A 144,179-nucleotide genomic window follows, 5' to 3' on the forward strand; every position below is an offset into this window, starting at 1 on the left:
GGCCTTTCCCCGAACCCATGTTTTTTTTCCATACTCAACCTAAAAGGATATTGGAAATGAGAATACTTCATTCATTCCTGGGAAAAATTTCCTAATTTTAGCCCAGTGTAACTGTGGATCTTCTAGTCCATGCTGGTCCTAATGTCTGCTAATCTATCGTGTGAACATGCTTACTGAAAAAGAGGGCTGTTTCCAGGGATTTGTCTGAAGACATAAGATACAAGTTGACAGACTGCAAATTCTAGGTATGCCTCCCACTTGACACTGAAGGAATTCTTACTAAGTAAAATTTAAGAACTAAGTACCACCTTCTCCTTGTTCATTATCCCTTCCTCTTCTCCCCTCCCCCACAGCTGGCAACTCTGTACTGTTCACAGCGTAAAGATAGGCTTTGTTCTTTCTTCCTAAATGGAGCTCCTCCTTAAATGGCTGCAGTGGGGGAAGGGAGCAGCAGTGATGTAAAAGCTGCGAGAACTGGTCTATGTACACAGCAATGCTAAACATACTACCCTTTATAAATCATGAGGATTTTGTTTTCCTGTTTTGTTTCTTTTTTAAAGCCTGATCTGGGTAGCCAAGTTTGTTTACCCAATGATCTAATTGTTCCTTACTGTAAAAAGCGAAATCTAGAAAGAAAAATCCCTTCTCTTTTTCTTTTATTCTCCTCACAAGTGAATGTCTTGTATTTCAATTTTTTTTTTATCTTTCTAGAGTAGCCCTGATTTCAAACAAAAGATGTCAAATGAAGAAAGACACATAGAAGAGGTCCTAAAGAGTCCCTTGGTCGACAGAGAATTGTTGGATTTAAAGATATTTGAGACTGACTTCTACCACAGAACAGCAATTCACGGCCATTAGGATTCTTACTTAGCCAGGGCTCATCAATTCTCACTAAACTCTATTCACAGATTGAGAGACCTCAGCCATTGCTAATAAAATAGATGATGTGAAAGGAAAGTAGAAGTTCCCAGTTCAAAAAGAATCCTAGGGCAGATCACATTCCTCAAAAGAATTCAGTTAATATCTAATTGATTTCCTAATCCCTATATGTGTTTCTCAAGGTCTTCTCAACACACAACTTCACATTCATAGGGTGAGATGGTATGACACTTGAGCATATTTGAGACATAATTTCATTAACCTCTTGCTGGTAAGCCACATTTTTCTTGTTATATTACCTAAATGAGGGAATTCAGGGGATTTAGCCATCCAAAATAGCCACTGTATGTTGCTCATGATTTGTTTTCATCATACTACTCCCACACCAAATTGCATTTTCACTTCCAAAAAAATTTATTTAATTATTTAATCTTTTGACTGTGCTGGGTCTTTGTTGCTGTGAGGGCTTTCTCAGGTTGCAATGAGAAAGGGCTCTTCTCCAGTTGTGGTGCACAGGCTTCTCATTGCAGCGGCTCCTCTGGTTGCCAAGCACAGGCTCTAGGCACAAGGGTCTCAGTAGCTGCAGTTCCTGGGCTCTAGAGTGCAGGCTCAGTAGCTGTGGTGCAGGGCCTCAGTTGCTCTGCAGCATGTGAGATCTTCCCAGACCAGGGATTAAACAGTATCCCATCCGGTGTCCCTGACATTGCAAGGCAGATTCTTAACCGCTGGGCCAGCAGGGAAGCCCCTTCACTTCCAAAAAGATATGTGTACCAGTAACATTTTTTCTTGCGTATGAAACAGCCTATGAATGGGAGGGCATTCGTGATCTATGTATGGCACCTGCCTTTCACAAGATCCATTTATCCTGCCTCCAAGAAACCCATAGTGATGTATTTCTGGGCTGCAGAGTATTCTTGGGCCCCAGACATATTTCTTGGAGGCCCACACAGGCCATGGCTGGACTATAGTTCCCCAGATCACCCTTTTAGACTCTGTCCTGCTCTCTGATTTTCAAGGATGCATAATAACTGGGGGGGGGGGGCAGATAATCCCCCAGCTCTTTAGTGACCTAGGGTAGGGCCCTTCTTTCCAGGCAAAAAAGGGAAAGGAACAAGGTTCTTAGGGCCAAGCACTGAGTGGAATAGGATACTGTGTTATCTCAGCTTATCTCTTTCAGTCCAGGCAACCACCTTGAGAGACCTGTGCTTTTATGCTGGTTTTATGGGTGAGGAAACTGATGCTCAGAGAGGGGAGTAGTTTGCCCAGTGTCATACAGTAAGGGGCAGACAAGGATTCCGTTTCAGGATGCTCTGTCTCTAAGCTTGGTACACTTTTTGGTAAACCTCTCTAGGTTTAGGGGTTGGGTGGGGCAGGGAGGAGAATGAGGGATGCCACAGGATGTGGATGGAGATCCTGAGAGGGGAGATGGAAACAAAAGGCAGGAAAGGGCCATCAGAGACGGGAATGACAAAAGAATTATGCAGGAAATTCTCTGAAGAGCTTCGAATCTTACTGATCTGGAACTTTGTACCTGCATGTAGGACTTCTCAGTTGGCTCAGTGGTAAAGGATCTGCCTGTCTATGTAAGAGATGCGTTCCATCCCTGCGTTCATCCCTGAATTGGGAATTTCCCTTAGATAAGGACATGGCAACCCACTCCAGTATTCTTGCCTGGGAAATCCCATGTATAGAGGAGCCTGGCGGGCTACAGTACAGGGGTTTGCAAAAAGAGTCGGACATGATGTAGTGACTAAACAAGAACAACTGCATTTAAGGCACGGATTACCATTTATCGTTGCCAAAAGTGTAAAGAAAGGTCCTAACGTTATTGAGCAGACTTGTTTCACCATTTTTCATGAATATGGTTTTGGGGTTAATGACTTTCCACAAGCTGAAGTTGTTAATAATCAAACTGAAAAATTATATAGCTGTGATGTTTCATTTCAGGTGTCAACTGGGCTAAGGAATGCTCAGATAGCTGATAAAGCATTTTGAGGTGTGTCTGTGAGAGTGCTTCTGGAGATAAGCATTTGACTCAATAGACTAAGTAAGTAAAGTTCACCATCACCAATGCCCAATGCAGGTGGGCATCGTCCAATCCATGGGCGGGGTGGGGTGGGGAGCCCACACAGGCCAAAAAGGAGGAAGGGTGAGCTCTCCTCTCTTCTTGAGCTGGGATGTCAAGCTCCTGGTTCTCACACAAGTAGCCCTTGGTTCTCAGGCCTGTGGACTCAAAATGAATTATACCATTGGCTTTTTTGATTCTCCGACTTACAGATGGCAGATTCACGGCTTCCATAACCTCAGGGGCCAATTCCTTTAATAAATCTCTTCTTTTTCTCTCCTATTGGTTCTGTTCCTCTGGAGAACCTTGACTAGAACAGTAACATAATTTAAAGTAATGTTTTAAAATCATGTTGCAACCTGTTTATATGACCCCTGTGAATGTAAAAGAGAAAGAACCGGACAGAAAGTTTTTAAAATGTATTTCTTAGTGTGGTTCATGGTCAAAGATATTCAAAATCTGTTTATTTTAGGAGAGTTTGGAGGATAGAAACAATCCATTTACATTCAACAAGTCAAATGTTTCCAAACATATTACCAGGACCCAGATCATATGTCTACCATTACCAGGACACCCCAAACCATTATTAATTACAGAATTCTATATATCCCCCTGCCCTTTTTTTTTTTTCAATTTTATCATTTGTGACATTGTAAATCAGGACAGTTGCTTTGCTATCCTAGGTGAAATTAAGACTTGCTATCTTTGGCATTCCTCTGCTTCATCTGGCTACTGAGCCCATCTTTTTTTTAACTGAACTGCAATTTAGGGCATGGATTGGGTGCTTCCAGAAAGCACACAACTGAAGGTAGCTGCCTTTCTCTGCTGGCAACGCACACAGTTCTAGAGCCCAGAGGCAACTCTGCAGGAATATAAGTTCTTAAAGTATCAACCTCACCTCCAAAATACTAAGACAGCCTACCAAGCTCGTGAGCAAAATACATATAAATGTTTTCTATCAGGAGATCAATGAGGGATTTGATCAATGAAAGAGAAAGAAAGGGCACTCTGACCAATAACTGGTATTCACTGTGGCCAGTGGCTACTAGTGAGTTCTCTGGAGTACCAGGCTGCAAAAAACCCAGCTCTCCTACAAGTGACTGAGAAAGTACTGGGCCTTGGGCTTCCGGTCAGTAAAATAGGGATAGTGATACAAATGCTTTGATGGTCAAATGAGGTAATATGAACAATAAAGCACTTAGAACAGTGCCTGACACACAGTAAGTGCTCAATAAACAATGGTATGCACATTCAGGAAATGAATAGGATGAGAATCCACTGTAAAACTGGTACACACCCAAAAAAGAAATCCTACTGACTTTAAACAAATAGCTGACAACATACACAAAATGTGTCGTAACCATTTTTAAATGCACAGTGCGGTGTTACTAAGCACATTCACACTGTCGTGCTGCCTTCACCACCATCCACAGAACTCTATGCCTCTTGCGGAACTAAAACTCTGTACCTGTTAAGCAATAACTTCCTCTCCCCAGCCCCGGACAACCTCCGTTCACTTTTCTGTCTATAAATTTGCCCAGTCTAGGTACTTCATATAGGCAGGATCATAAAGTATTTGTCATTTTGTGTCTGGCTTATTTCACTAGCATAATGTCCTCCATATTATGGCATGTGTTCGAATTTCCTTTGCTTTTAAGGTCTATTGTTGTTATTGTTCAGTGGCTAAGTCATGTCCAACTCTTTTGTGACCCCATGGACTGTATCCCGCCAGACTCCTCTGTCCATGAGATTTCCCAGGCAAGAATACTGGAGTGAGCTGCCATTTCCTTCTCCAGGGGATCTTCCAGACCCAGGGATCAAACCCGTGTCTTCTGCATTGGCAAGTGGATTCTTTACCACTGTGCCACCAGGGAAGACTAAGGTCCATTGATTATTTAATTTTTTATATCTTTTTAAAGGTTACACTCCATTTACAATCATTACAAAGTGCTGGCTGTATTCTGCGTGTTGTACAACCCAGCCTTGAGCCTATCTTATACCCAATGCTTTGTATCTCTCATTCCCCCACCCTTATATTGCCACTCTTCCCACCTCATCTCCTAGCTGATAACCACTACGTTGTTCTCTGTATCTGGAGTTTGCTTCTTTTTTGTTATATTCACTAGTTTGTTGTATTTTTTTATACTCTACATTAAGTGATAACATACAGTTATTTGTCTTTCTCTGATTTATTTCACTTAGCATAATGTCCTCCAAGACCATCCAGGTAGCTGCAAATGGCAAAATTCAATCTTTTATATTGAAGCCCACTGACCTGTCAGACAGTAAAGAATCTGCTTGCAATGCAGGAGACCTGGGTTCGATCCCTGGGTCAGGAAGATTCCCTGGAGAAGGAAATGGCAACCCACTCCAGCATTCCTGCCTGGAGAATCCCATGGACAAAGGAGCCTTACAGGCTACAGTCCATGGGGGTGCAAAGAGTCGGACACGACTGAGTGACTAACACACGCACACACTGATCTTTTAACCTATCAATTTTTTTGAAGTTTTCAGAAATTAAATATATAAATATGAAAATGCCTCCTTTCACCAGCAAAGGCAAATAACTTCTTGAAACACTTCCTGGAGTTACCTAGAGGTACCCATCTCCATAGAAATGCTAATTAGAAATCCAGTTTTCTTAAGAAAGGTATTATTCCTTGAGGCAGGCTGTTTACATTAATCAACAATTCTCTAATACTAGTCAGTGTTTTGTAACACTTTTTCAAGTGCCAATTGTAGCTGGCCAGTTCTTCTGAAGTGTGGAGAACGCCAATGGGGGAAATTAGAATGGTAACTCTGTCCCCATGGGATTTTTTCTGTCATCGTGAAGGAGTTATTTTTATCATTTTCACTTTACATAAGCACTGCTTCTGTGGATGGTGGCTAGAAATATTGGACACTGTGTAGAAAGTCCTGGTTTTTCTGTATTTTCATACTTGCCTCCCTGTCAGGCACTCAAGTTTTTCAGTGGAAATTGTGGATTTAATCTGTTCACACACAAACTGGAATCTGTTTACTAGTGTCACAGAAATGTTTCCTTTCAGTCAACATAACGGCAATGGGAAAAGCAAAATTCATGCTAAATGGCCACAATTAAAGGGAAACAAATGATGGATGGGGCATTCCAATAGTCAATGCTTTGATTATGCTTTGTCAGTTTTCACAGTTTTTTGGAAAACTATTTACTTGCACATCATAAATATGTGCCTCTGTGATTCTAGATGAACATAACATCAGCATCCAAGATTTAGTGCTATTTTCATTCCTTTTCAAGATTAATATTTAAAGCTTAATACAAAGAGCAATAATCGGTTTCAGTATTAAATTTAAAAATCTGCAGGAAATTTCTGAATCAAACTAACAATTTATACATTTCACTGCTGAGTTCAAGTGATGAAAAGGCCAGCAGAACACCTATTTATAATGGGAATTAAGAAACTGATATAAAATTTATTTGCTACAATCTTATTCTTAATATGTAAGTAGTTTTCTTCCTTATTTTATAGTAGATTTTCTGGTTATTCTGAGCCTGATGGTCCAAAAAACGATGCATTAGAGGATTGCTAATGTAATGCCTTAATTTGTTTAAAGATTTTCATTTTATGTTAATTGATAACTAAGGGACATTTGAGACAGCAGGAAAAATAAAATAAAATACCATTAATAATAAAAGAACTAAAAGATCCAGAGAAAAACACTGGGTAATACTTTGGATATTAGTAAAAGAGCTTTAACATGATGGGGGGGGCACCTTTTTCATACTTTTAAAAACTGGAAACATCATAAGCCAATCTTTTAACTACGAAGGGAATGTCTATTACCATGTGAAGAAAAAGATGTAGACAATGAACCTAAAATGGCTTTCCCACTTTTTATCATGAAAAATTTCAAACAGAAACGTTGAAGGTTAGTAAGATGAAAAACGACAGACTCTGCTCCTAAACTCTAGTTTCTGTTTACAGATTTGCTTTTCCTTTCTTTTTCAGATTTGAAGATTTGCTTTCTCTTTCTCTACATACACATTTTCTCTGCAGTTGAAAACTTCATTTGAAGTTGCATGCATTAGCAAGCATCTTCTTAGAATATCCTTTGGCATGATCACAATTTAAAAAAAACTAACCATAACCCCGTATTACCTAATAACCAGTCCATATTAAAACTTCTGAATAACATGTTTCACAGATACTTGACGGGTTTTTGTTCTTTGAACTAGGAGCCAGTATAGATTCATACATTGCATTCTCATCATGTGTCTTTGCTTTTATAGAATAATCCTTTTCATTTTTTTTTCCCTCTCATGACACAGAATTTTAGAGCAGAGGCCAGCTGTCTCATGAAATGTTCCAACATTCTGTAATTATGTCACTTGACTTGTTCATCTAGGTCTACACTTAGCATTCTAGAAGCCACGGAGGTATTTGAAATATTCACTTGCTATCTAGCCCATTTTTCATCTCCAGGGCTCACCTGCCTTCAACCAGTGAGGAACATCAAGAGATCAGAGATTAGCTGAACTCAGCTTTAACCCTTCAAAGAAACTGTCTAGCTCCAGGAAGAAAGTTATTTAAATGATACTCCCAAAGAAAAGGCAGAGGAAAGGTGCCCCCGTTTAATTTTTCCGAGTAAGTCCAAGGCCTGTGGTAAAGTGGGTCATTGAAGAGAATTATTAAATCAACAAAGTTTGCTCCCTTATGTGAATGCCTAGGAAGGAGCATCAAAGGTACTTCCTTTAACTACTTTTTCTTTTGTCTATGAAATACCCTTTAGCTCCTCTTGAGCTAAATGCTAAACTGAAAAGATTTTTTTTTTTTTAAACTGTGTATTATTCCAACTGGTACCAGGCCACATTAACAAATTAACACGTGCTCCATACATGGGCGAGAGATGTAAACAGGCCTAGAAGGGGCAGTGAGATGGAGAAGAACATTTGTATCTGCACTTCTAGGATGACTTATAAACACAGGCTATTTTGGACCTCCACCTCTCTAGAAGTTCAGACTTAAATAAACAAAAGTTCGCCCTGGCTGAGGTGGTGTTCTTCTGCAGGCGAGTGTTTTTTAAAACATGATTGGCCAGCTAAGAAGTTTATCCGCCTGGTGCCTCAAATTCTCAAACAGTTTATTTGAATATCGTGTGAATGGCTAATCTCCGACAAGTTTGGGGGCTTTAACAAGGTAAACAAGTGGGTGGGCTCTGAAAGTAAACACTGCATTTCCTCCCAGTCTCATCCTCCTCTCCCAAATCCGGCTCCCTCATTCCTTTCATTAGCCCCAGCCTCCCCCTTCCAAAGCTTGGTCTCTTGTACCCTGTAAATGTACTGAAATTGCAAAGGAGACATTTTTAATTATAAGCACTACAGTAATGAATTCAAGTACACTCGTTTATCATAAAGGGCTTTTCCATCTGTCTCTAAAGTATACTTAAAAAGACTGTGTATTTGATAACATTAGCACTGAGCATCTTCCACATGTTGATGTTCAGCGTTTTAGATACTCGCTACCCCCACCCTCGAAGACAGCACGGTGGTGGTTCCAGAAAGAGCACATTTATCTCTGTGTTTGGGAGTGCCTGTGTGGTCTCTTCCTAATTTATTTGCACTCCAATCCTCAGGGATAGCATCTCAATCCCCCTAGGCAAAAGATTAGGGACTGAGCTGTCTGCTTCTCCCTACCCTGACAGAGAAGGGAAAACAACTTCCCCAAGTCACACAAGTTCTCTGGCCACTGTACAAATTGTTCTTGAGCATGGAGGGTTTCCAAAAGCCCTAATTAGCAACTCACAGCAAACATTTCTTTGCATTAGCTAATGATCCGGCTACACTTGTAAGCAAACAGAACCAACATATCTAATCAATGCTGAAAAACCAACCAAATGCCTATTAAACATCTGGATGTAATTTTCTAGTTAGAACAAAATGAAAACATATGCAGGTTCCTTTGATCTGTGTTTTAACAAAGAAATTGTTGATAAAAAAGCATACTGGTCAGTCAATGTGTCATTTTCATAAAGTCTGCTCGTTTCTCTTCAAATGCTCCCAGTTTAATTTAGTTGGTTTCCTGCAATCTCTAATTTTACCATATTGTGTGAAACCGCAAGAGATTCTTTGGATGTGATTTTATTTGAGGTTTTACTGCTTCATGGATTTGCTACCGACTTTTTTTTTCCCTTTCCTTCTCTGCTTTCTCCCTTCCAACCCCATGCCATGTTCTTTTCTTGGGTAAAATGCTGAGGGAAAAAGGTTATAAAGCAATGCTGGGAAGATTTCTTCTGGACCCTACATTCTTAGGTTTAAGAAAACTTCCAGTTTAAAAAAAAAAGTCAAATGAGGAAATGTATAATAGCTGAAAGGAAGAGAAAAATGACAAAAGTGATCTTTTAAAAATGTGCGTAATTAGTATTTATTTAAAATAAAAAAGTGACAGATTTAAAAGATGTATAATTTCCATGACCAGCATTCATAATTTTTCCTATTGTGTCTAGTACCTATACTACAGATAGCACCTAGTTTTTGTAATCACTTATACTATTAGTGAATTGAAAATTTGATAACTCAGCAACAAATGAATGGAAATATAAATGCATCAGTGATAAACAACAATCTTTTTGTTTTCTTGCAGAGGATAAAAAGGGAACTTTTTTTCAGAGCCAATTTCCTATGAAAGCAGAGTACTTAATATTTCATGTAAAAACATCATCAACATATGAATATGTTAAAGGTAAAGAAGATTATGGTTAACAGACTTTAAACAGAAGACCAAAATTACAGATTTCGTGAGTAGAACTATTTTCCTTTAAATAGGCTGTAGGCAATCTGCACATATATTATTTATTTAAAACATAAGATTAAAGCTACTTGATTGTTTAAACACCATCATTTGTAATGCAGTTTGATGAGAGTTTTGTAGTATAATTATTACAGCATGACAATCACACAGAAAAAAATGACCTTGAAAGGGGGCCCAGCCTCCTCTCTCAAGGAGGATGCGCTGTAAAAGAAAGAAGCCATCGAAAACCGACCATCTTTATGCACACAATTAAAGGCCTTCCAAGTTTCAAATCAGTATTCTTTCTTTTCTCCAAATACTACATCAGATGGAAATCAGAAGGCCTGGTGTATCAAACTCTACTGGTAAAGAAGCACGAGTTAAAAGAGAATTTCTTGCTGTTCACCTGAAACTGTCACAACATTGTTAATCAGCTATACCCCAATACAAAATAAAAAATTTAAATAAGCAAATAAAATAAAAGAAGATTTCTAATTTTCCCCTTTGGCAGACTAGGAAATATGGTGAGTAGACATGTTCACTGTGAACAGTTATATTAGAGAACATTGGTCTGGCATGCTGCAGTCCATGGGGTTGCAAAGAGTCAGACACAATGGAGCGACTGAACTGACTGACTGACTGACAATGTGTTAGGGATTTCCACAGTGGTCCAGGGGTAAGGCTCTGCGCTCCCAATACAAGGAGCCCAGGTTCCACCCTTGGTCTAGATCCTACATGCTGCAACTAAAGATCCTACGTACTGCAGCTAAGACCTGACACAGCCAAAACATATTAAAATTAAAACAAACAAACAAAAATGTGTTAGAACACATTTTGAAGGGGATGGGGAAGGGTGAGAAGTAGCAACACTTTTACTCCTGTTTTAACTTCTCTGAAAGTGAAATTGCTCAGTCGTGTCCAACTCTTTGTGACCCCATGGACTGTAGCCTACCAGGATCCTCTGTCCATGGGATTTTCCAGGCAAGAGTACTGGAGTGGGTTGCCATTTCCTTCTCCAGGGGATCTTCCCAACCCAGGGATTGAACCTGGCCTCCCACATTGTAGGCAGACGCTTTATCGTCTGAGTCACCGGAGAAGTCTTAAACTTAACTACTAGCATGTGCCAGTCAATCAAAGTAAAGTTTGGGTAAAGCCATGGAGAAGTCTTAGTTGCCCTAGTTGTCCCTGCATGCAGAGGCATATTTGTAGAATCTAAGCACTTTCTACACAACCCTGGAGCTGATTAGGGGATGAAGCAACCATAGACTGGTATAGGTGACCCAATACTATGTGATTTCAAGGCACACAGGTTGCCAATCCCAACTCAAGGAAGCTATGAACCAAGCCGTGCAGAGCCACACAAGAAAGACAGGTCATGGTTGAGAGTTCTGACAAAATGTAGTTCACTGAAGAAGGGAATGGCAAACCACTTCAGTATGTTTACCTCAAGAACCTCACAAACTGTATGAAAAAGCAAAAAGATATGACACTGGAAGATGAGCCCCCCAGGTCAGTAGGTGTCCAGTATGTTACTGGGGAAGAGTGGAAAAACAGCTCCAGAAAGAATGACTTAATGGAAATCAGTTTGAGCAAACTCTGGGAGACAGCGAAGGACAGGGAATCCTGGTGAGCTGCAGTTCATGGGGTTGCAAAGACTCGGACACGACTGAACAACAGGTTGCCAACCCATGGTTGTATGACTCAAAAACTCCTGTATGTGGAGCAAGACTGTTCTCATCACTAAATATAACCAAGAAAAGGGGCAGTGCTTCCTTGCTATTCATTTCCAATGTCAGCAGAAATGAATAATAGAACCCACTCCTTTAACCCCACTTAATGAACCACAATACTGAACTTGTTTGAGAATTACTATGGTGTTGTACAGACTGGCTAAAATCGCTTCTTTAATTTTTCATTTATAATTGATATTTGGGATTGATCCAATTATAGACGAATCAATATCATACATATTTAAGAACTCCACCAGTGAAATGTATTATCTAAAATGATTCTTTTAATATTTCAAGGAAAAGATCTCTGTGAAAGCAAATCTTCCAATAAACTGTATTTCTGTTTAAATAAATGCCTTTCCATAATTCTCTTGAAAGTAAAATAATGGGAACATGGGGGCCATTAACACCAAAAACTGAAGTATATTCCAACATTAGATGAATGCTTGTCAAAGATGTGTCTTTCTCATGGAAGAATTCAACCCTATTTGGCTAAAACAGCATTATTCACTTACCAATCATGTGGAAATAGCTCAACTGAACTGCTCTTTAATGTATAAAAACAGCAATACTGAAGGTTTTCTGTGGGATGTATTTTAGAAAAACTGACAAAAACTGGAGCTTTACGCAGTATGCTCCGTTTATTTAAAATCTTAAAATCCTTTTCAAGTCAAGTTCCAGCTCATAAGAATTTTTCGACGTTTCTTCCACAAAGCTTCCCATTTAGCTCCTTACATAGCTAAAAGGGGGGTACCACCCGAACTGTGGGGGTGGGGTGGGCAGGACAGGTTTTTCAGGTCTCAATGCTGTTTATCCCATTGTCTCCCTTTGTTTCTAGAAATTGGAAACAGATTCGTGGTCGTGTTCCTGAGAGGCCCCTGGAACTCTCAGTAGCCCTCTTCTACCCAGTACAGCGAAATTGGGACTTTAAAAGAGAAGGACCCGAGATTTCGCGCGGCGGGCAAAACATCTCATCCGTGATCGAGACGCGCCAGCCTTACCCTGACAGCTCCTCCGGTATCCTTCCCGCCAACTCGGGTCGATCTTTTTGCAAAGTGGTTTGAAATACTCCAATAAAAACCAATTCCTACCACCTTGAGTGCAAAAGGGGGCGTGGGCATTAGAAGCCTAGTACTAAGCCGCTGGTGTATCTACGCAGCCAATGAGTTGCCTATTTATGCAGTTTCCATGAAGTGCACAGTCCACTCCTCGGGCATTCGCGTAAAGACAGCTCAAGGGAAAACAATCTTCAAAGAAATTTTGAATGTGACCTCACTTTCAAGAGTAGCATCGAACAGGGGACTCCGAAAGACACCTTTGGCTTGAACTACCAAAAAGCACCCACTCTCCCTCTTAAGAAACTACGCGGTTAGTCTCCCGGTTACTTTCACTGAGATCTGAGGATTTTCATTAAAGGGAAAAGTGAACAAGTGGCAGGATTTCTGCAAACTCGAACCCCCGGCTTCCAAGGCTGCACGCTCGTGTGTCCCTCCTGCTCGCGCGCTCCCGCGCGCTCCCTTGCCGGCCCCACGTTACTTTGATTGACAGCCCGGCCCCGCCGCTCTCCTTCCCACCGACCTTCTCATCCACCGTGCCAATCTCCGCGTCTCGCTGCTTCCCATTGGCTGGTTTCGGCATCCCGCGGCTCCTCCAGGAACAGTTCCTCACCGAGCCCGGGAGGACGCGGCTGGCGGAGGAGTGGTGGGGGTGGATGGGAGGGGAGACGGGGGAGACGGCGGAGATGGAAGCAAGTAGGGTGGGAGAGGAGAGGGGGACCGGGTAAGACGGCCTGTCCGGTGCCGCGCTGCCATAGGCTCTGGGGAGGCTTCTCGTCAGCACCCCACGTTGGGCGCGCCGCACGCGATTGGCTGACGAGGGCCTTCCCCCCTCCCCTCTCCACCAGACAGGCTCACGTCCCCCGCCCGCTCCGCTCTCGCGCCCCCCGCCCGCGCGGTGCTGGGCGGGGCCGGCGCTGGTTAGCTCCGGAGTGTGAAACCGCGTGTTAATGTAACCGGCGCGAGAGGCGCGGGCGGCGGCAGCGGCTGGAGCGGCGGCTGCAGGAGCAGCGGCGGCGGCGGCGGCGGGTACCCTGTGTCCTGCGTCCCCGAGGCAGCCGACTGCGCCACTCCCGCCTTCGCAGGACCGGGCGGGAACCGCGCCACCAACCGGGACCTCCGCCTGCCCTCGGCAACTTAACCGCCTCCGCGACTACTCCGGACTTGCCCGCGGAGTTTGCCGGCCCGGGAAGGAGGCCGAGCGGCGGAGCGCACTCTTGGGCTTTTCCTCACCGTCTCTTGGATGTCTTTCCCCGGGTCGTAAGAGAACTTTGAAGCGGGCTGGAGCGCCCTTTGAGGAGAGGCAGACGAAGAGAAGGAAAGAAAGGGGGTCGACGGAGAGGCTCTGAGAAAGGGTCCGGAGAGGTCTGGCTGGCGGTGCAGGACGAGTGCGCGCGGGCCGCGGCGCCCGGATGCGCCCAGGTCTGGAGGAGCAGCGGGCGGCTGCGGGACTGCCCTCGGCGGAGTAGACCCGTCGCCCCAGGAGGGTTTGTGCAACCTCGGAGAACACCCAGAGCCGCTGCACTGGGCGTGCCAGGCCGCCTCCCGGCGCGCCCTCCGCACTTTCCCCGCCTCGTCGTCATCCCGCGCTCCTCCGCTCGGGTTAAGGCTGCGGAGCGCCGGGCGGGGAGCCTCCGCTGCTACCGGGACCTCGCACCCAGCCGCCTCACGGGAGCCCGCGAGCTCCCGGTCGTGAGCGCTGCCTGGGCCCGAGGGGGTCACCCCTGAACACAGACAGGTTTGTTTGTGTGGGGTTAGCCGCGGGCGCCGCGCCACCTGCACCTCGCCGGCGGGCGCCTCGGGGAATACCCGAAGAAGAGGCGGATCGGGAGAAGAGCAAAGGAGAGCAGTCTTCCCCTGGATTTGTTGCCCGGGACCGCTGCGGCGCACGCGGATCGCCGAGGGGAGCACCGAGTCAGCGCGCTCGTCATCTCTCAGCCCGGGCCGCCGAGGCCCGCGGGTGGAAGCGCAGCCCCCGCGCCCTCCTAGCGAGCACCAGCGGCGTCCCGCAGGTTCTTGGTGCGGCCGGGCCCGGGCTGCCCTCTGATGTGGCCCTGAGCGCGGGAGTCCGCACGGGCGGGAGCAGAGTGGTCTGTGCGTCCCGCCGAGCGCGCCTGCGTGCGTGGCCAGCGCGCTGCCCGCTTCTGCCTGGCTTCCCGGCTTAATTTTCTTCGGCGGGATTAAAGTTGGAAATTGAGCGGAGAATTGAGTTGCCCGGGAACAGAGCCGCGGCCGCCGCCAGAGCGATGTTCCCGCAGAGCCGGCACCCGGTGAGACGCGGTGGTGGCGGAGTGGGGGGCAGGGAGGTGGCGGAGTGGTAGTCGGTGAGGAGAGGGGTGGCTGCTACAATCTGACCGAGCCCCCTGGCCGCCAAAGGGTACAAGACTTGGGAGGTCCCGGGCCCTCTCCTCCTGTGTGGGAAGGGGGCTGAAACTCTCAATTCTACCCCCTTTGCTCTAGGCTCCCTCCTCCTTGACGTCTAGACTGGGCGGGCGGGGCGCTTGAGACTGGGGTTTCTCCCGCGGCCGCATCCTCTCCCTTCCCCAGGCGGGTAGTGCGCCCCCCTCTTTGTTTCTCGTCTCGCCTATTTACATGTCAATGAGGCCCCGGTTCCGGCGCGCCTGGAGGTGGCCCCGGCGACTCTGGGAACGGGGAACATCAGGGAGTTTCCTCCTCTGGTCCCCGGGGTCATTATCGCCCCGTGAGGGAGGGGGCGGCGGCGTCGACGACAGTCTGGCCAGGTCCTCCACGGCCGCCGCCGGGGACTCTTGTCCCTTCAACCAGGTGACCCAGGCGCACTTACCGCGTCCCGCCCTGGAGGCTGGAAGAGGCTGCGAGCGTCATTTGAGGAGCTTCGGATCTGGGAAGGTCCACCTTCCCTCTCCCCAAGTGAAGCGCAAATTGGAGTTCTGGACTCCGTTTGGCGCCACTTCTAACTTTATTTTTTGTTTATGTCCCACCCACTCTTTGATACTCCGACTGCTTTATCCAACCGCCCGCATCCCGGTCGCTCGGTCCCCCTCGCTGGTCGCCCTTAGACGCCGCACCAGGCTGCAGGCCAGCCCTTCAAGTTCACTATCCCGGAGTCCCTGGACCGGATTAAAGAGGAATTTCAGTTCCTGCAGGCGCAGTATCACAGGTGCGTGTCGGGACGCGCCCGGTGAGTGGTCGCCCGGGCGGCGCTGTGCCCCGGGGTCGCCCATCCTGGTGGCGGCGGCAGCTGTACTTAGTACTTGCGTCCAGGCGGTGGCGCGTGGAGTCGCAGTTAAGACCTGTCATTCACGTTACCCCTTTCCCCTGCTCTTCCCGGGCTGCCTCTTCTCTTGTCTCCTCCTCCTCCCATTGTTTCCCCTTTGCCCGTGTGCTGCTGTTCCAAGGAGCCTTTTTTCGTGTATTTAGGAGTTGCATGAGAACTGTCAATATTTGCACTTCATTTATTTATTTTGCAACAGGCTGAGCTTGGTTCAGTCGATGCCCCAGCTCAGGAGTGCAGGTTCAGAGAGGCAAAGCCAGTGTTGAAATCGCTGTTTGCCATACTAGAATGGGTTCTTTGAGGCAAAGTCCATTATGGGAGGGTAGATGCTTTTAGCTGTGCCCATCCTTAGTGGGGGTGCTGTGGATGAGTTTAGGGGACAGCTCACCTGCTTTGGCTTCATTCTGGGTTGGTTTGGGTAGGGCAAGGGATTGGAGTCACATTTGTAGTCATCTCACCTTTAGTCCCTTCATCTAATGAAAGCTGCTTCAGAAAATTTATAAAAGAAAGCTATTTGTAAAGCACCCTGTCCATAGTAAATTTGCTAGAAACTTTAGTTTCTTCCCCTGTTTCTATGAAATCATGGTTGATTAGAGCTAACAAATAACTGTAATGACAGGTTTTGTTTTTATCATGCCCCCAAGAAAGCACACAGCTGCTTGGGTGTGAACTTTCTTATTTTTGTCAGAGGCTTTCTGATTATTGACCTTTGTCTACTTGAAGATAATAATCTCTAGAGCTTGAAGCATCCCTGCCCACACCATGTTTGCCAGGAAGGGAGGATGTCAGCCCACTTTAATTGCAGAAGCTATATGACATATTTTGGCAGTGAATTAAAAAATAAAGGTATTAAAAGGGACCAACAATTGTAGAAGTAACTTTACAGGCACAGTTTTCAAACCAAGAGACTGTTTGAGTTGGCAGAGGTGACACAGCCTATGCCTGAGACTGAAGGTTATACAAAGGCCAGATTTTGGTTAAGTCCAGGGAAGCGAACTTTGATGCAGTGAAGCAAGTAGGAGTGAATAGATGACCATGAGGAGAATTCAGTCTTCTGAGTAGATCAGAGGTTTTGACAGATCTTTTGGTCTTGGCATCAGACCAGGTGTGCACGAAGAAGGAAAAGCTTAGTTTTTAAGTGGATACCTTGCACTATTCCTCTTACTCCTTTTCCCCATTTAATGCAAGGACAAAGCTTTTGGGTGTTTACCTAGATAGTTTATGGCTTTTCCAAATTGGTCTGTGTTTTTACTTGAAGTGCAAATATGTGAGGCAGATGTTAAAACAAGTGACATAATGTTTACATTAAGTTGCCTGTTTTGTTTTCGTAGCCTTAAATTGGAATGTGAGAAACTGGCAAGTGAAAAGACAGAAATGCAGAGGCACTATGTGATGGTAGGTATCAAAGATTAGGTTTTTTTCCCTTGTCATGTAATAGTAACAAATATGTGTTCTCGGCATTACAGAACATGAGTTAATGAAATACTTGGTTCTTTTTTCTTTTTACAGTATTATGAAATGTCATATGGATTAAACATAGAAATGCATAAACAGGTAAGCTTTAGTGAAGTCTCAAGTTGAAATGAGAAATAAAGTCATGATTCTGTAGTACTGGCTTTGTCCTCTGTAGTGGGAAGTATCTGCATGCCATATTTCAGCCTTGGTTTCCCTTCCTGCGAATTGGGGGTTAGTGTTCTGCAGCAAGAGCTGGTTCTTGACAGTTATAAAATGTTTTAAGTTACTAGGTGAGAGGTGCTTTGGAAGTGTAAACTAGCCTGTTTATAGGCAGATTGGAAGCGAGGCTTTGACTTGACTTTACTGCCTGGATACATTTATTCTCTTGGAAGACCTGGATATCCTGTCAAGTTCTGAAGTTCAGAATAGCTAACGTTTTCGTGCTGATTTGGAAAGAAGTGTGGCCCTTTGGGGGAAAGACGGGTAATCAGGAGTTTCTTTACTCAGGTTAAACAAGGTATAAGACAAACTATGGAGTTTTGGGGGCTACATAAAGCGACACTCAGGATTAGTGGCATATTTGCAAACAACTTTTTAATAAATGTCTCAGTTGATACAAGTTTGGAGGTGAAAAAAGCATCCTTTTATGACCACAGCGTATGTTGTGAGTTGCTTCAGTCCTAGTGGTTTTAAAAGCATGAAAAGATTAGTGACTGGAAAGCTCAAGCTATGACTATGAGTTTGCAAGTTCCCATAAAATTCACACTTATGGCTACAATAATGGTGTATAAAAAGAGTATTGAGCTGGAACAAGGCACTAAGGACCTCATAAGAGAAGAAAAGCTAAATGATTGCTCAGCCCAAAGGACTCTCGATTGAGTAGTCATTGTCTGCCAAAGAAAGCATTAATGGCAGGGTGTAAGTATTCTGGAGATATGCTGACATTCACTTTTTCATCAAGACTCTGGTACAATAAGTCTTTTAGAAATCGATTGCCTCTTAAAAAATTATCATCAGATGAAGTTGCACAGTTGGACACATTTCAAAGTGCAACAATACAATTCTTACTTGATGTATATGTGCTATTTCATCTCAAACCCTTGTTTCATTAAATTAAAGAGCATGGCTGACCGGCTGGGGCACAGTGGAGAAATTGATTAGTTCAGCCTTCAGATCTTCCTTATATTCAAAGACTTTCATTAAGCAAGTGTGTTTCAGAGTTGAATTCTGCTTTTGTAACTCCGCACTCTTTGATTTTTAATTCATCATAGATTTCATAATGTTATGTTATCATCATGTACCTTAGATCTATTCTTAGATATGTGTTTGGAAGGAGATGGTTAAGTTCAAGGCTTTTCATTAGCAATGTAATGGGCCTTTAAAAATGCCAGTTCTATTCTGATTTGCAAAGTTGGTAGCCTAGTTTCTGTTGGGTTTGTGTCTTTGTTTCTGTGTGCTTAAAGGGGCCGGTGCCTGATTGAGGCAATTGTAACTTGTTGATAGTAATTATACTAAAAGGTATATGGTCATTTAAATGAATTATGCAAATAAACTTGGTGGAGGAGTTCTAATGTGCCGCTTTGTTTTTTTAAAGTTACCCTAAAGGCACATTTTTTCCCCCCAACAAATTTTCTGGAAGGGTAAGGAGGAGATTGAGCTTTCTCTTAAACTCATAACTCAAAGGATGTAATAACCTCACTGACTCCGTGCAGGCGAACGCCACCTCTGTATGATGTGTATTGGTGCTGGATTTATTGGGGGAGCTACGGGAGGTGCGAAATTCTCCTAGGTTCCTGTAGGTTACTTGTTGGAGGACCTCTATCAAAAGGAAGAAGAGAGAAGGAGGATCAGGAGCCCCATGGTGTGAAAATAGTTTTCTAATGAGTTTCTGGACTCCATTGGGCATTTGTGGGTATATACTGTCTGTTCATGAGCCAGTATGCGTTAATAATATGCTGTGTATAATTGGCTCAGTAATTTGAAAAATGTGAAAAGCTGAGAGATGTTGTGTTCTCCATAGTAGGATATTAAGCCCCCTGAAATTTGGTTTGTATTGTAAATGCTGACAGACCCTTAACTAGAGTAGTATGCAAAGCCGTGCTGTAATTCAGTTTAAAGTGGCCTTACATTTGAAAAACATCCTTCTGAATGTCACACATTAATAATAAGTTCTGAGGAGGCATTTGGTGCAGCTAGTAATCATAATTCTTATTAAAACTGGTGACGTCTGGCCCCCAGGGTGTAGCCAGGCTCAAATTGATGCTTTTTGCCGCCTGATCACCAGCATGGCCTAAGTGCTCATTATATTGTAGAGAGGGCCTTTGGAGCTCTCATTAGATTTGACAGGAATTCTCTCTAGGGGGAAACTGGGCATTAGCAAGACTCCTGACAGGCTGAAATTAGTCCTGCTTTATGGCTTATAACCAAATGCTAGCAAGGCATCATCAGGGGACACAAAAAATTGTCATTTCTGACAACATCTTTGTTACTGGAAAAAAAAAAAAAGGTAGTGATGGGGAAACTTTCCATGGAGAGTGCTTTAATGTTGTTAAGATTTGTCTCCAGTGTGACGACCGCTCTCCTCCCCACCTTTCAGCGGTTTTGTTGAGGGGTGAGTTTGAGAGATTTCAGTGTCAAATCTCACCACCACCTTTTTCGTCTGGAAGTTTGAATGTGGAAGTACATCCAGATCAAGAATGGTGTAATTGTGGTTTCCTTAGCTGGTTTGGTGCCTGCAGTCCGTGTTTATGTTGTGTCAACACTTCCTGATAAGCCTTCCCCTTACTTTCTCTGCTGCCATCTGTGGCCAGTTACCAAAAGTCAATGAAATCAGGGTGGTCATGGATATTTAAATCTCTAATTGTAGCATGAAGACAAAATTTTTTTCTTTTGTGCTTTTTATAGCTTCCCACCTGTCTTGTCTCTTTTCAGGTAGGTCATGTAAACTCTAGATATCTCTCTATACAGGAAGGTGGGGACTTTTCATGAAAGTTGGAGCAATTCTGATACCACCAGTGTTCGAGTACATGAAAAAATAGGTTAACGTGAGTCTAGCTGTTTTTGAGAATAGGACTGTGCCTAGTGTGTTTGGCAGCTTGATAAAGTTTTTTTTTTTTTTTCCTGTCATGTGACATGATAGTGTTTCATTTATATTTTGGGGAGCAAGATACACTGTAAATCCTTACTTAGGGCTTATTTATCCCACTTGTGTACCTCTTCAGCACACTGATAAAGCCATGCCATAAGTTGTCATTAGTGGCATGAATTTGTACAGCACTTAGTTTTCAAAAGCAAATTGGCTTTGTCCTGTGAAGCAGATTGGGTAGGTGTTAGATTGGGTAGCTGGTGTGCTCTGCCTTGTAATGTGGGGGCAAATGCTCAGAGTCTGCAACTTGTCAGGGCCAAGAATCTACTGAAACTTGAGTTTGGGTCATCTGGTTCCCCATTCGATGCTGCTTCCCTGTCTCCCCCAACCCAGCTGCCTTTGGAGGATGAGGCCAGTAGTGGAATCACACTTGAGCCTGTGCTTGGCAACCTACATCTACTCTTCTGCGTGCCTTTGTTCTATCTTTATCCGTTTTGACCAATTTCATCATTTGCAAGACAGCTTGGGGCAAGGCGCATATTGTAGAAATCAGGAAAATCAGCAGTACTGACTGGTGGGTGGGGGCCACAGCTGTGGGCAAGTAGAAAGTTGTAACTAACTGAGCAGTACTGTCCACAGGTTAAAATAGGCCTAAGAACCAAAAAAAAAAAAAAAAAACAAACCCATGAAACACGTTATCAGGATTCCTAGTTGAAACCCAGCAATGCAGTGAGTTTGATTGATTACTCTGCTTCTCTGTGCCTGTATTCTTTTGAAGAGCAGGCAGTGCTTAGGGCTCTCCAGGGTGGTGGAAGAATTTAAAAATAAATGAAAGGACTGGTAGGAAAGTTTTCTGCAGTCTTGATTGCGGGGTGGGGAAGGAGAGGAGAAGGAAGGGAAAAAAAAAAGATGAGAGCTGAACATTTCAAAACTCTATGTGATAATTCAGCAAGCACAGTGTCTCAGACCATATAAATTTTGGAGTTAAAACTGCTTTCACGGTTTTGGTAAGTGCTTTAAAGTACCTCTCTAGAAAGAAATGTTCTTCAGTAGTGTTTTAAAAGTGTTGTGGTGGAACTGTTAGGGGTTCAGTCGTGGGTTAATTCCTTAGATGTGACCCTTATTATTTTTGTCGGTACGCTTTACCTTTCTTCCTGCTTTTAAACCATGTGGGTTTTCAGTCTACAGCTTCTCATTTTGAGGTTTTTTTTTTTTTTCTAAGTCAGCATCTCTGAATGGAACTGATCAGCTGGAGTATAGGCACTTGGAGTTAAAGCTCCATCTTGTAATACAAAGAAGATAGCTGTCATCAAGGTTGGAGTGGTCCCTCACTTCATTTCATTAGCCAGGCCTGTCCTTTACAAGTAGGAGTTAAGAGATAAAGCTCCCTGTGTGTAGAACCTAGATTCCGAGGTGCAAGATTAGCCTTTGTTTTGTTTTTTTTTTTTTGGTTGTTTTTATCCTTCGCTCCTTACATAGTACCCTCCTGACCCCTTCCACAGCTGGGCTCGTTGTGGGTTTCTTTCCAGGGCCATGACTAGGATAGGTGAGTGAGGCATTTGCCTTGGGCACAGAGTTTAAGGGCGGTGTCAGAAAGCCTAATTGTTGTTCAGTCGCTCAGTTGTATCCCACTCTTTGCAGCCCTATGGACCGCAGCACGCCAGGCTTTCCTGTCCTTTACTGTCTCCCAGAGTTTGCTCAAACTCGTGCCCCTTGAGTCGATGATGCCATCCAACCATCAAGCTTTTTAAATATTTTTAAAGTTCGAAATCAGAGCCAGAAAACCCATGAGGAACAAAATGCCAGCATTTTATGTAGGGGCAGAATCTAACAGGATTGGGAATAGGGTGAGGTGAGGCCAGGGAGGCACATGTTGGGGCAGAGAGCCGCCCTCCCTTCCCCTTTGCTCTGCATCTCCAGAGGGCAGGGCTAGGTGAAATGTCCCAGGGATGTGTGGGATCTGTCTTGGTGTAAGATAGAGCTGACTGAACTCACTTATTAGGGACCCTGTTGGTGATGGGGTGGGTCATTAACAAGTTGCCTTGACCCTGATTTCCTGCTCTGAGAAGAGGGTGATGAGACTAGACAGACTCTGACGTAGAGCTCTGCCCTGCAGAGGGGACTCACTCCTCCAGAGCAAGGAGCATCCTCCACCGGGCTTCAAACCCAGCTCCGCGTATATGTCAGCTGAGGAGAGTCTGTCCAGAGGCTTCAGAGGTCCCTTCGAATAGTGTTTATTAACAAACACAGAAAGGAAAAGCTGTTCCTTTAGCAAATATTTAAATAAATATCTTGTGTGGTAGTTTCACTAAAGATATATTCAGTTACTGGCTCCTGGAACCATTTTGAGTTTCCCTAGATCTGAGTCTTCGACTTTTCTATTATTAAACTTTTGTGGTCTCCAGGCTTGGATTAAATTTGAGGAAACTAAGAAACTGACTGGGCTCTCATTAAGCCTTGATTGACTCAGTCATGTCCTATGCCCCCCGCCCCCCCACCCCCACCCTTCCCTTCCCTGGTACTTAGCTGTTGCTTCAGATTTTTAAAAATGGAAATTCTTAGGACTAGTACATTTAATGCGGAGTATTTGGTGTAATGGTCTTTAATTAAATTTTAGACAACTGTTTTGGGAGGTTGGCTGATTTGACAAGATAAAGTATTTATATCTTCAAAAATAGTGTTCGATAATGGAACTGGTGAATGCTGTAGTAAGAAATGTGCCATAGGATTGTTCCATGAATATGGCTTGGTGCTTGAAGTAGAGAGAGAGAGAGAGAGAGAGAGAGAGTGTGTGTGTGTATGTGTGTGTAGGCATGAGCCCCTCAGGTATGGGAGAGATTTTCTAACTTTTTTCTGAGGCATGGTTTGATTAGAAAAATGAAAAAAGTTTACACTGAAATTTTAACATAGATTAAGAGATTCCTGTGTTACAATTCACTTGGCTAAAGGAAAAAAAATGGTTTCTAAAATTGTTTGCAAGACCACAGTGATTACAGAACTGTTCAGTTTATAGATCACGCAGTCACCATAATGCTTTTTGTGAAACTACAAGAAATGTTGTCACAAAGTTTTACGAACTAACCTGTGATTTCAAACAAGTCTGTATTTCATTATTTTACATTTCAATTTTTGGTACCTAGTACATTTTTAATTCCGCTTGCCTACTTTAAGGCAGCGTAACAGTCATAACCATGAGAATATTGTTTACCTTCATCCCACCCGCCATGTTTTCATGCTAGATGTAACAAACACATTTTTCTAGTTTTTCTAGTAGCATTATTTGCCTCTTGGTCATTCTTTGACCACAAAATATGTTTGCCGGAAAAGGGAAGGGTGAAGGCTATTTTGAGTATAAGGAAAATCAAACCAGAAGAATTCTGTTCATTGAATCAGCTTTTCCACTTGCCAAAGAGAGGAAAAATTGCTATTAAGTGTGGTGGGTGTGCATTGCTGTGCATGCTGAAAGGGGTAGTGTACCGATTTTCAGTAGATAGTGGAATCAGTTGTCTTTGAGAATATAGGTACATTTGAACTTGTATGTCCAAATCATGCTACTTGTTAAACCGCTGAAATAAATACACATGGTACTAGGCTGGGTTTGTTTTTTCTTTTTTCCCCTCTGCTGCATGGCCTGAGGAATCTTAATACCCCAACCAGGGATTGAGCCTGCACCTGCAGCAGTGAAAGCACGGAATCTTAACCATTGGACTTCCAGGAAATTCTCTAGGCTGGGTTTGATAGTACTGTCTTTAGTGATCTAACTAGCTTTGTACAGCCTGTCGGTAAAAAGTTTAAAAATATATCCCCAGACTTGTTTACTTATGAATTGGTAAGTTCTGTAAATATGTTACTATACTGATTGTTGCATACATGTATAATAAATGGGAATTTTAATTGGAGGGGTTAACATCGAACTTCTCACAGTCTTGGTGCTCTCTGTTGGCTTGTCCCGTGCGGCCCTTGGGGCATCCTGACTCCACGGTCAACATTAACCCACATTGTAAACAGTCTTGGAATGCTCATCCTGGAAGGGAGCATCTTTAAGGGAGTGAATGAGAGGCTTGGGTCTTTTTATCTCTTCGGTATGCCCGGTTTTTCTAATTTTGACTTCCCACTCTGGTGGTTGCCTTTTGCCCATCACTCACAGCCTCTGTGTCTGCCTCTGGTCACTGTCCCTGCCAGTCTTACCTGGTCACCTCCATCCTCTCCCCTCCAGGTCATTTAATCCAGCCAAATGGGTCCCTTCTTCATACCTAAAACATGCTCTGTGTTTTTCTGTTTTCTTAAATGTCCAGGCTTTTTTGTCAAAGTTCACATGGCCTTCTTCAGTTTCCTTCAAGATCCAGTTCAAATACCAACACTACCGTTTTACTTCAAGGCCTTCCATGGCTGCTCCCAACAGGAGGCTGTCACATCACTTATTTTTGCTCTGATTTTTGTAGTAGTGTTTTCATGTGCCTTTTTGTGTTACTTCAACTATGCTGCAGGCTGCTTGAGGCTTGAGTTTGAGATTTGCATCTTTCCCAGTGAGTTTGAGTAGGCATTTAAAAATTAAAAAAAAAAAAAGAAGTATTTATTTATGTATTTGGCTGTGCCAAGTCTTAGTTGTGGCACACAGGATCTTTTTTCTTTTTTTTTTTAATGCAGTGTGTGGGATCTTTAGTTGTGGCATGTGGAATTTGGTTCCTCAACCAAGAATTGAACACAGGCCCCCTGCATTACGATTGTGGTGTCTTAGCCACTGGACCACCAGGAAAATCCCTGAGTAGCATTTAAGTAGCATTTATTGTGCCCCTCAGAGCAGGTAGAGCAACTATTTTGGATCCTGAACCCATATGAAAATCAGGTAAAACCTGCTTGGCAAAAAACCATATGCATTTTAATACACATGTAGCTTTGCCAAACAATTTTGGCTCTTTGTGGACATCTTAAGATCCATCAGCAAGTCCATGGAATCTAGATTAAAAACTTGACTCTAGAGTACCAGTATGAGTCCTTATGATAAAATTAAGAGTGAAATCTGTTTGGTTTCACTAGATGTTTTGTAGGATTACAGTTCTAATCTCATCCAACCACTTTTGCTCAGATGTTTTTCTTTTGGAAAAATGATTTATAGTCAAATATCTACAGAGGCTACTTAGGGAAGTTTAATTAGAGTAATATATTTCAGTTTGTAGTAAAAAGATAAAAAGAGAAAACAGAAGTAGTATGTTTCTGAGGTCTGGGTTTCCATGTGAATTGAGTGTGTGCATGCATTACTGCCCTGGGAACCACCGTTTATCTCATAAGGATGACCACAACCACTAACAGAGCTGCGGATAAGTTGCATTACAAGCTTCTCCCAGGGCATTAGACTTGATTTAGTCACCAGGTTTCTTAATAATTATATTATTGATTATTTACTTATAGAGGCTTCCCAGGTGGTTTCCCAGGTGGCTCAGTGGTAAAGAACCCGCTTGCTAATGCAGGAGACACGGGTTTGATCCCTGAGTCGGGAAGATTCCCTGGAGAAGGAAATGACAACCTACTCCAGTATTCTTGCCTGAAAAATTGCATGGATAGAGGAGCCTGGTGGGCTACAGTCCGTGGGGTTGCAGAGAGTCAGACCCGACTGAGCATGGGCATGATTTACCTGTCTTTACAGAATTCATACCCCCACCCCAAACATTTTACTATGAAGAGTTTCAAATATACAGAAAAGGAGAAAGAAATGTAAAGTGAACACCCTGTATTATACCCACCTATTTGATCCCAGGAGTCTGTAAAGTAACATTTTTGTAATATCTCTGCCTGTCCCATATCTTGCATAGAGCGCTTGCCTTCCCACCTTGAAAGGTAAATAGATAGTTCAAGTCTTTCTTTAGCAACCTTTGAGGCTGATGCACATGGAAGGGGAGTTTCTCCAAATTTCTCCAGTTCTTAAGAATTCCATCTGAATAGGTGTTTGTCGCATTTTGTAACATTTTCTTCTAGCTTGCCCTATGTGTTTTTGGCGTGATTATATTAGATGATCCATCATTATGTGGTGTTGGGGTGCTTGCTCTTATGCTCTCATCTGAAAGCAGAGGTTTGTACTTAAAAAAGCCAGATTCCCCTTCCCCTTTTGGTGCTTGATAATTCACCTTTCAGATGTGATCAGCAAATTCACCAGGGGAACAGCTTTAGTGTTGATAGGTAGGAAACTGGGAAGGACTCTGATTAGGACTCTGATTTTGAACTTTGTGTGAATGGAAGCTCTGGTGATGGAGAATATAAGGTGGCCTCTCAGATGCTGTGGGTGGTATTAGGATGTGAATTGCCAGAGACCAAAACCTCTTTGAGGATCCTGGCATGAGGAGCAGGCTCTCCATCGCTGGGGCCTCTAGGAGCACAGCCTTTGTCCTCTGTGCCCTCTTGATGCCTTGAGCAAATAGCTGAGCAGAGCCTCTTACAAGTAAGGTGACTGGCCAGTGTATTGACACTCACAGACACGATAAAAAACTGCATTAGGAGGTGAGCCACTGGGATTTGCAGTAAATATATTACAGAACACAAGTGACTTGCCGATACTGCTTGTTTAGCAGTTTGCAAGGGCAGTGGCAGTATGGATTTTTGAATTAGAAGGGAAGGGCTGTTCTTTCTCTGTGCAGGAACATCTAGCTGATGGCTGGGGAGAAAATTGATTTAGAGAACAAAATGCAGCTGCCTTTATTTGTGCCATTTGAAAGGCTTCTATGGATTAGTGAGTGTAAATAAAAAGGTTGCTTTTGGTTTAGGAAAGGGGGTCTTAAACATTGATTTGCATCTTGGTCTGGTATGGAGAGAAAAATGGTTGGGCCCCTGGGATGGAGGAAGGGCATCTGGTCCCCATGCAACCTGCAGCTACAGGTGCCCACTCAGTTCTCAGACACTCGTCTGTTTGAGCACTTAGGCTTTCAAAAGTCAGCTTCTTGGGTTTATTATTGTTGTTATTGTTTAGTTGCTAAGTCGTGTCAGACTCTTCGAAACCCTATGGACTGTATCCTTCCTGGCTCCTCTGTCTATGGGATTTCCCAGGCAAAATACTGGAGTGGGTTGCCATTTCCTTCTCCCAGGGATCTTCCCAACTCAGGGTTCGAACCCATGTCTCTTGCACTGGCAGGCAGATTCTTTACTACTGGGCCACCAGAAGTAAGCTTATTTGGGACATGAGAGTATTCTTAGCTCCATGTATTGAGCTCCATGTGCCCTAGAAATTGTGCAGTAGGTTGTTATTGAGTCACTAAGTCATGGCTGACTCCTTTTGCAACTCCATGGATTGTATACTGCCAGACTCCTCTGTTCATGAGATTTCCCAGGCAAGTACTGGAGTGGGTAGCCATTTCCTTCTCCAAGGGATCTTCTGACCCGAGGATCAAACCCTTGTCTCCTGCATTGCAGGCGAATTCTTTACCACTAAGGCACCTAGGAGCTCTCTGTAACGCTTCCAGCCTCCCTTGGATATTAATTATCCCTCCTTGCAAAGGAAAAAACCAGGTAAGAAGGTTAGGGGATGACAGTAGCACCTACCATATAGGGTAGTTATCAGGATTGAGCGAGTTTCTGTGTGCAGGAGCCTGTACTTGGGCAGTCTCAAGACAGCTGTTCTCAGAATCTGTTATTGACTCTATTATTGATTCCTTTTAAACTGTACACTGTATTTGGAATTCTAGGCCATGCTCCCTATTGTTTTTCAAATCCAGTTTCCTTCCTTCCTGCATCTGAACTGTTTGCTTTCCAGTATTTCCCCTCAAAGTTTTTATTGTTTGTTTACTTTTAAGATCAGGAGCATTTATCTGTAGGTTCAAAAGGACATTTTTTTTTCCTCTCTTTTTTTAATCTCCTGTTGGCAGCCTCCATGGTGGCTCAGTGGTAAAAGAATCCACCTGGAGTCCAGGAGATGTAGGAGATGAGGGTTTGATCCTTGGGTCAGGAAGATCCCCTGGAGGAGGAAATGGCAACACACTCCAGTGTTCTTGCCAGGAAAATCCCATGGACAGAGGAGCCTGGCAGGTTACAGTCTGTAGGGTTGAAAAGAGTTGGACACAACTGAGCATGCACATATATATGTACAAACGCACACATATGTGGTCTAGAGGAATTAAGATGCCTTATTTAAGTCAAACAGCAAAATGTGCCCTTGGAAGGCACAGCGTTAAGTAGTTAATACAGCTACCAGGGAGAATAGTTTTGTGTTGAGTTTTTTCATTTAAGGGGATGGGTGAACAACAGAGAACAGATTGGTTCATTTTTATTGAAGTGAGTTCTGGCAGAATAAAGGATGGGAGGTGTGTTTCCTATTTTATTTTATTTTTTCTTTTTGATGTAACGTTGAAAATCAGATTTTGAATTGGAAGAGAATTTTATTATCCTGGAAAAAAAAAAGATGTGTGGATGAATTAAAGACAGTTGTTGCTTTGTTGGAGAAAGGGAGAAAAAAAAACGTGTGTCTTGATGACATATACACACATACAGGTTTTTGGTTTATTTTTTTATTGAAGGATAATTGCTTTACAATAGTGTGTTGGTTTCTGCCATGCTGCTGCTGCTGCTAAGTCGCTTCAGTCTTGTCCGATTCTGTGCGACCCCATAGACGGCAGCCCACCCGGCTCTACCATCCCTGGGATTCTCCAGGCAAGAACACTGGAGTGGGTTGCCATTTCCTTCTCCAATGCATGAAAGTGAAAAGTGAAAGTGAAGTCGTGTCCGACTCCTAGCATTCCTGTGGACTGCAGCCTACCAGGCTCCCCCATCCACGGGACCTTTGCGGCAAGAGTACTGGAGTGGGTTGCCATTGCCTTCTCCATCCAGTTGCCAGCTCAGCCTGAATCAGCCACTGTTATACATATGTTCCCTCCCTCCTGAACCACCCCCCCCCCCCACCCAATCTACGTCCCCATCCCACCCCTCTAGGTTGTCACAAAGCACTGGGTTGAGCTCCCAGTGTCACACAGCAAACTCCCACTTGCTGTCTGTTTTACATATGGTAATATATATGTGTCCGTGCTGTTCTTTCAATTTGTCCCACCCTCTCCTTTCCTCACTGTGTCCACAGCCTGTTCTCTGTGTCTGTGTCTCCATTGCTGCCCTGCAAAATAGAATCATCAGTACCGTCTTTCTAGATTGCATATGCATGCATTAATATGCAGTGTTTGTCTTTCTCTTTCTGACTTCACCCTGTGTAATAGGCTCTAGGTTCATCCACCTCATTTAGGACTAATTGTCAGTGAAACAACTGACAAAGGATTAATCTCCAAAATATATAAGGAACTCATGCAGTGCCATACCAGAAAAACACACAACCCAGTCAAAAAGTGGGCAAAGGACTTGAACAGACATTTCTCCAAAGAAGACATACGGAGGGCCAAAAAACACCTGAAAATATGTAGCAGTTGACATCACTGACAAATATGTAGCAACAAACATCACTCATTGTTAGAGAGATGCAAATCAAAAAAGTACAATGAGGTGTCATCTCACACCAGTCAGAATGGCCATCATTAAAAAATCTACAAACAAAATTGCTGGAGAGAAAGCGAAGAAAAGGGAACCTTCTTACACTGGTGGTGGGAATGTAAATTGATATGTATAGTTTTCTTTGGCTATGAAAATTCTGAAGTGCGTGCGAAAGTTTGAGTAGATGTGTTGCAGTATTTTCCACATACTCCATGGGCTTGAGGTTTTTGTAGACTGTCAGTTCACAATTGCTACTTAAGTGCTAGTATTTGAGGAAGCAGGAAAACACACACACCCACAAAACCCACAGGAGGGAGAGAAAAGCAGGGCCATTGGGACTGAATGGACTGGAAGTTTAGACTGTTGACTCTTATTGCCAGGCATGAAGCAGTAGCAACTTTTTGTAAGTATTTGGGTTAAAAGAGGGCACACCTGGACCATTGTGCCAGTGCCTGCTCTCACGCTTGCTTAAAACCCCTGCTGCCACTGACTTCAGTGTGCTGAGATGCCCCACGCTGTGGCTCTGTGTTTAGCTCAAGTCCTAAAGTCCTCTGAGTGTCTGTAGACAAAGCATGAAGTTCTTGAGAACCCCTTGGCCTGCCGGTTGGTCTGGGTTACGGAGCCTTTTCCTTTGGTAAGCTGGATGGCCCTGTTAAAATGCCTGGGCCCTGAGCTCCCTCGGGGCTAGTGTCCTTGTACAGCTCCTGAGAAGATTGGACCTGGACCATTGAAATGTGTCCAACTCCTGTCCTTTTTAGCTCACCAAAGGCCAAAATCATACCACTAACTGACTGGCTGACTTTTGAATCTTACCAAAAAAACTCTTATTTCATAATTGATTATTCTGAATGCTGTGACTGTTCTGAATTCATGAATTAAATGAAATTAAAGGGGTGTCACATTTCGACTGGATTTCTCTAGGGATACAGAGATTTTTGAACTGGTTGCTAAATCTGTGTTCATTCTTACTTTTTATAATGTACAGTATCAGATGTGGTTTACCCGCCTGAAAGAGCCCCAGACAGATCAGTGGTGGTATACTGCCGTCATCTTGTGCAGCCATTGTTTCGGTCATGATTTTATCACAAGGTCAAGTACCCACCAAAAGTTGAGACTTTTATTTTATTATTACTTTTTCTGATAAACTCTTTGGTTTCCCTCAAAATCCTGAAATTGCTCAAGATTTATATGGAGTGGGTACCAACTGTTGCTTTGCAAATTAAAATAGTATAAAAGGGAAGGGGCTTTTGGGTAGACTTTGCACAGTGTGGATATTAGTATTGACATCACTTAGAGTTTGGAGTATAGTTTGAAGACCAGATTCTACTGTTTGTCGCATACTGGTTAATATGGCTGTAAAGAGGAGATGAATGTGGCTACTTTTCCAAGTCTATTACTCAGGAGGACTGTAAATTTGATTGGCTGTTACAATTCTAGCAGAATCATTCGATTTGAGAGCAATAGAAAGATAAGATATCCAATTACCCAAATGATTTGCAGGGTTAGCCAACGTTGTCATGGAGACACGAGTTGGAACAAATTAAATTTTAAGCAATAAAATAATCTTAAAGCCCGTCTGGGAACAAGAAAATTTGGCAGTGGCACTTACCTGAATTGAATCTTAGCTTGACACGATGTTGTTTGACATTGATATACTGTGGGGGCCTAAACTTACATATGGACCAGCATTACCTTCACAAAGGAGCTTGACCAAACCAGGGAAGAGGAGTATTAACATAAAGTCAGGGTGTTAACATTTATTCCGTGGCTTAAGTGATAAGTAGGCTCTGGGTTCCCAGGAATATTTTGTTTTTAATGATTGAAATGCTTTAATAATGATTAAGCAGCATTAATTGGACACTTGCAAGAAAAAAGATTCCTCAGCAGCACACAGTGTTTGGAATTGCTGTTCTCCTTTGTGTTAGCAGACGCAATAGAAATCGTGTGGCTGTCTTTTGGTGGGGGGGGCGGAGGTGTGTGAGCATGCATATATTTGCATGTACAAATAAGGAGATTTTTGGCACGTGCGCCTGCACTGCAGACGATTCTCCATATTCGTTAGAATTTCTCCTTTGCAGTACTGCTCGCAGACTGGAAAATTGCTTTCCAAACTTGAGCTGGTGCCCTAAAACCTGAGTAAGTGTCAGTCTGGGGCTTAGAAGGTTATTTCCCCTTATTAACATATTGTTTAACTGGTTCCTGGCTTGTGCGGTGGATTTGAAAACAGCAGAGTAGCCCAGAAGGAGGGAGGCTTTTTATCCACATGTCTATTAGACAGATGGAGATGGAAATTGGTCTGAGGTCAAGCCATTTGCAGCGTTCTCACAGCCTTTGATTTTCCTCTCATCCTCACCGCAGATCATCTCAAATGATTCAGTAATGACCAAAAGTGCAACATTGACCTTTATTCCCTGGTGGATTACTGTGTTTCACAGTCCAAATGGCAGGAAGTCTATTCTGTTCTTCCAGAAGAAGCTCAACATTATTGAGCCAGCCCAGCCCTGTGGGAACCATGCGAGTGCAGACCCATGTAACACAATACGTGGGTTAAATTTGGTTTCTTGTGCTCTGGGAAACAAGAATTGACATGTCTTGAACCCACATAATTAATGGAATAATATCTAGGATGCTTTCTAAAAACACACTAGCACAAAAATTGATTTGTCCACTTGTAAAATAACTGGTGAATGATAGGAGTGGTAACTTCTGGTGGCCCCTGGTTTATAAATTGCCCTCACTTGGATTATCCAGTATTCTTTCATCCCTTCTTGTTTAATTCTTCCCTGGTAAATGTTAGACAACATATAACATTGATGTGTCATTTTAAAATTACAAGGTGATATGACTGGGCATAAGGGGGCTTTTCTTTAAATGCTTTTAATTATATATATATTTGTGGTCAATCCATGTAGCCCTGACTAAATTATCTTCAGACAGCATACTTCCCCCCCCCCCCTACTCCGAAAGTAGCTTGATTGTTGTGTTGGAGAAGTGATGATTATTTTTCTCTTACTGCTTAGATTTGTCTGTGGATCGTATTGTGATGTGATGTGATGTGATGATCAGGTGCTTTGTTTAAGAATTAATTTGTATTTATTTGTGTGTGCTGGGTCTTAGTTGTGGCATGTGGGATCTAGTTCCTCAACCAGGGATTGACCCAGGCCTCCTACATTGGGAGTCTGAACCTCTGGGCCACCATGGAAGTCCCTTAATTTGTGTTTAAAATGCTGTTTCTCTTTACATCCACCTGCATAGCCAAGTTAATATCCTGTGGCTCTTGAGTGTACTAATGAAGTCTGTCGTCTAGGATCCTTGTGCTTACCATCTTATAAATACTTAAAAGTTTTTCCAAAAGGTGATGCTTTGAACACAGTTTTCACCAGCCTGTCAGATTTCATTTTTCGTAAGTTAATACTTTATTTCCGGCTGCATTAGGTCTTTGTCACTTTGAGTGGGCTTCCTTTAGTTGTGGTGAGCGGGGGCTCCTCTCTAGATGCCGTGCACAGCTTCTCTGTGGCCCACAGGCTCTACAGCACTGGCGCATTAGTTGTGGTGCATGGACTTGGTTCCACAGCATGGGGAATCTTTCCAGATCAGGGCTCAAACCTGTGTCCCTTGCATTGGCAGGTGGATTCTTAACTATTGAACCACCAGGAAAGTCTCCAGATTTCATTTTAATTATGATCTAAGATGCTTTTGAGAAAGTAATTTTTTCCTTGACTTTTGATGTCACTGTGCAAAATTTTTTTTTTTTTTTCCCCCACCTCAAACTTTGATGCTTTTCTGGCACTGCTAGGTTCAGCAGAGGACTGTCCTGAGGCAGAAGCCCAACCCCAGTCTGCAACAGAGCCCCCTCCCTTCAGATTCATCCTCTGGCCACTCTAGGGGGTAACTTGCATTCTGGAGTTTCTTGGCATTGATGTTGATGGAAAAGAGAGCCCCAGGTTTCAATTGGGAATGCTAGGAACCTTGTCTTCCTTCCCAAAGGACCACCTCTCCAGCAGTTCAACCTGTGAGGAGTCAGGCCCAGAGATGGGGCTTTCCACCTGAGACTTGAGTCTGGGACTCAAGGATGGCCTTACCAGTGCGTACACACACACGTGTCTCTCTAACTTGGGGCCATTCTCCTGCATGTCACATGGCTTTGATGGCGTAGACCTCTTGATGAAGTAGCTGCTTTTTCCCAGGAAGTTACTCTGGAACAAGGGTGGCAGCCGTCCTTCATGTGTATGGGTCATTGAGCTGCAGCAGGCTTACAAAATTAGGGAACCACTGTTCATGGTCCCTTCAGGCAGGAGATTCCTTTCCCACCATCTAGATTGGCTGAAGATTCCAACCTTTTAGGGAAACATTCATACCTATCCAGTGATCTCCAGGTAAGATGTGGGGAGAGGGTATGATGAGAAATACTAAAGCTGATGATAAATTGTGCTTTATAGTTGTGTGCACTGGATGTTTGCTTTATCATGATGGAGGGCAGGGGCACAGTGATACAGACTGTTGGAAGCCAGTACCATCCAGAAACGGGTTTGTTGTTGTTTAGTCGCTAAGTCATGTCCAACTCTTTGTGACCCCGTGAACTGTAGCCTGCCAGGCTGTGCTGTCTATAGGATTTCCCAGCAAGAATACTGGGACCCTTTCCTTCACCAAGGGATCTTCCCAACCGAGGGATGGAATCCTGGTCTCCTAAATGGGCAGGCGGATTCTTCACCACTGAGCCACAGGGAAACAGGCCTAAAAGGTTGCTCTGATGTTTTGAATCAAGACCATTCTCATAAACCCGGTTTTCAGAGGCTACTGGTGTTTGCATATTCTTGTGCAGTCTTTGTCTTTATGTAGGCATATTTTATTTTTGTAATTGTAATTTTAGCCTTCATGCCTTGATGGTATAGCCGGTTCTTCCTCCCACTGATCTTCCTGCTGTTGTATGATACTGTCTCATTTCTCATGAGCTCCCTAAAGGACTAAGCCCTGTGAAGAGGGTGAAAGGTGTAGGCTTGCTCTCTTTCCATTCCCAGAACAATGGGTGATTAATTTGTGGTAGTGTTCCGTGGTTCACCCCGTGGAGTTTGTCTTGAAACCCTTCTTGTGGCACAACAGAGCACATTTTCCTCTGATACCACCGAACGCTGTCTTTTTCCATCATGGAATGAGTCAGAACGATTTCTTGTGAGCAGCACTTTCTGAACTCCGCAACAAGGGTTTCTGAATAATGGAAATGTGCTGTTTAGGCACTGAAACAGCTGCGATGCTTTTGTCAAGGATGCATCTTTACCAAAATGACAAATTAAAGCCCAAATGCTCTGCTTGGCAACAGTTGGGTCAAAACATTTAAGTCATTAATTAGAAGGAACTGAAGGGGGAAGAATTTACACAAATACACAGCGTTGCAGACTCGACTTCATCTTGGAAAATGCAACTGAATTCTTTAAAAAAAAAAAAAAAGAGGGCAGCCCTCAAGTGGGGCCTGCCAAGCTTGTCATTTGCAAATAAATCAGAAAACTGTCATTGCAGGAAGGAGGACCAAAGAATAGAGTTGCTTTGTCCTTCTTTGATGGGCCCCACACTCAAGCCTGCTATTAAAAATGAATGCATTCAAGAGGCTCTGCATTAAGGACATAAACAATTAAGGGCACTTGAGTTGCTCTGCTGAGAGCTGCTGCGAAGATCCGAGAGCTTTCTCCGAAGATGCAGGCCCCTGCGATCTGCCTCACAAGGAGCCAGAGAATGGGAGCAATTAGTGTTGCTATCTCCGCCCAGGCAGCCTTCAGCAGGTTTTTCTTTCCCTTTATTTTAACCCCTCCTTGCTCTGAGAGAAACTGTGAGTGTGAAAGGTGAGCAGTGGAAGGAGAGTCGGGGCCCTGTTGGAAAGGGCTGGGGTCTAGAATGTGCTTGTAGAAGCTGCCAAATGAGGAGGAGGCGAAACATGAAAGTTATGATCTGCCTGTAATTGGCGACTTTGTATTCTGATTAATTGAGCCACTGAAGGGGTTCTGTCATCTGGTCCTCTTTGTTTTGCTTTAATTATCGGGTTGAAGAAGGGAGGAGATTGCATTGCCATGGGTGGACTCATTTAAATGAATATAGTTTGAGGTTTCCCACAGTAGGCAAATGGCTTGCTCCAGCCTCGGTTTGTGTTCTTGCCTTGGTCCGATTTTCTAAAAAGGCGTGGAGAAAGGCGACCGTCTCTCTCTGTGGCAAGGCTTTGGAGAGAGACAGATCTGACCTTCCTTCCTGCTTAATTCTGACCCTGGGCAAGTTATTTTAACCTTTCCGGTCCAGTCTCCAAGGGTAGCTACACTAACTGACATTTAGAGCCTGTATATAATTGGAGCTCAGGTGTGTTAAGCAGTAGACGCTGCCTCTGTCGTGACTGTTCAATTTCCAAGGTTCTCAAAGTGTGGTCCCTGGTCCAGAAATCTGCAGAGCACCTGGGACCTTGTTAGAAAGGCAGATGCTGGGGCCCCAGACCTCTTGGCTCAGAAATTCTAAGAGTGGGTTCAGCTGTGTGTTGTATCAAACCCTTCAAGTGAACCTGGGGCACTCTTAAACATGATAACTTCATGATTAGTATATCCTCAACTTAAAGAGATCTCAAGTCCTTTTCATTTGGATTTCCCCCAAATCGTGGCTAGTCATTTATCTCCATCATTATATTTTAAACAGAAAAGCTACTCTGATGCATTAGAATTTCTGATAAAATTCCCTTTTCATGAGTGTGCTGGTGAAGCAAGGTGCTAGTCTGGTGCGTAGCCATTGTTCTGAAGGCGATCTGTAGCCCAAGAAGCCTTTTCCCTTCCTAAAGGGGTGGGCAGAGTATCGGAAGATTATTTGCAGAGTTTTGCATAGATGATTTTGGGTATGCACTATTAGGCAAACATCTTGAATTATCTTTAGGTACATCAGAGACCTTGTTCAGGAAATGGGAGATGTATTTGTGGCTTTGTTTTCATGGATTCTGCTTCATTGGTGGGCCAGGTTGTCTGAAGTTAGTGCTGAGGCACTAATTCTCTTTGCCTCTGAAGGGCAAGACAGAGGTATGCAGTTTGGCTGCTGTTATTTGTTGAAGGTTTGCAGTTTAGGACTGAGGCTCCTTGTGAAATGCCGCCTTTGCCTTTCACTGTACTTCTGCCCAAGGCAGCAGGGGTCCGGTGACCCTGTCGCTGACATACGGTGGCCATGTGTTGTGGTCCTGTCACTGGCTCAGAAGTGACATGGCCTTGTGCTGCTGTGGTCCTGTGTGGGCTCTATTGCTTTGCATATAAAGCTGAGTGTTTAAGCTTTGTTTCTGGTCTAGAGCATGTTCCAGTTTCCCACTTCCACTTCCCTGGAGAAAGAACTAGGCAGTGAACGTGGGCACATCATTTCATTTAGGCATTTGCTTCTCCATGTGTGATAGGATGATTGTGAGAGGGCTGGGCTCCTAAAGGGTGTCAGGGTTTGTCAACATCCTCAAGACTCAGTGCCAGGGTCCATCACAGTAGTGGGGGCCCTGATCACTCTTCCCCATGGAATAATACATTCAAACAGTAAATCAAGGGCAGGTGACATCTGCAAGGTCACTCTAGGGGGAAATAAGGCATTGATAATGCTGCCATTGCAGGATAATCACTGGTTTTATTTGGGGTATCAAATTACAGTGCTTGGCCACATACATATGTTGTTTAAAAAAAAAAAAAAACACAAGCACATGAACACCACAGCTTTGTTCTTCTCCTGGTTCATCCAGTAAATATGTTGGCTATTTAAGCATCATTATCATAAATATGACTTTAAAATGGTTACCTGCCATGCCTTTGGGTTGATGTCGTGTATTTAACCATTCTTATAGTACTAGACAACTGATTTATCAAGAGGGCAAATGTTAAGTTTTTCAAAAACTCTGCAGATGGTTGTGATGTGTCGAACTACTGTTATATCTTTACCTGACTTTTTCTCTTTTGCTTTGAAACTTATGCTGCAGTGAGCAGCTTCATGCATGGAATACTTTTCATTTGAACTATTTCCTTAGGATAAATTCTTAGCTGTGGGAAGCCTTACCAAAAGGTTTGAATAATTTCATGCTCTTGAAACGCATTGCCCAGTTGCTTTCCAAGATGACTGTACCAATTTACTCTGTCATCAGTAATGTATGATTGCTCCAGTTTCCCAGAAGACTCATCAGCTTTGGATTTCATTAATTTTTTAAAAAATAAGCTAACATAACTGGTGCAGAATGACCCACCTTACTTCGAACTCCATTTGCATTTTATTTGGTTGCTGCTGAGGCTGAACATTTTTTCTGGATTGAAGGCTGTCATTTTACAGACTCTGAACCTTCTAGTCAGAAGGGATTTAGAGATTATTTATTTCCTTTTGTGTGCTTTGTTTTCATGTTCTTGCCCGTTTATCTTTTGCCAGAAACTTATGACCAGCTCTCCACTGTGTTTTTCTCTTGGCCTCCCGCTTGGTTCGAGGAAACCAAAAGATCAGTTTGCCAGCCCTCAGCATAAGCGGCATTTTTTATGATCCATCAATTTGCAATTTAATGGTGGTGGAGTTTCCCCTCCCTAAGCTGACTTTGGGCAGGGTGCCATTGGATTGCTTTGAGACCCATGGGCAATTTACTCTTAAGCAGCCCTCGCCCTGCTTTGAGCCTCCAACAACCCTCATTATATACTACTCAGTGTGTAGTGGAGAAGTGGGCAGCCGTTGGAAAGCAGGCTGGCTCTTCAGTCTGGTAATTAGATGAGGTGGAAGGAATATGAAAAGGTGGAGAGTTGAGCTTTTAGGAATCGTGAAGTCCAAAAACGGAAGTTCAGATGCCCAGAAGATCATATCTTCAGTTGAAGAGCTCGGTTCATTGCTGGCCTTTGAGATATTTGACCTCTTTAACTCTGTTAAAATATACATGTATCTGAATCTTGCGGGCTTCCCAGATGGCTCAGCGGTAAAGACTTCACCTGCAATGCAGGAGATGCAGGTTCGATACCTGGGTCAGGGAAATCCGCTGGAAAAGGAAATGACAATCCACTCCAGTATTCTTTCCTGGAAAATCCCATGGATAGAGAGGAGCCTGGCAGGCTGTAGTCCATGAGGGTTGCAAAGAGTCAGACACAACAGAGTGACTAAGCAACAACAGCAACCTGACTTTTGTACTGAGATGTGATTTCTTACTGTAAACAGAGCCTTTTCCTAACACTGGTTAGGAATGGTTTATGTAGTTCAGTGTTGGTCATTGAGTTTGGGATGTATGGGGATTCTGTTTTGGTTCTGTAAGCCATTCCTTTGAAAGTTCCAAATGTGGAAAGGGGATCCTGTGGTCAGTTTGGATGGGGAGGGTTCAGCGAGGAGCTGTATCAGGAGTCTTCTCCTGCTTCCCTGTTAGGTTGAGTTGCATGATGCTGGCCTTAATGCTGGAAGCTGTAGGAAACTGTCCAGAAGCTTCATGTCAGATGTGATTTTCAATATTTAGTCTTAGTTTACTAAATAAAGTTAAATTGCTCTGGAGGATCTTGAAGGGCCTAGAATTTGTTTATTGGTGTTACAGGGGAAAGGCAGCTTCTATTTGGATTTGAGGTCGTCCTTAAAGGACTGGGATGAGAGCACAGCACTTTATAAGTAGTTTACATATTAGCTTATGTGATTCTGATAAATCATTGAAGTAGATTGGTGATAAGAGACCTGGCACTCAGCCGTTGAACTGACTTAACTCAGGACACCTAGTACTACTTTGCTGAGATGGAAGTTCTTGGATTGTGAAGGCTGACTCTTATCACCATAAGCAAATCAGTGAGAAAGGAGTTGGCACTGATGAGAATAAAAGTTGGTTCTGGGGACTTCCCTGGTGGTCCAGTGGTTAGGAATCTGCTTGCCAGTGCAGGAGAGATAGGTTTGATCCCTGCTCTGGGAAGATCCCACATGCTGCAGGGCAACTAAGGCGTGAGTTGCAGCTATCGAAGCATGAGCACAGCAATGAAGACTCAGTGTAGCCAAAAATAAAATAATACATAATGCACTTTAAAAAGGCTTGTTCTGAACAGACGGACTCCTGCAGCCTCGGTGGGGCCTGCCGTCCCTGAGGCAAGGCCTGATGCCGGGGCCTTTACCCAGCTGGGTAAGTTTTTGGGTGCAATGTTTCCATGCAAATCTGGTTTGGGGCTGGCTCTTGAAGGCTGACTTAGTGTTGTTGCCTTACATGGTGTCAGAAATACAGACACAGGGTAAGTTTACTTATAAACAATATGTCTGTTAGCAGGTACCAAATACATCTTCAGTTTTGGTCAGGAAAATGATTTATGGGTGGAAAACACAGTTAGCCTGCAGTTTTTTTGTTTTTGTTTTTGTTTTTTTTCCATTGGAGTTGTCTCGTCTTTGGAAGAGGTAGAAAGAAGGCAGTCTGAAAAGGTTATGGGACTTTCTCAACACCCGCTTGAGCAAGGTCAAGTATCCAGTTTAACCTGCTTGTAAACTCTGTGGTCAGGAATAGAAGCACAGGTAGAGAACACTACTACTTATTAATTTGTGCTAAGTTCTTGTCGGAATAGCCGTATGTTGAAGCAAGAGATGATGCTGGAGAATCACTGTCAGTTGTCATCCAGACTGTTTGAAGGGCGGCAGTGGTGGTGATGTTAGACCTCCCAGAGCACTGTCAGGGAGATCAGATGTGTCCTCATGCTGCCAGGAACAGGGACTCTACAGCTAGCTTGGAGAATTTCAAGGTAAACCAGAGGTGAGGTTGGAAGCTAGATTTCCTGGCTCAAGGTCAAGCTCACTTGTCAGAGGATGGTTTTAAGATTAGGGATTAGAGACCTGGCAGAGGAAGGAGACAGCTGGGACAAGATCCTTCTCTCTTGTTCTTGTTTCTGTTTCTTTCCCAAACCGTTTATTGAGAATTCCCAGGACAAATGGTATGGCTTTTGATGTCTCTGCATCAGTTTGAGCTTTGATCTTTAACACTCGTCCTCCTGTTGCAGTCTTAGCTGCGCTAACCCAATTTATGTGGTCTGTGCTTTTAATCTGTACTTCTTTTATTTTCCTCTTAATATTAAAGGATTAATATTAAAGGTTTATGAGTTCATTTCATTCAGACCAGGTCTTAACTGTCCCCTGACAGTGAAGTTCACTTCTACCTTGAAGCCACTCTGTGTAATAACATATATAATTATTAATTAAAGAGAAGATCATCTTTCCTTCTTAAACTAAAATAAATTCCATGTAGGTCAAGTAATTAAATGTAGAAAGTACAGCCGTAGCAGCGCTAGAGGAAAATTAAGAATGGCTTCTTTAATTTGGGAGGGTTCTAATCCTGACCCACAGGCCAGGAACACAGGAAGGCTATTCTTTAGTCTGACCATGTGAAAACGCAGTTATGTATCGCAAACACCCATACTAAGCAAGGTTGAAAGACAGGTGACAAGGTGGAAAACCCATGGAAAACTCAGTATTTACCTTATGGAAGGAACTACTACAAAAAGACAAGGGTGAATAAATACCAAAGGAAAAATACAGTGGACCAATCAATATATGAAAAGATGTTTGACTTCAGGAAGAATCAGAGTAATGCAAATAAAAATGAGATCATTTTTTAATCTGTTAGATGGATAAAGATTTTAAAAAGGTCAGTGAAACGCAGTATTGACGCTGGGCGGGTGGGGCGGGGGCAAGCACCATCATCGACTGATAATATAAATTGGTAAGCTTCTCTGCTAGGCAGTTTATCAGCATGCATTACAGTGTAAAATATGCAGACACTTTGACCTAGCAATTTCACTTCTAGAGATTCCTTTTAGAGACCTAGGGAAAGGGTTATTTGACGTAGAGCATGTAATTGTGGAATATTAGGTGAAAAAGAAATACCCCCGATGTTGGGAGTGTTCAGACACCTGACTGCTTGTGTAGTGGGATATATTGATGACGTTCTTACTCGTATGTGTTTTTATGGAGTGGAAGGGTGTCCATGACACATTTGAATGGAAGGAACAAATTGCAGAAGAGCAGTATACCTCATGGGACCTGTTGATATCAAGGCGTCTCTCTCACTCTGGGCTTGTGCACACACAGATAATGAGAGCCTAGGGGGTTGCTTCCCAGCATCACCACAGAATTATTGTGGTTGTCTCTGGATGGCAGACTTAGTTCTTGTGTATTTCTGTGTAGTATACATCTGTATATATTACTCAGAGTGAGCAGATGTCATTTTTAACATTGGAAAACATGAAGAGAATTTTGGAGGCCGGGTAAGAACAGAATGCTGTTGGAATGTATGGCAGGTGGAAAGTGGAGAGCAAGGACCTCAGACCCCACAAAGGGCATCTCTGCCTCTTTATGTCTATCCAAACATACAGGGTGGAACCTTGTTGCAAAGGCAAGGGTAGCTGGCCCATGCTTTCCAGGAGAGCCGTGACCTTGTGTTCGCTTGAGTGGGTGGCTGTGATCAAAAGAGCTAGGTGGGGCTGACCCAGTTTTGTGATTGCACCTGGTACAGCTGTGCCCTTTTTGCATATACGTATCTGTTAGCTCCACTTGTTCAAGCAAGGTCATGGGATTGTTCTCTATACCAGTGATTTCCCTTTCCAGTACATTTCTTCCAAGGCACGGTCTGTAACCCTGTCTCAATGGTGGTCAGGGAGAATTGAGTTGGATTGGCGTAAATCCAATCCCATAAAAGGAAAGGCTTGTTGCTCAGTTAACTGGAATCATCGCAGAGGACAAAAGGCAGCTCTTTTTTATGTACTTGATTATACAGTTCCTGAGGTTTCTACTTTATCTCACTTATTCCATTCTCTCTCTTTCAAGGGCATGGGCTGTGCTCTTCTAATTTTTTTTCTCCCCATAGTCCTTTTCATTGCCTAATTCAGTAATAGAGGTGGCATCAGTAAGCATTGACAGAAATGATGAGATATATACATAAGGTCAACCTAGGACTCTTCAGATGTCTTCCCCCCACCACCTCCTCGCAAAACAGAACTGTTCTCCAGAGTTAGAGGAAGGCAGGGCTCCTTTGCATTGCTGCAGGGTGTTGGAGGAGGGGGGTGGGCAGGGGGAGCCTTCCTAGTGTGGGAGCAGAGCACACTGTATTCCCTCCTTTGCCAATTTGTCCCTCTTGCAGAGGGACTCCTGTGCCTTTGGAGCTGAGCAGGGACTATTCCTCCTTGCTCTAGAATAGCCTGTGCCACGGACACTCAGGACACATTTTCTTAAACTCAGTGGAACCGTGGGCCCTGTCACTTTGCTCCTGGCATTTGATGCTGAGTTGTGGTAAAACTTTACAGATATCCAGAACCCCTTGTCTTGACTGTCCGGATTTGAGTCTGTTTCAGCAGTGTTTTCTAGGCTTGTTTGAAATTTTGAAACTTGGTGAAGGCTTGCTAACATTAAAGTTCAATTTCAGTTGTGCAGGAGTTGAAACAAGTGGAAAGAGGTCTTCCACTCTCTCACTCTGGACCTCAACTTTAGAGCTAGTCTGCTTTGGCAGTGCTTCTGCTCTCCAGGGTTCTGACTTTGGTTTGAATGAACTTGCTTCATAAAAGTGCTCTGGTATGCCATAATTAAATAAGTGTACAGAAGGGTTTGGAATCACCAGGTTAAATGATTATATAGCCTCAAACTGCATAGATTTTCTGACTCAATTAAACTACCCATTATCTCTTATTTAAGTGACCAATAAAACGTGCGATTATGTCTTTCTTTGCAAGTGGGATTAATATCTATTGTTTATCTCAAGATAAATATTGCTAACATAGCCTGGGAAAGCAATTTTATGCCCTTAAGAGTGAGGCAGTTAGAGGACTCCACTGTTAGGTATGAAGTTTTATCTTCTGAACTGATTATGAAATACGCTAACCATTTATATGACTTTGTCTTTATAGACTGAAATCGCCAAGAGATTGAATACGATTTGTGCACAAGTCATCCCATTTCTGTCTCAGGAAGTAAGTAAAACTGTTCAGCTGTTAAAGTGCAATTATGTTGCTTCTCTGTTTGCAAATTAGCTAGTTTTAAGATGTTAATTTTATCACGAGGAACAAGTGTGAAGAACATCTGTTACAGCTGAAGTGTGTAAACCCCCTGCTATTTCATCTCATAGATCTAAGGGCACGCTGTGGAAGCAGTGACGATAGCTCAACCTTAAATTAATTCTTTTCTATGGAAAACTGCAAAATGACTGTCAAGCGTAAAGCTTTCCTTTTCTTCAAGGAGGAGTATAAGCTTGATAGCTTCTGATGATTAATGTGCTCTTTTACTGTTTCTTTTACTGCGTTTTAAAAATGGTTCCATTAGGGTTGCCTTGATCATGGGAGCAGGTATTTCATTTGTCCTTGTACCTCAAGGCAGATTGACTTAATGCTGTCTGTGGAGGGAGTGGATGCCAATACTTTTAAGGTTAAGAGCGTTCATGTTACATGTTCATGTTACCTTGGCTTACAGAGTTATATCCATATATGAGCCATTTTATTAAGTTACGAAGTCATAGATAGTTTAACCTTAATATTTTGAGAGGGGAAAGCTCTTTGTGTGAGTAAACCTATGAAATTGACTCAAAACCAGTATATTTTAGTTTTGCCTTAAAGTTTACTTTTGGATACAAGCTAATAAATGTAAAACTGTGTTTTAAGTGTGTACAGGATGCACATATCTTGAGACAGAGTGAAAAGCTTATGGGCCTTGGAGCTGGAATGCTGAGTGTCTGTTCTTGTTGGCATCTACTGCTCCATGCTGGGTAGCACCATCCCTGCTATTTCTATGGCAGCCTTTTCCAGCATAGCGTTTATGTGATGTTACCATTTAGATTTGTTGGCCTTTTGAAGCCTGTTGTTAGTTAGACTTTAGTAATTCAGGGTCTCTGCTATATATAGTCTCCTTTCTCCCAAAGAGACGTGCAACTTTGTTTTTATTTGTGAGTGGACCTGGGAGGTGTTCAGACTATTTCCAGCCTGTGATCTCAGAGTGTGTGTTTGTGTGTGTGTGTGTATGTGTGTGTGTATATTTGTGTTTTTGTGTGTCTTTGCTTTCTCCTGTGGCGGGTGAAACATCTCAGGACTAAAGGAGGAAAGGAATTCCCAGAGTCCAGAACCAACTGGTGGGTTGAGATTTGTTGACCAGAGAAGAGATTGCAGGTTTAATGTTTAAAATTTAAGTATCCAAAGGGGTGTTTTAAATGGCTGTAAATTTCTCCTGCTCAAATTTACCATAGCAAACCCTTTCTGAGAATCAGGATGATCTTCCCAGTCCCATGCTATTGATTTCTAAGGCTTCACATGACCATTTTTGGTGTCTTTTTTTGCCTTTCTACCATTCTGAACCCTAAATTCCCATCAGAAGTTAACTGGTGCTATTTAGAAAGATGGGCAGCACCACTGTTTTCCTTTCCCTGGTTGTCTGTGTTCTGTGAAATAATATGTGCTCCAGCAAGTTCACATTTAAACTCATGTTACACCTCAGTCTGCACCACATGCAGTATTTGTCTTGTTGGAAGGTACAGTGAAGTTATTGGCTGCCTCACTAATACCTTTTCTTCTTGTTTTCAAAGCATCAGCAGCAGGTGGCCCAGGCTGTCGAACGTGCCAAACAGGTGACCATGGCAGAGCTGAATGCCATCATCGGGGTACGTGGCCTTCCAGGTCTACCTCCTACCGTGTGTACAGCCAGCTTTCCTCTCTTCTAAATCTGTTGGCTTAATCTGTGTCTAATCTGTATATAATATGAAGTTAACCTTGATGCTTTTGATAAAGGGGGGAGGGGAGGCAGTTTCAGGTACGGGGAAGTGGTTTCAGGTACACTGAGGTGTATAAGGGAAGACCACTTGGCACAAGGGAGGTAATAGCAACCTTTTTTAGGATGGGAACAAAATAAATCTTCTTTTCAATGAGAAAATAAATATGGTTTATCCTGCTCCCTTAGGTTAAAACTTTAGGTAAAGGTTTTAAATACCTACTTTCCTTACTTCTGTCATATAACTTTAGATCCCAATTGGGGTCAAGACATCACTTGGAATTATTTCATTTTGTTTTCTTTTGCTTCTTTTGCCTTTTGCTTTCCCAGGGTAGTAGAACCTATGTATAACTGTTTTGATTTTCTTGTGGCTCTTTCATGAAGTTTTAAGTGGCACCTCAATGAAAAGAAAGTCCTCCTGCCGTTGAAGAAGTGATAATAGTCTGCCCTGGTGCCCTCTAGCCTTTCACGAGGTTTCTGGTCTTCTGGGTTGAGTTCAGTTAGTGCTCCTTGCTGGCAACTCGTTGTCAATCACAAGTCATTTGCTCTGCATTAATGAGCCTGGTGAACCGTGGGGTCCATCTCCTGCATGAGTTCATTCCCCACCCCCTGACCACGCCCCCTTCCTTCCCCTCAACTGCAGGATCCAGGACGGTTCTCATGTTTTCTGCCCTTCCAGACTAAGCGAAAGAAGTGGCTGAAACAAGGGACCGTCCTTTCTGATTTTATTCATACGTGAGTGCCTTGAGCGGATTCAAATCACTCATTTATCAATTTATGTTAATTGCTTGTGAGAAGATGCCCTGCTGGTCTTTATAGTTCCCTCAGACACTTTGTAATGATAATTAGACATGCTGCTGTACGGATTAAGAGTGCCATAGTGCAGTGACGGCCACAGACAATGGAACCAGTTAATCCATCAGGGTTTAAAATTACATCCCAACTGGAGATGGAGAAAAACATAAGAGCCAAGGAGGATTAAAGAATGAGCCTCAGCTTGAAAACTCTCCTTTCATCAGTTTCTCAATTGCAGATCTGCAGTCGGGTTGCCTGTGGTAAGCTATTGGCAGTCAATTAGGTGAAATAAACTGGGAGGGTGACCTTCATTTCCTTTTAATAGCTTTTTCCTCCCTGAAATGGGGAGCTTCAGTGGATTTTCAGCTTAAATTTTATTCAAGCTGCTTTATTGCACTTGACAGCTTAGCTCTGCATAAACAATTCTCCCTCCTCCCCTTCACCCCAGATCCGGGCTCTGCATCTCTCCCCCTTCGTATCACATTTTTGACTGTTACTTAGTGGGCTCTCTAATCACATTCAACAAAAAACACAATTACATCTGCATTTGTCTGCTGCCTTCTGTACCCTTTTCTTGTGTAATGAATTGCTTTATTTCAGAGATCAAATCAAATATTCACTGGTACTTTTGCATGTACTGTGTTTGATTAGCAAAGACTAATAGCAAATTGTACTTGTAGCTCGAGCGCAGAATTTTTTAACCCAAATGAATGAGGATGGAAAAGCCTGTTTTGATTAAAGGAAAACATATGCAAAGCAGTTCTCAAGTACCCAGTTCAACTTTGTGGAACATGTTTGTTTTCTGATAGGCTCTAAATTTTTACATATCATTTCCTGATGGTAAACTTGGTACTCTTTACATCCTCAAAGCCACTGCCCAATTGTACCCATTAGAAAGGAGGAAATTGTGTTAACCAGATGTTTATAGGTAATATTTCAAGTTGAATCTGAAAATAAAAATAACAGGTTGTTTTGCAAGGGCAGATGAATCGCTAATTTTATGAGTGGCTTTAGTCCAGGAAACATGTTGTTGAGATTATAAAGGCAGATTAGCTCTGATAGCTAGCAACAATAACCCAAATCAGTGAATTGGGCCCAGCACAAGACTTAACGCCAATTGTGAGTCTTCAGCTTATTGGCATGTGCGGCTTTTATAATTGTAATGTTTGGATCAGTATATTAATTTAGGTCGGCAGGCTCTTTTAAAGTTTGTAGTGATCAATAATTATCCTGCACCATAAGTTTCATGCTCTGGCATATGCTTGATTTTTGCTTGAAAGGAATTGTGCGCGTCCTGGAAAATCGAAGTAGCATAAAATTGGGTTGACAATTGAGTGGACCTTTGCACCCCTTCATTGAACATGCAGTGTGTCAACCTGTCTCCCCAGAGGGGAGGAGGCTCTGGGAGGCTGTCTGTTCCTACAAACAGCAGCTGCGCGCAGAGTAAATGCAGCCTGGTTTGATAGCAGCTGTCAGTATTGTTCAGGGACCGACTTAGGGTAAAGAACAATGGGAGAGGCCACGGTCTTCGTCTGCATCGACTTTAAGGCTAAGAAAAGAAATAGTAATTTAACGGTTTAGACATCTATTACAAGTGTGAAAGATCACGAAAGAGTACCCTTTAAAATGTAGATGAACCGAAAATTTCTCATCCCCTTTAAGGTACAATCAAGGAGCTTACTGCTTGCTTAACAGGGCTAAAGATTTCTCTTTAGCAAACCTGGAAAAAGTTATATCTTCCTAAGGACACCAGGCTTTTAGGTGAGCTTAGCTGTGTCCTGGGACTGTGGATGCTCTTTTAGTAGGAAGAGAGAGGTTCTATTTTTTTCCCCATTTTTGTGGAGTGAATTAATGGTACCCATTTTGCACTGGAGGGCTTCTGCACTCACATAGAACACTTAGTTCTCATATCTGATGGGAAATCCTGAATTTTAAATCTTTTCCACTGCAGCACCTGCCTTCAACTTACATAGATTACTGGTATTTAAGAAAGATAAGCTTCTTAGGTACTTGAGATATTTTTGGTTATACTTTTTAAAAATAGCTTTGATGGTAAATTTGATAATTGGCAGAATAATAACTGCAACCCCATATTTTGAAATTTTTTTAAGCTCTCTCACTATTAAACATATGTTCTTATAACAATAAAAAATAATAATGCAGAGATCCTAATAGGCACAGGGTTTATTCAGTTTGACACTTGTACTTTAGAAAACAAGTTCATTGTGGGAAGGGAACTTACTCACATGAACCTTGATTTTTTTTCCCCCGAACATTGTGATAAACAGCACAATTTAATCAGCATTCCTCAAATATTTTTTTAAAATTTGGAATGCTATTAAAAATGCTCAAAATGAAATAGCTTATTGACTTAATGTAACATTTTATTTGTGGAGTAGCTAATGGCTACCTGAAGGAAAAGAAAATTGACCAAAGGACTGTTTAAGTTCATTACTCCCCATTGTAGTATTTGGGTAGTTGGAAACTTAGAACTCTCTTCTCCCTGCTCTGACACTAAGTATTTGATTGTAAACTGAGATTAGGATTCCAAATAATTAGTGTTGTCTTTTAACTGGATTTATTACATCACATATAATTGATTCTATATCATATAAAATTAACATGTCATACAAATATAGATATGGCTATGTACGTACCTGTACACACATGGATTTATACAATTTGATGTGTAATTCACATGTGAAATGCACAGTGTACAGGCTGACCACTGGCACAGACACATACCCTTTGGGCCACACTCTCTCTCAGGGACAGATTGTCCCCACCACCATAGGAAGTCCCCTTGTGCTTCTTGTCAGTCAAGTTTTCCCACTCCCTGAAGAAACATGGTTTCTTTTTGCTTAAAAAGTGAAAGAATAATTAGCAGAGTGCAATTTCTTTTTTAAAGAAAACAGTTGCATAGTTTACCTATTTTTAACCACATACCTGCTGCCTAACTTCTCACTGTTTCATTTATGCTCATCTTTCTAAGACCATTTACGTCATGTTCTAGAACTAACACCCTGGAAAGATGTCCTTTTCATTATAGGGGACTGGAATGCAAAAGTAGGAAGTCAAGAAACACCTAGAGTAACAGGTAAATTTGGCCTTAGAGTACAGAATGAAGCAGGGCAAAGGCTAATAGAGTTTTGCCAAGAGAACGCACTGGTCATAGCAAACACCCTCTTTCAGCAACACAGGAGAAGCCTCTACACATGGACATTACCATACGGTCGACACCAAAATCAGATTGATTATATTCTTTGCAGCCGAAGACAGAGAAGTTCTATATGGTTAGCAAAAACAAGACTGGGAGCTGACTATGGCTCAGATCATGAACTCCTTATTGCCAAATTCAGACTTAAACTGAAGAAATTCAGGAAAACCACTAGACCATTGAGGTATGGTCTAAATCAAATCCGTTATGACTATACAGTGGAAGTGAGAAATAGATTTAAGGGATTAGATCTTATATAGTGCCTGATTAACTATGGATGGAGGTTCATGACTTTGTACAGGAGACAGGAATCAAGACCATCCCCATGGAAAAGAAATACAAAAAAGCAAAATGGCTGTCTGAGGAGGCCTTACAGTTAGCTGTGTAAAGGAGAAAAGGAAACATACCCATTTGAATACCGAGTTCCAAAGAATAGTAAGGAGAGATAAGAAAGCCTTCCTCAGTGATTAACGCAAAGAAATAGAAATAGATCAACGCAAAGAAATAGAAATAAAGAAAATAGAGATCTCTCAAGAAAATTAGAGATACCAAGGGAACATTTCATGCAAAGATGGGCTCAGTAAAGGACAGAAATGGTGTGGACCTAACAAGCAGAAGATATTAAGAAGAGGTGGCAAGAATACACAGAAGAACTGTACAAAAAAGATCTTCATGACCCAGATTATCATGATGGTGTGATCACTCACACTCACCTAGAGCCAGATATCTTAGAATGTGAAGTCAGGTGGGCCTTAGGAAGCATCACTACGAACAAAGCTAGTGGAGGTGATGGAATCCCAGTTGAGCTGTTTCAAATCCTGAAAGATGATGCTGTGAAAGTGCTGCACTCAATATGCCAGCAAATTTGGAAAACTCAGCAGGGGCCACAGGACTGGAAAAGGTCAGTTTTCATTCCAATCCCAAAGAAAGGCAATGCCAAAGAATGGTCAAATTACCACACAATTGCACTCATCTCACCACTAGTAAAGTAATGCTCAAAGTTCTCCAAGCCAGGCTTCAGCAATACGTGATCCGTGAACTTCCTGATGTTCAATCTGGTTTTAGAAAAGGCAGAGGAACCAGAAATCAAATTGCCAACATCTGCTGGATCATGGAAAAAGCAAGAGAGTTCCAGAAAAACATCTATTTCTGGTTTATTGACTATGCCAAAGCTTTTGACTGTGTGGACCACAATAAACTGGAAAATTCTGAAGGAGATGGGAATACCAGACCACCTGACCTGCCTCTTGAGAAATCTGTATGCAGATCAGGAAGCACCAGTTAGAACTGGACATGGAACAACAGACTGGTTCCAATAGGAAAAGGAGGACATCAAGGTTGTATATTGTCACTCTGTTTATTTAACTTAAATGCAAAGTACATCATGAGAAATGCTGGGCTGGAGGAAGCACAAGCTGGAATCAAGATTGCCAGGAGAAATATCAATAACCTCAGATATACAGATGATACCACCCTTATGGCAGAAAGTGAAGAAGAAATAAAGAGCCTCTTTCTTGATGAAAGTGAAAGAGGAGAGTGAAAAAGTTGGCTTAAAGCTCAACATTCAGAAAACAAAGATCATGGCAGCCGGTCCCATCACTTCATGGCAAATAGATGGGAAGACAGTGGAAACAGTGTCAGACTTTATTTTGGGGGGCTCCAAAATCACTGCAGATGGTGATTACAGCCATGAAATTAAAAGACACTCCTTGGAAGGAAAGTTATGACCAACCTAGACAGCATATTATAAAGCAGAGACATTAGTTTGTCAACAAAGGTCTGTCTAGTCAAGGCTATGGTTTTTCCAGTAGTCATGTACGGATGTGAGAGTTGGACTATAAAGACAGCTGAGCACCGAAGAATTGATGCATTTGAACTGTGGTGTTGGAGAAGACTCTTGAGAGGCCCTTGGACTGCAAGGAGATCCAACCAGTCCATTCTGAAGGAGATCAGTCCTGGGTATCCATTGGAAGGACTAATGCTAAAGCTAAAACTCCAGTACTTTGGCCAGCTGATGTGAAGAGCTGACTCATTTGAAAAGACCGAGATGCTGGGAAAGATTGAGGGCAGGAGGAGAAGGGGGCGACAGATGTTGGATGGCATCACCAACTCAATGGACATGGATTTGGGTGGACTCCAGGAGTTGGTGATGGACAGGGAGGCCTGGCGTGCTGCAGTTCATGGAGTCGCAAAGAGTCGGACACGACTGAGTGACTGAACTGAACCTTGCATAACATTGTGCCCGTGTTGGTACCCATGTTACCTGGGCCTAGGATAAGACTGGACTTTATTGGAACACTTGGCACTGTTATGCTTTGTGACCTTGTACAGCCAGTTAACCTCCATCAGCGTCCATCTTCGGGTGGACAATACCATTTACCCTGTATTGCTTTTGTTGAGAGTAAGGTTGACTGGCAGCCTTTGCCTGACATGTGGGTGAACTGACTCCCCTGAACTGCAGTTTTGCCTGCCTGGTTTCTCTTGGTGCCTGTAGCACATCTCTGAGTCCAGTTGACCAAGCTTCTTCAAGGGGTTTACTCCAGGCAGTGGGTCACCTCCTCTTTTGTCTTTTCTGGTGGTTGCATGGATGTTGGTATTTGAGATTAGACCCAGCCTGATGTTCTGCTTCTGCCATTAAGTCGTGTGCTTGAATGAGTTTTAATAAGGACACAGCAGTGCAGAAGCATTGCTATCTAACTTTTGGTGAACAAACTTAAAATTCAGAACTGATGGAAAAAGTTAACTTTGGGGAACAGATGGAGAGAAGTTTGAGAAGCAAAAATGTGAGGATCAGGCACTTTTGGCTTCCTTACTCAGCATAAAGGGGGAAGGGACCAGTTCTTTTGTTGGCACTGAGAAGTGGCAGGGATCCTTGAGATGGAATTAGAAGGAGGGCAGAATTAGAAGAGATGCTCAGATGACCAATTCCCCTACCACAAAATACCAGATTTCTGATAGCTGCCTCCATGCTGATTGTTGGATATAAGAAAATGTAAACGATTTTCCATAGCAGCATATGAAGGTCAAGAACTCAGAGAACTTTGGAGTTAATATAAGCAACCTTGTTTATCCTTTCTCATGTATTTGGATGTGATCTAACTTACTTTCCCCAAATATAACTTCTGTCAAGGTCTGTGGGGCTCTGGTTTGGGGCTCCAGTTTTGGTCAGGTGTGTGTATTCTTGTTTCATAGGCAAATTTATAATTCTCTACACCTTAAAACAACTTAGTATGAAATAAAAGAAGCCTAGGGTGGTTTGTGGTATCTGACTATGTGTGTTTGTGTAGGTGATGGCTGTAAATACAAACTCCTGATGTGTCAGTAGAAGGAGCCTTTCTGTCCTGAAGAGATTGAGTTGTAGACCTAAAGGACTCCCCATTGTTGCATGAGATGATTGGTTTAAGGATTAGCAAAAATGTTGGATTATTTTTCTCCTCCGTCTGTAGCTGTCAGCCATCTATAGGATTGTAGTGTGTGAAGTTTAAGAGGATGAGGTTAGCCTCTTATTCTTATGAGTATGCAGTTAATCCCTGGAAAGCCCATCAATAACCCAGCTGTAAGTTTCTTTATAAAACAAAATCACCCTAGGAGAATAATGCATAGCCTGCTACCACGGGAAGTAAGTAAAATGACAACAAACATGGATCTTCCTGCTCTACCAGCTTCTATTTAGTGACTTACCTGCCACTTAAATTCCAGTAGTTCAGCCCTTTTATTAATTTTCCAAAGGGATGGAGCAATACAGCCAAGAAGTCTTCTCTGCATCTGCCTTTTTTTTTTTTTTTTAACCTAGAGTACAGCTAGGTATCTCTAACAAATGCAGGGCTTAGCTTGAGTGTCTGAGTTTCTCTGAATAGGCAGTGTGCTTTTAATTTATTAGGAATCTTGCTGAAGCATTGTTTACTTGTTCATGTCCCCATATATTTTCATATGATTTTTATTTGGATTTATTAGAAGGCATTGTAATATTTTCCCTCTTTTCAGGGGAAGAAGTCTTCAGAATAGAAAGTAGAGCATCTCATTTTAATTATTAGATCTGTGCAGGTTTTTTTAATTGATGGGTGATTTATGTACCATATCATTCACCCTGCTTTTTTTTCCAAAGAGTTTTTTAAAATGTGGGCCATTTTAAAAGTCTCTATGGAATTGTTCATAATATTGATTCTATTTTATGTTTCTTGGTTTTCTGGCTCTGACACATGTGGACTTCCAGCTCCCCAACTAGGGTTTGAGCCTGCACCCCTCTGCATTGGAAGGCAAAGTCTTACTCACTGGATCCCCAGGAAGTCCCTCACTCACCCTTTTAAAAGCACAGTGCTCGGTGTTTTTAATATATTTACAAACGTGTATAACTATCACTAATATGTAATTCTTGAACATTTTCATCACTCCAAAAATAAACCCATATTCATTAGCAGTCAAGACCCCCTTCTCCATCTCTTCAACTCCCTGGCAATGCCTAATCTTTCTCTCATGGATTTTTCCGTTCTGAATATTTTCTATAAATGGAATCGCATAATATGTGGCCCTTTGTGTCTGGCTTATTTCACTTGGCATAATGTTTTCAAGGTTTTTACGTGTTGTAGAAGGTATTTCGGTCCTTTTTTTGATGAAAAATATTCTATTACATCAATATACTGCATTTGTTTATCCATTTAGTCACTTGCTGGGCATTTAATTGTTTCTACATTTTGGCTATTATAAATAATGCTGTTGTAAATATTTGTATGAGGATGAGATGGTTGGATGGCATCACTGACTCAATGGACATGAGTTTGAGTAAATTCTGGGAGTTAGTCATGGACAGGGAGGCCTGGCGTGCTGCAGTCCATGGGGTTGCAAAGAGTCAGACACGACTCAGCGACTGAACTGAGACATTTGCATAAAAATTTTTCTGTGGACATGTTTTCTTTTATCTGTTGTTTATATCTAGGAATGGAGTCTCTGGGTCATACGGTAATTCCATCAAACTTTTTAAACAACCCAGTGGCAGTACCATTTTACATTCCCCCCTTAGCAGTGGGTGAGAATTCCAGTTTCTCTGCTTCTTCTCCAACACTTGTTACTGTCCATTGTTTGATTCTAGTCCTCCTAGTGGGTGTGACATGCTGTCTAATTTGTGGTTTTGATTTATATTTCTCTGATGGCTGGTGGTGGTGAGCATCTTTTTATTGAAACCTTATCTGGTTTTAGAAGTGGATCTACTTAAGTAAACATGACTTGTAAAAACTTAGTCTAGTTTAGGTCTTTAAGTCATGATGGAAACAGGCACTCAGGGCAGGTAGAATGAATAAGTCAGGGTGATGATGCAGAACAGGTTGGCCTGTGAAGATTAGCTGAAAAGCAGAAACAGAAAAGATGAGTTTAGATCCTTTTCAGAAGTTTAGGCCTTCATCTGGGTGCCTGCCTACTCCTGCATCAAAATGGGGCCTTTCAGTGGATTTATTTATTTACTTACTTTTTATTGTCTTCAAGTGGCTTGTGAATTCTTGGCCCCAGCAAGCAGTTCCTGCCTGTTTATCACCCCTGCCCCTCTTCACACAAGAGGCCATCCACATAATGGGAGGTCTTCAGATAACTCCCAGAGTAGTGTCCTTGATGTTTCTGCTGCCGCACAGCTCTTCCCCACTTCTCCCACTTATTTATCGTAGCATACCAATTTTCTTTTTCTGCACTCTCCCAAGATAAGAACTGAGCGTTTTAAAGAACAGAGTAATAGCAGAAAGTCAAGGAAGAGTGATTTGGAGAAAACCGTCAATAAATGCTACTTTTCACTCCCCTCCCCCCACCTTTAAAAGTGTTTAAATACCAAGTGCTATAAATGCCACTTACTGTCACACTTTTAGCATTGGAGATGCTGTTTTGGGGCATGGTTTTAGTTCTGGTTGGGTTCAGTTTATGGTCTGTGTGACATAATTTTCCCAAAGGTTGTAAAGTGGGTTAAATTTCAGAAATTCAAATTGATTCAGTGGTTGGTAATGAGAAACTTATTAACATCTAGTGGGGATGAGGGGGATATTGGTCTTCATTTTTCTGGTTTTCTTTCTACTTGTATAGGCAGCTCTGTGGTGACAAATCCTGTGCTATACTGGTTTTAGAAACAAAAATGTAAAAACCACCTCACTATATTACATTAAAGCTCTGAATGTAAACAGCAAAGTCAGTTTCATTATAGCAACATAGTTGACCTGGGCTGCACTAGGTAAAATGTGAATTAAAATTCTAAATGCATGGCTGTTTGACATGGATGAGGTTATTTTATTCCTTGTGGGTTTTCAGTATCATTAACTCAGGGTTTGGTGTTTGTTTTCCTCATCTCATTCCCAGCCTATTCAAATTGTTTGGGTAAGAATGAGTGCATTCATCTCCTCATGCCCTAAACTAAACCTTTCCCTAATCATCTCTGCGGCACCAGAACAGTCCATAAAAGTTCCCAGTGTAGCTCTTTCTCCAAATTGTTTTGTAAAATGTGAAGTTTCTGTTTGTTTTGAATTGTTACTGGAGTCAGCATAAGCAGCTGCTCATTTTGGGGGGTTGTGACAAGGTACTTGATGGAGAAAGGACAGTGAAGAGTTGAATGCTGAAAAGTACTTTTGGGTTTTAAACAATTTGGCAAATTCTTTGGCATATAAGAACATGGATTCTAACATAATGGTACAGAATTCTAGCTTAGATCTAGACCAGAATTTCTCAGTTTCAGTGTTACTGACATTTTAGGCTTGTGAATTCTCTGTGATGAGGGCTGTTCTGTGCATTGTACAGCACTGAACAGCATCCCCGGCCTCTACCTACTGGACGCCAGTAGCACCTCTCCTCCTCTCTCCCTCCCAGCTGTGACAACCTTAAATGTCTCTGCTGCTGCTGCTAAATCACTTCAGTCGTGTCTGACTCTGTGCAACCCCATAGACGGCAGCCCACCAGGCTCCCCCATCCCTGGGATTCTCCAGGCAAGAACACTGGAGTGGGTTGTCATTTCCTTCTCCAGTGCATGAAAGTGAAAAGTGAAAGTGAAGTCGCTCAGTCGTATCCGACTCTTAGCTACCCCATGGACAGCAGCCTATCAGGCTCCTCCATCCATGGGATTTTCCAGGCAAGAGTACTGGAGTGGGGTGCCATTGCCTTCTCTGCTTAAATGTCTCTAGATGTTGCCAAATGTCCCTGGAGTAGGGGGAAAGGGTGTCAAAATTGCTTTGAGAACCACCTGTTTAGATTGATACATATTGCCTCAAACCACCACTGTTCATCAAAAATGCCTTTTCTGATAGCTTTGTAAACTGTTTTGCTTGTGTGTTCTGTGGTTATAAGTCTATAGCCAATAACTTAAAAAAAAAATTTACTAATTAGTGCAAGCTAATGAATGGGTAGAAGGTTGAATTTTCCCAGCCTCACTGTCATGTTGAGAAACATTTTATTTTCCCCAATGATTTGGGCAGGTTTGGGTCTACGGAGGACTGATGCATGTAAATTCCCTTAATTGGCAGAGCCATTGGGTTTTTTGAGGTGTTGCTGGCTGTATAGCAGTGTCTTTTATTTTAACATGTATTTTTGAGTAGCATTCATGGTTTTTTTTTTTTCCTTTTAGTGAAGGTGATGGGTATTAGGCTGTCTCAGGTAAACTGTGGGGAGGAAAAAGAAAACACAAAACAACATGTTCTTTCAAGAACACATGGGACAGGTCAGCTGCTCTTTTGGAGTCAGCTGTTTTAATCTCCTGGATGTGGGCCCTCTATTCATTTCAATGAATATTTTATCTTACAGACAACACTTCTTATTTATTAAGCGTCTTCTGAGAGAAGCTGGAACTTTCTCTGTTTCAGCTTGATTCTTCAGCTTCCTTGGAAGAGAGCTAGAGTGAAAGATGTTTTCATTTCTCATATGTAGGGTGTTGGGAAGTGGAGACTGGAGAGATGGCACTTGTGAGCTGTAAATCTCAGAACAAATTCCCATCTGTCACTGCTGCCGAGGCTGCATTGTGGAGATCGTTTTATTTCCCAGTAAACATCTGACAGTGAAGTGGATTGTCTCTGGGTGTGCAGTGTTGCGTACCCTCAGGAGTATCTCCTTACCTGGGAAGGGAGAAAGGTGAAGTCATCAGTGGAGAAAGAGCTTGCCTTCTTCCTTCCGCTGCTTGGGAACCCTGGGTCTGTCACTGATTCCTTAGGAACATGCCTGGGCTGCTGGGGTCACAGGAGAGATGCTGTTGAAGGGAATGAAAGGTTTTCAATCATCATTCTGGCTGAGAACCCATGGCAAGCCACTCTTTCATCTGTGAAATGGGAGCCATGATTCCCGCCCTCCCTCCCTCCGGTGTGTTCTAAGCTGAGGCCAGATAAGGAAGCTGGAACTATGATCTAGGAGCTCTGCATGGCAGGATAAAGAAGTAGAATGTGAGGCAGCAGTGTTCACGTCTCCTGGGTCTGCAGCATCTTCAGTCGCTGTGATTCACCCTGTTGCTATCTACTTAAGTACTCCTTTCATTTTGTGAGAGAGTTATGCTTTTTTAAAAAAGGTGGAAGAAGGCACTTTCAAGATGTCCAAGCTCAGGATGGAAGAACCTCATTGCCTCTAATAATAGACTGTCTTCATGGGCCTGAAACTCTAGAGCAGGGTAGAGGTGGGGTTACCTGTGGCCAGTGTAAGCTGTTGGACAGCTTTGTTGAGAGCCATTTGCCTAAATGTTGGGTTTAACCTTTCGGGTCTGCTTCACAGCTGAGGCAAAGCCCCTTTATTTTTGTAAGCTTAGTCTTATTAGTAATGAGAATGCTTTCCAATTCATCTTTCTAAAAACCATCTTGGCTTTGGCAGAAAATTCCCTTCCTTCTAGCGTCTTCAAATTTCACCTGAGACTGCCTTTACTCTGACATAAAATCCCACGTCTGGAGTCACTTTTTGGTGACTCCATTTGGGGGGGAATTTTAGGGTGGGGGGGTAACTGGGAGGGGTGGGGTGCAGAGAAGGGTGATAGGGTTGTATCCTCTACCCTGTAGTTAAAGTCCTTCCCCTCTGCTTAGCCTCACTCATCTTCTTTTAATCAGTGCTGCTCTTAATTACCCCACTGCACCCACTTCTGTATGCATCGCTGCCTTCCCCCCACAGCAGCCGGACATAGCTCTCACTCTCCCAGTAATGATAGTAATCGCTGGTAGGGCAGACCTGTTCCTCATCCTTCTCTGAGCACATTTCTTATGGCAGGTGTCTAGTTCCTAATTAAGTGCTAATGAGCATGCCTAGTGGACCGTGATGCCTCTGCCAGCTTCTTTAGTTTTATGTCCTGCTATTGCTGAGCTCTTAAAAGGTGACAGAGCAGGAATTAGTGTCTTCGGGATGACAGGAAGGTGATTTTATGCATAAAGAAATTGTTATTATGATCTCAAATGGTGAATGAGTAGTTTATAAATACTTTCCAAGAATACTATTAATGTTGCTCTCTCTGACCTCGCTCCCGTTTCCAATTTCCTTCTCATTAGAACTGTGCTCTCTTTGGAAGGAATGGAAGTTTAAAGAGGTTGGCTTCTAAAGATTTTTAAAAAGATACTAGGAGTGGTTGAAAATTCACTGTAAGATAACTGTAGACACTGATTTCTGCCTTTTAGCTGCTGCTTGCTCTTGAGGGCTGGAAACCTGTTTAGTATTCAATCAAATATCAGTAGTTGGGGTGGAAATTACTGAAGATCTGGCATAGAGATCTAATATATTCAGTACACGCAAGGGGGTAATAAATAAAACGAGTAATTGAGTCCCAGGGAAGTGAGCACAAATCAGAATCTTAGGAATTTCCTAACATTACACCTTAGAAATTGAGCTTTAATCGTTTTTACTATCTCATCAAAAATGAGTTTTATATTGGACAGCTGAAATGCAGCCAGATTTATGGTGGAGGGGCCATTTCTGATACTTTTTCATTTCCTGTAGTGTGTCTTAAATATAATATATGAGAGCAATGGTACTTTTTAATATGAACCGATTTACAACTTCTGGAATGGGTTAAGCGACAGAGGCAAAGGCATTTACGAATGAGGACTTGGTCATCAGAGTGTTTTCCTCTGCAGGCTTCTTAGCCTCACTGTAGCCCGGTGTCTTCATCTGTGACATGGAGAGGGGCTGGTTTGGGGCATGAAGCTCAGGAGAAAGGAAGGGATAGTCAAAGTTCTGCCTCTGTGGTTTCTTTCAGTTGTCGCAGGCATGTCTCCCTGAGGCCTCCCTCTGTGTGTGGTGGTACCATGTTGGCCCTTCCTGCGTTGACTTCACTCCCCTCCCACCTGGTGGGAGAAACTCAGTGCCTTGAGCCTGGCCACCTGTGAAATGGGAGTATCAGTACTTCCTCGTTTCTGTGAGGGTTTGATGAAGTAAGGGCACACAAGTGCATAAGAGTTGCTAGTTCTTCCTTCTTTCTGGGTTTGTTAACTAAAGTGAATATTTGGTTTTGTCTCATCCTACCATTGTGTTAAGTTAATACAAGAATGCTGGGGTAGAATGGAATCGCCTAGTAACCTGTGACTCGTTGAGAATATAGATACTATATTGTAGGATGTTTATCTGTGCCTCCCCTGTTGTGACCTTTCTGAAATCAGACTGAACCCAAAATCTGTGGCATCTTAGATTCAGTGACGGCACTGGATTTCAACCCTGGAGCTGCCTAGAGATGGGACTAACTAATACGTGAGGCCTTACTTAGCTATCCAAGCTTGCACAGCTACGCTCTCAGGGTGTGAGTTAGGCCAGAAAGTGACAATGTTAGTCTGAGGATTATGTTTTGGGAAGATTAAACTAAGCAGGTGCAGGCTTTTGATGGACTGAACGTACTAACCACATTTTTTTTTCTCCCTTTCCTCCCTCTCTCTCTCTCTCTCTCTGTCTGTGTGTGTGTGTGTAACCTGATCTGTCTCCTCCATCCTCTCATGTCATGTCTGGTTTCTACCCGGATGCCGCCGCCGCCACCACCACCACCTTTTCTTTCTCTCTCCCTCTTCCTCTCAACCACCACCTCCAACAGCAGCAGCAGTTGCAAGCTCAGCATCTTTCTCACGGCCACGGACCTCCAGTGCCCCTCACCCCTCACCCTTCGGGACTTCAGCCTCCTGGAATCCCGCCCCTCGGCGGCAGTGCCGGCCTCCTGGCGCTGTCTAGTGCTCTGAGTGGCCAGTCTCACTTGGCAATTAAAGATGACAAGAAGCACCACGATGCAGAGCACCACAGAGGTGAGAGGCCGGGCAAGCCAGATTAGGACCTTGTCCTAACACTCTTACAGTGCTGCAAAGTTTGTGCACCGCTAAAGAAAGCCCCAACCCATACAGAGCGCAAACAATGAGCTAAGAGGAACTGTCTGTCGCAAAGCTTGGCCACTGAAACACAGTTCACCCTGGAGGTTTTCAGGGTTTAACGTGGGCATCTGTAGATCTCTCCATCTCTTTAGATGGCAGGCATCTTGACATCTTGGCAACTGCCTCGTTAATGCCAGTGGCCTGTACCATATTATGGAAAACTGTTAACTGCTTAATTGGGTAATTTTCAAAGAAAGTAATGTTGTTAAATGGGGCGAAATAAGAAGTTAAATTTGAAAGTGAATGTGTTCGAATGAAAGGTTTGATAATTGCATCTGTTACTACTTAGTTTCATAGGCTTTAATTCTAGTATGCATTAAATATTGGGCAAAATTGCACTTGACTAATTTTTTGGAAAAAAAAAGAGTAATTTATTCTGTCAAGAAATTTTAAAAAAATAGGCTTTTGTGTATGGTTAAACTGTAAATCTTATGTTTACAAAATACTGTAATTTTCAGGAAATCACTGTATTAGGAATGTGCAATGACTTATATAAATAAAAGCCATTTTTAAAACTGTTTGGGGCTTGTGTTCTAATTATTCCCCCCTTTTTTTTATTTCTGTTCTTGCCTCTGTGTCTGAACGGGCATGTCTGTGCGTTTCTTGGTAACCTCGGGAGCAGACAGAGAACCAGGCACAGTAAGTACCCCGACTTTATGTGCCTGCTGCACATAAAAACACGTTCCTCCTCCTACCCCCACGGTGCACCCCAGCCGCCTTTCTGTACATATAGGCACAGACACGTGTATTCTACCCTATTGCTCTCAGCAACTTGTTTTTTTAATTTTTTTTATTTTAATATGTCTGTTCTCTCCCCCAACCCCCATCTTTTGTATAAAACTTTTATCGGATGAGAGGGAGGCAAAGCTAAGATTACTCACTTGAAAATACACTTTGATCCTTACGTGCCCCATATTAAAAATATGTTTATCATTGCACTTCGAGTCCAGGTTTACTTCTGATGTAAGAGCATATTCATTATTTTCGTAAGTCAGTTCTGCAGGCAAGAGGTCATAATCCATATGTGAAATTGGTTGGTGTTGTATTATTTCTACCTAAACCATCATTATCCTCTGCAAATGCATCTTAGTTGCTAGGTTTCTATATCTGGTTTTCTTTTCATAATCGTCCTTGGAGTGTGAACTTGAACTTTATTTTAGTCCAAAGAACTGAGTCTTTGAGTAATCTCTCAAAACCAAGAAAATTGAGTTCACGGAGCTCTGTGCTTATTGAGTTCATTTTTTCACCAGCCTAAATCTCAGTATATATACTGAGTTTCCTGCATAATTATTGTAGAAAACTCATGGTAACGGTTATATAAAATGGAGAAGCCCACTTTATGTTTGATCTGTTCACTTATCTGCCAGTTACTTGTGGGGTTGCTTGTCTCTCAAATGCACCTCTCACATGTTGTGGAGCAAACAGTGAGAAACTGGCCCCTTTTCAGCTAAGATAACCTATAGTTTTTGCCCCTTTCCTCCTTCCTTTTTTCTTTCTGAACATGGCAGTATTTTGACAATCTTCAGTCTAAATATGGTTTAAAAATGGGATACTGAACTTTTGAATCAACTCTGATACTTTCTTATGAGTTTGGGGGGAAGATATGTAGTTTTTTTCAGTTTGAAAAGTTTAGATCCCCCCTCCCTCCACCTTCTGTGTGGAATAGTAACTGTTTTCAAAATTTTCTTTGGGACTGAGCTTGGTATACTTATGTGTCAGAGTATATTAGGGGAATAGATAATGGTGAAAGGATGAGGTAGCTGGTTATGAAATTCTTGTTCAAAATATTAGGAAGAAAAAAGAGGGGAGAAAAAATTAGAGCTAGGGAATAAAATCACCTACTCCCAAAGTACAGACCTAAGTAAACTGATTTATAGAGGAACTAACTTTTGATTTATGGGAAAGTTGTACCCTTAAAGAAGTACAAAATAGTTCTTCAGTTTCAGGCAGCTGTGGATTGTTTTTAAGTCCAGCTAGTTTAGTTATTAGTAAGTCCATATTGAGTTAGCAGTCAGTGAACTTTCAAGTCCAAATGTGGTAGATACATTGCATAAACCAATCTATAAAATAATATACAATACATGGTTACTTAATGTGTTATTTGCATGTCTCCTTTTTTACACCAAACTTTTGTCAAGTCTTAAGTATAATTTCAACATTTTCAGAAGTATATATACTGAGTTTCCTGCATAATTATTATAGAAAACTCATGGTAATGATTGTATAAGATGGAGAAACTAGACTAATTTGTAACCTAAACATTTAGTTCAGTCTGTAGAGAGGAATTAAATTGTTCACCGTCTATATATGTGGGATTTTGCTGCAGTTATGTAAAATTAACTAACTCTCTTCAAACTTTATGTAAAGTTAAATATGAGACTCAGAATGAGATGATGTGTACTATTAACACCTAAAATATTATAATACTTAACTGTTTAATAAAGTGGTTTGAATTATGAAGTTGAATTTTACTTGGCAGATAAACTCAATTGATTATACAGGTGTTTTGTTTTGTTTTTTCACTCAATGAGTGTTTAAGAGCAGTGGCTATCTAGGGCAGTGATTTTCACACCTCTTAGTCTCAGAACCTTCATATACTTACAGAAATTGTTGGCCCCAGAGAACTTTTGCTTATGTATGTCATATATTTTGAAAAGTCTCTGGGTTAGAAATAAAGCAGATTTTTAAACAGATAAAGAGTTACTTAATTGTGTTAAATAACATTTTTAGTGAAAAATAACTAATTTCCAAAATTAAAAATTAGAGTGGAAAGAGTGGCTTTGTTTTTTTGCACATTTGCAAATGTGTTTAATGCCTGGGATAGCTGAGTTCTTGTCAGTTTTTTGCCTTCTGTTTGTTGCCATATATTGTTTTGGTTTAAGTATTAAAATCTGCCTGCAAAGAGACACCCTTGAGGTCCTTGGACCAAACTCTTGAGAACCTCTGCCGTAAATAAGACCAAGGAGTTCTGAGAAATTCTAGGCTGGCATATAGTTTTATTTTTTTCCTACTCTTCTTTCTATGTTGAACAGATATTTCTTATATCCAGTGCAAAAATCAAGGACTTCAATAGATCCAGAGGGAACTATTGAGTGTGTATGTATTGTTATCTCTGAGTCTAAACTATTCCATTCGCTAGTTGAAGGTTTTATGGTGGGAAAACAAATGACCTATAATGTAACCTGTTTTATGTAAAACCCAGGAAAGGAAAGAGCTAAGAGCAGAGAGGACACAATTTTTAAGTTTCTCATTTCTGAAAGGGATGAGTGGTAAAGCTAGTAACTTAAGAGAGGTGTAATTTGCTGTTTGGCTGTTGATTTTAAATTAAGATTTGACTACTGTTTTTCTAATTCACAAACCCTTTTTTTTTTTTTTTAACGTAAGCCTATTTATTAGAGTGCTACTACTGAGCAAAGAAATGACCTAACAAAAGCCTTTATTTCTTCAAGAGTAATAAAATTTAGATACTCAAGTTAATTTAAAGATGAATTGCACCAAATTCATTTTGGCTTTAAATTAAGTCTGCTTGAAAGACCTGGAGTTAGAGAATTGACAAGGAGCTGTATGGCTTTTAAAAAAATGTGATAGGATGTTTCTTTAAGTACTCATTCATTTAACAAATATTTACTGACCATTTACTATGTGCCAAGCACTGACTGAGAGCACTGTGTATACTTGCTGCCATTTTACAGTGATGTCTTGTGATGTCAGAGTCAAATTATATGTTGAATGAAAAGCACTGAAATACCTCACTCGTGTGATCATTATTTGGAACATCTAGAAAAGGGAGGAGACTAGAGCAGGCTGTCTGGGAGAGACTCTAGAATGGGACGGTTTGTAAACTTAGGCAGGTTCCTGAGTGGACTTCAGAAGGCCCTTGAATACCCCTAAGATTGTATGTAGAGTACTGTGAGTGAGTGCTCTTATATAATGCTGGGAAAAGATCATAACTCCCGTTAAATTCTCCAAGGGGCGTTCCTGGCTCTGAAAAGTCTTAAGTACTTTTCACCTTCTTTAGGTCAGAATAGTGCATCATTATCATTTTCTTCCTAGGTGGTACTAGTGGTAAAGAATCCACTTGCAGGAAACATAAGCGATCCAGTCCAGTCCCTGGGTCCGGAAGATTTCCTGGAGGAGGGCACGGCAACCCACTCCAGTATTCTAGCCTGAAGAATCCCATGGACAGAGGAACCTGGCAGGCTACAGTCCGTGGGGTCACAAAGAGTTGAACATGACAGAATGTACTTAGCACACATCATTTTCTCAGACACAAAGCACAGGGAGGTTGGGTGCTTCTGTTCATATGGATCGTCTTTCTGAGGGACTCCATTACCACTCCTGCAACTGATTTCTACAGTTGTCACATTCACATTTAGAACTTAAAGAAGTGGTTATGACAACCATCACTGGATGTTAAGAAGGTGTCTTTATTTTTCTCTTCTCTAGCTGTTGTACATGACTAGTTAATTGGCAGAGGCAGGACCAGATCCTAGTTCTGGACCACCCACCCCTTCCCTTTTTCTGAAATGACACTGTGCAGAATAGAGGGCAAAGGGAATAAACGGTGAGGCTTGCTTTGGGAAGTACTTCACTCTTGGCCTGTTTCTGAAATTTTATTTTTGTGAATGTCACATTGTCGTCTTGTGGCTTTTTATGGCCATGGCAGTGTCGGGGTGTGTGGGAGGGAAAGGAGCAGTGATAGAAAGAAGGTAGGTTTTAGACTAAGGCGGACCCAGTGGAATTCTGGCTGCACAGGCAGTATTCCTCATCCTTTTGGACCTTCTTATCTCATCTGTAAAATGGCAATGGTGGCTGCCTGCAGGGTGAGGGTTTAGGACCCACAAATGGGAAGTCATCAGACATGCCATTGCAGGCCTTTAGGAAGGTCCTCCCTGTATCTACCTGCAGGGGAGCCAGACAACAGGAAACGTCGTTGGTCACCTTCAGCATAGTTGCTTGTGGTTTCCTTTCCTTTTCACACATTGTGTGAGGCTTCTGTGGCGATGAGGGCCCACTTGACTGAGCGGCTGGTCCTGATGTTTTTCTGTGTGTGAGCATCACAAAACACACCCCAGTCTCTTAGGAGCTTGATCAGTTGAATGATGCTGGAATTCATCAAAGGTAAATGGGGGCTCAGAGGAGGTGTTTTCACCTAAACATTGATGACTTTATCTTGGCCTATGCCAAGGAATTGTGTGGAGATAAAGGATAAAACTAAGATGAATTACCTGAAATCTCTATATTTAAGGCACAGTAGGAAACAACTTAAATTTTCTGAAGCAGTGTCCTCAGTAGATTTTTCTTTTGGTAGAACTTAAAACTCTGTACTTAAAAAAATACAATAGATCCTCTGGGAAACCCAGCATCACTGCTGTGAGAAGGGTGAACCCCCAAGGGAAGGAGGACCCTGGCGATTTCTTGCTTGTTGGGAATGGTGTGTTCCTGTGCCAGGTGAGGTGTCTGCTCATCATTTTCAACATCCCCTCCTAACACAGTACAGCAAACTGTCTGCATCTTTCCAATGAGGAGAGATGGGTGTAAGTGCCATCAGATATCAGATACCATGGTCCAGTCCTGACCCATTGCTTTCTAGTTTCAGGACCTTTTTCTTTGCAGTAGAAGCTTCTCACCAGGGGCTGGCAAATGAACAGGGGCAGTAGCACCTAAGAGCACTTTACAAACATGCTTCTAGAAAAGGTTTGAAATAGAGCTTGATTTTTGCTGTGACCAAGGTCCTGATGAAGGGAATAAAGGTGTTACGAGGTCATTTAAAGATTATTCTTAAGGAGTTATGTTTCTTTTCAGCTCCATAGTTTTTATTGAAAATGTTTTGTTTTACCTGGAGAAGGAGGTGGAAAAGCAAACTGTGGACATAGAGAGTGATGCTGAAGGTATTCGTGGTTTAGCACTTCTTCCAGCCCAGATGTCACTGGGTGTGTGTCTATAGCTCTTTTATCTTGGGCATCCTCTCGAGTCACCCATCTGCATCCAACAGTGCTGAGTTCCCAAATGTAGGTGCAGGAACATGTTTTGTTTTGTTTTGTTTTTATTGTTCTCCCCATATTTTGCCTTCAAACCATGTGAAAAATAGATGTTTACCCTTCAGACCTGGTTCACAGCCAATCTTCTGAGACATGTTTTCTACGTTTCCACACATCTCCGTTTGCTTCCACTTTTTGCCATTGACAAGTGGGGATTCTGTTAGTTTTACAGGTTAAAAGTGCACTTGTCACAGAAGGCGTGAATGACCAACTGGACCGCAGCACAAAGTACGCACAGAGTGATGGCTTAATTGGTGCCAGGTGTGGATGAGGCGGCGCACAGATGTGATGGGGTGTGTCGTTACCTAATTGTTTTAATGTTCACTGAGAAGTTAATTGTCAGCGTAGAGTGTGCTAGCAAATTAGGTTCCCACTGCCTTAGTGTAACTGAGGATAAATGAGGTGTCATGAGTTTCCAATCTGTACCTCTGACACAAACACTTTTCCTGTGAGGAGGAGACTGTTCCCAAGGGGAATCAGCATGGCAGCTAAAGAAATCCATTTGAATAATGTGCATTATTTTCACATTAGGGAAACCTGTCTAGCTTTTGCTGTCTCGATGAGCGGGTCTTCCTTTCATATTTGCTGCTGGTGGCTTCAAGCTTTCGATTTGGTTGGCAAAAGAATTGCTTTGAGGTCTCAGAGTAGATGAAGGAGACGTGAATGCTCTTATAAAGTGTTCTGGCAACACTAACAGTGTAAACCAGCTCTCTTTCATATACCTGGAGTTTACCTTCCAAAATACCTCAGTATACATGCACAGCCATTCTTGTTAAATTGCCCAAGAAAACTAAAATTATTGGAATACGACTATAAAGACTATTTATTATTGATATTAAAGTAGCTAAGTCTCTCTATGTTGGTCTTGAGTAGGTGGGTGTTCAGAGCATGAAATAGAAACATTTTCCAGAATGGTCAGAATAAAGGTAACACAAAGTCCAAATCTTGACATTTTCTTCTGAGTCGACTGAATGCTCTGAAATTCAAAAGATTCTTCTAAATTTAAATTGTAAGTAGGAAGGTACGGTTTGTTACTTACATGTCTGGATTTTATTTTTACTCTAAGAGATTACATTGTCCACTTCTACCCACTAGTTCAAATACCACCAACTCTCTAGTTAACCTGGGCCCACTCTTCTTGAGCAGGGAATGATTCTGGTGTGTTTTTATGCAACATGTTCCCCTATTTGGGAAATTGTGCTCTGAATCTGACCACAGGTTATAACATTCGAAGGCTTCCTATGCTTTCTGGGTAGCTTTTTTGCTCACTCTCGTTTCTGTTCTTAACCATTACATCACTGTTAGTGCAAGAAAGGACTCTCAGGAAGCACAGGGTAACCATAGTGAACAATTCACCTGTTATCAGTTCACATGCCCAGTGAGGTTTTAGGCTCTCAAATATTTCAGATTTAGAAGAGATGGGTCCCTTCTTGTGGTTCACACCTTTTCTCTGTTCTTAGACCTCATCTAATCATTTCATGAATACTCTTTATATAGATGGAGAGAAAAGCATGCCAGTTGGGATAACGGGTCTTTTAGACACTGTCTCTGGGCTGAACATTCCAGGGGGATCTTGTTTTCTTTAGAGACTTGTTTCATCTGCCTGTCCCTTTATGGTTTTACTTGGCTCTGTTCCCACCAGTGTGTGTAACTTGAAAGGTGCAGAAAATCATCACGGCTTTCAAATTTTAGCTTATTTTGAAAACAGTGTGTTTTTAGATCTTGACTTACTCAGATTTGTAATATCCCCCATGAGCTGTATGAAACTTCTATTTTTGAGTTCTTGTAGGGAAGACATAAGGTAAATAAGATGATTTTGTTTGGTTCTTAAGAAAATTTTAAACAAACGAAAACTTATATAAAGTCTGGAAATCCCAGCTCTCGGAACATTTGTAGTAGAAGTCTGCTCAGTAATTACAGTGTTTGAAAAATTCTGGCAGATAATTAAATTTTACCAGCTGCAAGGTGAAATAAAACATCAAGTTTCTTGGCTAGAATTAGAGTCTATCATTCAGTGTTGTAACACTAGTTTTCATGTTGATTAAAAAACTCTAATTCACAATTAAATATTTATTTGGCAAATAAATATTTGAAAAGTGAATTTTACTTGCTGAATGCTGTTTGGAAGATAAATACCTTTCAAAATACAGACTCTAGAGGGAGAAGCAGTAAATAGGTATATGGAACCACTGTTGGCAATAATTGATGGGGCATGAAACTGGGGCTGTGGATACCTGGGCTATTTTGTTGCTCTCTGCTGGGGTGTTTTTTTAGTGTGATTCTTGGGTTATAAATGGCAGGAATCGTGAGTGGAAAGCCAGGAATTTGGGATTGTTTTCAGGTCATTTAAAAGTAAGCTGTAAAATGTTTTTTGTGTTTGATATGTTCACAGTTTTGTTACGGTGGGCATGTACCAAGTAAGGCAAGATGTATCTGTGTTTAGGAGGTGGGGGAAATCCAAGAAAGCATGCATTAATAGTTATTATATCATATTAGAATTTTAGGCTCACTAGGTTAAAGAGCCAATATGACTTTTAAGTGAGAGGTATTTGTGGGGGGTTAAGTATTTGGGTACAAGTATTCAGTGTACATAAACTGAGTTTAAAAATCACTCTTTTGGGAGTGCAACACTTGGACTTAATGGACAGAAGCTTCTTGACTTCAGGAAAATCACCTCGCCTTCTGGACATCCTCTAGATAAAACAAGGGGGATAAAGACAATGAATATGTTTTAAGGTTGCTTTAGCCTCATCAGAGGTTTGGTCCTAACTGTCTTCTGTGTTCAGAATGCATGACTTTCTCAGTAACTTGAAGCAACCTCAGTTTTATTCTTTTACAAACAGGCTCTTCTTAAATGTTGGTTGAATATTAAATTTTAATGTTAAATATGATTCTGTCTTGTCCTCTTTCAAATCTAACAAATCAAAATGGAACCGTAAATTTTGAAGGACCCAAAGGGTATTCAGTCAGCACCCAGGTATAGTCTTTTCATTCTTAAAATGTGTGTAAAATGTCTCAGAACAGCCATCAGAATGACTGTTCTGCTGCTGAGCCCTGAGGAACATAAGACCATGTGTGAGAACAAAACATAGCCCAAGGGAAGAAGACTTACGGTATCAGGAGACATCCAGCACTACCCATGTGGTCACTTGTGGGTTCTGAGGATCAAATGAGGGACTTGTGAAAGATGAAGGTCACCTAGGCAGTAGTTAAGCAAAACTGTTGCTGCCAATGGTGAATTGAAGTTCATTAGGCTGGAACTGTTTGCTTAAGTCAACAACAACAATGAAAGCAGTGTCAGGGCTGGAAGATGCTGGGGCCAATCACAGCAAACAGGGCACATGGGAACCACAAGAAAGTGGTTTGTCACAGGTGGGGCTGCAGCGTGGGCCAGGCACCTGCTGGCTCCAGACTGTGGCTGTCCCGGGCCTCTCCAGCCCACACTCCTTGTTGCCGTGTTTTGAATCAATTTTATACCATCAAAGGTATGATGAGACATTTCATTTCGTAACTTGTCTCAATCTTCCATCTGAATGGAGCCAATTTTCAGATAAGCAGGAGTGCTAATTACCAACCCCATCTAAATTTAGAAGTACTCTCAGAGCTTTGCAGAACTCATTCAGATTATAGGCCTCACTTAAGCTGCTCAAACAGGAATGAGAATTTCACTTCTGACATGGAGATGCAGAAGCCTCACAGCTCGCCAGGGTCCAGCCAGAGGAATGTTATTGTTCCTAGCAAAAATTGCGTTGTTCCTAGAAGGCACGTCGTTTACTTTTGTGATCACAGTCCCATTTGACATTAGAAAAAAAAGATCATTGGAAAGCTGTCTTTGAGTAGCTGAGTGGTTTGGATGCCCAGTGCTAGTTATAGCAGGAGAGCTGCTCAGGAGACCCTGGAGAGAGAGACTTTAAAATTGCCAGTGGACACCAACACTGCTGTGTTCTGTGGGCGCATGGGTAGATGTCAGGTTGAGAATGATGCAGCCTGGCCCTCACTGCTTCTGGTCTGAGTCTGGAGGAAGAGACTTGGGGGCTGATATAATCTAGAACACAGACAAGCGTGTTTGGACACTTTTTCCACTGAGCACAAGCTGCTGCTCCCCTCCCCAGTGTGTGTGTTAGCACTTCACAGGAGTTCTGTTAAGTCTCCTGCGTCCTGTCAGGCAGTGGGTCTGGGTCAGAGGGGTTAGTTTTTAGCAGACGTTTGCCAAGGTAATTAGTTCAGGGATCCAGCCAGCTCACCTTTCAGCCCCACACTGTGCTCGAGACATTATTCTGAGCTTCTCTATATTGAATTGTGTTGGTTCCTACCACTGCTTTTATGTAAGCCTCCCGGCATTTGTGGAGCTTGAACGGTCATGAATGAAAGCTCAGCTGCTTCAGAGGCAGCCTCTGAAGTGGGCAGAGGGGCTTCAGCATGCCTTTTGATTTCCTCCTGAGTGTGGTTGAGCTGAGAATGTTCCCATGGTGGGGTCCCCAGTTTTCACAGGGCACGGAAGGAGGGCGGTTTGAGAGCAAGCCACCTGGCTAATTTCCTTGGGCTGGTTAGGACAGAAGACCCATCCAGGGCCTCTAAAAATGGACCTTTATTTAAAGATTTGCTCCTGGTACTTATTGTACTAGAGGTGGTCTTCAAGGTTTTCCCAAGCTCCTTTGTATTTTAAATTGCAGCCTAGAAAGGTAGCATCACTGTTTGTTGGCCGCAGACTGAGTTCTCCAGCATCTTTCAGAAACTGGGGTTATCTGGGCTTTGAGAAAGGAAGTTTTTGCATGGCCAGTTCCGCATTGTTCAAGGCAGTAACACATCACTGAACAAATTGCCCTCTTGCATATGCTAATCCCACACTTAAAAGAACTCATTGTAACATGTTCTGATGCTTTAGCCCAAGGGAGATGGGAGTTGAAGGGATGTCAGATCATGTCATGTGACCCTCAAATATCTAAAATGCCTGTTTTCTTTGGGTCAGCAGTTCATACTCAGCACATGTGAAGGAAGGTATCCTGTGTGGTTTGTGGAAAAGATTAGTCCCTGTTCCTGCTTTTGTGTGTGGGAGCTGGCCTTGCTGTTGAAGATTCACTGGCTGCAATTCCTGCTTTGGGTCTTAAATTTCAGTGCTCTTGGCAAGGAACACCAAATCTTATTTTCAACAATAAATTAAAAGAATTCAAAAGAGTTCCTTCATTGTGACTGTGGAAAATGTGATTTGCCTTTTAGGAAAGCATGCTGTTAATCCCACCCGCTCTCTTTGTGTCTTTTTAGAAAGGCCCACTTTGACTCTTACAGTGACAGAATACGTCTAATAGAGTGATCTCAGGTTTTGCTCATAGACCATTCGTATTCCAGACCAGGGAGTCTCAGTGGGAAAGAATAAAAACACATCCACGTATAAACAGCAGGCTCCCATTTCTCTTAAGAACAAACAGAACAGAGGAGCATTTTAAGTGAGTAGGGCCAGAAGGATCCACGAGGCTTTGGATGGCTTGATTGCATAATCAGGGTCTCCCTTTTAAGTGCTTAAATCTCTATAAATGTTTGCCATCTACGTCTTCTGATGAGAAGAATTAAATGGAATGAAAGGCTGTGTAGGTATCACCTTTCCAAATCGGCTGTCACATCCAGGTTGGGTTTTCATGTGTGCAGAGAGACTTGGGAAGAAATCTTTGATTGATTTGGTTTTTTTTTTTGGTCTTTCAGAGTAATTCCCTCTTGGTCCCAGACAGTTTAAGAGCCACAGATAAACGCAGAAATGGGCCCGAGTTTTCTAATGACATCAAAAAAAGAAAGGTGGACGATAAGGACTCCAGCCACTATGTAAGTAAATAAAGGGCTTGAAATAATATTTTGTTTGTCTTCTTGCTCACCTTTTAAGTGAGTCTATAAAAGATCTGATAATTTCACATATTTTAAAATAATGTATCAAGGGGATAGATTCTTACATTGTAGGATATTATTTCCCTCTCGAGCTGTAAATTGTGTATCTTCTAGGCTCAGTGTTAAATTTGGGGCTTTCTACTGCAGTTATTCCTAAGAGAGGATACAGAAATGTAGGACTAGCTTCATGGTGTGTGGTCTGAGCCAGCTGCACTGGCCCTGCTCTTATAAGGAACCTGTCTCACCCTTAGTTTCATCCTCTGCTCTCCACCATCTTTAAATGCTCAATTTTTGAGCCAGGGCCTGTGTTTTAATTTTGTCCCAGGCCTTGCAAAATTTGGTACCCTGTCGTAATAAAATAATGAGGATAAGAATTTGATGTCATCAGCTGCCTTTTTGGATGCCATTGTGTTAATAGATTCACGTCCAAATTAGGTCTTAAGTCAGAGTCTGTCCTCTGCTACAGCGAGCGGTGCAGTGATAAAAGTCCGTGGTAAACATGGAAGAAACACTGGGGGCATCTTGTTCAAACCCTGCAGATGAGACCACACAGCTCGATGTGAGGACTCTTGATTCAGATCTGGCTAAAACCACATTCGTGAGGAGAGCAAACCAAGCCAAATGGCCATTGACTGTGGTCTCAGGGTCATAAACATTGCATCTGACAGATGCCTTGTCATTTCCTTGTGTGTCCGTGAGTTTCTATTTCAGGATGGACACATTCTCAGAAGCAGTGAGAGTAGAGGGTGAATTAAGCCTTTCCCGGTTGCCCCTGGAGGAGAACGTGTCCACCTCCAGCTGGCTGCAGTGCAGAGGTTTCCCCGCTGGACCTCTGTCTCCAGCTAGCTGGCACAAGCTGAGGGCTAGTATAGTATTTAGAAATGGGTAACAGTTCTTGAGGAGCACCTCAAGGTAGTGCCAGGTACTGTATCCTTCTATGTGGCTTGTTTCACTTACCTCTCAAAACCACCCTGTATATTTGGTACCATCCCTCCATTTCATAGATAAAGGAATGGCAGCACAGAGCTTTTAAGTGATTGGTCCAAGGCCGGAATTAGTAGCAGATCCTGGAGATAGTCTGACTCTAGAATCCATGCTCTTGATAACCATGCTAGGATTCCCAAAGCAAGAGCCTAGGACTGGATGTTTTGCCACAGAATATTGGTACCTACTTTGTTCCATAATAATACTGTAAGAACCCAAATTGTTGATCTCCCCACCCCAGCCCAAGCCTTTTTAGTATGTATTTGCCCCTTATCTTTTGCCCAGAACTTGTGTTGCACACAGATACTTTAATATATGACATTGATTGTTCATCAGCATGACATACCAAAATTTGCACACTTGCCAATGATACAGTTCCAAGTTGCTCTGTGCAAGGCTCGTGTGGATGAATTATTTAGTAGCGAGTGATGTAGACTCCATGGCTCTACATGACTTTTTCGTAACCTGCTGCTATTAGCTGTGTCTAGTTGTATTGGTAGTTGAGGGCATTGTATGGAGATGAGGATGGAGAATGTGGAGCAAAGGACTCAGACCTTAGATGTTTGATGGCAGATATGTACTGTACTATGAAGGTTTATATTTGGGGGATGATCCGATACAAAGCTAACATTTACATTTCAGATTACTTAGGCACTCACTTCACAGTTCCGTTTTAAATAAATGAGTTGTTTGCTGCTTCTTACCAGTTGGTCTGTACATTACATTAACCATTTTTTTTCTACATTTTTTTCCTAAGGGGAAACCCCTTCAGCTTATATTTTGTCACTGTCACCTGGGTTTCTTTCTTCCTTTCTTTTAATCAGTGTTTTTCATTGTTGTTGTTTCGTTTGGCTGCTCTGTGCAGCATGCAGATCTGGATCTTAGTTCCCTGACGAGGGGTCAAATCCGCGCCCCCTGCAGTGAAAGGGTGGAGTACTAACTGCTGGACGACCAGCGAATTCCCATACCCTGGGTTTCTTAGTACCTGAAAACGTTTGTGATTTTCTGTGGGCTTTGTTAAGAGAAAGCAAATGTTTTTTAGTATTAAGTTTTTCTTTTATTGCATGAAAAAATACTTCTTTCAACAGACTTATTTGAAATTACCCAGGTTTCCTCATTGGCTGTAATTTCTTGTTATTGCTAGTGAATTGCATGGGACCTTTATAACTATGACTAAAGCATATCTAGTCACACATTACTAAAGAAAGTCAATTGGGTCTCCCTCATATAACACTTTAGGTATGACTAGATAAAACATTTAAGACATGAATTTAGAGTTGGGGGTATCTTTCTAGCTGGACTTGGGGTCCACAGAAAGTCAGTGAGTTTGCACTTATACTGATATTTCTCAGACATTATTAGTGTATTCTTATTTGACAATGACATCAGTATAAGAACTGTGTAGATCATAAACCCCGGGGCCTGCTCCTTTTTGAGAATTTGGGCCCATTTGCGATAACCTGTTTTTTTGTATGTCCATTGTATGACTCTGCATTAAAGAGCATAGGCCTTTTGGCTAAGAAAGCTTCTTAACCGTAGTTCAGGGCTTCTTCAGCCTGCCCTGAACTTGATGTAGGGGTGATCACGTTATTAAATTGAACAGTTTTTTTTTCTGAAGCTTTTTCAAATTCAGTGCAACCATGGAGTTTCCTCTGATGAGCCAATTTTATGGCTTCGTGTCAAGACCTTAAAAGCCCTACTGTAGGATGCCAGTGCCCTCCAGATACTGCCATCCTATCTTCCTTCCATCTCAGGAATATTCCAAGTTGATTGCTAAAGAGCCAACGTGAAGTTAGATTAGATCTTGGTAGTTATTTCAGCCAGTACTTAGCTTTGTTGTTTGTACTTTTTTTTTTTTTTGCTTTATTTATTTTTTTGCTTTATATAACTTTTTTTGCAGTAATTAGTAACCCCATGGGAACAAGGTCCAAATTTGTCTTTGTAATTATGAATTGCCCGTGAACACTAGAATTGTTGACAGCCTTCAAAGTGATACATGTAAAAGCAACGGTATGAAATTGTGTTCTTAGTTTGAAATCCGTTGGGGAAAGATCTCTTAAAGAAGGACATGTAGTTTTCGGATTATAAGAGATTCAGCTGTTGCAAACATTTATTGAGTCTTTACTGTGTGCCGGGTTTTACAAGTTGCCATCACCTGTATCCGCACTGTGACTGTATGGCTGGTGTGCTGTTGCAACAGAGTTCCTGCCTGGGGCTCTGCACCTCCCTGGGTCAGATGAGAAGGGAAGAAGGTGATCTTAATTACCAGGGCTGGCATTCTGTAAGGGAACCTGTAGGCATGTCCCAGGTCTTTTTCTAGTCTGTCTGCTACCAAGAACTATAGGTATTTCATTGAGCCTCAATCCCTTTAGTAAATGGCATTAAAATCTCTCTCTCTTTTTTTTTTTTTAGGATAGCGATGGTGACAAAAGCGATGACAACTTAGTTGTGGATGTTTCTAATGAGGTAACCATTCTTTTCATCAAACTTTATTTTTAGAGCAACTTGTGAGAGAAAGGATGTGGAGCCACCATATGTTGGTCTTTTGCAACTTTACACATTAAGAATTTACTGAGTGTTCATAAAGTAGTAATGGTCTGAAAACAACACAAACTTGTTTCTTTAAAAAAATAATCTGTCTCCCTAACCATTTTGGATTCCTAAGTTGGTGTCTGGTGCTCCTTTCTGTCCTGTGCCCTCTGGGCAAAGTATGTGAGCATGAGGGGAGACACAATTGTTTCTAGATTTTTTTCTTTATGGTGTTTCCACCGGTGTGCTTACAGACACCATCCTGTTCGTTGTAACAACAATATTAGGTCATGTGCTCAAATCGCCCAAATCTCAAGGACTTTGAGCACTCTCCTTTAATTTGGAGAATTGGTATGGAAACAGAGTGTGTAAAGGGAAAGATCCATCTGTTGTGAGTGAAATCATGAGACCTTTGCTTGTGCTTCTGGAGGACCCCTCATCTCCCCGTGCAAGCCCCGCCCATTCACCCAGGGAAAATGGGATTGACAAAACCCGCCTGCTGAAGAAAGACGCCTCCAGCAGCCCGGCGTCCACTGCCTCCTCGGGAAGTTCCACTTCTTTGAAATCCAAAGAAATGAGCTTGGTAGGTCATAAGAACTGTCACTTGCCTATTTAGCAGTTCGGTTTTCTTGGGGAACCAGAGGTTCCCTAATATATTTGAAATATGGGGTTTTTAATGACTGAGTTATAGATTTTTAAGGGTTTCAAAGTGAAACTCATGGTTCTTCTCTCTGTCCCTGGGTGATTCCTTTTTCCCTCTGGGTCGTCTCTTCTGGGCCATAATTAGAGCAAGATAAGCTTCCCTGCCTGTTGCCTGCTTTCTTGGGGGATGTGTCTGTGGCACAGACTCTCTGAAACGTCTTACTTGACAAATGGTTTGAACACCGTATGTCGTATGAAGTCCTTCACTTTCTTAAGCGGTGCATTTCCCCTGGTTTTAGACTGACCCGTCCTGTTGGGTCATGTTGTGATTGGGTTACCAGGCAGATGGTGATGTACTCAAGGTGGCACCAGAGGTAACCTGGAACTGGGGGAGGGATGAGGGTGGTACCAGGCCTATTCATGCTCTCAGTCATTCACCAGACATTGTGGAGTGTCTCATCTCTCCACTCACCATAACTACACCATAGCAACTCTGCAGTTAATCCCTGTGTGGTCCCTCAAGGCATTATCCCATTTTACTGATGGGGAGGCAGGCCTCAAGTTGACAAGCTTGAGGAGCTTGCCAAGTTTACACAGCACATGGACTCCCAGGCCAGAAAGAGCTGGGGTCTCTCTAGCCTGTGTTCTTTGCTATCTCAGAGCACTTCTCAGACTGGCTCAAAGGACACGAAAGGTTGAGATGCAGAAGAAGGTGCCCTGTGACCCTGTTACCATCTTGACTCCCAAAGGCCTCTTACACTAGTGGGTCCACACTGTTTATGTAGGCAAATGGGTGCTGCCGCTGAATGCCAAAGAGTAATTTTCTTTAGTTACTTCTCTTAAAATAATAGGGCTACTTCTAGGGCTTTTGCCTCTGAAATGCTAATTTGCTTCTCATCAAGTTGATGGCTCAGCTGTCTCTCACTGTCAGTCTCAATCCCACTGCCACTAAAAGGCAAGGGTGGAAAGGTTGGTAAGGGGGTTCCCCCCTCTGATACTCTCGGTGATGGAGGCATTTGTTTCTGAGTGACCAAGAACTTTCCTCTGTGTGGTCATCATTCTTACTTGGACTAGATCCAAAGTCCACAAGCCTGATGGAAAAATACTTTTTAAAATAAAATCTACCGAGGAAGGCGTGTGATCATGTTCTGTGTCTCTAGCTAGAGTTTTAATTCTGGCAGGAAGAGGAAAGGTCAACATTTCTCACTCACAAGTTAATGCTGTCAACATTGTGTGGATTTATGAAAATTGGCCGAGGGAGTAGCTAGAAGGTGCCCAGTGTTCCAGCTGCTGTTGTGATAAATTGTGTAATATGGCTTGGATTAAAAATAATACTCATTTAATTTGTTTAATGATACCAGCATGAAAAAGCCAGCACGCCTGTGCTGAAATCCAGCACACCGACGCCTCGGAGTGACATGCCAACGCCGGGCACCAGCGCCACTCCAGGACTCCGTCCAGGCCTCGGCAAGCCTCCAGCCATGGACCCCCTCGTCAACCAAGCGGGTAAGTCATTGCCCCTCGTGGGCTGGGTTTTGTTTTTCTGTTTCCCAACTTGATTTGTCTATTCATCTCATAGGGCATTTCCCCGTGAATATGAGAGGTGCTTTCTGCCTGCCTCCCTCCTTCTTATCTCTGAAAAGCTATGATAAGAAACAGATGTTTGTCCTTGGGTTTCAGCAGCTGTACCCTGTTCAGTCTCCGACTGTTTACATTTGGCTTTTCTTTTATTTCCAAATAATCCAAATCCCAAGGACTTCAATAAAGTTTCTGATAATTATTCTGCACGTAAGCTCCTTACCAAACTATCATTGTGTGTCTGAGATTGCTAATGTTGACTGAAACAGCCGGTCTGGCCAGCCCCAGTGTGTTTCTTGTGTGCTTCAGTTGGCCAGTGTTCTGCTGGTACATCCCTTAGGAATCAGTGGTTTCTCTTCCAGGAGAAATTGGGAGGGTTTCACTGAGACTCTAGCCCCTGAGCAAACTCATAACTGTTCACTGTATCTTCCTCCCTGGGAGAGGGAAAATGTAATACCCTGGACCAGGCGGTAAAGAGGCCCCAGAATATTCCTCCTAAACCTGTGCTCTTGTTTACATAAATCCAGGATCAGGTTTTTATTTGAAATTGGTACCAGAAATGGAAAGTTCAAGCTGAAGGAGAAATCATGGATTTTTATCAGGAGAACCTTCTGAGTTTAAGTCAGAAAGTGGTGCATTCTGCCAGTTAGGTACAATAATGCTGCTTAATTCCCCTGGTTTCCCAGTGTTGTCAAGTGGATGTACAAGGGGGAAATGTGTGGGCAGTGCTCCCCTTGGAGTCCATTCTTTCCTGGAGAGGAGTTCAGCTGTAGGGAAGAAGGGACCGGGACCCTGTGTAGGAATTGGAGGTGATACCCTCACCCCACAACACCCCCCCGGACCCCCACACCCCACCCCTCACCCCCCACACCACCAGCCTTCCCTCCTACTCTATAACAAGAGGCACTAAAGAGGGCCCTGAAATTGATGATCAGGCTGACCTGAGTGGCCAGGTGAGTCACTGTGGCTTGTGCTTCCTTGCAGCAGCTGGCCTGAGGACGCCCCTGGCGGTGCCCGGCCCATACCCCGCACCATTTGGGATGGTGCCCCACGCGGGCATGAATGGTGAGCTGACCAGCCCCAGCGCCGCCTACGCCAGTCTCCACAACATGTCACCGCAGATGAGTGCAGCTGCGGCTGCTGCCGCCGTGGTGGCTTATGGGCGCTCCCCGATGGTGAGGATGGCAGGGACTGAGGATGGATGCGGGTGGGGACCTGCGGAGGGCCAGCGCCTGGCAGCCCCCACACCTTCAGACAAAGACCCAGTGTCTCCACTGCTCCTTGTCCACCTTCATCAACGTGCCGCTTCATTAAGTTAAGGCCAAACACTTTTTGTTTTACTGTTTTTGTGGATGAAAAAAGGCAGTGTTTAGGAGCTCCTTCCATGGTTTAGGGGACATCTGGTTTTCTCCCACCAAAGTAGGTTTATTTTTTCCTCTGGAAGGCGATGAAATGACTCAAGTAGCTCACAGAAGCCTTTTCATTCGTTTCTTGACAATTTTTTTTTCTCCTCTTTAATTCTTAGGAAAAAATATTTGAGAAGCTGTTATTTTCTCTTTCTGTGCTTATATTATTCTTTAAAACCAATTGCGTAACTTCGGTGTAAGCAATTATCTCAGCTCAACAGGGAGAAACACAGAGGGACTGAAGTTGTGGGGCAGGGTCTCCTCTTTGTCTGCCTTCTCCCACACTGTAAATGACCTCATGTTTGACCAGGAAGAGATAGAACTTCGAATAAAGGGGAAAGTTGACCGTGTGGTCCTTGATTGCATCAGGAAAAGGGACTAGATTATAACTCATAGCAAATGAAAGTCCCCAAATCATTTCTGTTGACTGTTTCAAATATGGGATGTGCATTTCTCTCCTCTCCCTTCTTCACTACCTCCAATAACTGGAGATGATATTAAAGTGCATCATTTTTCCCTTCCTTTTCACTCCTAGGAAAGGCTATGCAGCGGAGGGCAAGATCATTTAAAGCAAAGGGGGCAGCCGAGGGACTAGGTGTACAAAAAAGAGAGTCCATGTGTGAATTTCTAAGCATTGACTTAGACCAGTGGCATGAAACTGGGGGTGATTTTGCCCCCCTTGGGACATTCGGTCATATCCAGAGACACTTTTGTTCATCAGAACTGGGGGGTTGCTATGGGCACTTAGAGGGTAGGGGCCAGTGATGCTGCTAATTATCCTGCCATTCCAGGCCAGCCCCCAGCCAAGAATTATCTGGCCCAAAACGTCAATAGTGCTGAAGTTGATAGTCACGTTGTCCTGGCTCAGACAGTGTATGTTCTTTGTACTTGTTTGAACAGGCAGAACATCCTAAGTCCACAGGATGTATTTACCATGGGAAGCTGGTTCTCAATGCACAGATGGATCATGTGCCATCCTACCTCCCAAAAAAGAAGTGTGTCTTGTGGTATTTAGTGGAGGCAGTATTATTTCTTGCATTATAATTTTTCTTTTGGGAAACGTTAACACGTGTCCCTGTTTCTGTTGCTTTCGGGATTTCTGAGTTTCTAGTAAAAAGTTTTTAGAGGTGTCACAAAGTGCCTACCCTGCATAAACTGAGTCTTTGATGCCTTATTCTGTTTCCAGGTTGGGTTTGATCCTCCCCCTCACATGCGTGTACCTACGATCCCTCCAAACCTGGCAGGAATCCCTGGGGGGAAGCCGTAAGTACCTCTAACTCTTGGGTTCTGTTTTAAAGGCGGTTATTTAGTCACAGGTATCAGTGCACTAGAATTCCAAAGGGAGCACAGGCTTGGGTGTTTCCAAGGAGATTTCCAGTGTCTTTTCCTGAGAAGTGTTAACACTTTCTATAAATAGACACTGGGTAGGTGTCATGCCTCTGTCTTCTCACTGTGGGTGATCTCATGCATTTAGTTATTTCTGGAGAGAAGCTGTTGGAGACAGGGCCAAGGAGGGAGGTGAGAACCAGGGATGGTCGGTCCCCCTCACTTGACCCTTCCTCAGAAAGCTGCTCTGCCTTGCCCCTGGGTTAGAGGGTGCCTGTTGGAGGTTTTCCACAGGACTGTGTTGTGGGCAGTAAGCCCACAGACTTGAAGTCTCAGAAAAATGAAATGTACTATTTCTTTACCTAGCTCAGTGCCACCGCTTCCTTATTTTGGTGGAAGCAAGAGTTGTGTGAAATGTGGGGTAGTTCCCCCCGCACCCCCCAGTAAAGTTTTGCTGGGTGCCTTCCTCTGAGAGAGCCAGGATTATAAAGTATAACATGGCATGATGGGAAGCAGTGAGAGGTAGGTTAAAGGGCAAAAGAGCATTCAGAATTTGAAAAGCCCTGTGGATTCTTCTTCTAGGGTCACTGAAAACCACCTATTTTCCATAATATGTTAGTAATTAGAAATGTGATTTCAAATAATTCATAAAATTCTTCATTTTTGTACAAAGCAAGCTTGAAGTACGAGAGTCTGTCTTACTCTCAGCAAACACTCTTGTTTCCCTAGGTAGAAGATGGCAGAAAGCTGATTCCAATTCACTGGTTTGCTTTTTTTTTTTCCTCCCAAAAGAGGTGCATATCACAGGCCTTCAGTTTTTTTTTGTTTTTTGCTTATACCCTTTACTTTCAAACGGTTGCATTCAGCTATTACTTACATGTGTGTTGCATACTGCATTATTTTGAGTAGTCCGTTCGACTGGTCATCCTTGTATGGTTTTTATTGCAGCCTTGCTTCAGAAGACAGAAATCCTTACTCTATCACCTGCTTTTAGAAGGCAGATTCCCACTGCTCCTCTTTTCTTGCATTTTGATATCTATTTCATGATAATTTGACTCACGATGAACTGAAGCTTTGGTTTGTACTAGGACCTAGTAGAGACATTAAGAATTTACAATGACATCTTGGCCCAGGGAAGAGCAGGACTGGGAAGTGGGGCAGTATTGCAAATACTTTCTTGGCTGGTAGATCTCTTCTGACTGAAAGGTTTCAGTGAACTACTACTGAACCTGTGAACTACTGTGTTGTACTTTGTTAGGAGGCCTTAGGTGCTTATTGGTATTTCTTACCTACGGTTGCTGGCAAAATAGCTAGCTGTTGTGTGTCCTTCCGTCTGGTGAGTGGATAAAGGGCAAGTGAGTACTGTTGAGCTAAGAGACAGTCATTAATAGTAACTGATAAATCTTCAGGGAAATATTAGGCAACGAAGGCCAAGTTCAACTAACCGTTAGGGAAAGCCAGTTTCTGCAGTCAGAGCTGTGTGGGGTGTGTCCAAGACCCCACCCTGGATGTGAAATGTGGGAAAGGAGGGGTGGGGTGGGCAGAGCTGAGAGCCATAGAGTTGGTCCTCAAGGCTGGTATGAGAGATGGTTAACTCAGACTCAGTTCCTAACAATTGTGTGTGCAGTTAAACATCAAGTTTACACCTTCAGTGAACATGCGTCTTAGAGCCAAAATAGTCATGTTCTTGACTTGCCAGCACCTTGGACTTCCCCGTGTTCACGGCTCAGACCGCAACAGTGAACTGAGAGGCAAGGCTGGGAGACTCATGTGTAACGGTGGTTTTCTCCCATTGATCAAAAAGGGCACTGGTCTGTGGATCAGAGGCATCACTGCTTTCTAAAACAGTTAAGATATTTTTGGATTCTCTTTCAAGATTAAGGTATTTTCTTTTACGATATTATGGGAGGAAGATCCAATTAATTGGTAGCAGAGGGAAAAAAAGGACTTGCCCACTGTCCAGGATCTGGCTGTGCAGTCTTAGTCCATGTATTAATCCATTAATTAGTTTGAGAAAACATACTGTTCTCATTGTTTAGTAAAGTCATACTGCCCAAGGCAGTGCTGTTCAAACCAGCTATGATGACAGACCAGTTTTTCCCTGAAATGACAAAGATTGAGACTCCTATAAAAGATAGATAAACATGAGTAAGGGGGAAAAGATACAAAATACCAGTCCCAGTGTTTTATTACAAGAGACAGCAGTTGTGAGTTGACTTGAGTTGCTGTGTAAAAGTCTCTGGGAGAGTGGGCACCTCACTAGGGGCAGCAGTGAATGTTTGCCAGCCACACTGAGCAGTGCCATCTGAGGACCATGATAAATGGTGACAAGCCACCATGACAAGTTCACCTTTGGTAGGGTGAGCAAAGTGGTAAAAATTTTCCAGTGTCTTTCTCTAAGAAATTCCAATGGAAATAATAATTGGAAAGGGCAAATGGAAGCTCTTTGTACAAAGTTTGAAGGAGAGCTGTGTGTTACGTACCCAGCCAGCTCCAGGAAAGACAGTGCTGGTCTTCCCATCTCTGGGGGGGGCAGACCTTAAAGAAACAGTAAATACTTGAGTTACGTTTGTGACAAGTGCTGAGTGCCGTGAAGGCAGAACAATGGTGATAGACAGCTAAAGAGTGACACAGTTGGTAATGGCTTCCTTGGGGTAGGGTGGATATGAAGAAAGTTGAAGTTCACGCAAGAGGATAGGGCAGAGCTGGGCAGAGGGGGCTGGGAGGGTGGGCTGTTGCAGGTATAGGGGACAGCAGGCTCCCAGCACAGAGAAGGAGCTTGACAGTTCACGGGCAGATGGATGAGTGCCTGAGAAGTGTGATACAGCCGGGAGAGTTCATTTAGGGCTGGAGGGGCCTTAGAAGTGCCTCTAGTGTGAATGCTCATCTGTGGTTCAAGTTTCCTATAATGGCCTCACCAAGTGTCTGAGCATCTCTGACCCAGCTTCTCTAGTGATGCCAGCTCATTTTCCCTGGCCCTTTGAAAACTCTTTGAGCCCTTGAGTTGAACTCTGTCTCCCTGGAACTTTTATCTGTCAATCCTGTTCTTACCCACTCCCTGGGACCACACAGTGCTCCACTAATCCAGCCTGCTCAAGACAGACAGCTCTTGAGATCTTTGAGACCACCATCTCTCCACCAGGTGTGTCTTCCAGCTGAGTATGTCTGCTGCTTCAGCCCTGACTTCCGGGATATGATTTCAGGTTCCTAGGCCATCTGTCAGTCACTCCACTTCCTTTCCTGTCTTCTACAGAAGTCATCCAAATTTGCTGAATAGGCTAGAGGACCCTATTGGGAGCTCAAGCCTGATGATGGGGAGATGGTTTTAATCAAGTAATCACAAAAATAAATGTGTAATTAAATTGAGGTAGCTGTGATCATACCATACCAGCCAGGTATGACTTAAGTCAAATCCCTTATGATTATACAGTGGAGGTTACGAATAGTTTCAAGGGATTAGATCTGGTAGATAGAGTGCCTAAAGAACTATGGACAGAGGTTCATGCCATTGTACAGAAATCAGTGACCAAAATCATCCAAAAGAAAAAGAAATGCAAGAAGGCAAAGTGGTTGTCTGAGGAGGCTTTACAAATAGCCGAGAAAAGAAGAGATGTGAAAGGCAAGGGAGACAGGGAAGGATATACCAACTGAATGCAGAGTTCCACAGAATAGCAGGGAGAGATAAGAAAGGCTTCCTAAATGAACAGTGCAAAGAAATAGAGGAAAACAATAGAATGGGAAAGGCTAGAGATCTCTTCAAGAAAATTGGAAATATCGAGGGAACATTTTATGCAAAGATTGGCACAGTAAAGGCCAGGAATGGCAAGAATCGAACAGAAGCAGAAGAGATTATGAAGAAGTAGGAAGAATACACAGAAAAAACCTACACAAAAAAGGTCTTAATGACCTGAATAATCTCAATGGTGTGGTCACTCACCTAGAGCCACATACCCTGGAGTGTGAAGTCAAGTGTGCCTTAGGAAACATTACTATGAACAAAGCTAGTGAAAGTGATGAAATTCCATCTGAGCTATTTAAAATCCTAAAAGATGATGCTGCGAAAGTGCTGCACTCAATATTTGTGCAGCAAATTTGGAAAACTCAACAGTGGCCACAGGACTGGAAAAGGTCAGTTTTCATTCCAGTCCCAAAGAAAGACAGGGCCAAAGAATATTCAAACTACCATACAATTATGCTCATTTCATACTACCAAGGTTATACTCAAAATCCTTCAAGCTGGGCTTCAGCAGTACTTGAACCAAGCACTTCCAGTTCTACTAGCTGAGTTTAAAAAAGGCAGAGGAACCATAGATCAAATTGCCAACATTCATTGGGTCATAGAAAAAGCAAGGGAATTCCAGAAAAATATCTACTTCTGCTTCATTGACTACACTAAATCCTTTGACTGTGTGGATCACAACAAACTGGAAAATTCTTAAAGGGACAGGAGTACCAGACTGTCTTACCTATCTCTTGAGAAACCTGTATGCATGTCAAGTAGCAACAGTTAGATCCTTACATGGAAGAACTGGCTGGTTCAAAATTGGGAAAGGAGTACAACAAGGCTGTATATTGTCACCCTGCTTATTTAACTTCTGTGCAGAGTACATCATGCGAAATGTCGGGCAGGATGAATCACAAGCTGGGATCAAGATTGCCGGGAGAAATATCAACAACCTCAGATATGCAGATGATACCACTCTAATGGCAGAAAGTGAAGAGGAACTAAATTGCCTCTTGCTGAAGGTAAAAGAGGCTTGAAACTCAACATTCAAAAAACTAAGATCATGGCATCCTGTCCCATTACTTCATGACAAATAGAAGGGGAAAAAAGTTGAAACAGTGACAGATTTTATTTTCTTGGGCTCCAAAATCACTGTGGATGGTGACTACAGCCATGAAATTAAAAGATGCTTACTCCTTGGAAGGAAAGCTATGATAAACCTAGAGTGCATTTGAAAAAGCAGGGACATTACTTTGCCAACAAAGGTCCATATAGTCAAAGCTATAGTTTTTCCAGTAGTCATGTATGAATGTGAGAGTTGGAACATAAAGAAAGCTGAGTGCTAAAGAATTGATACTTTTGGATTGTGGTGCTGGAGAGGACTCTTGAGAGTCACTCCTTGGACTGCAAGGAGATCAAACCAGTCAATCCTAAGGAAATCAACCCTGAATATTCATTGGAAGGACTGATGCTGAAGCTGAAGCCCCAGTACTTTGGCCACCTGGTGCTACGGGCTGACTCACTGGAAAAGACTCTGATGCTAGGAAAGATGGAATGCACAACGAAGAGGGGGTGGCAGAGGATAAGATTAGATAGTATCACCAACTCAATGGACATGAATCTGACCAAACTCAGGGAGATAGTGAAGGACTGAGGAGCCTGTTGTGCTATAGTCCATAGTCCATGGGGTCTCAAAGAGTCAGACATAACTTAGCAACTGAACAACAATAATAATAACTGTGACAGAGGAGTATTGTTTTCTGAAACTCTGAAAGGCTGATCTCATTTGGAGGGTTAAGGGAAAATTCTCGAAGAGTTTGAAGGCGAAGGGCATAAGCCTCTAGGTAGAGAAACCAGCATATGCAAAGGCCCTGTGGCCGTTCATGGTTTCTTATCAAGGAGCATGACATTGCCACTATTCTGTACTTGTTTTGGTATTACCGTGATCTAAGATCTCAGTAGGCTTTCCCAACCAACCTGGACATTTTTCTCTCTCCGACTTCTAACTTCTCTTGACTTCTTTTTGTTGAAGGCATCATCGCAATTCTTACATCTGTACTCAGACTTTAGGATTGATACTTTCCATTTTACCCAGTCTTCTTATTTCTTAGAATCCTTACCAAGATTGTAGGCGAGAGTTTTCCTTAATGAAATATTTATCTGATCTTGTCTATTTCTTGCTCAGAAATCTGCAAATAGTTCATATAATCTCCTGATGTAATCCCTCTGATAGAGTCACCTCAGTTTGTTTTTCCAGCCTCATATCCTATATGCATTGCATCTCATGCTCTGGCTGAACGGAATAACCTTGTATTCCGTGAATGGCTCGCCTCCTACCTGGAGCAACTTCCTCTCTAACTTGTCTCTACCTGTTCCTGCAGAAATATTTTCTTTCCTTTAAAGACCACTTCAGGCTGCTGCCACCTCCCAGGAGCCTTTGCTGATGCCTTTCCCACATATGATCTCTCTCCACCAGCCCCTTGTAAGTCTTGTGACACTTTCCACACTGTGGCCTTGAATTATAATCATGTGTACAAGTCCTATCTCTATTTGCTTCTTCCCCACTAGAATTAAAGCTTCTGAAGTCCTCTTGTCCCCTTGAGCCTTGATAGCCAGTAAACAAATGCTTGCCGCTTTGACAAGGTGGGGGATGAGCCCAGGATTGTGTAAGGCCCTATGATTCATCCTTTTCCAAGGGAGAATGCAGTTTGCATTTTAGAGACATGCAATACTGATTTATAAGCGGTTGCTCTCACTGTGTTTCCAAACCCTCAAGGCGAAATTTAATTGTTGCGTTTTGTCGGCTTAATTTGAACTTACTTTGAGTTTTAGGAAATTTATTCCCTGAACTCTGTGGAGCTCACTGATAAAAAAGAAACCTGAAGTTTAGACAGATTGACATCTTTGTTATACTTTGTGCCTCCCTCCCCTCAAGATATTTTTTTCCTGGCCCAAGGGCACCGCTTTCCTCCCCACAAATACTTGGGGCTGAGGCCCACTCGCCTCGTACAGTAACATCTAGAGGTCAGTTGTAACTCACACTAATAATAGTTTGACTCAAGATTCCAGCTAAGTTCCAAGTTCCCTCACCCTGTGTTTTAATGCTAGACGTGTAATTGAGAAATCTTCCACCCACTTGTTTAGTGTTTAAATAAACCTTTTAAACTACCTTTTTGGAGTTGGAGCCTAATGGGAAGAGAAAATCTAAACTACATTTGGGGTAAAATTGCCTCTTAAGAAAATATATTTTGCAGCATTGGAAAAGGCCATCCAGCTTCTAGCTGAGAAAACGTTTTTGTGGCCAGTCCCCTCTCCCTCCTCTCCATTCCTGATCTTGCTTCTGATCCCTATGCTGACCATGTCTAGATTCCACACTTGGTTTATTTAGTGGATTTGGAAATCAATTCAGCACCCCCCTTTTACTTATTATGATATTTGGGTGTTTTTTTTGGTCTATTAAGTGCATAAAGGAACATGCTTATTTTATGCTATTTTGTCACCATGTGTGTTTAAGTCCTGTTTTTCTACCTTTGAGTGGTCTAGGACTGTGTCCCTAATTTCTTAGGTTTATATTGAAGTGTGAGTCCTTTCCTTTCAATCTGAGTTATGTTTAGCTGCTGGACAATCATCCCTTCCTTTTCTCTCCCGTTTTACCTCTTCAGAAATGGCTTTCAGCTTACTAGACATAGCTTGTCTTATCTCTTAAGTGAATACTGCTATTTACCTGCAGTGGTTGGTTCCTTTGCTAGGACTTTTGAATGGAGCTTTGAAGTGGCTGTATTTTAAACTTATCTTTGTCTTACTTTTCGTCCACATGTCTCTTGGTTTGCATCTTGTCCTGCATAGGAGCCCTTTTGCTGCCCCAGCACATTTACAGTTTGGAAAAATTTAATTGATGGAGGAAGTAGGGCCTTAGAATCATAAATACAGACTTTGATCAGAGAACTTCTAGTGTATCAGCTAGACCATCTCTTCTTTACTTTGTCTAGTAATTTTTTTTATATCCATTTTAAGAAGTTCTGCATTCCCCTTTTTAAAATAGAGGATAGCTATGTATTCAGCTAAATAAGGGGAAAAAGTCTCCCATCTTAATAGTTTAACGTCCTCTCTTTGTATTTTGTTACTAAAGCCCTCCATTGTTGTAGAAATGCTGTCTTCAAGTGGGGTGAGGACTGCACCTTGATCTGCATGTTTGCTGTTTGGGGGGATGCTCAGAGGCCAAACTGAGAAAATCCTGTAAAAGAAGTAAAGGATTTAACAGATGTTATAAGTTAGGCATCAGTTCAGTTCAGTTTAGTTTAGTCACTTAGTCGTGTCCGACTCTTTGTGACCCCAAGAATCGCAGCACGCCAGGCCTCCCTGTCCATCAGCAACTCCCGGAGTTCACTCAGACTCGCATCCATCAAGTCAGTGATGCCATCCAGCCATCTCATCCTCTGTCATCCCCTTCTTCTCCTGCCCTCAGTCCCTCCCAGCATCAAAGTCTTTTCCAATGAGTCAACTCTTCGCATGAGGTGGCCAAAGTACTGAAGTTTCAGCTTTAGCATCATTCCTTCCAAAGAAATCCCAGGGTTGATCTCCTTCAGAATGGACTGGTTGGATCTCCTTGCAGTCCAAGTGACTCTACAGACCCTAAAAAAATTATTAAAGGTAGAGCTTTTTAGATTGACAAAGGAAGATTTTTATCATTAGTAGATGAATTATATACCTGAGGACTTCCCCCCCACTGAATCTTAGAATAATATGGCTCTGATTTTCTTGTGAGTCCATATCCCAACAGTCCCAGCTGCCACCTTCACTCTACTAGTTCTTGAGGCTGAGAGCATCTTCCAAAATCATAACTTAACATTATTCTCATCTGTCTTAGAATGAGCTAGATGCCACAGCCCTCAGCCCTCAGGCCTCCTTCATGAAGCACATGGATTATGCCTGGTGTTCCCTTTTTGTGTAGGGAAGGTGTCTCCATCCTGGTGGGCCCCACAATCCCTCTTGAGGAGAGAGTGTCAAAGGTAGTAGTGACTTGGAAGCGAAGGTAGAGGTTAGAGCCCCACTTCTGTGATTGGCTGACTCCTCCTTTGTATGAGCTGAGTTGGACCTGTTATGCATACTCTCTTGTCCTGCTGTCCCTCCTCGGTAAATAATAAGGGATGGCGAGCTGCCTCCTGTGACGTGGGAACCAAAAGTTGACTCTATATTCTGCTTCCTACTTTCCTGCGAGTGCTTTCCCACATGACATCATTTCCCCCACACCTCAGCAGTCACATTTACAGGGAATGTTTTGTCACAGCACGCTGTGAAAATAGGGAAATGCAACTCAGATAACTTCTTTATGGTCTCCACATCTCACCAGTGACTAAACCGAAACTCTGGCCTGGGTCCCCTCACTTCCTAAGCTTCTCTGTATGCTCTTCAGCACCCAGACTCAGGAACCAGCTTGTCGCACATGGCCCACGGCAACTTCTGCCGCAGCTGATGTCTGAGGGGGTCTCACATCCACCAGGTTGTGCTGATGGGGTGGCCTGTGGATTTCACAGTTACTGTTCTCATTGCCTCTTGTTCTGCTCTTCATCAGCTCTGTGTCTCTGGGGCTGCCTCTCCCCTTAGAGAAACCACCTCCTAGGCACATTTGGTGTAAGTTTTTTGGGAAGGTTGGCTGGCAGAGCCCAAGTGGACTACCCACCTTTCTGTAGCTCACTTTCCTTACTGGAGCAGTCTTTCATGCCTCGATTCATAAGTGATTAGGTAACAATTAATGAGTTGAGACATTTGTTTCTTCTACTGAGCACCAGCTGTATGCTCGCTGGTGCAGTCATCCCACCTGTCCCCAGGGGACTCGGGAATGAGACAGATATAACTGTGGGCAGTCGTCCTCAGCATGGTACTGATTTATGTTGAATCAGGGCACTGGGAAAGGACTCATGGCACCTGGGGAGTCGAGGCAAGCTGTGAGAGTGGGGAGGAGACGTGCACGAAGGGGAGGCAGTGCTATTCTAGGCAGGAGGGAAGAGTTTGTGCACTACGTGGAAATGTGACAGTGTGCGATATTTTAGGGGAATGGCCTATTGTGCCACACGGCTAGGAATTTAGGCTACAAGATGGTCACATGAACTGAGGCTCATAGGCACTCAGTTGTGAAGGCTTGGTGAGCCATAAAAAGTGAGTGAAGGTTTTGATCTGATCAGATTTTTTTTTTATATCTATTAATACAGCAAGAAATTCTCACTCAGGAGGGCCAAGTCCACAGGTACCAGGGTCTTGGCCACAGCCTTCATTGCTGGGGTCCCTGGTTCCTCATTACTGCGTGCTGGATCCTGCCTACTTCCAGCAAACCCACAACTCTAACACTGACCACGGAACACAGTGTAGTTTTATGAACAGGGCCAGTCTGCTAGGGAAAGAACCTGCTTCCTGGAAACGCGGTGCCATTTCCTAGTTCGCAGCACCTGCAGGGACTCGGCGTGCCTCCATCTCTGCTGTGTGTCCCAGGAGTAAAGAGTCCCTGGTTCCAAAAGAGTTCAGTTTCATTCAGGTTTTAAATCTGCGACGTCCAGTGGGCTTTATTCTGTTCAGTTCTGCCATCAGATTTCAGAATTAGATCCTGATCTGCAAGTGCTTGATTCAGACAGCCGGGTCTGGGGACTCAGCTCTCCGAGGCTCTGGGGTGTAGGTAGATGGCCCCTAACCAGGCCCCATCACTCGAGGCTCCTCCTTTCTACCCCACATTTGGCCACAATGCTTCCTCTAAACCTCCTCCACTTGTCTTTGTCTGCGCTGTCTCCCCACCTAGCCTTTTAGGGTTTATGGGTATCCTGGTTGTCCTGGCCTCGCCATCACCACGTGCTCTTCTGGCTCCCACCCTGCGCCTTCCGCCCTTTCTGCATTCCTGGCTGTCACGCTTGTCCTCTGGTCAAGACAAGAGCCCTGGATTCAACATCGCCTCACTTTCCTCTTTTTAAGTCACGGGTATTTAGTGTCGATGCTGTCATTTCCCGAAGGCCCCTGCAGGTGTCAAGCACAGTGTTAAGTGTTTTGCACTTTTGCAGCTGCTGGCCCTTTTTTTTCCCTTACTACCACCCCTGCGGCTCTTATGTTTCATTATTATTTCTATCTTGTCTATCAGGAAACAGATACGTAATAGGCTGCAGGTAGTTAAGCCCCTTAGGAAGACCATAGTCAGTGAGGCTGTGAACTGGGGCCCCTGAAGCTCACGTCCCTTTAAATCCAGGGTCTGGGCTCTCAACCTTGCTATGGACCCAGCCTACAGTGGTCAGGAGTCCTCCTCTTCCCTTTTTCTTTCTTTTTAAAGATTTATTTGTTTGTTGTTGGTTGTGCTAGATTATCGTTGGTGTGTGTGGGCCTTCTTCAGTTGTGGCGAGTGGGGGCTACTGTCTAGTTTCCTTGTTCAGGCTTCTCATTGCAGTGGTTTTTCTTGTTGCCGAGCACAGCCTCGAGGTGTCTGTGCTCAGGTAGTTCAGGCTTACAGGCTTGGTTGTGCTGTGGCATATAGGTTCTTCCTGTGTCCCCTGCATCAGCAGGTGGATTCTTTGCCACCGAGCCACCAGGAAAGCCCCTCCCCTTTTTCTTGAATAAACAAATCCAAGGTTTTTTTTTAATTTTATTTTTAATTGGAGGGTAATTACAATATCGTGTTGGTTTCTGCCATCAGTTCAGTTTAGTTCAGTTCAGTCGCTCAGTTGTGTCCAACTCTTTGCGACCCCATGAATCGCAGCATGCCAGGCCTCCCTGTCCATCACCAGCTCCCGGAGTTCACTCAGATTGACATTTCTGCCATAGGTCCCCTCCATTTTGAGCCTCCCTCCCATGAATCCAAGCATTAAAAATAGAGGCACATGTATAGGAAAGTACACAAATCATGTGTGTATAGCCCAGTGACTTTGCACAAAGAACACCCGAGAAACCTTATCTATGCCTCTTCCAGTCTCAAGGGGAGCCACCACCCCAACTTCTAATACCAGAGGTAAATCCTGCCTGTGTGTGAACTTCTATAAATGCCGTCATGCCATATGCATTCTTTTGTGGCTGGTCTCTTTCTAAATTCAGGCATGAGAAGTATTTATAAATGTACACTATCCATTTATAAATACCCCCTCCTAGTTGATCTTACTTTTCCTAGTTTCTCAGTCAGTAAAGAGGCAAAGTTTACTTCTGGGACCTCCTCAACATTGTTAGGATGTGCCATTGAAGTGGGCTTTCTCAAAGACACTCATGTTCTTCCTGGAGGTGAATAACAGATTCCAAGCTGTTTCATTTGCTTCCCTGGTTTTTCCTTTCCGTTGTTCCCTCTGTGACCCGCACCTGCCCTGTGCCTCATTGGGATCTGTTCATTTGATTAAGCTCTCCAGCACAGCGGGTAGCGCCAGCTTCCTCTGAGGCCCCCTGTGACTGATGTATTAACGTCCGTATGGGTTTCCCCTGGGATGGACGAATGTTCACAGCTTCTGGCAGCAGTTCTCTGCACTGTGAATCAATTTTAAAACTGCCTAAGTATGATGATCACAGACCTCCTGTGTGGTTTAAAGAAGAGGACACCTGGGAGAGAGGTGGGTGTCTTCCAAAGACAAGCATACAGCTCTCCGTCTGTACTTCGTGCATCTGTTTTAATCTGGAACATTTAACTCTATAATAAGCAGAGTTCCAGGGGAAGCAGATAAAATTTCCTTCCCCTAAAAATCCAGAATTGCTAAAATGGCACCTGATAGAAACTGCCTACCTGGAAGTGCCCACCTTGATTTATGGCAAAAAGAAAAGCTAACCCTCACATCTGCTGTAATTCTTTAGAAATTACAGAAAGCTCTAAGAAGCAAGTTTTCTCCCCATGTTGACCATCGTTCATTTGTTATCTTCAGACCTAGATTGTGGTGCCTGGTATCTGGGTCACATAAGTTGGAATGTGGATAGACTTCAACCCCAGTTCTTGTGGTCTTATCTTCAAGGGCAGTAATACAATGCTTTTTGATTCCAACTCCAAATACCATGTAATAAATGGCATGCTGCTGCTAAGTCACTTCAGTCGTGTCCGGGACTCTGTGCGACCCCATAGACAGCAGCCCACCAGGCTCCCCTGTCCCAGGGGAGAGGTGTTCTCCCAGCAAGAACACTGGAGTGGGTTGCCATTTCCTTCTCCAGTGCGTGAAAGTGAAAAGTGAAAGTGAAGTTGCTCAGTCCTGTCTGACTCTTAGCAACCCCATAGACTGCAACCTACCAGGCTCCTCCGTCAATGGGATTTTCCAGGCAAGAGTACTGGAGTGGGGTGCCATTGCCTTCTCCAGAATAAATGGCATAGGTTCAGTTAACTCTAATGTGCATGTATCGAAACATCATGTGGACTTGATAAGGACTAACAACACCAAAGGATACTATGGGCTAAAAAATAGAAGATTTAATAATAAAAAAGAAACAGACTAACTGATGTAGAGAACAGGCTATATCAGTGGGGAGAGGAAAGCGGGGAGGGACAAATGGGGTAGGGAATTAAGAGACACAAACTATTTTGTCTAAATAAGCTACGAGGATATATTGTACAACACAGGGAATATAGCCAATATTTTACAATAACTATAAATGGAGTATAACCTTTAAAAGTTGTGAATCAATATGTTATATGCCTGTAACTTACATAATGCTGTACATCAATTATATTTCAATTAAAAAATACAGATTTAGTGGTCTAGTGACAAGTGCCTTGATCTATAATTGTTTTATTTGCATATTTATTTCCTATGACATTCTGCATAGTTCCCATCATGTGTATTCTGTCTTTCAAATTAAGGGTAACGTTAAGGATTTGGGCCAAATAGCCATTTAATATTAGTTATTGGAACCAGTTTGCCAGGAGATAATGTATCTAAGATTCCTTTTGCCTTTTCGTACTCTAAGATTCTTAGAGCCTAAGGAGAAATTCTTTTAAAAATCTTTTCATATATTTGATATTTTGTTTTTATGGAAGAAAAATAAGGACAGATATTTTATTTTCAAGCTAAGGAAGTTAATGTGGGTTTTATGTGCAAGCAGGTAGAAACCTGATATCTTGTATCAGTTTTCAGTTTTGTGCATGCTTAGTTATTTTTCAAACTTTGAGTTAGCATTAAAATGAAATTTTAATTTCTATATTTAATACCCATAGTCTTTAGAATCTGTTAAGGGACTTCAAGGTGCCAGTGATAAGTTCCAGAAGGAGCCCAGACTTACCCTAGAGGATTATGGGAAGGAGAAAACCCTACGTACTTCATTTGTTGTTTATGTGTGCAGACTTAGAGAGGTTTAATGTTGCACTTCTAGACTACCAAGTGATGCTTTGAGTAAGAAGAAAGTGAAAGCAGTGGGCTTCAAAGTGCCTAGTTCAGATATGGGTGGGAAATATTATCACTCCTATTTCTTCCATCCCCTACAGGGTCTTTTCTTTGTAGAGATTTTATAGTATCTGTAATATTAGTGCTTGGAGTTTAAGTAATTAAATTGTTAAAGAAAAAATAAGCTTTAGGAGTTTGGTTTAGAAACAAGTGTACACTGGGATTAGGTTTGTCTGTATTTAACAGGGAAGAAAATAGCCAAAAGAACGTAGAAGTTCATTTCTCTCTCCCATAAAAGATACTGGCTGTCAGCCCAGGGCAGGTATCACAGCCCCATAGTGTCCCCAGGGTTTGTGCATCCTATCATTTTGTTTTGTGCCCCTCAGCAATTGATTTCCATCTTCAAAGTCATGTTGTGACGCAAAAAAGGCTACGGAAGCTCCAGTCATCATGCTCATAGTTTAGTTAGCAGAAAAGAGGGAAAGAAGAGAGAAGGCACACTCCCTTCCCTCTTTTTAAATTCTTTTTCTTTCTTTTTTTTTAATTAATAAACATTTTTTTAGAACAATTTTAGGCTAACAGCAAAATTGTATGGAAAGTACAGACAGTTTCCATATCCCCCAGATTCCCTTTCTTTTAGGTTATGAACTAAGTGCCACCCAGCAGCTTCTGCCTACATCTCATCAGACAGAACATGGGTGTACCTGGCCAGAGCAAAGCTGAGAGGAGTCATCTTTTACTGGGAGCTTTGCTACCTTTGATAAACTGTGCTTTGTGGCCAAAGTAAACAGGGAGGTAGTTGAGGAAGAAACTTGAAGTCTTTATCACAGAATCATTTTACTTAAGACATTCTCTTTTATTATTTTATGTCAGTTATGCAGAAGAGAGTTTTAAGTCCAAACATTAAACTGGTACATTTAGAAAGCTGTTTTTGTTTGTTGATTTTGAAGTATACTGTACCATGTGTAATTATTATGAGCTTGTAAGGGCTTCATCTTAAGCATCAAAAATAATTATTTTAAATTGTACTAAGAAATCATGCAATTATGCTAGGTACATAGAAGGAGGAATTTATGGTAATTTGCAAGTACATTTAGTGTTCTTTTGAAGGAATTTTTTTATGAAATAAAGCAGTACAATTTAAAAATCTTTATAAAAATTTTAAATATTATTCAATATATATATTTTCTATACTGTAGTCTTTGGCTGTTATTTATTTCATTTGTTCCATCAATAAACACTTAAACTTCTATTGCTTTCAAAAGGAAAGCAGAGCAAGAATCTTTCTTTTGTCTTTCTCATAGAAGTATACTGTGGTAATGATTAATTGCTTTATGATAAATATTTCTTCTATCTTCTCTCATGTTCTTCTCCCTAATCATCCCATCTCCAAAAGAGCATACTCCTTCCACGTTACCGCAGATGGTCAGATGCAGCCCGTCCCCTTCCCCCCAGATGCCCTCATCGGCCCTGGCATCCCCCGACACGCTCGCCAGATCAACACCCTGAGCCATGGGGAGGTGGTGTGCGCGGTGACCATCAGCAACCCCACGCGACACGTATACACGGGTGGGAAGGGCTGTGTCAAGGTCTGGGACATCAGCCACCCCGGCAACAAGAGCCCCGTCTCTCAGCTCGACTGTCTGGTGAGTGAGAAGGAACCGGTGCACCAGGGTAATTTCCCCCTGGAGACTCAATAAGGAAATCGCTGTCGGGGCCTGGGTTTTATTCCCATTATGAGGAAATGGAAGCCCATTCTGTTTCCTGTGTTAGCCATTTAGCTCTCCCCACCCTCTCCCCTCAGCGTGAAGGTTTCATTTGTTGCTGTTTCAGTGGTTAAATCCCAGAGTTGATGGATTTCTCTTAAAAAAATATTTCAACGGTAGTTTACAGAAGCTGTTCTTGTTTGAATGTGTGTTCAGAAGGGGGTGTCCCGTTTAATGGATGGAGCGCAGCTAGCCCTGGACTCTGAGCTCTGGACTCCACTCCACTTTTAATTTCCCTGCAGCCTTTGGATAAATATTGAAGAGTAAACATTTGATAACGTGACATAGAACCATTCTGAACAGGGGCTGTGTTTTCAGGGGGATCTGACTGAGTTTTATGACCTTAACTTCAGGAAAGAGTTAATAGATCACACTGCACGAAATCAGGGCAGCCGTCAGCAGAATGGAGGCAGTGGGGTGGGAGGGAGTGCTCCCTTCAAGCACCTATGCCACCTCCCCACCCCCACTCCCACAGTACGAGAATACCATGTTGCATTTTTAGGGATCATAGAACATGTTGGGACATGTCCTTTACAGAGTACCCATGTACAGTACCCATTCACAGACCATGTACCATTGGCCTTGAGCAGACTATAGGCTACCTGTGGTCCTTGACCCACAGCCTGCCTGGCACACAGCAAGGATTCTGGAGAGGGTGTTTTCAAAAAGAAGACAGACTGTGGTTTTGAGATGACAAGGATCTTTGGGATAGTCCTTGATTTATTTTTGTAATCAAATAACTTAAACATATATCTATTAATGAAACTTAAACATGAGGAAACATACTTAAACATGAGGAAACATACTTAAACACAACTTAACATTCTGCGGTAGTGAGAGAGTTTTGTAGCACTCATTTCTTTGAAATCACACTGGTTACAGTTTCTCTCCTCTTTGAACAATAGGCCATGGTTCAAGCACAGTAAACACTTTGGCTGTTTCTGGTGGGGATGCGGTTACTTCTTTGTTGGTGGTGGTGGAGGCGGGGGGATCATTTTAGGTTTCACCTTCCTTTCTGATGTGTTGGTTTTGATGGGTAGATGCCTTCTTTTGTTCATTTCTTTGGCCTCTGGATTGAGAGGCTTGAATATGACAGCAGCCAGGTTACAGCTGGAGAAAGCAGCCGTGTTAAATTCCCAGCCAAGGATCCATCTGGCTAATGAAGACACGGTACAAGCCTTAGGCAGAGAGATTCAGAGTAATGAAAACCAAAACCCAGGCAGCAAGTCTGCATTTTCCAAATAGTAAATAACAGGGTAAAACCCAGGCAGCAAGTCTGCATTTTCCAAATAGTAAATAACAGGGTAATGAGGTCAAAGATTTCTAAACTAGCTTTGGAAAGTGGTCTTTTTCATAGAGAAGTACATGTACACCCACCTTCCATGTACTGATGGTCTGAGTTTCGTCTCTTCAGCAGGAAACTAGGCAGCAGTGAGAGTTATGTGTGAGCCTTTGCATGCACTGAGCAGTCCTCTGAGGTTGCTTTGTTTACTACTCCGAAGGAGCCAGTGGCCATCAGACCCGGATCTTTGCTATAGAATGCTTGCTTTGCTAGTGTCCGTGAAATACCACTTTTTAAGTCAACAACCGGGATAGCCGTTAGAGAACATGGCATTGTTACTGCTTGGTCATGCATTATAACAATTGAATTATGTTTATTTCACAGAACAGGGATAACTACATCCGTTCCTGCAAATTGCTCCCTGATGGCTGCACTCTCATAGTGGGAGGGGAAGCTAGTACCCTGTCCATCTGGGACCTGGCGGCTCCCACCCCGCGCATCAAGGCAGAGCTGACGTCCTCGGCCCCCGCCTGCTACGCCCTGGCCATCAGCCCGGACTCCAAGGTCTGCTTCTCCTGCTGCAGCGACGGCAACATCGCTGTGTGGGACCTGCACAACCAGACGCTGGTGAGGTGAGCGGGGGTGGTTTCCTAAGTTGGGGTTCCTTGGGTCAGAAAGGCCCCTCCCCCCATTTCTCCTACTTCTCTGCCTGTCCCCAGGTTCTCAGCCCACACAGGCCAGGCTTGGAACTGGGTGTCAGGACCGTGTCGCTGCCCTCAGGGGCTTACACTCTTGCTGCCGTGCTTGGGTGTCACCCAGACTTTATATTTACCTCCATAATGTTCCTATTCTTCATGCCAGATTTGTTTAAAAAACATCCCTGGCCTTTGCCAAGGGGCAGAATACCATGGATTAGATGGAGGTACAAAAGGTCCTCAACGCTAGATGTTTTTGGCTTTGCCTGGAACCTCATACGTGCAAACAGGAACCAACTGATACAGGATAACAGAAAATCAACAAAAGAACATTAGAAGAGATTCCACGAATTTAACCCACAAAATCGTTTTAAAGTAGCAGTGTTTCTCAATAACTAAATAAGCCGTGTCCAGGGGTCATTTCCCCCAGGAACAAGCCTAGCTGCCTGGAATCTGCCACCTTTGTGTCCTTCCTCGGCTCTGGCCAGCTCCCTCCCTCTGGCCAAGTTGATGCTCGTGTCTGGGATGTTAGAGAAAAGCCTTTTGAAAAGGAAGCCCTGGACTTCTCTGGTGGTCTAGTGGTTAAGAGTCTGACTGCCATTGCAGGGAACATGGGTCCGATCCCTGGTCTGGGAAGATCCCACACGCCATGGGGCAGCTAATACGCCCATGCACCACAACTGCCTATCCTGTGCTCCGCAACAAGAGAAGCCACCACAGTGAGAAGCCCATGCACCACAGCTAGGGAGTAGCCCCCCACTCGCCCCCCAAAAAAATGAATAAATAAATAAAGGAAGCACTGATTAAACATCTAAGGCAGATTGGGCCTGTGTTTGCCCTCTCATGTCACAGTTCATCTTCACTTAGAAACACTGCATGTGGTACATTTTTAGACTCATAGGTTACTTAGCAGAACTCCCTCCATGCTTCCAGGCCAAGAGCTGGAGGGAAGGAAGAGAGCATGGAACTCTTTAGAGCAGCTCACTCTTCAGCCTTTTTTGTAGAAATCTACCAAGTCTTACCACACCAGGCTCTGTCCCTGCATGTGGGTGACAGTCTGCAGTTATTTTATTTTATTTTTGTCACTCTCTGGGCAACTCAGAATGAGCAAAGTGAACAACTGGAGCCAGAGCCAATAGCCACTTCAAACTTCTAGCCTAGTGATTGTTGGTTATTTTTTCTTTGTTTTCTGCCTTTTTTTTTTACTTAATAAATACACTTTCAACATATTCATTTGAAGCGCTTTTCAAGTATTCATCTGTTTACCCCTGTCACTTGTGCACTGTTTTATCCTGATGTTATCATGGAGGCGCTGCAAAGGGGTTTGGTCACCTTGCCTTCTCGTGTGCTCTGAACTCCTGCTCTGTGCCAGCCCCTGGGGAGTAACTACCTGTTGGACATGATGGAGTCATGCCTCACACGTCTCTCTGTTTGGACTGGCAACACACAGCTAGTGGCCACCCTGTGTGACAGGGCAGTGCAGAGTCTGTTGAATATCTGTGTATCTCTGTGACCCAGCATGTTCTGAACAGCCCTAAAAGCTGCTTTCTAGGAGCCTTAGTGCAGAGCTGAGATAGGTAGATGGAGGGATGGAGAAATGAGCACCCACTACATGCTTGGGTCCCCAGAGAAACAGTTGTTCTCAAGGAGTCCAGGTATTTCATGAGTTTCAGAGGTAAGAAAAATTCAGAGGCTGAAATGAAAAGGAGGTCCTTGGGTTTCACAAGCTTTTTGAAGATGGAAAAGCAGCACTTTGGAAAGGTGGGGTAGGACTGCTATAGGCCTAGAGGACCAGCGGGGACAAAGACGCAAGCTGGGACTTTGAGGGACAGAGTTGGGGTGCATGGGGGAGAAGATCATGGTGGAAGTTCTGAGTAGTTTTCAGAAGAGAGACTTTGAAAGTACTGCTTTGTATCTTGTCTCAGAATTCAGGGCAGCAGTGGAGCTCACATCCTCTCCTCCATGCCCTTTACATTCCAAGCACAGCTTTAAAGTGTGAAGCTCTATGGGAATAGTAAGTTAACAGGAAGAAGAGGCAGTGGAAACTTTGCTCTGAGTGTTGAGTTCCCAAGCAGTTCTCTCATGGATTCTGCCTGGTTTGCCATTGTGATCGAGCCTTGGAACACCTCTCTCCTATTCTAGTCACTCCCCTGCCTGCTCCCTCTTGGTCTGCAAAACCAGGCCCATGACCCCCCACACCATCAGCCCTGTGGTGGGTTACATCACCCTCCCTTCAGCAAGCCCCACCTGAGGCCTGGCAGAACATCTGTGCTCAGCAAACCCCTGTTGGTTGGTCATTCTTGGTGGTGATTCATTGTGTGTGTGTGTGTGTGTGTGTGTGTATGTGTTTTAAGTATAGTTGATTTATACTGTTGTGCTAATTTCTGCTGTACAGAAATACATATATACATTCTTTTTCTATATTCTTTTCCATTATGGTTTATCTCAGAAGATTAGATGAAGTTCCCTGTGCTACAGAGTATGACCTTGTTGTTTATTCACTCTAAATGTAACATTTTCATCTACTAACCCCAAACTCCCAGTCCATCCCTCTCCCTCCACCCCATCCTATCCTTGGCAATCACAAGTGTGTTCTCTGGGTCTTTGGTGGTGGTTATTACTGAGGCACGAGATTCCCCTTCAAAAGAACAAAGGCCTTGTGCTGGGATTCCAGGCAGGACCATGCCCAGGGGTCAGTCAGCAATCAGCTCCCTCTGCCCCGTGCGTCTGAGTCAGGAGGCTGGCATGCCCCTTTGTCTCCAGGAGTCCAGATTTCCTAACGCAGGGCTTTTTCTAATAGAGAACGCGAGGTTGAGTCAATACATGAGCTCATGCTTTGCTGGCACGAAGGGCATCTTGGTGTTACTCACTCATGGAAATGGGTGTGCTCCTGGGCCCCGAGTCCATGATGTGGGGATACAGGCCTTTGCGGTTACAGGCAAGGCCTGCCTCTTTCTGTAAGGAATACACTTGGGATTCTGTGTTTGTCTTTTTTTTTCCCCTTTTCACACTTAAACACTTTTCCAGACCTGGGAGGAATTTCACCTTCCAGCAGATTTGTAAGAATAGCTCTTGGAGCGTATTTAACTTCTCCTGTGTGGTGACCTAAAACAGCATTCCATTTCTTCAGCACTTGGATCATGAAAAAAGGAAAAGAAAATCTGCAGGTGCCGTTTCCTCTGCTCCTCGAGGGAAGAAGGTTGGTTTGATCTTGCACATCAGCAGACACTGAGGAGATGACACACGCCCGGCGAGTCCAAAACTAACAACACAACAGTGTTTACCTTGAGCTCTGGCAGGAAATCATTATTCAATCTGGTTTGTTTTATCAGGCAATTCCAGGGCCACACGGACGGGGCCAGCTGTATTGACATTTCTAACGATGGCACCAAGCTCTGGACGGGCGGCTTGGACAACACGGTCCGGTCCTGGGACCTGCGCGAGGGGCGGCAGCTGCAGCAGCACGACTTCACCTCCCAGGTGCACGCTCGGCCCTCCCCGGGACCCACACGGTGCTCCGTGTGTGGCGCCCTCCCCAACCCTCGCCCCCAGGAGAGTGGGATCTAGACAAACAGACCGGACTTTTCATCTGAGACACACACACACACACACACACACACACACACATACAGACACACACACAGACACACACACACACACCCAAATCACCCTGAAACACTTAGGCTGGCTTTTAAAATGCTGTAGGTTAAGACTTGTTAGTTGTTTTGTTTATCGGTGAATTCATTGCAGGAATTTGTGCCGTGAAGAACGTACAGGGTCTGATGTGTTGTCCCTCTCCTCACCATCTGATGTAGGGGTGAGAGATGATTTGATTCTCATATAAATAGACCTTTAAAAATATGCAGGGATGTCACAAGTAGTAGAGAAAAATCACAACAGCTCTACAAGTTAATTCATTTCACTTACATCAGGGAGCTTAAAAAATACAGTGGTATCTCAGTGGATGCCTGTTTTATTAGTCATCCCTTAGAAATTGGAGTCATGGCTGACTAGATTTATGGAGTTTTGAAATGATGGGAAAATGGCAACTTTGATTGTGCATTGTGGAGATTATTTAGATGTCAAGTGTCTGAATCTAGGCCTGTTTGGGGAAAGACAGTGCTTGCCATGTTAAGTGTTTTCTGATGGTGGAATTGTTTTGTTTTGTCATGACTTATTTACTTTTTATTTTGGAAATAAAAGTAATTCGACTCAGAAAAATAGGACAGAAATGGAAAGCAACTATACATTCAACTAAATTTCATGTCCCTGTCAAAATTTTGTTGAGTTCCTTATAGTCTTCCCTGTTCCTTTCCAGCCCTGTTTCCATTATGGTTAGGATTCTATTTTCGGTCTGCCTTTTTTTATATTAAAAAAAAAAACTTCTTATGAAAAATTTCAAATATATATGAGAACAGAGAATGTTCAAGCATATATGAAAGCACAGAGAATTATATGATAAACTCCATATGCCCATCACCCAACTTCAGTTCCTAACACATAATCCTTCTCATCTGTCATCCCTGCCCCCAAACACTGGATTATGTTTATTAAAGTAAATCCCAGACATTGTATCATTTCATCCATAAGTATTTCAGTTAGTATCTATAAAAGACAGGCTTTCAAGAATCCACGTGCAATACAGGAGACGTGGAGTTCGATCCCTGGGTCATTAAGATCCCCTGGAGGAGGAAATGGCAACCCACTCCAGTATTCTTCCCTGAAAAATCTCATGAATAGAGAAACCTGGAGGGCTGTTGTCCATGGGGTTGCAAGAGTTGGTTATGACTTAGTGACTAAACCACCACCACTAACTGTAAAAGACAACCTTTTCAGACAACACACATGAATACCTTTATTACTTCCTGAGAATTTATTTCTTGATTTTATCACCCATGGAGTAAGTGTTGTTTTTCTTTCTCTCAATTTGTTTCTTAAAGGTCTTTAACACTTGACTTATCTGAGTTGGGTTGCTTGTCCTGTAGACTTTGCCACAGCCTGCGCTTTACTTATTACGTCCTCCTGTTCTTGCTAGTTTTCCCCTTTGTTGTCTGTTCACTTCCCAGGTCTATATGGGCAAACTACTCAGTGAGCCTCTCTGCTTCTTGTAGATATTCTCTCTTGGGTATTGCCCAACTGGAGAGTGGCTGGCCGTGGGCATGGAGAGCAGCAACGTGGAAGTCCTCCACGTGAACAAACCTGACAAGTACCAGCTACATCTCCACGAGAGCTGTGTGCTGTCCCTAAAATTCGCTTATTGTGGTGAGTTCCACTGAAAGGAAACCGGAGGACGCCGGTGGCCAAAATGGAAAATACTTCTAAAAAAATACAGTGGAGATCATATCTGGAAAAAATGTTGTTCTCTGAGCAGCTGGATGCAATCATTCTATTGTCTTAAAATTGTCTCTCAGAGCATAGTGATGTCTGTTTCGGTCTGTTTCCCTAATTTGAGAAAAGTCAGCAGGCGATAAAATTGCCTAATACAAGGTTTTGATGCATGTTTGTTTTTAGTGAAGAGAATCAGAAGTGTGGGTGGAGGGCAGTTAGGTACCACTCTGAGGGGGATGGGTGGGAGTTTGTAGGAGAATAGGGCAGGAGTAGAGGAAGTCGTTGTGGACTGACCAGGATGAGGAGCCCATGGTGAGAGAAGGGAGCATTTCGGGGCACCCAGACCATTACACTCTGCAGTGAGGAAAATGAGGAGAGAAGTTCATGGGGAATACTTATTCATGAGATGAAGGATGGATTAATAGCTATCACATTACTGACCACATTCTATGTGCCATATATCCTATCTGCCATTTAACTTAGATTCCTCATTCAATCCTTTCAAGTCCCATTTATCATAAGGAGACTAACAGAAAATAGCTTCATTGATTGACAGAGGACCCACTGTGTGCTGGGTGTGAAGCTACTTGTCATGTATCCAGTGGCTCGTGGGACTGACATGGTCCCTGCCACCACTTTGGTTAAACCCAAGATCACAGATGGTTCACAATGGAGCCCATATTTAAAACCTGCCCTCTCTACTTATGTCACACCCTTGGGCATGATAGCTTATAATTAAACAATGCTCTGAGTTTGATTAAGTTCAGGTAGCTAATATATACCAGGAATTTTGATCTTATTACCTGTTCCTTTGCTAATTCTAGGTAAATGGTTTGTGAGTACTGGAAAAGATAACCTCCTCAATGCTTGGAGGACCCCCTATGGAGCTAGTATATTCCAGGTAAGTCAGTGCTCCTCGCCTAGAATGGCAACAGTTGGACTACAGTGTTCCTGATGATGCTGGAAGTGAAGGTGCCTTGGAGGGACAGGGCCTGGAGCATCTCTGTTCCACACCAAACACACGTCCATTGTTTTCTCTTCCAGTCCAAAGAGTCCTCATCTGTGCTCAGCTGTGACATCTCTGTGGATGACAAATACATTGTCACTGGCTCAGGGGACAAGAAGGCTACAGTCTATGAAGTCATCTACTGAAAACATTATGTGGTTTAATGTTTATAGTTGAATTGGGCCAAAATGTTTTGAATTTGTAGAAATAGAAAAGTCGTAACTTTAAAAACACAAAAACCTGTTTCCAAGCCTTGACACAAAACTACTTTGCGTCTACAAAGAGGAGGCAACAAGCACATCAAGAGAAGGTCACCTATCTACCTAGACCAAATGGAGCACCGAGGCAACGTGGACAGAGGGGTGAGGGTTGCAGGCTCCAGGAACGGAGCCTGCCAGCCCAGGCAGAGTTCATCTTTTTCTTTCTGTGAGGTCTGCCGAGATTACCTTTCTGTTCCTTGTGGTTTCCCTCCTATCTGTCCTTGGTAGATCAGTGGTGTCTCCAATGAACTCGTTTCCTGGTTTTGCATCTTGTGAAATGTTTTTTTTGTATTTTTGTTGAAGGTTAAACATTTGTATAAATTGTAAATATATTTGGTTTATTACAGTAAAGGCTTTAGTACCAATAAGTGGTTTTTCCTTCTCCTCCATTATTGTTTTTAATCATTGGTGTGGGTTCTATAAGCGAAATTCAGAAATTTGTAGAGGAAGTTTTAAAATGTGCTTCTCGTTTTATAAATATATTTGGTCTCAGACTCCTGGTGCACTAGGACCTAGTTACCTCTTCTGAGTTAATCAGGAAGTCAAGAGGAAGAATAATAAGTAACCAAAGGTTTATTAATGATGATTTTATTTGGAAAGCTAACATAACATGACTTAAGCCAAGATTCATTCTTTTGTTTGGAAACTCTTGTGATTCGAGGTTGTCAATTAAAGCTTACTTTTTCTTGGAGATTCACTGGGAGACAGAATACCCTGTTTTTCTAGGAAAGCTTGGCGCTTTCAGATCTATAGTCCCCCTTTACAGGCTTTACATTTCAAGAAATGGAGGTGACTTGGGTTTAGTGCTAAGACTGATGATATCCACAAAGTTATGGAGTTCATTAAACTGTAGAAGAAAGGTGCCTGCTGGTTTTATCTCATTAATACTTATTTGATCTATTATATTAATTGACTTAAGCCAACCACACCCAGCACTTTGCTCCATCCTTCTCATTAAGGCTTTCCCTACAGCTGCAGCCCTTGCTGCCTGTCATTAGTCTGGTCTTTATCTTCGTGGACAAGCTTTTACTAATTTGATTAGATGGAACCTGTAACCCTGGGCTTTTAATAAGTTGCCATGCATGATTCCTTCTGAAAAGGCCACATGGCTCATTCTTTATATACCTATTATTTACTGCTGTATTTTCAAAAATCATGGCTAATAATTTCAAGCCAGGTTTTCTGGCTGTTTAAAAATAGCACCTAAGGAATTTTATAATGTCCTTGTTTTCTTAGGATCCAGCAAGTTGTTGTCAGTTTGTCTTAATATTTTTTATTTGTTATCCAGACCATCTTGTTTTTATACACTTAACATTATTTTGTTTACTTTTTGTCAAAATAATGTTTATGTACAGTTTGTTAAATATTTTCTCTTCTCATTAAGTGGATGGCAAAGGCCTAATTACTGAAGCTGATTTCTCTCTCATCCCTTCCCTGTATAATGAAGCAGGTTTTTATACTACAGAGTCTGATGGGTTCATAACATACTGTTTACCTTTTCTGGTCTCTCTCCTTCCTGCCTCACCTTCCCTGTTTTCTGTAATAGTAGAGTAGAAGTTAAGTTGCTATAACAGCACCCAACAATACAGTGGCTCTGAGACCACAAAGGGTTTGTGTCTTATCCACGTGTGACCCAGAGACCCAGGCCATTGGTGCAGCTCTGGGCATCCACAGTTACTCCCATGGTCTCTAGTCCCAGCCTCCAGAGGGACTGGAGTCCTCCTTCCCAGAGGGAAAGAGTGGGAGTCCAGGAGAAGGATGTCCTCTGAGGCAGGTGACTAGGAGTTTCTCTATCATTTCCATTACCAGTCCATTGGCGGAGACCTAGACATGGGGGAGTCTGGGGGTTGTCTCTTCCTGTGAAGTGGGTACCCATGGAGAAGGGAGAATATATTTGGAGGGATTCTGGATTAAGGAAATAGTCCCATTTTCTGTTAGTGCATTTTTTCCCTTCATGCTTTATGGTTTCCCAAGCTCCCAATATTCTTTCTCTCATGGGATTTTCTGAGGGTCTAGATCTTTATCAGTTCATCAGTTATCTTCAATTTAATGAAACCACTTCCATTTGCTTTTGGTTGAGACTCTGGTCTGATCCCAGAAAAGGTGTTCTGTAGAGCTCATCCCTCTGTTCAAGGTTTGGAATCTTGGGGGACTGCTCAGTTGATTGTTTCTCCACTCGCAAAATGAGAATGATAAAATAGTCATGCCTACATCTCAGGGTCTTGAAGATCAGAATCTGGTGTGTGAAGCATGACTGGGAGCACCATCTATGAGTGGGAGATTTCCTCCTCAACCGTAAAGTTAGGAGGCCCCACCCCTTTTCTCCAGGAAACTGGAATCATGTGATTGTTGAAATCTGGGTAAGCCAAATGTTTATGTACCTCTTGCTTTGAAAAATGGATTGTAAATTAGGATTCAACAGATTCAAATCCATCTAGAGAGCCCTGCAAGGCAGGTTTACATATAAAAGTATCAAGAGATGATTGTCATTATCCCTATAGAAGTAACCAAGGTTCAGGGAAGCTGTGTCCTCCCAACCAAATGGGAGATAGAACCAAATTCAGGCTTATTCTTTTGAGTTTCATAAAGTGACCTGTGATTTTCCCAAGCTCTCTAAATTTCCTTTTCATTTCATTTGAAATATTTACAACTTGCACATTTCTCTGGTGTATATAGGTGTATGAAAGTGAAAGTGTTAGTCATTCACTCGTGTCTGACTCCTTGCAACCCCATGGACTGTAGCCCACCAGGCTGCTCTGCCTATGAAATTCTCCAGGCAAGAATACTGGAGTGAGTAGCCATTTCCTTCTCTAGGGGATCTTCCTGACCAAGGGATCAAACCCAGGTCTCCCACACTGCACGCAGATTCTTTACTGTCTGAGCCACCAGGATTTATGACTGAATTTAACCAAATGATTGTTTTCCCTATTCTTTGTAATAGGTTTTATTAATATTTGTTTAATCTTTTTTTTCTATCACTCACAGTCCTAACCTTGAATATAAGTTTCTGTCATGTTTTCTTTCATGGCATTGAAGTTTGCTGGATAATAATTGAAGGCCTAGTAAGATTGGTTTTGTAATACCTTTTTCATTACCAGATGTTTCTAGTACTACTTATTTCATAATAACAAAATATTTCATCAATATGATAATTAAAATTTTTAAAGTTTCTGTTATTTGACGGATGATAGGGAACTGTTTTATAAATTATAAAAATCCTCACAGTGGCCTGAGAGATGGGACTTTCTTTTTTTCTTGGCTGCATGGCATGTGGAACTTCCCTGGCCAGGGATCAAAAGCATGACCCCTGCATTGGAAGCATGGAGTCTCAGCCACTGGATCACCAGGGAAGTCCTGAGAGATTTTTCCATCTTTGAAGATTCTTTGAAGATTTCATGACTGGTAAGTAGCAGCTGGCTCCAAAGCATTCATACAGGGATTTTAAAAATTGCACTTTTGCTAATGGCACAATGAGGTAGTGACTTTCCCAAAAGTTTTCCAACAAATCAGACAGAGGGGATGAAATTCTTAATTTCAGCATGCTGTTTAATTCCATCAAGGGACTGTTGCCTCTGCCATCAGCTTGAACATGAGGAAGGATATTTCATACTTTCCACTGCTGTAGATCATGGCTTGTTTGTTTCTCAAGGATGTCTTCTCTTTACTCTTCCTTTGGCAGTGAAATCATCAAATCACCAGTTTCAGGCTTCCCCAAGCAAGATGAAGCTTGTGTGAGGCGCATTTTCTGCCCCAGCAAACTTACTCTCCAGATAGCCAAGGCTTCTCTGGCTATATAGTTGTCCTAGTACAACTAGTTATATGTACAACAAACTAGTCCTAGTACAACAAACAGTTATATGGTTTGGTGTTAGTTGGATTCCTGTTTTTAGACACATTGTTTTCAAACTTTAGTCTGCATCAGAATCACCAGAGGACTAGCTAAAATTCAGATTTCTGGGCCCCAGTCTCAGAGTTTTTGATTCACTAGGCCAGGGTGGGACCAGAGAATCTGCATTTCTCGCAAGTTCTAGTTGATCCTGAGGCTGCTGGTCTGGAGACCACACTTAGAGCACAGCTAATCTAGAATAGTTACACATAACTGACAGAATGTGGTCCAGTGGAGAAGGGAATGGCAAACCACTTCAGTATTCTTGCCTTGAGAATCCCATGAACCTTATGAAAAGGCAAAATGATAGGATATTGAAAGAGGAACTCCCCAGGTGCCCAATATGCTACTGGAGATCAGTAGAGAAATAACTCCAGAAAGAATGAAAGGATGGAGCCAAAGCAAAAACAATACCCAGTTGTGGATGTGACTAGTGATAGAAGCAAGGTCCGATGCTGTAAAGCAATATTGCATAGGAACCTGGAATGTCAGGTCCATGAATCAAGGCAAATTGGAAGTGGTCAAACAGGAGATGGCAAGAGTGAACGTTGATATTCTAGGAATCAGTGAACTAAAATGGGCTGGAACGGGTGAATTTAACTCAGATGACCCTTATATCTACTACTGTGGGCAGGAATCCCTTATAAGAAATGGAGTAGCCATCATGGTCAACAAAAGAGTCCAAAATGCAGTACTTGGATACAATCTCAAAAACGACAGAATGTTCGTTTCAAAGGCAAACCATTCAATATCACGGTAATTCAAGCCTATGCCCCAACCAGTAATGCTGCAGAAACTGAATTTGAATGGTTCTATGAAGACCTACAAGACCTTTTAGAACTAACACCCAAAAAAGATGTCATTTTCATTCTAGGAAACTGGAATGCAAAAGTAGGAGGTCAAGAAACACCTGGATTAACAGGCAAATTTGGCCTTGAAATACATAATGAAGCAGGACAACGGCTAATAGAGTTTTGCCAAGAAAATGCACTGGTCATAGCAAACACCCTCTTCCAACAACACAGGAGAAGACTCTACACATGGACATCACCAGGTGGTCAACACCGAAATCAGATTGATCATATTCTTTGCAGCCAAAGATGGAGAAGCTCTATAGAGTCAGCAAAAACAAGACTGGGAGCTGACTGTGGCTCAGATCATGGACTCCTTATTAAAAAATTCAGACTTAAATTGAAGAAAGTAGGGAAAACCACTAGACCATTCAGGTATGACCTAAATCAAATCCCTAATGATTATACAATGGAAGTGAGAAATAGATTTAAGGGACTAGATCTGATAGAGTGCCTGATGAACTATGGAATGAGGTTCATGACATTGTACAGGAGACAGGGATCATGACCATCCCCATGGAAAAGAAATGCAAAAAAGCAAAATGGCTGTCTGGGGAGGTCTTAGAAAACAGCTGTGAAAAGAAGAGAGGCGAAAAGCAAAGGAGAAAAGGAAAGATATAAGCATCTGAATGCAGAGTTCCAAAGAATAACAAGGACAGATAAGAAAGCCTTCCTCAGTGATCAATGCAAAGAAATAGAGGCAAACAACAGAATGGGAAAGACTAGAGATCTCTTCAAGAAAATTAGAGATACCAAGGAAATATTTCATGCAAAGATGGGCTCAATAAAGGACAGAAATGGTATGGACCTAACAGAAGCAGAAGATATTAAGAAGACAGCAAGAATACACAGAAAAACTACACATAGAAGATCTTCACGACCAAGATAATCACAATGGTGTAATCACTCACCTAGAGCCAGACATCCTGGAATGTGAAGTCAAGTGGGCCTTAGAAAGCATCACTACGAACAAAGCTAGTGGAGGTGATGGAATTCCAGTGGAGCTATTTCAAATCCTGAAAGATGATGCTGTGAAAGTGCTGCACTTAATATGCCAGCAAATATGGAAAACTCAGCAGTGGCTGCAAGACTGGTAAAGGTCAGTTTTCATTCCAATCCCAAAGAAAGACAATGCCAAAGAATGCTCAAACTACCGTGCAATTGCACTCATCTCACATGCTAGTAAAGTAATGCTCAAAATTCTCCAAGCCAGGCTTCAGCAATACATGAACCATAAACTTCCAGATGTTCAAGCTGGTTTTAGAAAAGGCAGAGGAACCAGAGACCAAATTGCCAACATCCGCTGGATCATCAAAAAAGCAAGAGAGTTCCAGAAAAACCTATTTCTGCTTTATTTGCCAAAACCTTTTACTGTGTGGATCACAATAAACTGTGGAAAATTCTTTAAGAGGTGGGAATATCAGACCACCTGACCTGCCTCTTGAGAAACCCGTATGCAGGTCAGGAAGCAACAGTTAGAACTGGACATGGAGCAACAGACTGGTTCTAAATAGGAAAAGGAGTACATCAAGGCTGTATATTGTCACCCTGCTTATTTAACTTATATGCAGAGTACATCATGAGAAACGCTGGGCTGGAGGAAGCACAAGCTGGAATCAAGATTGCCGGGAAAAATATCAATAACCTCAGATATGCAGATGACACTACCCTTATGGCAGAAAGTGAAGAGGAACTAGAAAGCCTCTGGATGAAAGTGAAAAAGGAGAGTGAAAAAGTTGGCTTAAAGGTCAACATTCAGAAAACTAAGATCATGGCATCTGGTCCCATCACTTCATGGGAAATAGATGGGGAAACAGTGTCAGACTTTATTTTGGCTGGCTCCAAAATCACTGTAGTTGGTGATTGCAACCATGAAATTAAAAGATGCTTACTCCTTGGAAGGAAAGTTATGACCAACCTAGATAGCATATTGAAAAGCAGAGACATTAGTTTGCCAACAAAGGTCTGTCTAGTCAAGGCTGTGGCTTTTCCAGTGGTCATGTATGGATGTGAGAGTTGGACTATGAAGAAAGCTGAGCGCTGAAGAATTGATGCGTTTGAAATGTGGTGTTGGAGAAGACTCTTGAGAGTCCCTTAGACTGCAAGGAGATCCAACCAGTCCATTCTAAAGAGATCAGTCCTTAGTGTTCTTTGGAAGGACTGATGCTAAAGCTGAAACTCCAATACTTTGGCCACCTCATGCAAAGAGTTGACTCATTGGAAAAGACTCTGATGCTGGGAGGGATTGAGGGCAGGAGGAGAAGGGTACAGCAGAGGATGAGATGGCTGGATGGCATCGCCAACTCGATGTACGTGAGTTTGAGTGAACTCTGGGAGTTGGTGATGGGCAGGGAGGCCTGGCGTGCTGCAATTCATCGGGTCGCAGAGTCGGACATGACTGAGTGATTAAACTGAACTGAACTGAATCTAGAATAGTAATCTGTACAATAGAGCTGTCAGTGTTTATCTAGAGAGCTATCAACTATTAGAGTATATTCATATTCTCTCATAATGCTGTATTTTTAGCTTTGGGCTGAGGATTAAAAGCAAAATGGCAATAAAATGTAGATGTACTTTGGTGAGGTTGCCCTTTCATTAGTCTCTGTTCCCAAAACTAACTTTTCAAGTTGACTATTATAATAGGTCTAAACCAAAATTGAGACCTTAAAGTTGTTTTTTTTAACAACTTACTCATTACTCATTGTGAATTGTGTGAGTGTTATAAGGCTTGGAAAACCTACCATGATGACCTCATATAGTAGAAGAAGCCTTGAGAATGTACAGTGTTTGATGGAAGTGGTGATGCATAATTAAGATTAGAAATCATTCTTTGAAAACTGGAATACTTAACTATATGTAGAACAGTAAGCTGCTGACTTTATCAAGTGTCTTCATTCATCAAATTGTCATATTAGATTCAGTCAGTCAGCCAGTATTTATTGAATAGGTGACCTGAGCATGTGGCAAGGTGGTCACTGGGCTGACTGAGCTGAAATTATTCCATCGGGGGTGCTGGGGAAGAATCTACTGGTGGTAATGGAGCAGGATGTGGGAGAGGCTCTGCCCTAAGGAGACCCACAGTAGGATGGGCAGGCAGCTTGCGGCAGTCTTGGATGTGAATTACTCATTTGACATTAGGTGGCGAGGGCAGCCAGTGAGTACCATTCCAGCAAGCATTTGGAAGAACGTCCATGTGCCAGGCACTGGGCCAAGGGCTTCCAGATGTTTTCTCAGAAAAAAAATTTTTTATTCATGAGAGTGTCCTACATCTCTGATTTGGAAAATGGGGCAAGGTACAAAGAAGAAAATAAAAACCTGTCATTGTACCACCTACAAATAATACATTATTGTTTTTATGCCAATTATGTTATCTATAATATAGATGATTAATAATGGTGAGCAGTTTGTTGAGTGTTCTCTATGTGCCAAGGACAGTTGTATATTTTATCTCACTGAATTTTCACAAAAGCCCAATGAACTAGTTACTGGTTTCATACTCATTTAACCAGTGAAGAAACTAAGATTCAATAACCAACTTGAGATCATACATCTAATTGTTGGCAGAGTGAGATTTAACCCAGGCAGTCAGATTCCAAAGCCCATTGTCTTAATTCTACAGTTTAACCTCCTTGCCCAAGTGGTTTTGGAACCTGCTGCTCACTTTTTCATTTTCAGCTTGAGGTATAATTGACAAGTAAAACAGTAGGTATTTTAAAGTGTCCAACATATACATTTGATATATGTATACACTGTGAGAGGATTCTCCACATTCAATTAATTAACCTGGGCTCTTTTTTTCCCCACATACTTATCTTTCTTTTTTTTTTCTTTAAGTGAGAACACAAGTTTTATCTTCCTAACAAATTTCAGTAATATGATACATTATTATAATCCTCAATGTTGTTCATCTTATATCTGTAAATCTGTACCTTTTACCAACCTCTCCCTATTTCTCTCACCCCCTTCAGCCCCTGGCAACTATCCTTCAACTCTGAGTGACTTTTTTTTTTTTTTTTTTTTAAGATTTCACATATAAATGATACCATGCAATATTTGTCTTTCTCTGTCTGGCTTATTTCACTGCACTTAATGCCCTCTAAGTTATTCTATGTTATCACAATTGCCAAGGTTTCCTTTTTAAAGGCTGAATAATATTCTGTTTTTTATATAGGTATGTATGTGTATATATACCCATATACATACATATGTCACATTTCCTTTATCCATCTGTTGATGAACACAAGGTAGAATGTTGTTATTATACCTTGGCTATTGTGTATGATGCTGCAGTGGGGGATGCACATATTTCTTTAAGATGATTTCATTTCCTTTGGATGGCTACAAAGAAGTGGGGTTGCTAGATCACACCATAGTTTTATTTTTAATATCTTGAGAAACCTCTATAGTATTTTCTGTAGTGGCTGAGCCAGTTTACATTCCCACCAAGAGTTCCCTTTCTTCATGTTCTGGCCAGTGTTTGTCAGCTCTTGTCTTTTTGGTTATTCTAACAGATTTGAGGTGATACCTCCTTGTGGTTTTGATTTGCATATTCTGATGATCAGTGATGTTGAAAACTTTTTCATATATTTGTTGGCCTTTTGTATGTCTTTTGGGAAAATGGCCATTCAGGTCTTTTGCTCATTTTTAAAAATTAGGTTATTTGAAGATTTTTTTGTATTCAGTTAACTTTATTATTAAAATTTATTCACAAACAACTTACAGTGATGAATTTACTACAATTTGCCCTATCATTTATTAGGCATATAAGCTATTCCAAACACTAAGATACAATTCTTATAAAGCAAATGTTTGTATATCATATTCTGTTATATCATATATATATATTCTGTTGTATATCATATTATTTCTGTTCCTTTCCTTAAAATTAATCCCAACAAGTGGAATTACTGCATCAAAAGATAGAATGATGTTTCAAATCTTTGATATTATTCACTGCCAAATTGCCTTCCAGAAATATCACTACTCCCAGCAAAGCATGGCAGTGGTAACTTGTTTCATGGCAAATAGATGGGGGAAAGTGGAAACAGTGATAGACTTTATTTCCGTGGGCTTAACTTCACTGTGGACAGTGACTGCAGCCATCAAAAGATGCTTGCTCCTTGGAAGAAAAGTTATGGCAAACTTAGTGTTTTTAAAAGCAGAGACATCACTTTGACAACAAAGGTGCATTTAGTCAACAGTATGGTTTTTCCAGTAGTCATGTATGGATGTGAGAGTTGGACTATAAAGAAAGCTGAGTGCCGAAGAATTGATGCTTTTGAACTGTGGTGTTGGAGAAGACTCTTGTGCTTTGGACTGCAAGAAGATCAAACTAGTCATTCCTAAAGGAAATCAACTCTGAATATTCATTGGAAGGAGTGATGTTGAAGCTCCAATACTTTGGTCACCTTGAAGAGCTGACTCATCTGAAAAGACCCTGATGCTGGGAAAAATTGAGGGCAGGAGAAGAAGGAGGCAACAGAGGATGAGATGGTTGGATGGCATCATCGACTCAATGGAAATGAGTTTGAGCAAACTTGGGGAGATGGTGAAGGACAGGGAAGCCTGGAATGCTGTAGTCCATGGGGTAGCAAAGAGTTGGACATGACTGAGTGACTGAACAACAATATTGTTCTTATTCTAAAAAATATTTGCTAATAATAGGCCATAAATGACATCTCATTTTCCCATTTAGTTTTGTTCTAACTTAGATTCATTCTTTGAAAGGATCCCAAAGAGCTTCAGTCAGTTCAGTTCAGTTCAGTCACTCATTCGTGTCTTTGATCATCCTATCCCCATACCTAAGATGTCTGTTCTGTTAATGATTCCTAGAAAAACTTTCATAGACTGGAGAGTTTCTTTTGGCCATCTAAAGTGGATGTCCAGCTTTTTCAAGGTATCTTTCTCTTGTATAAACTTGTAGGTTTTTCGTTTTGATATTAAGGATCAATAGTTTTTAATAATTTACTGTGTTAATATTTTCCATCATTATTCTTTGCTGGCCTCAAGTGATCATTTAGAAACCACAATGATGGTAAACCTTAGTAATGAATTAAAAGCAGGGGACTAGGATGTACTTCTGTACCATTTTTGTTGTTTAAAATAAGAGGCTTTTCTGTAGTTGCATGAGTAATATCCCACTTGTAATGAGGACATAAACCTGGCACTGTTACCAGAACACCGCATTTGGAATCGGCTCCCATCAGGTAAGGATCCCAGGGGTGATTTATACAACCTTGGGCAAGCTTCTCAGTCCCTCGGGGTTTTTCTTCAACTATCAAATTGGAATAAAAATGCCTATCTCATAGGACTGTTGAAGAAATTAAATAAGTTGCCCCTTTTTTTTTAAGAACTCAACAGTTGAACAATTTTAAGAAATTTGAGATTTTTAAAACAAAGTTTAATAATTTTTATCAATTTTTGAGACTTTATGTTGAGAATTTAATATGATGCTGGTCACATTTTCTTTGAGAAACTTCCATTTGAATCTGAGTTGTGCTAACCACTGAAGTCACCTGCTGGTTATTACTGTGACTACCTTGGGCAATGAAGAGATGGTCTCAGAGTGAACTAAAGCTTACACATCAGTGACTGGCATGGTCAGCAACTCCAGTTTAATCTGTTCAAGTGCATCTGTAGATCTTGTAAAGTCAGGCCTTTGAGTCCAGGATGCTCCAAACTGGCATCTTTCCATAGAAATAACCAGACTGAAGTGTCAACTTTTGAAAAGGCAATTTCTTTCTTTCTTTCTTTTTTTTTTTTACTTAAAAAAAATTTATTTTGGAGGCTAATTACTTTACAGTATTGTAGTGGTTTTTGCCATACCATGGGTGTACATGTGTCCCCCATCCTGAACCCCACCTCCCACCTCCCTCCCCATCCCATCCCTCAGGGTTGTCCCAGTGCACTGGCTTTGAGTGCCCCGTTTCATGCATTGAACTTGGACTGGTCATCTATTTCACATATGGTAATACACATGTTTCAATGCTATTCTCTCAAATCATCCCACCCTTGCCTTCTCCCACAAAGTCCAAAAATCTGTTCTTTGTATCTGTGTCTCTTTTGCTGGCTTGCATAAGGGTCATTGTTACCATCTTTCTAAATTCCATAGATGTGTGTTAATATACTGTATTGGTGTTTTTCTTAATAGGCTCCAGTTTCATGCACCTCATTAGAACTGATTCAAATGCATTCTTTTTAATAGCTGAGTAATATTCCATTGTGTGTATGTACCACAGCTTTTTTATCCATTCATCTGCCAATGGACATCTAGGTTGCTTCTATGTCCTGGCTATTATAAACAGTGCTGCAATGAACATTGGGTACACGTGTCTCTTTCAATTCTGGTTTCCTCTGTGTGTGTGTGCCCAGCAGTGGGATTGCTGGATCATATGGCAGTTCTGTTTCCAGTTTTTTAAGGAATCTCCACACGGTTCTCCATAGTGGCTGTACTAGTCTGCATTCCCACCAACAGTGTGAGAGGGTTCCCTTTTCTCCACACCCTCTCCAGCATTTATTGTTTATAGACTTTTTGATAGCAGCCATTCTGACTGGCATGAGATGGCACCTCATTGTGGTTTTGATTTGCATTTCTCTGATAATGAGTGATGTTGAGCATCTTTTCATGTGTTTGGTAGCCATCTGTATGTCTTCTTTGGAGAAATGTCCATTTAGTTCTTTGGCCCATTTTTTGATTGGGTCGTTTATTTTTATGGTATTGAGTTGCATGAGCTGTTTGTATATTTTTGAGATTAATTTGTCAGATGCTTCGTTTGCTATTATTTTCTCCCATTCTGAAGGTTATCTTTTCACCTTGCTTATAGTTTCCTTCATTGTACAAAAGCTTTTAAGTTTAATTAGGTCCCATTTGTTTATTTTTGCTTTTATTTCCATTTCTCTGGAAGGCAGATCATAGACGATCCTGCTGTGATTTATGTCAGAGTTTTTTGCCTATGTTTTCTTCTGGGAGTTTTATAGTTTCTGGTCGTATGTTTAGGTCTTTAATCCATTTTGAGTTTATTTTTGTGTATAGTGTTAGAAAGTGTTCAGAAGTGAAGTCACTCAGTCATGTCTGACTCTTTGCAACCCCACGGACTGTAGCCTACCATGCTTCTCCATCCATGGGATTTTCCAGGCAAGAGTACTGGAGTGCATTGCCATTTCCTTCTCTAGAGGATCTTCCAGACCCAGGGATTGAACCCAGATCTCCCACATTGCAGGCAGACACTTTACCATCTGAGCCACCAGGGATGTCCTGAAACAAACAATGAAACAAGAAAGTGTTCTAGTTTCATTCTTTTACAGGTGGTTGACCAGTTTTCCCAACACCACTTGTTAAAGAGATTGTCTTTTCTCCATTGTATATTCTTGGCTCCTTTGTCAAAGATAAGGTGTTCATAGGTGTGTGGATTTATCTCTGGGCTTTCTATTTTGTTCCATTGATCTATATTTTTGTCTTTTTGCCAATATCATACAGTCTTGATGACTGTGGCTTTGTAGTATAGACTGAAGTCAGGCAGGTTGATTCCTCCAGTTCCATTCTTTCTCAAGATTGCTTCAGCTATTCAATGTTTTTTTTCTTTTTAAATTTCCATACAAACTTTGAAATTATTTGTTCTAGTTCTGTGAAAAATACCGCTAGTAGCCTGATAGGGATTGCATTGAATCTATAGATTGCTTTGGGTAGTATACTCATTTTCACTATATTGATTCTTCCAATCCATGAACATGGTATATTTATCTATCTATTTGTGCCATCTTTGATTTCTTTCATCACTGTTTTATAGTTTTCTATATATAGGTCTTTTGTTTCTTTAGGTAGATTTATTCCTAGGTATTTTATTCTTTTCATTGCAATGGTGAATGGAATTGTTTCCTTAATTTCTCTTTCTGTTTTCTCATTGTTAGTGTATAGAAATGCAAGAGGTTTCTGTGTATTAATTTTATATCCTGCAACTTTACTATATTCATTGATTAGCTCTAGTAATTTTCTGGTGGAGTCTTTAGGGTTTTCTATGTAGAGGATCATGTCATCTGCAAACACGGAGAGTTTTACTTCTTCTTTTCCAATCTGGATTCCTTTTATTTCTTTTTCTTCTCTGATTGTTGTGGCTAAAACTTCCAAAACTATGTTGAATAGTAGTGGTGACAGTGGGCACCCTTGTCTTGTTCCTGACTTTAGGGGAAATGCTTTCAATTTTTCACCATTGAGGATAATGTTTGCTGTGGGTTTATCATATATGGCTTTTATTATGTTGAGGTATGTTCCTTCAATGCCTGCTTTCTGGAGGGTTTTTATCATAAATGGATGTTGAATTTTGTCAAAAGCTTTCTCTGCATCTTGAGATAATCATATGGTTTTTATCTTTCAATTTGTTAATATGGTGTATCACAGTGATTGAGTTGGAAATATTGAAGAGTCCTTGCATCCCTGGGATAAAGCCCACTTGGTCATGATATATGATATTTTTAATGTTGTTGGATTCTGTTTGCTAGAATTTTGTTGAGGAATTTTGAAATGGTAATTTCTAAAGAGACTTGGAATTGCTTAGCAATTCTCGTAGGGGTGCTGCAGACTTGTTTCAGTCCTGACACCATCTGCTGGCAACTGGCATACATCTACTCTACATAGCATCTCTCAGCTCTGGACAAAAGATGCTGACAGTGTCAATAAGTGGATTTCACCTTAACAGGTTAGATTGGGAGGATACTGTTCATCTCTTACAACAACCAACCTCTGGGATCTAATACCTGATGATCTGAGGTGGAGCTGATGTAATAATAATAGAAATAAAGTGCACAATAAATGTGCTTAAATTGTCCTGAAACCATCCTCTCCCCCGTCACCTCCCCAGTCTGTGGAAAAATTGTCTTCCATGAAACCAGTCCCTGGTGCCAAAAAGTTTGGGGATCAGTGTAACACTGATTATTCAGACTGTTCTCTCTAGGAAGAAAATGTGTATTTCAGTATCCCTTCGAGTTTGGGTGGTGTATATCTCTTGCAATGTTAAAGGTTATATTATGCATTTTACCCAAAAGGGAGTGTGCTATAAGGCTTGCACAATTTCCACCTGTTCTGTTAATTGTCAGTGTTAGCATTTTTTGGATGCATGTGGCCAGCAGAGCATGATACTATTTCTTTATTTTACTCACTCTGTGTCTAGATGGAGAGGTAACTAGTGTAACAACTCAGCTTGACTGTATGCTGTGGAACTGATAAGTAAGCAAGAGCCAACATGCAAAGCCACTTACAAAAGTGAGGCTGGAGGGTCCAGGAATCAAATTACTGTCTTATTTTGTACATACAAATATCTTTATAGATCTGTTAAGGGCTATAAAGCTAAAAAAAAAAAAACCTGCAAACCTCTTCATTCTAATATTTCTATTTTTGGTGTATTTCCCTTAAGTCTCTTTCTGAGTATATTCACATGTGAACACAGCACTCATTTGACTCTAGTGTATTCCACTCTTCACATTTAGCTATCACAAGTTCTTTCTCCCCATCTGTATAATCTTCATTTATTTTTATTGGTTCCATCAAATGATACACCACCATTTATTTATTAGATTACTTCTGCAATGTTGCATGGTTATTGTTTTAACCACATTGTCACTAATAACTACTACTGCATTAAGTATTTCTATAGACAGAACCTTTTTCTTCTTTTGAACTATTTCTTCGGTATAACCTTAAGGATAGGATTGTTAAATCATAGGGTGTGAATGCATTATAATTCTGTTTTTCATGTCTGTAATTGACTTTCTTATTTGCATAAAAGTAAAATCTGTTCCCTCCACACAACACAAGCATCTCAACCAAGAGTTTTATTTTTATCAAACATTTCAGGTGTGATATATCCTGAGAATGTTTTATATGGCAAAATGAAAGAAAGGAACACACTGTTTCTCTTTTCGTAATATGAACCATCAGCGCTCAAGTGAGGCCTATGTGCCGAAACCTATGCCCTTCTGGTTTTCTTTCTGATATTGTATGAAGTGACCCGTATCTCACTTCTGCGTAAAAGACAGTTGATGAGAAAGACAAAGCTCTTGTTCTTTAGGTGAGTGATTCATTGGTTGATTGCCTAGAGTTTTCCACTTGGGAGCAAATTCCTTCTGTGGTTTCCAGAGCTTGAAGAGACATTAGTTTGCTTTTCAATTTATGTGGCCATTCTACTGAATCCAGTGTGCAGCACTCTGCAATTGTAATAGCTCTGATACATAACTTCACATTTGGAATGTAAAGTGCAACCATTCTTAATAGTTTGGTTTAATGGCCACTCTTCTTTCCCCTATGGTTTCTTGTATATTATTTTTTTTAAGTAGACAGCCATTCTAATACCACCACCTTCTCCATTTAACAAACTCTCTGCAGTGAAAATCCTTTTAAAAACAACTATAGTCCCTTGGAAAGCAAATCACTCAGTATGAAAAAACATTGATCTATGGGAAAAAATGACCCAATGAGCCCTAGTCTGGAATTTTTATTGTTTTCTTTTTTCTCCTCTAAGAAAAGTGAGTATGATGTATAAGAAAATGCATGAGTAAACGATCTGAGCCATGGGGGAAAGCTGTTGTGACCTCCAGGATGGCGTTTGTAAGGTCCCTGGCAGACCATCACCTGTATATTTGTTTTACTTAAATGACTAGATTTTGAATTTTTTTTAAAAAAACCCTTGTTTTATATTTTTTAATCCTTATGAAGTTTCAGGTCACTTCTAATTCCTTTTTGTCTTTCACCCCTTTGGCTCATCCCAGGAACCATACCCTTCCTGAATCGCTCCTTCATTGTTATCTTCCAAGATCAGTAAGAGTTCTTACTGTCAGCTCTGGGGGTAGAGGGGCAGCATCCCTGATTCTGTTACCAGGGAAACCAGTATCAGCTGGGTGCAAAAGGTAAAAGGTTCAAACATTTTATTTGAGATAATGAAATAACCAAACCCTTTACTCCCCCTCCTCCCCCCACCACCTATCTAATGTCAATTTCCATGGAAACAGGAACAGAAAAGCCAGCAACTGACAGTAAACTCACATGTCTCTCGGTGGCAGACATCCTTTTGATATCCTCAAATGTCAATCTGCACAATACCATGACGTATCCTTGGGCTGGAAAGACTTTTATTTGAAGAGTGAATAAAATAGAATTCACTCAGCCAAGATGTCTGTTCTTCTAACCTTTTATCAAACAAATGATAATTCAGGAATACGGTCCAACTGATTATTATTGCTTTCCATCATTGCCACTTTGACAACGTGCACATCTTGTCTACCATATTTATCTTCCTAATTTCTGGACTAATGCTTAGCAGCAATGATGACTATCTCTAGTGGTTGTCATTTATTTTACCAGATATTTTGACACTCAGAATATATGAGCTTTTCATACCCTCAGTACATAGAATGTACGTCTTAGTGTTGTTTTTAAATTTTGTCTCTACGTTCGGTCATGCATACATTCATGCTCAGTCGCTTCCATCATGTCTGACTCTTTGAGAACCCATGGACTGTAGCCTGCCAGGCTCCTCTGTCCATGGGATTCTCCAGGCAAGAATACTGGAGTGGGTTGCCATGCCCTCCTCCAGGGGATCTTCCTGACTCAGGGATTGAACCTGTGTCTCCTGTATTACAGGTGGGTTCTTTACTACTGAGCTACCTGGGAAGTGTACATTTGGTCATATTATCTACTAATTAATTCATATCCATTTTAGATGTTTTCCCTTCTAGAAGATGTGGGCTCTTAGAATGAAGTAGTTGGAAATCTTAACATACACATACAAATAATTGAAAAGTTCTAAGTTGTCCCTAGCATCTGTGGAACTGAATCCCCAACAAGTAAGGGAAATACTGTTTAAAAAAATGCCTCATCATGGCTGCAGTCAGAGAAGGCAATGGCACCCCACTCCAGTGTTCTTGCCTGGAAAATCCCATGGACAGAGGAGCCTGGTAGGCTGCAGTCCACAGGATCGCTAGGAGTCGGACACGACTTCACTTTCACTTTTCACTTTCATGCATTGGAGAAGGAAATGGCAACCCACTCCAGTGTTCTTGCCTGGAGAATCCCAGGGACAGGGGAGCCTGGTGGGCTGCCGTCTATGGCATTGCACAGAGTTGGACACAACTAAAATGACTTAGCAGCAGCAGCAGCAACATGGCTGCAGTTCAATTGAACATTTCAGCAGAGCATGGTTATTTTTTAGTAATGTGAAAAAATTAGTAGACGGGACTCTTTAAAAGGAACAGAGTGCTTCAAAGTGATTTCATCTCTCATTGTTGCCATATAGAAATGCTGGATCACTCACAATATGAGTTTTTGCCTCTCCAGTTGGCTTTTGTTAAAAATATGCTTCGGTATCCCATCAACTCCAGGCTTCTCTACAAACATTGGTGGTGGTGGTGTAGTCACTGCGAACATTAGAGTTACATTATTTAGATTAAATCGACTAGATGTTCACTATTTTAATTTTAAACCTCAACAGATTTTGTACTTGGTAAATATCAATTGCTACCTATTAATGGTGATATGAAATATGTAAACTTAAAATTCTTTAACACAAACCTGCCTGATTTATAAAATGCATCTGCAGAGCAGTAACCCTCTATGACAAGTTCTGCTGGAGACCACTCTGCCCTCATCAGCCACATTCCTCTCAGCATCCATGGCTGGGGGAAGCTTTCCTTCCTGTTAGCCACAAGTCAACACATTTTTCTAGGGTGAGGTGTTGAAGAGTTTGTTGGTTGTTGGTTGAATGACTCGCACAAGAAAAGTGCTGAAATGGATTTTGGTGCTGGCCCTCCACCCCCTCCTGAGGGCAGAGAAACATGAAGATAAATCACCAGTTACTCAATATTTTCACAAGCTAAAAGACATTAAGCTTAACATTTTCTCTGTTCCTCCTTCTCTTCTTTTCTCAAATTGACTGTGCAGTAGGCGAGGATGACGTCCTACCTGGCTTGTCTAAAGCCCTTTAGATGCAAGTACAACTTCTTTGAGGTAGACTGGGAGATACAGAGATGTGTATAAATAAGTCTTTGATTTGATTTAAACAGAAATTTCATTGTGTGTAGTGTGTGGTTCCTTATGTCGGCTCTTGACAGCCATTCAGAAGCAGGTTATTAAATGTCTTGCCTTGCGTAAGTGCAAGAACTTTTGGAATAGCTTCTTGGCACAGTCACAAAAATATCAGTGACTATCCTGTTAGAATGGGAAAATTTTTTCCCGGTGTTTCCATAGGCTGTTTCACAAGATTTTCCTGTCATCACTGTCTGTATTCTGAACAACTCAAGTTTACGACTACTTTGGTTTTAGGAATTACAATTCTATAATTTGCCAGTGATTAAAATCCTTAGTCATTCAGATCCCCATGTCAAAGATTCTGGCATGAGAGGAAAATCATAGAAGAAATGAATGCTGATCAAACTCTAGTTGATAAAAATAAACATTAGAGTAAACCCTAAAGTCAGTAGTGAGTTATACTTTATTTTCTGAACTTTAAATAGGAAAAAACACACAGACATGTAGTCATGTGTAAGCAACACTGCCTGGTGCACTTTTTATTGAATCGTAATGTTATTTTAATCACCAGTAAAATCCCAGAGCCAATGCATATCTGCATCACACTCCATAACAAGAGAGGCAAAGGAAACCAGCTTTCTTTTTTTTTCCCCCCAGTTTGATTAGAAAGTTTTTCTCCATCCAGGCTTCAGTGGAAGCATTTGCTACCTAAAAGCACTAGACTTTATAGCAATGTTTGAAATATCAAAGGTGAAAATAAACATATGGACAGGCTCCCAAACTCCAAATTTGCTCAGCCTGACAAAATAGATAATAATGTGCCTTTTAAATACGTGAAAAGAGGATATTTGTAAAAAGCTATTTACTTCATTCAACAAACATTTACTATGTATAGGTCACTGAGGTGCTATTTGAGGGATGTGACTGCACTATGGATAACATTTATTGAGGACATTTGTTGGCATACAGTAGTATGTCAGGTACTTCTTACTCTATTTGCCATATTTTATTTTAAAATAATAATACATGGTATCTATCCTGATGGGACTGCATCAAGGGCCAGGTTTAGGGTGAGGTGAAGACTGAAAGTTTAAGGTGATGCCAGAAATTTCAGTGATCAAGATAAGTCACATTTTACTACAATATTTAAAATATCAAATTGGAAGCAGCTTAAATGTCCATCAGCAGAGGAATGGATAAGGAAGATGTGGTATGTATATACAATGGACTATTGCCCATAAAAAGAATGAAATTGTGCCATTTGCAGAGATGTGGATGGACCTAGAAAGTGTCATACAGAGTGAAGTAAGTCGGAAAGAGAAAAATTATTATAGATTAACACATACATATATGTGGAATCTAGAAAAATGGTATAGGTGAAATTATTTGCAAGATAGAAATAGAGACACCTGAAACCTAACAGCTCTATGCTAATTACGGAATACTTGGTGCTGATTCAGATAACATTTGGAGGATTTACAGAATCTAGAATATGTACTCCTGATTGGGGTTCTTTGCTTCCTAATTAACTGCCTCTGGATTAAGGGTTCTGAAGTAGGGTTCATGCTAACTCAGCAACCAGGGAGACTGACATTAACCTACATGCACGTATGGAACACTGATTTTATTGAAGTCTCTTCCTTCACCTCTTTAACCAGGCAGCAACCTTAAACCCAAGTAGAACTCTGTTCTTTACAAGGTGATGTGTTGAAGAGGGTAGGTGTCTCCAAGGGAGAAGGTCAGGATTGACACTTGAGCTTGGGTGGACAACAGGGGCCCACCCAGGAGGAGTCAGGAAAAAAGCAAGAAGGCCTGCACTGACTTTTGACTCCCGCTAAGTGTTGCAAAGAGTCGGACATGACTGAGCAGCTAAACTGAAGTGTTTTTAAATCTTCTGTATTTCCCAATCTTCAGGTTGTGACACATGCAGAAAAGGAAAAATTCATTAGATGTAATAGGGGAACACAGAAGGCTCTTGAGAGTCCCTTGGACAGCAAGGAGATCTAACCAGTCAATCCTAAAGGAAATCACCCTGAATATTCATTGAAAGGACTGATGCTAAAGCTGAAGCTCCAATACTTAAGCTACCTGATTCAAAGAGCCAGCTCATTGGAAAAGATCCTGATGCTGGGAAAGATTGAAGGTGGGAGAAGGGGACAACAGAGAATGAAGTGGTTGGATGATATTACTGACTCAGTGGACATGGGTTTAAGCCAATTCTGGGAGACAGTGAAGGACAGGGAAGCCTTGCATGCTGCAGTCCATAGGGTCGCAAAGAATCGGACACGACTTAGCGACTGAACAACAATAGGGGTGCTACTTCATTTGTCTTCTTATCACATCAGTTCTTTTCAGAATAATTTCATGCCAGTTGCCTCTGTTTCTTCACCTTCAGACTCAGGAGGCTTTTAATCCCAGCCACGCCACAGAAACTGCTTTTGACGAGATCACTGATACCCTCCTCACCAAATCCGTTGGCCAGTTCTTCATGTTTTTCTTGTTTGACCTCTCAGCAGCTTTTTAACCCATTGATTAACTCTGTCCTAGAAACACTGTCTTTCCTTGACTTTGGAGACAGACAAAAAGGTTGCTTCCTGTCTCTCTGGAAGCCAACTTCTCCTCACTGGCACTCCCTGTTCCTTTACTCCCTCCAGCCACACTTGCCTTCTTTCTGTTTCTGACACATGCCACATGTGTTCCAGTTTGTCCAGTGCTTTTGTACAAACCATTCTGCCTCCTTGGTTGCCACGTGGAGACTCCTGATCATCCAGTTCACATATCACTATCTCAGAGAGTCTCTGAGCTCATGATCTAAAGTTACCCTCCACCTCATCTACTTCTATTATTAATTTTTTTCATGCATGTGTTTTTGTCTTAAGTCCTTTTTAGTTTGCCATTTTTCTTCCTCCTCAAAACTCTGAACTCCTTAAGAGCAAACTCAATATCTGCCAAACTGAAGATACCTGTGAAGGACTTCCCTGATGGTCCAGTGGTTAAGAATCTGCCTTCCAATGCAGGAGATGCAGGTTTGATCCCTGATTGGGGAACTAAGATCCTATAGGCTATTAAGTCTGTGTTCACCTAACTACTGAGCCTGTGAGCTCTGGAGCCCACACACCATAACTAGAGAAGCCTGGGTGCCCCACCAAAAGACCCTGTGTGCTGCAACCAAGACCTGACACAGCCAAATAAATAAATATGAAGATACAAGTGTGACAACTGACCCCCACGATGGCCTCCTGGTACTCAGGCCCTTATGTTGCCAGGACTAACTCGTGTGCCCAGTAGAATACTAAGAAAGTGACAGTATGGGACTTTCTGCTTTGGTCTTTTGAGTGGCTTCCTTTAGGGGAAAGTGGCTGCCATGTTGTGAGGTCACTCAAGTAGCCACCCCATGGAGTAACACTGAAGCTTCTTCTAACAGTTTGCTAGCCATATGAGTGAGTCATCTTAGAAGCAGATCCATAAGGCCCAGTCCAACTGTTGGTTGACTTCAGCCTGCCAGTATCTGACTGCAACCTCGTCAGAGACCCATAAACCAAGCCAGAACTGCCCTGCCAAAAGAAAGAAAAGAAAGTAAAAAAGAAAAAAAAAGTGAAGTTGCTCAGTTGTGTCCAACTCTTTGTGACCTCATTGAAGATAGACATCTATGGGATTTTCCAGGCAAGAATACTGGAGTGGGTTGTCATTTCCTTCTCCAGGGTATCTTCCCAACTCAGGGATTGAACCCAGGTCTCCCACATTGCAGGTAGACTCTTAACCATCTGAGCCACCAGGTAAATAGTCAAGCCCCAAATTCCCCAAAAAACAATGAGAGATAATAAAAAATCACTGCAGATGGTGACTACAGCCATGAAATTAAAAGATGCTTACTCCTTGGAAGAAAAGTTATGACCAACCTAGACAGCATATTCAAAAGCAGAGACTACTTTGCCAACAAAGGTCCGTCTAGTCAAGGCTATGGTTTTTCCTGTGGTCATGTATGGATGTGAGAGTTGGACTGTGAAGAAGGCTGAGCGCCGAAGAATTGATGCTTTTGAACTGTGGTGTTGGAGAAGACTCTTGAGAGTCCCTTGGACTGCAAGGAGATCCAACCAGTCCATTCTGAAGGAGATCAGCCCTGGGATTTCTTTGGAAGGAATGATGCTAAAGCTGAAACTCCAGTACTTTGGCCACCTCATGCGAAGTGTTGACTCGTTGGAAAAGACTCTGATGCTGGGAGGGATTGGGGGCAGGAGAAGAAGGGGACAACAGAGGGTGAGATGGCTGGATGGCATCACTGACTTGATGGACGTGAGTGTGAGTGAACTCCGGGAGCTGATGGACAGGGAGGCCTGGCGTGCTGCGACTCATGGGGTCACAAAGAGTCGGACATGACTGAGCGACTGAACTGAACTGAACTGATTGTTGTTTAAAAGCCATTATGTTTGGAGGTAGTTTTTTATGCAGCATTAGATAATTAATGCAAATTCCTATATTTTAGTTACTTGAGGAGGCTGCTCAACGTAGAAACTAAATTCCTGCTCCTCACTTAACCAAATTTGACTTCACTGTGAATCCACAAAACATCACCAGCCTGTCAACAAGTGTTTATTGATCACATGCTATATAGCAAACACTGCTAAAGCAGTGAGATATGCAGAACTGAGCAAGTTATGACCCGGCTCTCATAGCTCTTGGTATAGTTTGGAAGACAAAAGCTCTTGATATAACTTAGGAGACAAATAAGAGCATGTGAAAAGTCAAGGACATAAAACAGGTTTCAAGGTGATGATTTCAGAGGAAAGCTATGGATCTCAGGGTCTGCTGACCATGAGAACTTTTCATGGTAGAGATCATGGGGGACCTACATGAAAATATGGCCTAGATTTAGAATATTTGTGGTTCTCAAATGTGACAGTGCATCTGAACCACCTGGAGAGCTTGTGAAAAACTCAGATTTCTATTCCCAGAGCCTCATTCGGTCAGTCTGGGGTGGAGTCCACGAATTTACATTTCTAACAGGTTCTCAGATGCTGCTGCTGATGCCTGTCTAGGGACCACACACTTTGAGAAGCCATATTTCTCTAGATGCCTGCTTCTCAAAGTGTGGTCCACACACCAGCAGCATCAGTATCTCCTGGGAGCTTGTTAGAAATATAGATTCTCAAACCCCACCCCATTCCTACTGAATCCGAATCCGCATGTTAACATGCTCCCTAGGTGTCTCATGTGTACACTGAAGTTTAAAAAGCACTGCTACAGAGGAAAGGTCATATTCCCTTCAACAAGCTGGGCGAGGGCTATATTTGCTGAGCACATGAGGTCGGGCATGGCCCGTGTATATGAGAGAATTCTTCTCTACGGTCAGCCCATTTTGGTTTCATTGATTTTCTCAGGCAGACTCTTTTTTTCACTCATTGATTTTTGCCGCAGCTGGAGTCTTCCTCATCAGTTCTCTGCAGATAATTTCAATTCATTTTGAGTCATTTCCTCACCAGCTTGGCATTTCTCCCTTGGCACTAGGCAGTGCAACAAATTGTGCTTGCCTGAGACTGACTGGTTGTGATACTACCGTGGAAAACTGCAAAAAGTCACAGGAATACTGCCCTGTGCAAAAGCCGAGAGGTTTGGATGCCTTCTGGAAAGCCAGGGAATTTGAACCTAGCAAGGCCTGGGGGCCCAGTGATATTCCTGCTGTTTGCTAAGTGAGACGCTGGTGACAAAATGAGCATGTCTGTGGCAATGCTTTAAACACAACTGAGAAATCCCATGCTAACTTGTGGAAGAATGGGCTGTTTTCCACTGGTGATTATGAGACAGAGATGTGGTGACATCAGCTCCTCTAATGTTCAGCCCAAGAATTTTATCTTGTGCCTTGTGTGCTCACACTAAGGCCAAGCTGCTCCCACGAACTTAGGAGGCTGCTGTGTCTGCATTGTCATGTCAAGACACGAGAAAAAATGCTGCTCCTCAAATCTTCTGATACCAAAGTTTCCTCTTCTTTTTTTATGGGTTTTCACATTTTATCCTATTGACTGAAATCACTTGTTAGCTTTATTCCTCTGGGAGTAACACGCTCTCTTTAAGAAGCTTTCTTTCCCCCTTTTGGTCTTGATGGTTTCCAAACTCAAGTTATACACTTTAAACATGTACAGCTCTTTATATGTCAATCTTATTTCAATAAAAGTGGCTTAAAAAATAAGCCTTTAAATCACAACAGTCATTTAGCAAACATTCTTTGTCTTTAGGTAGACAAACATGATCTCTTTAAGGAGGAGAGACACACTTATCTTCGAAAAATAAAACAGTGTGATGTGTTACACATAAATAGTGCTGAACGTATACAATTATTCAATTTTTTTAGGCAGAGCTTCCCAAATTTTCTCTGTTCACAGCACCACAGCCCCAAAAGAAATATCTAACATTTAAAGGCCACCCACTCCAGTATTCTGGCCTGAAGAATTCCATGAATGGTATAGTCCATGGGGTCACAAAGAGTCAGACACGACTGAGCAACTTTCACTTCACTTCCATTTATTAGTTAGGATCAAACAACTTAATAATACCGTGTCCTATAGACTTGGTAGCCATTTAAACAAATACACATAAAAAAAAGAAAAAATTTTTCTTTGACGACCACACTTACTAGTGGGATGTGTACACCAGTGGGGAACTTCACAATTTCTTACATTTTGGAAGCAAGTTGAACACCACCACCCTTCATTTCCTATTCCATAGTGATTTTTCTGATCTAAAGTTAAAAACTATAAATGAGCTCAAGCTGGTAGTTCATACAACATTTGAAAGTTGCTGGGTACCTCTGTTTTTCCCTTGAAAATGTAAAATATCTCATGGCATCCCAGTGATTTTGTTGGAGCACCCCAGGAGGCATGGCCATGAAGTCTTATGTAAATGTGAGATATGCAACTCAAATAACCCTGGAGCCCCACATCAGCCAGTTTCCTCAAGGGCTCAAATTTAGAGACTCAAACACCAATGAAAAAATATAGTTAAAAATAGAAAGTTTTTCTGATGTTGTTGAGAGGTACTATCCCATTCAAACTTTCACTGATTTTAAGGTTTCTAATATTACAGATAAATAATTTTTATTTTTGTCATAAATTGATTGTGACAGACAGTAAAAAGAACATTATCAGTGAAGTCAGCTTGCTGATTCTTCACAAAGATGAACACTATTGACATTCATCTTTGGGCTGGATGATTCTTTGTTATGGGGACTTCCCTGTGCCATGTAGGATGTTTGGCAGCATCCCTGGCCTCTGCCTTCTAGGTACCAGTATCCAGGCCATCCAAGTCATGACAGCTGAAAAATGTCACCAGATTTGTCTGCTGGGGCTAAATCACCCCCACGGGAGAAGCACTGGTCTATACTCATGTAACTACCACCTTAGCGTGGTCAGGTTTAGCAAATACAAACACAAGACACACAGTTAAATGTGAATTTCAGATAACCTTTTTTTCTGATATGCATTGTCCCAAATATTTAACCTAGTTCCCTGTATTTTATCTGGCAAGCTTACATCCCCTCGATTAAGATACGGAATGTTTCCAGAACCCCAGAAGGCCCCTTTGTTCGTTTTCCCAGTCAATGCCCACACCCACGGGCCAGCACTATTTTAACTGAAGTCAGTTCTCCTGAGATCCGCAGTCACACCTGCCTGCTGCCTTCAGCGAGCAACCTTTGTAGCTTTTCAATTTCCCTCACCCTCCGAGACCCGCCAGCTCCTCCTTTAGCCCCCTTTCGGCCTTGCATGGCCCCCCTGTGCCCCCAGAAACGAGGCGCTGAAGGGGGAGTCGCAAGCGAATGGCATTTACTTTCCTCTCGCCTTTCTCACCCTGTTCCTGTTGTGATATTCCTGCTACACGCTTTCTGGATTCTTCATCACCACTGAAGGCAGAAATAGGCTGACAAAGACTTCTCTGGAGGGAAGAGAGGGGTTTGGAAGTGATATTAGGACCAGAAGTAGACAAGCGGTCCTTGCCAGTTGACCCAGTGGCTTTTGTGGCTGACTTCACCTCTAGAATCTTCTTAGTTCCTCCTAAGGTGGTCCCTTTGAGCTCTTGCATCTAACTATGCCTGGTGTCTCATTCTGGAAAGGGGAATAAACTGCGAGTCTCCTCCTTGGTTTTGCTTCTCTCTACCATGCTCATTTTTCTTTTCTTTTTTTGATGTTTGTTCTCATACAGGATTATTTCGTTTTTCTGTACTTAATACGTAAGTATCACATCAGTCACATTTTACAGCTGACTAATAGAACAATTTAGGCAGGGTTGAATTTGCAGAAACTGAGTGAATATTACTGGGAGCTAATATGAAAGGGGGAAGGTTTTTTTTTAAATTGAAATACAGTTGATTTACAATGTTAATTTCTGCTGTATAGCAAAGTGACTTAGTTACACATACATCAATATATAGTCTTTTTCATACTTTATTCCATTATGGTTTATCACAGGATATTGAATATAGTTCTTGTGCTATACAGTAGAGCCTTGTTGTTTACACATTTTGTATACAATAGTTTGCATCTGCTAATCCCAAACTTTCAAACCATCCCTTCCCACGTCTACCGTGCCAATCAATCACAGGTCTGTCCTCTATAAATCTGTTTCTGTTTCATGGCTAAGTTCATTTATATCATATTTTAGTTTCCACATTAAGTGATGTCATGTGATATTTCTCTTTGTGACTTCACTTAGTATGATAATCCCTAGGTCCATCCATGTTGCTTCAAATGGCATTATTTCCTTCTTTTATTTATGGCTGGGTAGAACTCATCTATCTGCACCATATCTTCTTTATCCTTTCATCTGTCAATGGACATTTAGGTTGTTTCCATATCTTGGCTATTATGAACAGCACTGCTATGAACATAGGGGAGCATCGTGTCTTTCTGAGTTCAAGTTTTGTCTGGATATATGCCCAGGATTGGGATTGCTGGATCATATGGCAACTGTATTTTTAGGGTTTTGTTTTGTTTTAGCTCACATCTTTTTTTAAACTTTATTTTTAATTGGAGTATAATTGCTTTACAATGCTGTGTTAGTTTCTGCTGTACAATGTGAATCAGTATAGGTATACATGTATCTCCATCCTCTTGAGCCTCCTTGCCATCACTATTTTTAGTTTTGTGAGGAACCTCTATACTGTTTTCCATTGTGGCTGCACTATTTACATTCCCACCAACAGTGTAAGAGGGTTCCCTTTCCTCCACACCCTGTCCACATTTGTTATTTGTAGATTTCTTAATGATGACCATTCTGACCAGTGTGAGATGGTACAAGTTAAGATTCTGACACCAAGAAGTGAGCCATGACCTTTGTTGGGTGGATGTTAGTCAGGGAAGTTTTCGGAGAAGGTACAGCTTTAACTCAGATTTTGCTAAATGGTTATAACTGAAGAAGTGTGTTCTGGGTTGAATTAAGAAAGTTCAGAGGAAAGGTGAATATTGTAGTATGATTCTGTAACAGGAAGAGGGTGGAGCAAGGTTATCCTTGACTGAAACAGTGGGTATTTGGGTAGAATGGAGATGCGATGGAGTGAGGGTGAGGGCTTCCACATTTTCTGTGGGTCACAGGGAACTAACAAAACCTGGTCCAGTTTTTGTTTTAGACAGCTCTGTTTAGGTGGACTAGAGACAAGGGTCAGTTTGGAGACTTACAATTTAGGACAAAGGGGTCAGCTTTTCACCTCAAAGTATAAATTTGTGTACACCCATTGTTGTTTTTCAGTCATAAGTTGTGTCCAACTCTTTGCCACCCCATGAACCGCAGCATGCCAGGCCTCCCTGTCTCTCACTATCTCCCAGAGTTTGCCCAAGTTCTTGTCTATTGAATTGGTAATGCTATGCAACAACCTCATCCTCTTCAGCCCTCTTCTCCTTTTGCCTTCTGTCTTTCCCAGCATCAGGGTCTTTTCCAATGACTTGGTTCTTCACATCACATGGCCAAAGTATTGGAGCTTCACCATCACCCAGAGCTCTAGTTGGCATTAGCTGTGGTGAGATGGGAGTTTTACTGAGGCAGTGAGGAAAAAACAGCCTGACATTTTGAGGTAGTGGGTACTGCGAGGGAGTGCAGGCTTATTGGAAGGGGTGTGTCTCACAGCGGCGGGGTGGTGGGGGCTGCGTTTGGCAGCTTTCAGCCACTGAACACATGAAATTGGAGCAGGGAGGCACAAGTGGGATTAAAGAAAGGGTGGAGAGGACAAAAGCTGGCTCACATCATGAATCAGCCTGGGGTTGATGGCAGCCATATTGATGGGGGTTGTGGTACCGTGGGACTGTTGTGTAGTCTCAGAAACCAGAGTTACAAAGGTGTGACATCTCCTGAACATTTGTCCTTGTTCTTATTCTCGTCAGTGTGTCCAGGAAGGAGTCTGAGACTGAGAGAACAACTAGTTTGGAGAGTAAGTAATCAAGCATTTATGGTGGCAGTCCCCTGTGGTGCCTCATTTGATTATAGAAGCAAGAGGCAGTAGTTTACAGTTGCAAAGCACAAGGCTTCACTCCCAGAAAGGCCTGACTTCCTGGTAGGGGGAAAATGAGCTAGCAGGTTAGAGAGGTCACAACGGAAGTTACCCCATAGCATGGAAAACTGAAAAAATGGCTTGTTATATCCCTTGTCATAGGTCTAGTTTGCTTAAAATCAAATCCATCTGTTCATTTCACACCCTTTGTCTTACTTCCTTGCTGCAGTCCATAGTGGATTACTCCATTACTTTAAAAACTGGCTGCCCTTACAATAAGCTAGTAACTTATTTTGTGGTTAACTGTATCAGGATATTCTGGAACATGACCAATACATATTTTCTCTCTCTCTGTCTCTCCAATGAACTTCTTAGTTCATTTAGTGTGGCACATTGGCTGAGAAAAAAATTTTTACATCTCCTTCACAAAGCACACTGTTTACAGGTTCTGAAGTGACGCAGCTAGGGGAAAAGATTTCTGTCACTCAACCAGGCCTTCCTCTCCCGGTGTAACCTACAGACATTCATTTGCCTCTCATGTGCCATACATTACAAAAGACTTCATGGCTCAATTGATTCCATTTATGATCTCCAAATCTTAATTTCAAATGAAGCTTGCTCCTTTTCAGAAAAGAATCATCTTCTATGCAATAAACCAGAGTCCCCTGAGGCATGCATTTGAGATGTATTGATTCCCTTAAGGTCTTCTAACCCATTAAAATATGTACAGTATTTCTGGTTAACTAATGGATCATTGGAAAAATGGGATTGCATGCAAGATATAATTCAAAGAAATGAACTGGGGGTTGTTGGCCAATCCATTCATGGAACATTTGCTGATTGGGAAAATATTTTATTTTTTTTGGCTTAATCCTTTGCCAGACCACACAAACTAGTGAAAGTTGTTATTTTTGATTTGTTGGACCTAATTCTGAAGACACAGCAGCAATGGAATTTGTGATTTTGTCACTGCTCCTGATTAAGAAATGACTGGCTGGCATTTAAACTCGGTTGGATCTGCACAGTTTGTGGATATTCCTTCCTTGTTGAGTGCAAGCTATTGCTAGATGTTATCTTGCATTCACTCCTATCTTCTGAACGGCCAAACATTTTGGAAATGTAATATTTATGAAATCGGATATTAAAATGGCAAGTGGTTTAAAGCTAAGGAATGGGTGTTGAAAGATCCCAGCACAGGCGCTCACAGTAATTTTAACATTTTTCATTACTGAGGTAATTAAAAAATTCCTTAGGGCTGAATTATAGTAAAATTTTATGTATCTTCCTACTAAGCATAAACTAATTTTCTTTCCCACTGGACAGCCTTAATTTAAGTAGGAAATATTTTTAATCCTATCTCATTTATTCATATTATGAAAAATTACAAGCCTTACTAATTTTATTCAACATTATTTCTTTCTAAATATTCTTAGATTCAGTAACTGATATGCATTTAGTATTAAAGTTTAAGCAGAAATGAAAGATGGAATTTTTGTCTCACCAGCGACCTTTCCTAGTTCATTTCTAATTCTTGGGTTTTCTCAGAAAAGTCATAGGTCTGAACACAGTGTTTAAGTCCCTGAAAGTCATGAAAATATTTCCATACATTTTTCTTTTAGCTTTTTAATTGAGGAATGTACAAAATGCTGTGTGATCTTGGAAAAGTCCTTAACTTATCTAAAAAATTTAATGAACTATATTCTCTTCCTTACTTAATTCCTGAAGCAGCAAGTGAAATGCTGGGTCAAGCCCTTTGACTCTTTCAAGCCACAAGGTGCCATTTTGTATCTTATGGTTCTAGTGGTATGAATTTGAGCGTTCACTTTTCTGACACTTACAGAAACAGAGAAGTGAATGTAGCATACAAGAATTGGTGCAGAATCTGATTAAAAGCTGTTATGTCTGGCTCAGGTGGTAGAGAATCTGCCTGCAATGCAAGAGACCCAGGTTCAATCCATTTTCAGGAAGATCCCCTGCAGAAGGGAACGGCAACCCACTCCAGTATTCTAGCCTGGAAAAACCCATGGACAGAGGAGGTTGGCAGGGTACAGTCCATGGGGTCACAAAGAGTCAGACAAGACTGAATGACTAATACAATAACAATATGTCTGGAAATGACAAGAAGGAACTGAAGATATTCACTCATGGAGCAATAATATTCCATAATGGCTTATCCATTTGAAATTTATGCCCAAGAGAAGTGCAATGACAGAGGTAGGGAAGAGGGAGGTTGAACAGAAAACACTATTCTCAGTGCTTGGGCCGAATCTTTGCGAAAACTTGAGACCTGGGAGAAGCTTTGAACTTCTCAGAGATGGCTTGGGCAGCAGGGAATGTAACACCCATTGCCAGCTTAGGAGTAGAAGGAAGGGCTGCCGTTTCTTCCAAGCCTCCCCACTGCAAGGTGCTGGCCATTACGGGGTGGGTTTCACAAGCATTACCTCCTGTGACCCTTACAACTGCTTGCACTACAACAGATAAAGAGAGAGACTGTTCCGACTAGGTGGCATGGTTCAGTTCCTATTGCTCATAAGATGTAAAGTGTGGTTATAAATGGAAGACCTTTTCTCTTGCTTTTTCCACTATGTATCATTATCGTCCTTAGAGATTTGCTGTGGGTATGCATGTGGTGTCCATTCCACCCTTCTCATCCCATAACTCTCCCAGGGGTTTTCAAAACTAGCTCTGCAGGAGAATCTAATAAGCAGATGCTGGGGTCTTTGCTCATACCTATTCAGTTGGAACCTTCTCTGGTGGGAACACATGGGTAATGTCTGGTTTATACAAGGGGTTATTTGTATTTTATTTAAGGGGCCGAAGTCAATCAGTATATATGGAAGATTATTATGGGCTCACTCTGAATCCTTGAGATTAAAAACACATTCTGTCTTTAAGGCTCATGGTCATTGAAACAAGCCTTGGGGATAGGAACAAACACAGATAATGAACTTTACAATTATACAACCAGCAAGTGAAAGAGACTATTTAAAGGAGAGATCTTGCGATCTTGCTTGAACCTTTCTGATTTCTATTGGGTGAATCTCTCCTTCCTGTCTTCCAGTACCGTAGACTGTATTCTGCTTAAATCAAATCTGAAAATCCCAGAATCCCAAAAGTTCCACACCAAAGCATATTCCTTTTCCCCATTAGAGGGCTTCCTTTTTGCTTACCTTTATGCATACCTGATGTGCTAATGAGCTGAAAAAGAAAGCATCATAACACTACTTCTGGAGGCACTGGGAAATTTTGTAGAGACTACACAGTCCTTCCAGCCTTATCTAGCCCAGAGAAATGGGAGGTGTTTCTGCTTCAGTTTGACTGATCTGTGAAGAGCAGGTGCTTCCTAATCTTTAGGAAGGGATTGGCAATTAGCCTTCCTGGAATATATTTTTTAAAACCATACCTAGCTTAAGTTTTTGGCAATAACTATCATTTAGGAATGGGATTCATTAACTAGGAATTCTGCTTGTGTCTCTGGCACTTACTCTGCTCAACACCCTTTGCTATGTGGGCCTCTGTAACCCTAAGGCTGGTCCCAACCTTCTTAAGAGCTGGGGTGAGGGTGTAATTATCCTGATATTATGGTGCTATCAGTTTAATCATTACAATCTAGACTGTGTTGTCCAAAAATTTATACTTTGTGTCATTTTTTTTCTGGGGTGGGGGGGCAGCTTATCAGATTTTAGTTCTCTGACCAGGAATGGAACCTGGGCCCTTAGCAGTGAGAGTGCAGAGTCCTAACCACTGGACCACCAGGGAATTCCCTGTATTTTTTTCAAGTGATAGTCTCTAGATGCAACTGACAAGAGTACCCTGGTTCCTATTTCCATACTGATCTTCTCAAATAGAACCACTTTAAGAAAGCAGAGCTGACTCTGACTCTCTGCTGTTTATCCACCTGCACTATTTAACTCCAAATGAGTTTTTCTGCTTCTCACCTCAGCTTACTTTTGTAGGCAGTCTGTTCCTCCTTTCTTCAAAAGCGCCATTCAGACAGCTGTGGAAAAGTGTCTTCCAGTTTATCTGTTTGCATGTCTGGTTGCTAGATTATGAAATCCCCAGCAGCAAGGGATTTGCTGAGCAGTGGTCTCATTCACTTTTGTGCCACGCCTGGCACAGAGTAGGTCTTTTGTAAATTAATATAAACAAAAATGTGTGAGTGGGTACAGTGACTAGTTGTTTCTTTAATCATTTTAATTTCCTTCTCTTGTCCTTTCTAACTCTTTTAGGTTGAACCTGTATGACTTAGTAATAAGGAAAAAAATATTTAAATTAAAATATGGGTGTTTATGTTTAATTCTATGAAAGTGTTAGGGGAAGCACACTGATTGAAACTGCCCACCCTGGCCAGGCACCATAGTAACTATTTGCATGAGTTGTTTTACGACAGGAGGTCCTGGTAAGGAACATGGAACTAATAAGCCTCCACCAACTGGAAGAGTTCAGGAAAGGTCAAAATGAGACACCACATGTCTGACCACCTCCCAGAATTCTCCTATCTGGCATCCATCTTTGCTGAACAAGGCGTGTACCACCAGGAAGGACTCTGAGTCAGAATGATTGGCTAAAGACAACGGAAAACTAATCCCATCACCATAAAACCTGAGACTGCAAGCCATGTGGCAGAGCTGTTCTGGGTTCCCTTACCCTACTGCTCTCCACCCAGGTGCCCTTTCCCAATAAAATCTCTTGCTTTGTCAGCACATGTGTCTCCTCTGACAATTCATTTCCGAGTGAAAGACAAGAGCCCAGTTTCGGGCCCTGGAACGGGGTCCTCCTTCCTATATTTCCACTGCTATATTAAACTATTAACTTTTTAAAAAGAAGTCTAGACAAAGCATAAAGCAGCCGTGTGGGCATGTTTTATAGATGTTTATATTATTTGGTGAAATACATTTGACTGTGCACAAGCACAAGGGCCTGTTTGAAATAAATAGTCTCTCTGTGCTCTCCCAAAGATTTCAACCTGTTACCCATTCCTTTTTGATTTTTCTTTCTAACTTTCCTATCCCATCACTTAAAACTGGTGTAGCCCTAAACCCTTAAACAGAAATTATTGAATGCTAATAATTTCTGGTAAGCAATTTAGAAGATGTTTAAGTCACTAATATATATGTGATTCCCCCTTTTATTGCAATTTGCAGGGAAAGTGCTACAGAGTGATATGTGGCAATAACAAATTCAGAAGGAAGGGGATATGAAATTCAGCGAGCAGCGTGAATGATTTGCTGTTAGCATGGGGCCCAATAACACTACAAAGCTATAAACTCTGTCGATCTAGATTGCCCAGTTAGGTGGCAGAGATGCAATTTGTCTTTTCTGAAGCCGCCTGCTGTTTGCTAGCTCCATCTCCTGTCACAGCCTATTAGCTCCCCAAGAAAATTGGTGGGAAATTGCCTGCAGATTGTAGGAAATTGCATCTCCAGGCCCTGGAAAAAATGTAGGATAGCACAACACTGACCCTCCCAGAGCAGCTATTAATACAGCAAAGAGTGACCTTTGACTCGCCGGGAAACGACTTTGCTATTTGCTGAATAAAGTCTGTATTATGTGTGGCTGAAGGAAGGTGCAAATGATTATCCTGGGGAGGCTTGCAACCAACCTGCTTTTAAAAGTCTAAATATTAGTTAGAAGATTTGTTTTTTGTTTGTTTATTTGTTTGTTTTAGGTGCAGAGGGTTTGAGTGCTGTGGCTCTGCGGGGAGAAAACGGTCTAGTTGGCTTGTTTTTGAAAGCACCTTTTCCCTGAGTTAAAAAGAAGTAAATCATCTCAAGGAAATGCTCATGAAGCTCTCAGGCAAGAATCCAGGAAGTGAATCTTTCAAAGATAAGATTAAAAGACAAAGATGAGCCCATCAGGGCCCTGGTTTGTTTTCCCCTTGGTGCTGCTGCGCATACACCTGGGGCTTCCCTGCCCCTCTTCCTAATTGCGTTTTACAGTTCCGTCTATTTCCACTCACTTCTGAATTATTTCCTTTATAGACCATCCCCAGAAGTTCAGACATCAAGATAATTCAGTGTTCCACAGGGGTACATATTGTGCATATTTTAAGCATCATTAACTTTATGTTACAAAAAAAAAAAATCAAGATCCTGACATGGTATTTACAGGCTTGCAGTTCTACCTAGAAGGATCTGAGCTCCCATTTACAAGCTGTAGTTTTGGAGAGGAAGAATAGCAGTTTAGCTGCTCAGAATGAGTCAGATGCCCTCACAACCTCCTAATCCTAAACATTGTCCCCTATTCCCACCCTCTCCCTCATCACTGGGTTGGTCATATTTAGTGCTCTTGGGAGCGAAATGAGATGGCAGGACACAGATAGTCATCGCTATAAAGTAAGATCTAAGCCATATTAACAAAGAGAAACCCCGTACAGGGAGAAAAAACACCAATGGTAGCTCCAAATTTTTACATGACAGAATGTATTGCCCATTCACTCCCGTGCTTTTAATTTAAGATCAAAATTGCTGTTTGACACCTTAGCTAGAAGTATTGGACACTAGGTTGTATAAGAGTGCACTGAATTTAGACTGAAAATTTCTTTCTTTTTTTTTTTTTTTAGACTGAAAATTTCTGAGCTTTTGAATGGGCTCTGATGCTCTACCTGTACGGTCTTGGGTGATTTTTTTTTTTTTTAAGCTTCTTGAGTCTGAGTTTCATGCTCTAAAAAACAACGGATGTTCTTTAAGAACCCTTTGAGATTTAAATTCTGTGATAAAGGGTAAAGACCTGGAGATTGGAAACTGAGCTGCTGCTCTTCTTCCTACCTACTTGTGGGCTTTTCTTTGACTGATTGTTCTTGAAGAAGGGGTTCTGCTTGGTCAAAGAATATATTTTGGAGTCTACAAGCGCCCAGTATGCAACTGGCTAGCTTATCAAACATTGTATATCAAGTGAATACTTGCTTATGACTATCAGAAGAGCCTCAAGCAGTTCTTAAGACATGATCCCTGGGGGTATACTGACTACCAGGGTGAGTGGATATTACGTGGCAGAAGGCCCATCATAGGACAGCTGCTAGACAGTGGAACTTAGGTATAGAGTCCATATGTATGTAGCCCCACATTATAGGATATGGGAATATCAATTGAGGTCCTGTTAACTTGAAAATATTACATTAAGTAAAAAAAGAAAGACAAAAGTTACATACTATATAATGCCATTTGTAGGATGTATTTCATACATCCATAAAGACAAAAGCAGATTAGCGGTTGCCAGACCGCTAATGATATGCAGGATGGGATAACAGGGAGTGGCTGTGTAATGGTTTTGGGTTTTCACTTTAGGGAGATGAGCATGTTTTAGAACTAGATAGAGGTGATGGTTGAACAACTTTGTGAATGTACTTAGTGACACTGAATTGTACACTTTTAAATGGTTGATTTTACATAGTGTGAATTTTACCTCAATCAAAGAGAAAAGTCTACCTAAATTGAGAAATCGGAGAAGGCAATGGCACCCCACTCCAGTACTCTTGCCTGGAAAATCCCATGGACGGAGGGGCCTGGTGGGCTGCAGTCCATGGGACCGCTAAGAGTCGGACACGACTAAGCAACTTCACTTTCACTTTTCACTTTCATGCATTGGAGAAGGAAATGGCAACCCACTCCAGTGTTCTTGCCTGGAGAATCCCAGGGACGGGGGAGCCTGGTGGGCTGCCATCTATGGGGTCACAAAGAGTCGGACACGACTGAAGCGACTTAGCAGCAACTTAGCAAATTAGAAATAAAGGAACAAATGCCAGATGATATGATTATTTAAAATTTAAAAGAGAGATTTTAGCCCAGACAATATCTTGCCACAACACAAATCACCCTATAATCCTTCTAATTGGCCTTTTCCCACTCTAATCTTTGACCATAATGATGATTTGAGAAATGACTGGAAGTTCTGATGTACCAGAACTCTAAATAACCCGACAGCTTCAAAAGCCAATGCTAGGACTGATTGTGCAATATTTCCATATTCAGATAATTTGTGAATATCATTTTTCCGCCATATTCTGTCAAAATCCAATTCAGGTGCCATATCTTTTTAAAAAGGTTTCCAATTTGAGCTGAAAGAGATCTCTGCCTCCTCTGATGAATGGCATCTGCCGAACTTTTTAGGGCTTTACTCACTTCCTATCTTGATTGTGGTTGCTTATTTTTCCAACATGCTTTACCTCCCTTACTGGAGGCCAGAATCACAGCTCCCTCAACTTTGTGTCCTCCCAGACAGCAGGGCAGTACGTACTCAGCACACATTTGAGCTCTGGCTCTTATTTTCTTCTCTACCCGGAATGTGCTTTGTCGAATTCCACAGCAGTTTCTTCCTTCCTTCTACTTAGCTGCTGGGTTTTGTAAGAGAAGCTCCCATTCCCTATTCTCAGTTGAGATTCAGAGTGGGTGAAATGCCTTCTGGTATGATGCCACCCCTCCAGCCAGCTTCACGGGTGGTCCTATCAGCATATTCCGTATCTGAGAATCCTTCTACAGATATGGCAGACTTGGGCCCATGTAAACCTGAAGCCAAGGGCTTCCCAGCTGGCTCAGTGGTAAAGAACCCATCTGCCACGCAGGAGATGTGGGTTTAATCCCTGGGTAGGGAAGATCCCCTGGAGAAGGAAATGGCAACACCCACTCCAGTATTTTTGCCTGAAAAAAATCCCATGGACAGAGAGAGGAGCCTGGATGGGTAAAGCCCATGGGGTCGCAAAGAGTCAGACATGACTGAGTGACTGAACAAGACCTGAAGCTGAAGGTGACCATTTGCCATGGTGTGGGGAGAGCTTGCCTGGGAATAAAGCTAGCAAGAAGAAAAGCAGGCTGGGCAGTGGAGAGAGACTGATTCTGGGAATGTTGTTTGGATACCAGGATTCCAGCAATGGGGAGCCAAGTTTGTCCTGGACTTTTCAGTTCAATTAGCCAACTTTCCCCTCATTTTTGCTGAGACCATTAGAGTTGGGTTTCTTCCTCTTGTCTTTTTTTTTTTTTAATTGGTGAGATAATATTTATTTATTTATTTTTTAATTTTTACTTTATTTTGCTTTTACTGTATTGGTTTTGCCATATATTGACATGAATCAGCCACGGGTGTACATGAGTTCCCAATCCTGAACCCCCCTCCCACCTCCCACCTCATATCATCTCTCTGGATCATCCCCGTGCACCAGCCCCAAGCTTCCTGTATCCTTCCTCTTGTCTTTGAAAGACTCTTGTCCAATATATTCTTGGTATCTCTTCACTGTGTTCAAATCATCTTGCAAGGCTTGGGTAAAATCAGATGTTCTCTGGGAAGCCCTCACATCTCTTCTTATATTTTTATTTATTCACCCTGCTATTTATGATACTACTTTGAACAGAGATTTATTGAGCATTAGAACAAAAGTAGATATGTAAAAGAATAAGGTTGTTTTTGCTTTTAGGGAGTGATATTTAAAGAAAATCTTATATTTAGGCAATT

The 144,179-nt window shown here is 42.2% G+C and overlaps 1 protein-coding gene across 4 annotated transcripts; it reads left to right on the forward strand.

Annotated features, from left to right (window-relative positions):
- The first annotated feature begins 13,344 nt into the window (after nt 1-13,344).
- On the forward strand, nt 13,345-105,887 carry LOC138433508 (transducin-like enhancer protein 1). Of its 4 annotated transcripts, none has more exons than XM_069576295.1 (20): nt 13,345-14,766; nt 15,535-15,635; nt 17,081-17,144; nt 17,259-17,303; nt 43,593-43,655; nt 45,254-45,328; nt 60,441-60,645; nt 61,391-61,407; nt 72,507-72,623; nt 76,080-76,133; nt 76,627-76,779; nt 78,200-78,344; nt 79,401-79,591; nt 81,009-81,085; nt 96,579-96,828; nt 98,615-98,862; nt 102,258-102,405; nt 104,037-104,187; nt 105,078-105,154; nt 105,298-105,887. In XM_069576295.1, exons 1-20 carry the CDS (start codon nt 14,743-14,745, stop codon nt 105,403-105,405), a joined length of 2,313 nt encoding a protein of 770 aa, XP_069432396.1. In that variant the 5' UTR covers nt 13,345-14,742; the 3' UTR covers nt 105,406-105,887. The 4 variants fall into 4 exon arrangements, with proteins under 4 accessions (XP_069432396.1, XP_069432397.1, XP_069432398.1 ...); XM_069576296.1 differs by having other exon boundaries at nt 79,404-79,591; XM_069576297.1 differs by having other exon boundaries at nt 60,444-60,645.
- The last annotated feature ends 38,292 nt before the right edge of the window (nt 105,888-144,179 follow it).

Source organism: Ovis canadensis, chromosome 2 (genome assembly GCF_042477335.2).
Source record: "Ovis canadensis isolate MfBH-ARS-UI-01 breed Bighorn chromosome 2, ARS-UI_OviCan_v2, whole genome shotgun sequence".
Taxonomy (NCBI): domain Eukaryota; kingdom Metazoa; phylum Chordata; class Mammalia; order Artiodactyla; family Bovidae; genus Ovis; species Ovis canadensis.

Coding starts and splice junctions, on each gene's coding strand:
- LOC138433508 (XM_069576295.1), top strand. CDS start 14,743: ATGTTCCCGCAGAGCCGGCACCCG. Junction 96,829..98,614: donor TCTCTCAGCTCGACTGTCTG/GTGAGTGAGAAG, acceptor TTTATTTCACAG/AACAGGGATAACTACATCCG. Junction 104,188..105,077: donor CCTAAAATTCGCTTATTGTG/GTGAGTTCCACT, acceptor TGCTAATTCTAG/GTAAATGGTTTGTGAGTACT.